Raw genomic sequence first — 144,179 nt, forward strand, 5'->3', positions numbered from 1 at the left:
CGCTAAGGGACCTTCAAGGTAATTACGGTACCACAATTTGCGGTACCGTAACTACTGCCTTCCCCATTTCCATTGAGCCCTGTGGGGGCAAAAATGGGAATGGGGAAGGGCCAATGGTGAATGGGGAATTACCGCCCCGCCAACCTTGGAATGGGGTGGTAATTCCGCCATTCACCATGGCGGAGTTGGTAAAATACCGGTGGCCACCATGGCGCTACTAGCGCCATGGTTTCCGCCTGGGTCGTAATGAGGCTCATAGTCTTGTTTTAATGGTACATAATTTACATTAAAACTGTCATAATTTCACATTGCTGCTTCTTCAGGTAACTGAAATAAATGCTTTAATATAAAAAGTATTTTTTTTTAAAATTACAATTTTATTGCTTTTCAAAGGTACATTCCAATCGTCAACACAAACATTTAAGTGAGACATGACAAGTGAGAAACAAACAATGATCGTAAAGCATAGTATCGACCATAAAACAGTAATATCTCAATAACATTTTAAACAATCGTTTTCCCCAATTCCCCCCACCCCTTTCCCTATCAACCTATACTAGGTCGAAAAGTCCCATTAGGTCACGTTGGAGTTCTTTGGTGTCACCATAATAAGAGTCAGAATCACACGTTGGTACATTATAGCTCTTTGTGGGCATTGTCAGCAGATCTTATGAGTACCAGTTACATATTGTTATATCGCACACATTTCTCTTCATATAATATATTTGGCGCAAAAATCAGACCATTCATTGTCAATAGAAGTAGGGTCTCCATGGACGGCAGCGGTCAGTTTATCCATTCTAAATATGTTATGAGCAACAGCTATCCACTCAGCCTTAGTGGGGAGATAGGGCCTTTTCCACATTGTCGTTAGACAAGCCCTCGCTGCCATCAGCAAGCCATGGATCATTTTAGGTACCTTGATGACCGCCTCTTCCGTCTCGACCAGGGCAAATCAGAAGCGGCTGTTTCTCCCTCTCCTTCCCATCTAGCTCTTTAATCCAGCTAAGTACCTCATCCCAATATGCCTGCACCACTTTGCACTCCCACCACATATGCCAATAATCTGCTTTCTGGCCACAACTCCGCCAGCAGTATGGGCTCACATCTTAGTACAGCCTCGCTAACCTGAATGGGTCGTATTGCCATCTAGACAGTAATGTTATGCCGTGCAATTTATATTGACAAGATATGGATGCTTTTGCTGTTCTTCTACATATTTAAAGCCATACTTTCTGGGAGAGATGCCTACCATGGTCCACTTAATTTGTCCTTCAATGTAGTTGAGGGGGCAGTGAGGACGTCCAGTAGTGCTGTGTACATCGCACTTATAAGGCCCCTGGAGCCCATTTTCTCAAACGGGGTAGGGTCTCTCTGTAGCTCATCTTTCCAGGCCTTTTGGGTCATGACACCTTTCAGCTTTAAATATTGGAACACTGAGAGTGGGCCTATACGGAGAGCATCTTCGAGCTCTTGGATTATAATGAAACTCTTATTCCTCCACAATTGATCCGCCCTTTCGAGCCCGGCCTCATACCATGATTGAAACTCTCTGGGTCTGGAATGCCGTCCCGGATCCCTGGTACCCATAGATGTCCTAGAGGGGAGGGCCATGTCGTGATCCCCATCATTCCTTTGTTAGGTTTCCACATCGCCCATATTGTACCGAGGATGGGATGATTTTTAATACTAGTCCTCAATTGGGGTCCAGGTACCCAGAGCCATTCTCCCATGGTAAAAGGGCAGAGGTGGTAATTATCTAAGCCTACCCATTGCAGGTCTACCTGCTGTCTAAGATGTGGGACCAACACACGCAATTGAGCTGCCTTATAGTACAATTCTAGGTCTGGAAGGCCCTCTCCTGCATTGTCCTTTTGAAGATGGAGTAGGGACCTCAGGACCCTGGGCTTTTTGTTTTGCCATAAGAAGGCGAGAAGAGAATTCCTGGTAGCAGTGAAATATTCTTTGGGCAGTTGAATGGGAAACATCTGAAACAAATATAGTATCTTAGGTAGGATTACCATTTTAATAGTGTTCAGGCGGCCCATCCAGGAGATAGTGAGCTTAGACCATCTCTCAATGTCTCTTTCAATAGTGAGTGAGAGCTGAGGGAAATTGGCTTGGTACAGAGTCCCTAGTTCCCGAGTAACATTGATACCCAAATAGCGGAGTGTAGTGAGGCTGACCTTCATCCTTAAGGGTGCAAACCTTTCCACTTCGGAATCCCTACTTTTTTCGATCGGGAGAAGGACCGACTTCCCTGTGTTGATATTAAGACCTGCTAGTTGGCCATATTCCTCAATTATGGCTATTGCAGCTGGGATGGAACTCAAGGGATTAGTTAGGTGTAGGGGAATGTCATCGGCGTAGAGGCCTAATTTGTATTCTCAATCCCCTACTTTAATTCCCTCAACACTGTTGTTACACCGCAACATCTGTGCGAGTGGTTCAAGGGACAGAACAAATAGTATTGCAGACAGTGGGCAGCCCTGCCTAGTGCCCCTCTCCAATGGAAACCACTTAGAATAACCACCGTTCACCGCCACTGAGGTTTTTGGAGATGAATATATTGCTTTAATGGTGGGACAGAGTTTCGGTCCCAAGCTTATCCATACTAGGACCTTTTTCCAAAAATCTCAGGCCACCCTGTCAAAGGATTAGTCGGCATCCAGTGACCGAAGAATCAGTCTCCCTCCAACCCCTGTGCCTCGTTGATTAGGTGGAGTGTTTTTCTCAATGTGTCTGCTCCCTGTCTTCCCATCACAAAGCCGACTTGGTCTGAGTTAATTAATTTTGGTAGGTGCGCTTCCAATCGAGCCGCAATAATTCTGGCATATATTTTGGCATCAATATTAAGAAGTGAAATGGGTCGATACAAACCACAATGTTTTGGGTCACTGCTTTCCTTTGGTATGACCGTAAGAAGGGCTTGTGAAAGGACGGGAGGGCTCAACCAGTCTCAAAAACATCATTAAATAAGGACACCAGAAATGGGGCAAAGAACACGGAATTCTTTTTAAAGAAACCTTGTGTGAATCGGGTCCTCCCCAGGGGCCTTACCCGCCTTGAGGCGTTTGATGGCATCTATTACCTCCTCCCTCATGACAGGCGTCTCCAGGGCTTCTGCTTCCGTGCGGGTCAATGTAGGGTGATCCGCTTCTTCAAGATAGGCATCTATACTCCCCGTAGGGGAGGTGGATCACAGGTGTATAGATCCTCATAGAAGGAGGCAAATGCCTCCTTTATACCTTCTGGCGAGGATTTGGTCGTATCTATTAGGATACCATTGGTGCTTTCAATAATATCCACCCATCTCTCCGCCCTCTGTGCCCAGAGTTGGGCTGCCAGGAGGGCATCTACCTTGTCCCCCTTTTCATAATACTTTTGTTTTAAATATTGTAAAGTCTGCGCCACTTTGCCTACATCTGGTGCTTTCAGGTCTTCCCTGAGCTCCTTGGCCTCCGCCAGATATTTGGCTCTATCAAGTGGCGATGACTGTGCAAGCCTCTCCACTGTGTTTATCTTCCCTCTAATGTTCCCTTCGACTAAGGCACGTTCCCTTTTCTTCCGGGACCCTTCCCTGATGAGGATACCCCTCCAGGTAGCCTTAGCTGCTTCCCATACAGTTACCTTTGCAACCTCACCGGAGTCGTTACTAATGAAGAGCTGTTTAATTTCATTCCCAAATTCCTCCCTGAAGGCTGTGTCAGACCATAGTGATTAATTGCATCTCCATTTTGTGTTTCGGGGTGCGAGGTCCTCAAAGTCCATGTCCACCATAACCATATCATGGTCCAACCATGAAATGGGATGTATATTCGCAGTCTGGAGTATTCTCAGCAGGCCCTCGGAGAGGAATAAGTAGTCAATTCGTGTGAGAGTGTCATGGGGGATCTAGTGGAAAGTGAAACCTCTGTCTGTTGGATGTAAATTACGCCAGCTGTCAGTGAGGCTGTATAAGGTGAGGGTTGTTTTGATTGGAGCCTCTTCCTGCGCCTGAGGAGGGTCATATACATCAGTTCTGGTCTGCCTATCTAGGGAGCTATTCATCCACGTGTTGAAGTCACCCCCGAGGATCATGTGACCTTGTGCTGTACAGAACACTTTTTCGGCTATTTTCTGGAGAAACCTCTTTTGTCCCTGGTTGGGCGCATAGACTGTGGCAAAGGTAATAAGTGTATTTTAAATATATATTACCCACCACCAACATTGCCCTTTCCTCTGTGTCAGCCCAGGTTTGTAGAACCGTCATACGAAGGCTCTTCCGAATTAAGATCCCAACACCTGCCTTTTTCAAGATGCCCGAACTCCAGAAGGAGTTCCCCACAATGCTATTCAGAATTGCCCTCTCTTCTCCTCTTCGATAACGTGTTTCCTGGAGGAACATAACATCGATGTTTGTCCTTTTAAATTCTCTAGCTACCATGGTTCTTTTTGTGGGAGAGTTTAGGCCTTTCACATTAAGTGTGCTTATGCGTAACACACCTTTTCTAGGTTTGGTAGACATTGTAATCATTTGGTGCATATGTGCATGACAAGTGTGCCCACTTCAGTGCCTTGACTGCCTTGTGTGGTCTCATCTTCGACTCCTTGCTAATATCCTGGGTTGCGATTGGCCTTGAGAGGGTCGCTGTTTGACCTTCTCATTCTACAATCAACTTTTTCAGAAATCAAATCCCTTCCCCATCCCCCACCCGTCCAACCCATGAACCCCAACTTTATCTACTCTCCCACCCTCCCCTCCCCTCACCTCACCCCACACGGCTTCCGATCTGGTCGGGTTGTTGTCACCCAGACGGTCTCGGACCACCAGAGGTAACCGTACAACGAACGGTCCCGATCAGATTATATCTTGACTAACGTTCAGCCTCTAACTTTCCCCCTTTGTCTTAACAAAATTATATTCATCAATGTGTGCTAAGGTAACCTTTACACCCTGTGATTCTCCCTCACCCCCTCATGCCTTCTGCAGCATTGCAGACCCCGTTTTGCTTTCAGGTGGTTGCTCAGTGAGCTGCGGTTCATAATGTTACACCACAACCTTACCCCATTCTCCTCATCAGATGCGCTACCAAAAGTAGTTCAAACGTTCGGGGGAGGGGTCAATGTTCCATGTCCGGAGAGGCATTCATCCTGCTGAATTTTCTGGATCCCTGCATCTTCTTCCGCCTTGGCCCATTAAGGCGCCATTCCCTGTTTTCGTTCCTTCCGCCACTCGAGGATGCTTCTTCTCCGTGGGCACCCAGTATACCCACAATGCAGTTGCAAATGTCTTTCTCGGAATTCAGTTTCATTGTGGTGCCTTCCCAATCGAAAGTCAATGAGAATGGATATCCCCAGCGGTATCGTATGTCCTTTTCCTCAAGCATTTTGGTGATTGGCAGGCATTTCCGTCAATGTGAATGAGGATAGGTCTTGGTAGATGGAAATACTTGTCCCCGTTCATCTCAATCTGTGGTGCATGTCTAGCATTCTCTAGGACTCTAGTTTTATCTGCATAATTATGAAACCGTGCTAGTACTGATCTCGGGCCTCCTGGTTTGCTGCCAGCTCTGTGAATACGGTCAATTCTAGGCTCATCCAGTGAGTCGTCTTTGAAAAGGAGTTTCAACAGCACATGTAGGGTTCTCTTTAGGTCAAGTTCAGTTTCGCTCTCCTTCTCTGGGATCCCAAATACGCGTATGTTGTTGCGGCGTTCCCTGTTTTCAAGGTCATCAACTTTCAAGCAAATTTCTTCTTCCCTGCCTTCAATTTCAGCAAGTCGGGTGTCCATTTGGGTTTCCAGGGTGTTTAAGGAAGTCTGGTTATGATCGACCTCCTCCAGTCTCTCCTCCATTTTGTCAATTCTGTGGGTAATTTTATCTATCTTGCTACCGATGTCAGCCCTCATACTCCTCATTTCGGTTAGCAGGTCAGCGACGTCCGCCTTGGTTGCGGCTGCTTCCGGTCCTGATAACGTCATTCTGGTGATGTTAGGTGGATGAAGTGGGTCGTGGAGTGGAGAGAACTAATATATCGCTAATTTCTCCTTAATGTCCATGGGCAGCGGAACATGAACTTTGCAAAGCGTGGTCTCCTATAACATGAGGTGCAGAGGCACGTGTCTGCGCCTGTTTCAGAGACACCAGCTAGCAGGGTAGATGTGTACGGACCCGGTGGAGAAAGTAGAGAAAGCTTCCTCTTCAAGAAAACAGATGTACCTCACGAGCAGTGTGGAAAGCTGCTTATCCGCAAGTTCTATGTGGGAGCATAGTAGGCCGATGATCCGGGGCGGGTCCCTCCACCTTCTGTTCACAAAGCGGCGCCTGCAATGGTAGTTCTGTCATGGAAAAGAAGTGTACAACTTTGAGAAACTCCCGTAATTTTCCCAGGCGATACTGCTAGCCAGGAATGGGGAGTGTACGCAGTGCTGTGGTGAGGACTCTGGGATGTTGGTTAGGCCGTTTATATTATGATGTTGTCGTCCTAGTGGTCAGTAGGGCATTGTGTTCAAGTAGGGTTCTTCCGTTTCACACTATGTATTGCTATTAATCCAAGTCACCTCTGGATCAGGTCAACAGCTCAGGTGACCTCAGACTGATTCCAGGATCCTGGGGGGGGGCGTTAAACTGTGCACATTAAATGCTGTGGATGTTTTCAAGGGTCAAGAGGCTGCTAGGGCCCATGCAGATTGTTTCATCAGAGCAGCCCAGGTGGCAAAGTAGGGGGCACTGGATAGAACATTAGACTTCACTTGGAGAGTCCTCCTGCGTCCGCCTCTGATCGCTGCCCAAGAGGGGGCTTGTGAGTTATCACAACCGTAGTTTTGTGATGTTGTAGGCGTTGATTGCGCTGACCCAAGGGCAGCAGTTTATTGACATGAGTGCTGGTGGCAATACTCTTCAATTGTTAGTACACAAGTCCTTAGCTCCTCTTCTCGGGCACAAGGGCACATATGTGTCGGGCCAGCAAAGTGGGCGAAGTGTCAGGAGTGCACCTTCCAGTGCCGGCAAACTGATAGCAAGATCTTCGTGTCCGTTGATCCACAAATCATGGCCTTGTGTGTGCCCACATCATGTTTGCCCCCGTTTCAGAAATAGGGCACAGTCCGGAGAGAAATATGGTCAGGAGCGTGTGTGCCGATATCTATTAGCACCATTCTTCCGTCCGCATGTGTCGCATGGAGTGATGGAACATAACCAGTGCATTTGTTGGGCCCAAAAGAAGTTCACAATTTCAGATGATTAACAATCACTGTTCCTCAATAGCCCATGGGCATCACACGCTCACCTTCAGCCGGGTCCAAGTGAAGTGTAAGACAGCCCGCTCAGCTGCAGTAGCACGGGACGAAGTAGAAGAGGATCACAGGGTCCGCAGCGGCAGGTTGCTGCGATGTCTGGTTGGATTCCCAGTAATTCCACGCAGTCTGGGGTCACTGTTTTTCTCATGTCCCCGTATTTGGCAAAGCAGTAGGGTCTGGTCCTTCAGGACAATGCAGGGAGGTTTCTCAAGAGAACTGGAGGGCCGGCCCGCCGCCCACCGAAGACCTGCAAGCGTTAGTAGTAGTTTCTCTTTCAACCGGCAGAAGAGCTCAGGGCCGCCGTGAACACACAGCAATTTCCCCACTAGTATGGGCTCGATTTTCTTCGGGTTTTTCTCAGCGTGGGGGCCACTTTCACACCTCATCAGCTCATACTTCAGCCCTGGGGAGGGCCAGGAATTGGGGGCTCAAGACCACTTCTTGGACCTCGAAGTCGGAGCTCACACGGGAAGAGGACACCTCCGTTCGCCCCCTGGTGGCCAATCCAAAAACGTATTTTTAAATCAAATGGATGCATCTGTCACCAGAGGGCGGTCCTTAAAATGTCCACAGCCAGCCTACTCCCTCTGTGTATGTTCTGGGCAGCAGGGTTACCATAGCACCCTTTCATTCTGGCAGCTGCAGATGAGGAGCGATGTCACAAGGAATTCACACTTGCCTGCGACAAGGCCAGTTCACCTTGATCCATTGTTCCAGGCTGGTGGAAAATCCAGTCAGTCTGACAAGGTCACAAATTCTTACACCTTGGCCCTTTCATAGTTTGTGGGGGAGATTCCTGTCCCAGGAAGGTTTAGTGCCTTTGAATTTCCTGCCCAGGCCCCTTTGTTCTGCTGTTTTCAAACAAACATTTTTTGTTTTCCTTCCTTACTTTCTTTCACAGAAACCAAGTCTTTAGTAAATACATATAATATTCACTTAAACCACCCCAGTTCCACCCATAACATACTGTTTCTGTGCGAGTATCTGGGATGATTTCACATTTTCAGCTTTAAAAAGTATTATTTCACTGCCTTTGCAAAACAAATTTACACATGCTTATTTTACATGGGGATTTCACAAGATGTGGTTTCTTTAACACACATTTCAGAAAAGCCATGACAGATCAGAGCAGTTTCAGGGCATGGAAAGATGTTGGAAATTCTTTGTAATTGACGCACGGCCAGGGAGAAAAAGCATTCTTTTTGAAGTCTTCTGCATGGGTTATTTTGTTGCAAGAGTGAACGCGGGTCGGACGGCCTGAAATGGATTTCGCATCTCTTCACAGATTTTGCTTGACACGACATGCCATTCAGTGAAGAATGCCCCAATTTACTGGTATGCAACCTGAATATGGATAAACATGGCTGTGTTTTACTAAAACCCAAGCTGGGTGATGTTCAAAAATGAAGAGATCACCAGTGCAAAGTAGTTTTACATAGAACATTTTCTTTGGCACTTTGAAGTTTATGCAAATCCCGGCACTGCTGCGCTGAGCAGGCTGCCTTTGAAATCCTCTTTTTGGATTCCCATGAAGAACATAACAGCAGCCATTCTCGGGGTGTATGTGCTCCATCTCGCCCCATATGTGCACAGCAGACACATCGCAGCCATGATTTCTATAACTGCTAAAAACATAGTTTTGATACAAAGGAATATGTGTTCAGCTGCCACAGTGCAGCCATTATTTCTGTAACTGCTAAAAATGCAGTTTTGTGAGGCAGGTATTTCTGTTGGGCTGGTAAATGTACCACACAGAATCCCCCATGCTTTCCCGGACTTCTTGTTGAGGGAGGGTAGGGCAAGTGGGGTTCATCTAGTGGAGGTCTTCTTTCATCAGGGAGCGGTACGTCAAGATCTTCCTTCTGTCTTTCATTGGAGAGCGTGGAGCGATGCCCCCCCTTTCTTTCCTTCCCTTTCCAGGTCCACGGGGAGGACCTCAATTCTAGGAGGGAATGGAATTAGTAATCTAATAGGAGATAGATAAAAACCGGTTTTAGAATCTTTCACTGACAGTCTTCCCGGAAGGTTGAGATCAGTGGGACAAGGCATATATTGACATTTATCAAGGTACTTGAACAATATCATCTAACAAATTACTTAACAATTCAAAGACAGGATTGAACTTTTACAAAATATTTTCATTACCTATTTCTGTAATAACACTGAAGAAAAGTACTCCCTGTTAGATAGATATACCTAAGGACCTACCTATTCCCTTCTGCTTTTTCGTTTTCTTGCTTCTCATTCTCCAGATGTCTCCTCTATTTGACTTTCCTTTGGCTCCTCAATCAGCTGGAAAGTGTGTCTGGGGTGACAACTTTTTACTGATTAATGTGGACCCATTTCCTTCTGACAGCTCTCCTTTGAGGATGCAGATTCTGTAGGTGACAGGTGAAATTTTGTTTACAATTTCAAAGGGACCACGCCAGGAGGGGAGACATTTCTGCTTCTTAGTTTGGTTCCTCTGAAAATTGTACCAGTAGACACTGTCTCCTACGTAGTATTCCTTTAAGGTTGTGTCACAATCGCTCCTGGATTCAGTCGGTTCCACACCACTTTCCCAAGTGTCCCTTAAGCCCTCCTGCTCACCTGCAGTCTCCTCTTCTGCTGGGAGTCCGAATCTCCGAATCCTCAAGGTCTCTTCTCTGGAATGCAGATGGGGTCTGCCTCGAGAGGAAGCCACCCTGCCCCTCTAACTCGGGGCCTAGGGGGGCCCCCAAACCGGGGCAGACCGATGAAGGGGAAAAAGCCAACAGGCACAAAAAACCCCTTCCTTGTTGGGTATGGTGACAGGATGCCGACAGGATACCAGGTCGGAATGATTGGAATAGACCGAATGAACAAACCTCCACAGGGGGAGTAGGAGGGGAGAGGCGAATAGTAAACGGAGAGAAAAAGAAAGGAAAAAGGTGAGAGCCTAAGGTAGCGAAAACAGGAGGACTGAAATGGGAGAGGGAAGCCAGAGAGGAACAAGAGAAGTCGGGAAGGCAAGGCGAGACGGACAAAATCACTGGAGAAGGAAGAGAATGGCAGGGCTCTGAAGAAAGGACTGGAGCGTACCAACCCGGAAGCCTAACGCGAATAGGTTGCAACGCGCGGACTTCCGGGTTGGCGCTCGTAATAAAGGACGCCGCTGGTCAGAAGGCGGAAAGCTAGACCGCTGCTGGAGAACGCACAGCGGCGTAATGGCTTACTCAATGGCCGCTCCAGCGCCAGCGTCTCCACAACTGCCAGCCACCGCCGTGCGTGACAGTATGCCCCCCTCCAGATCCGAATCCTCTGGGTTTTCCCGGATGTGTCCGGTGAAAACGCTTGACCAGTTGAGGAGCATGTACATACGACCTGGGTTCCCAAGAATCTTCGGAACTGGGATAGTTCTTCCAAGACACAAGATATTCCAATCTGGAATCTAAGATGGCAGATACCTCGTATTCTTCTGGTACAGACTTGGGATTACCCAATATCCCTGTGGTCTTTCTAACAGGGGTGCCTGGATCAACTGAACGGAGAAGGGAGGAGTGAAAGACCGGGTGTACTCGAGACATGGACTTGGGGAGTTGTAATTTGTACGCCACTGGGTTAATTCTCTTGATTATTCTGAAGGGTCCGATAAACCGGGGGGTTAGTTTGGTCGGGTGTACCCATCTAGGCAAGTATTTAGTAGATAACCAGACCCGATCGCCCTCCTGCCAATCGGGACCTGGTAAACGACCTCGATCAGACAAATCCTTATACCTGCGTCTGGCAGATACTAAACTTTGTTGGGCGGTAGTGTGGGCTGTGGTTATTTGATCTAAGGTGGATTCAATGGTGGGTATATTAGTGGGTGAGGAAAAAACCGGAAGAATACTGCGAGGGTGGAAACCATAGGAACAAAAAAAAGGGCTGAGTCCCGTTGCCGAGTATACAGCGTTGTTATATGCGAATTCTGCGGTGGGCAGAAGGCTCACCCAATTGTCCTGATTCTTATTGACATAGCATCGGAGGTATTGCTCAAGGGAGGCATTGAGGCGTTCTGTCTGACCATTAGTCTGAGGATGGAAGCCTGATGACAAGGCCCTCTTTTTACCTAATCGTTGACATAGGGCGCCCCAAAATCGAGAGGTATACTGACTACCCCGGTCAGAAATGATCTTATCAGGCAGACCGTGGAGCCTAAAGAAGTCCCTAAGGAAAACTTCGGCCATCTCAGTGGCGGACGGCACTCCTTGCAGCGCTGTGAAATAGGCCAGCTTGGTGAAGGTATCAATGGTAACCATGAGTCAGGTCGAACCCTGGGATCGGGGCAGGTCTACTATAAAGTCAGTGGATATTTGGGACCATGGCTGGCTTGGCAAGTCCGGTTGCATCAGCAACCCATAGGGTTTGTGGGTGGAGTTCTTATTCTGGGCACAAACCATACACGATCTACAGTGTTGCTTTACATCGAGAGAAAGTGAAGGCCAAAAAAAAGAGCGAGAGATTAACTCTAATGTACCTCGGACACCCCTATGTCCGGCGGTAACATGGTTGTGACACCATTCCAGAACCTTAAATTGTAAGGACCTAGAGGGAATGTATAAACGCTGTCCCACCAGTAAAAGACCTTTAGACCAACGAAGTTGAGGATGTAAGTCACCCGGCACAGTGGTTGCCAAATAGGGTTGGGTTGCCGTCTTAACCTCTTGAAGAAACGAAGAGACTATCCCCACTATTCTGTTCCGGGGAAACATAGGGTGACTAAATGAAGGAGAGTGGTATTCGGAAGTCTGACACCTAGACAGGGCGTCCGCCAGGCTGTTTTGGGTGCCTGGAATGTAGGTTATAGCAAAGTCATACTGGCTGAAGAAATGCGCCCAGCGAACCTGCCTTGAGTTGACACATTCCATATTTCTGAGAATCCTCAAGTTTTTATGATCCGTACGTAAAGTAAATGGATGTGCTCCGCCTTGAAGCAGGTGTCTCCACTCTTCACAAGCCACCTTAAGAGCCAGAAGTTCCTTTTCGATAACGGAGTAGTTCTGTTGACTTGCGGAAAGGGTCTTAGAAAGATATGCAACAGGATGTTCCTGTCCCTCCTTGAGTTGAAGAAGTACTGCTCCCAAGGCGTTAGCGGAGGCATCAGCCTCTACTATAAAGGGCTGGTTCTGATCGGGTTGAGATAGAATGGGAGCGGAACAGAATCTCCTCTTTAAATCAATAAAGGCTTGATCAGCTGGTTCAGACCAGTGAAACGGCTTGGCATCTTTCTTAAGTAATGAAGTAATGGGCAGCACTATCTGTGAAAAATGTCCGATGAATTTCCTATAGAAGTTGGCTAGTCCCAGGAACCATTGGACTTCTTTCAAAGAAGTGGGTGGGGGCCAGTCTAGGATGGCAGACACTTTCCTTGGATCCATGGTTATGCCTTCCTGGGATAAGATATAACCCAAGTAAGGAACGGAAGACATATTAAATAGGCACTTCTCAGGTTTAACTAATAGGTGTTGAGACTGTAGCCGATGTACGACTGTCTGAAGATGCGATGTATGTTCGGAGGAGGATTTTGAAAAAACCAAGATGTCATCGAGGTATACTATGACACAGAGGTTTAATAGGTCAGAAAACAGGCGATCCATGAAACGCTGGAATATGGCCGGAGCGTTAACCAAGCCAAATGGCATCACTCGATACTCAAAAAGGCCAAACGGTGTCCGAAAGGCCGTCTTCCATTCATCCCCGTCTCTTATCCGGAGAAGGTGGTAGGCACTCCGCAGGTCTAATTTAGAGAAGACGGTTGAACCCTGGACTGCTTCCAATATGTCTGCTATCAAAGGCATTGGATAACGGTCGCGGACTGTGACCTTGTTGAGACTCCGATAGTCAATGCATGGTCTTAACTCCGAGGAATCCCTCTTAGGAATGAAGAAAAAAGAGGCTCCAGCCGGTGATTTGGAGGGACGAATGAGGCCATTGGTCAGATGGGAGTCCAAGTAATTGCGAAGCGCCCTCTTCTCCAATAGAGACAAGGAAAACATGCGACTAAACGGAACCAGGGCATCTGGCACCAGCTCGATGGCACAGTCTTCCAGCCTATGCGGAGGGAGATCCAAGACAGAATTGTCTTTGAAAACTTCCTTGAACTTAGCCAATTCTGGGGGAATCTTACATATTTCATTTACTCCTTCTTGTTGGGGGGTAAGGACTTGTACCAGATCTTCTGAAACATGTAGTAAACAGTTTTGTTTACAATATGAGGAGGTAAGGCCAGGGTGTTCTGTGCCCAATCGATGAGCGGGTTATGCCTCCTCAGCCAGGGAATTCCGAGGATTACTGGAAAATGGGCTGCTCGAATTAGATCAAATTGTATCTGTTCCGAATGCTGGAGAATGCAGGCCTTCAAGGATACAGTGGAATGGGTGATAGGCCCCGATGAAAGCGGAGTACCATCAACTCCTTCCACCTTCTGGACTTCTTCCCGTTTCAACAGAGGGAGACCTTGTTTGTGCGCCCACTCGGTATCCATAAATACTCCGTCGGCGCCACAATCCAGTAGAGCCATGGTGGTAAGGACTTCTGTCGGGGTTTCCAACTGGATGGGAACAGCCATAAGGCGGGAGTCCATGGTGGTTGGATGAGAAGCTACAGTCACTGTAACATAGGGACTTGCGGTCTGACCTCGGTTACTCGTCCCCTTTAGTTCCGAGGTTGTTCGTTTCCCGGGCGTCTAGGCGGGACTTCATGACAGTTCCGAAGCAAGTGGGTACCGGATCCACAATACATGCAGAGGCCCGCATCCCTCCGACGTCTTCTCTCTTCAGGTGTCAAAGGGGATCGTGCGGACCCAACTTGCATCGGTTCCTCCTTATTACTGGAGTGAGACAGGGAGGGCATAGGGTAGGCACTTGGTAGAGGGGCGACGGATGCTTTCTGTTTCTTCCTTTCCGCCTTGCGTTCACTGAGGCGGTAGTCAATCTGTGTTACGATGGAGAATAAGTCCAACAGGGTTGTAGGACGGGCTATCCTGGCCAGCTCATCCTTTATCTCTTCTTTCAATCCTCGACGGAAAATCGTATACTGGGCCCTTTCTGGCCAACCTGCCTCTGAGGCCAAACGTTTAAAGGTGGAGATGTATGTCAGCAGGTCACTGGAACCCTGTTGCACATCCAAGAGTTCTTCTGCAGCCACATGTGTGATCTCGGGTTGTTCAAAAGTCTGGCGCAGTAAGGTAAAAAAAAAACCATAATCTCTGATAATAGGGTTATTGTTGGTCACTAGGGGGGTGGCCCAAGCTAAGGCATTTCCTATCATGTTAGATATCATGTACCCCACCTTGGCGTGATCATTAGAGAACATCAGAGGTCTAAAGGCAAAATAAATGGAGCAGGCTTCCAAGAATTCTTTTAAGCGCTTCGGGGTGCCGTCATATTTGCCTGCAGATAAGGCCATAGGAGGTAAGTCGTAATCTCTAGCTTCCCGATTAGAGATCATCTGCCTCAGGACTGCATTATCTGCCTTCACGTTCTGCAATTCAACGTTCATGGCCTGGACCGCGGCCACTAATTCTTGTATTTGTTCGGGGGTGGCCATACTTCTTTTTAGGCATTGCAAACTGTCACAATCGCTCCCGGATTCAGTCGGTTCCACACCGCTTTCCCAAGTGTCCCTTAAGCCCTGCTGCTCACCTGCAGTCTCCTCTTCTGCTGGGAGTCCGAATCTCCGAATCCTCAGGTCTCTTCTCTGGAATGCAGATGGGGTCTGCCTCGAGAGGAAGCCACCCTGCCCCTCTAACTCGGGGCCTAGGGGGGCCCCCGAACCGGGGCAGACCGATGAAGGGGAAAAAGCCAACAGGCACAAAAAACCCCTTCCTTGTTGGGTATGGTGACAGGATGCTGACAGGATACCAGGTCGGAATGATTGGAATAGACCGAATGAACAAACCTCCACAGGGGGAGTAGGAGGGGAGAGGCGAATAGTAAACGGAGAGAAAAAGAAAGGAAAAAGGTGAGAGCCTAAGGTAGCGAAAACAGGAGGACTGAAATGGGAGAGGGAAGCCAGAGAGGAACAAGAGAAGTCGGGAAGGCAAGGCGAGACGGACAAAATCACTGGAGAAGGAAGAGAATGGCAGGGCTCTGAAGAAAGGACTGGAGCGTACCAACCCGTAAGCCTAACGCGAATAGGTTGCAACGCGCGGACTTCCGGGTTGGCGCTCGTAATAAAGGACGCCGCTGGTCAGAAGGCGGAAAGCTAGACCGCTGCTGGAGAACGCACAGCGGTATAATGGCTCACTCAATGGCCGCTCCAGCGCCAGCGTCTCCACAACTGCCAGCGACCGCCGTGCGTGACAGGTTGTCTTTAAATCATGTTGAGTTTTCATCTCCTCTGCCGATTTCTCCAGATTCCGCTGACCGTACGCAAAAGCATGCTGAAGGTGTTTTCGTAGATTCTCAACATATTCATGTGTTGTGGAGGCATTTATCAGTGTCTGCTCTTGTGTTCTATAGAGCAGATGCTGAGGTAGTACCATCCTTCGTCCAGTTATTAGCTCAAATGGAGACATTTTGGTCTCAGAAGAAGGTGTAGATCTGATGGCCATCGGGACAAGTGGTAATCGGATGTCCCAACTTGACCCCGAATCTGCCACAAACATTTTTAGAAGGCTCACAATTGTTTTATTGTACCGCTGAAACTCCCCCACTAGAGGATGTGTGGTATGCAATATGAAGTTTCCTTTTTACCCCAAGTATCTCCCACATCTTTGTCATCACTTCGCTGGTGAAGTAACTTCCCTGGTCTGACTCAATCCTTTGGGGAAGGCCAAAATGCGAGAAGATGTGGTTGATCATCAGGGCAGCTGCTCTTTCTGCCTTGCAATTTGGGTCCTCTAGACATTTCACCCATTTGGTGAACAAGCATGTTAACATGTACTTGTTCCCCCGAGAGGAGCGAATCACGGGCCCGATAAAATCTACTTGTAAATCTGTCCAAAGCAGTGTCATCCCCCTCTTCTGGAGGGGAGCTCAGTGAGTGAGTGAACTTGGCTGAAATTGTGCACACACATGACACCCCTTCAAGTATTGGTTGAGGTCCTGCCCCATGTGTGGCCAGTATGCAACCTCCCGCAAGATTTCTAGAGCAGTATGAAACCCCTGATGACCGGCGGTGGACGTGTCATGGGCGTGACTTAGCATCAGGCTTTGGAATGAGGTAGGTAACAACCCACTGGTCACACCCAGAGATGGATCTCCTTACCAACAAACCATCTTGGATTCAGAACATTTTGGGACACTTCATCAACACCCTGAAGTCCTCTTTCCCAATGTAATCGGTTTCCGCCAAAGGAAAGTTCTCAAGGTCCTCAATGTGTTGGTAAAATGTCCCAATAATCGGATTCCCTTTTTGTGCCGTGATTAAATCAGCATCTGGGGTCTCCTTACTCCAGTGGGCAGTTGAGAGTTCATTGTGAGCATTTGTCTGGGACCTGGTGACAGCAGTGATCTGGATTTCCCCCAACATGGACTCAATCTCAAGGAGATCCCCTGTATGGCTCCGGTTTTGGCCAACTGATCAGCCAGGTCATTTCCAGTTTTGTCTGGTCCCTCTATTCTAGAATGACCCTTAATCTTTTTCCTATAGATGGTCATCCCAATAGAGGTGACCAGATCATCAATATGTTGTATGAGCTTGCTATGTTTAAGTAGTTTGTTATTGGCACACAGCATGCCTCTGGTTCTCCAATTAATTAGGCGCTCCACTAACCCGTTCCGGACATAATCTGAATCAGTGATTATGACCAGTTCGTGGAGTCGGTGTTGCACAGCAGTGAGGATGGCCTGATGATCTGCCATCAACTCCACCACCTGACTACTGCAGGGACCGATTTTGCACCCAGCGAGGGGTCCGGGGCTTCATCCACCCAGGCATTCCCAACACAGGCCACCAGTTCCTTTCCCCATTGTTGTCAGCATGGTAGGAGCACCCGTCCACATAAACTGTGGGCATCCCCCCACGCTTGCCTTTTTCATAGACTTTGTGCAGGGATTTCAGGTACGCCCCCCATGTTGTCTTGGGTTTTAAGACTTTCGTCCCCTAGACAGTTTTCTCTGGCACAATCATGCAAGTGAGCAAGACCTTGCGCGAGGGGACTCTTCTTGTTTTGGCCATATCTGACCTCCACAGGAAAGCCTTGCATGGACAGAATCCAGAAGGTAATTCTGGAATTACTTACATTTTCTGCCCAGATTCTGTCATTTTGGAGGTATTGCAAAGGCTGGTGTGGGGTCTCCACTATGATGTGCTCCCCCTGGATGAACGGGCAGTAATCTTTCAATGGCCACACCTTTGCCAGGAGAGCCTTCTCACAATCGTTGAATTTTTCCTCCACAGAGGATAAAGTCTTACTTGCATAGGAGATGACTTTATTGACCTTGTCATGCTTTTGGTATAATACTGCTGTCTCACTGGACCCCCTTCAACAGATGGATCAGGGGTCCTTTGACCTCTGCGTAATCCTCAATGAACTTCCTACTGTAGTTAGTCTGTCCAACAAGGCTTCTTAGCTCACACAGAGTTGTGGGGTCTTTCAGTTTTAGTAGTGCTTCCACTTTCTTTGCCTGGGGACAGAGACCCTCAGGGGTTATTTCATGTCCCAAGAAGTTGACACAGGTCCCACTCCACTCTGCCTTCTGGAAGGACAGTTTTGCTCTGGCAACCCTCCACTGGGTCAGAACATAGCGGATTTCTGCTATGTGTTCCTCCACAGTTGAGCATTTAATCAGGACATCATACACATAGGCCAGGCTACCCTTTCACCCAAGTCGGGCATGGCCTTGTGTAGGAAGATGTTGAATTTGTTGCCGGAGTTTATGTATCCAAAGGGAGTCCGGCTCAAAGTGTACTGTTGCCCCCCGAAGATAAATGGCAGCTTGTACTGGTCCTCCCTACTGACGTACACAGTCCAGTATCCATTTGTCAGGTCAATGGTGGGGTAGACCTTTGACCCCTGGATTTGGTCCAGCCCTTGGTCAATGTAGGGAAGAGGCCATCGGAACATGTGGACCGGTTTGTCCAGCTCCCTAAGGTCTGCAAAAAGTCTCCAACGGCCATTTGGTTTTAAAATCCCCAGCACCGGATTATTAAAGCTGCTGTGGACTGGACGAATTATCCCACGGGACTCTAGGTTTTTGATAATTTTTGTCAGGGACTCCATAAACGCGAGAGGCAAGCGGTATTGTTTCACGAATACAGGAGTCATCCCAGGGTCCGTGGGAATTGAGGTATTATGTATCTCGGTGCGACCACAAAGATATCTTGAAAATCCAAGAACACCTGTTTCAACTTTTGCTTTTGTTCCTCATTCTCACAGGCATCAGAGAGGTTGACCTGCTCTTCAACCATTTGCCTGAAGCCTGAAAAGACATTGGGTTTCACGATCTCAGTGGCCTCCTCCAGCTGGGTGGAGCGGTCTCTGGTTAAAGTGTTGACCTGGACAGAGGTTTTCAGGTAGGAGAGGCAGTCATTGTGAACATGGAAGATCACCTCATCCTTCCTGATGTCACAGGTCACCTCTTTCACCCCATAAGGGCAGGAACAGTACACCAGGAAATTCCCCCCTTGCCGGGTGAAAATCCTTTCTGGCGGTATGTCACAATCATTGTCATTGTCATAGCAGCCACTGGGGATTGGTCCTATCAGTTCATTTCTGAGATCCATGGAAAAATGCTGGTCATCAACCGCCATTTCAATAATGGTGCCTGCGCCCAGAGTGATACTCCTAAGGTTGTTGTTTTCCACCACTATTGGAATGATGTTGTGTTCTACATTAACTAATGGTGTTGGTTTTAACCCTAACGCCTGCTGTTGGAGTGTGGGATGTTTCAACCCACTAGTCCAAGCCCTGCAACATTACTGTGCATTGCGGACAGCAGAAGCCTCAGAAATGGCCGCCGGAAAGCATGCCGCTCGCCAAAATCACCCCAAAACAGCGCAGTAAAAATTGGAAAAAATAGGCTGCTATCCACTTTTGCCTATCTTAGTGAGCACAGGAGATCACTGCAAAAACCCACCATTGCTCTACCCACAAAGTAGCCTGAAATCACTTGAAAAAGCAATGCTGATTGCTAAAAAGAAACACAGAGCTGTTTGGAAATCCGTATTCTGGGTTGTCAAATTTGAAAGAAATTATGGCTCACAAAGCACCTAAAAGATCCAAACTCCTTGTTGGGTGTTCCACATTATTCTACTGCAAGAATCCACATAAAGACAATGGGCCTCATTACGACCCTGGCGGAAACCGAAAAACGATGGCGGAAATGCAATACCGCCATCGAATAGCGCTCGGTGCGACTATGACACGTCACCGCAAAGTACGATGCCATTAGCGACACCGTAGTGAACGCCAACGCTAACTGCACCAAGTACGCGCGCGCACGCCATACCAAACCGTAATTACCACCATGGCGCAACGGTACGCGAATTCTGACCCTAGCGGACATGCACCTAACGCCATCAAGCACGGCGGAAAGTACCATTCCGCCATGGTGAGAAGTACGGCATCGCGAATCAACCGTAAACGGCCCCACTGAGTGCCTGTACACCGCTCCCTGGCCACATTGTACAACTCCCCGTAGGTGCAATGAAGTCACACAATGCAACCAGTGAAATGTACTAGTCATCCATGCCTGCCAACGAACACATGAATCTCAAGAGGGGCCAATGGGAGCTGCAGGGCACAGATGGCACGAATACAGAAGCCATCCCAATGGACATGACCTCAGTCTCCCACCAAGAAACGCACGCAAACACAGGCACCTGTGACCAGCAATATTCCGAAAATCACATCATTCCACCAATCCACCTGGCTGACCGGCATCTGTTACACAAAAGCAAATCCCCCGCCCATGAGCAGGACATCATTAAAACAGTCATATTGGCAGCCCTCATCCCTGACCTCACTGGGCTTCGTAGGCAAACGCGCCCAGCACAGTACCACGCAACTATACTCCGAAGCTGGAACCCAATGCAGATCTCCTCACAATACATCGCTCCCCAAATAGGAATATGCCACATCACTTGCAAAGAAGAACGCTACACGGTCCATATCAGAATAGAAATTTAATGCACAACAAATTCACCAAGCCCATACAGCCATTAGGCCATGAACTCCAAAACACATTTCACCATTGTGGGCTGCATCCGCAATAAATGACCAGCTACTTCTTGTGTGATGCCCTGTTCCTTCATGGTACACAGGGGCTACATTCTCGTACGAAAAGGCAACATGGAAGCGCCTAGAACCGCAGGGCCGTCCCAATAGGGAGGCACTAGTCCAGCTGAAAGGCCGAAATGTTGCTCCTAGCCACTAGTACTGCGTAAGGGCATGTGGCCCATTGGCGATCGTCCCATAAGATCGTAATGCTGCTCCACTGATGAACACGAAGCAGCAGGTGTCGGGAGTAAAATCCATCTGCAGGAGTGGCATACAGATGGCAGTGGCAAAAGGGGAGGAGATACCTGTCAACCAAATGAAATGAAAAAGAACAGTATGGCCATCAGAACTTCATTAGTATTACTCACTTCAATGATCACACCAAATCCACAGCCATATGCATGCTAGCCCACTCCAAAGGATCATCACCACCCAAAAACCACTTGCGAATCATAACTATCTATATCGAGGTGAAAACACCATCACAAACGAGTGTACCTGTGCATGCGTCTGTTAAAACAGAATCCATCAGATGGGATTGGTAACGTGCATAGACACAAGTGTCTGAAGGCGCGTCGAGACAGGGAGGGCTCAACAAGGCCAGATAGACGATGGTCCCACTATGGCAGCCCTGCATCACATAGCGCAGGGGAGGCGGACAGATTCCAAGAAGCCCTGTACATGGCAAACTCTGTATCAATTCATCTGTCCATGCATCCATTCATCATTCCCTCATCCCGTAATGAGAACGCCTGTTTCCATACTCACATAACATGTGAAATTTCCATTGAGTCTGTGCGTTATGCAGCCTGCAAAATCCACTGTGCCCCAGCCCGTAATTCCAGTGTTGTGAAGTAACATGTATTTGGGAACGTCCGGCCTCATCGTCCACTTCGCCATTGCGCATCCCGAACTATTCATATCAATCATTGCATCCTCGCCATGGCCCCTGTCCCAAGGACATTGAACAATAGAACGTTATATTTGCAGTCAGACCTGTGGGCATCTCCTCGCCGCTAGCTGAAAACCGAAAGCGCCGCCCTTCGAATTCCTCATTTGCAACATCACGTCGAAAAGGCATCTGTGGCCGCTTGAAATCACAAATTAATCCATCTAGTGCGGCTGTGTGTGAAAATGGCAACTGCCTTCACTCACAAATGGGACGCCCCGCCCGTCGTTGAACCTCGGTGCAGTGATGCATGAGGGTCCACCGTTACTCGAGTACTACGTTCCACTGACCCTTCACAAGTCTGTTCGCGACTGCAAAGATAGTATGTGAAACAATGGGACCATAGCCGAATGAACATATCAACCAATGTTACACTGCCATTGGGTACAAATACATGATTGTAATAGCAAGATGCCATTCGTCGAATTGCAGCGTTGTGTGCGGGACGTGCTCGCCCAAAGGGGAGAGCAGCTTGCACAGGTGGAATGAATCACCACAGGTGGAGGCCATACAGCCTGAAAACACATAAATTGCACGCCCAGTCTCCTCCCACAACCACTCCGAAATGCTACCGGCAGGACTAGCTATGTTGGCCCTGGGGGACCTGATAGCACTGCAGGTACTCCAACTTCAAGAAGAAGACGAACACCAACTACAACCGGCCGCACGGAGGAGACGCAGGAGGAGGAGGAGGGCAAGGCAGGGCCAGCAAGGGCCGCCAGCACAGCCACTACCACCACGCAGGCAGCCCGCAATCCCACACCTCCGAGCACATCCGTTCAACCTCACTGATGAGCAGATCCACACCCTCTACCGTTTGGACCGGGACACCATAACCGCCATTGTGGACATGACACAGGCTGACCTTGTCAGCATGATAGATAGCCCAACCGCCATCCCACCCCTACTGAAGGTGGTGTCTGTACTCCACTTCCTGGCCACAGGCACCTACCAGCACACAGTCGGACAGTTGCATGGCATTTCACAGCCACTGTTCTCACGGACACTATTGCAAGTGCTCGATGCCCTCCTGAAGCACGCAGATGACTACATCTCTCTACCACGCTCGGAGCAGGAAATTACGAACACAAAAGTGGGATTCCATGCACTTGCCGGCATACCGGGTTGCATTGGTGCCATCGACTGCACCCATGTGGAATTGGTCGTCCCACATGCCATGGAGGCCCAGTACCGCAACCGGAAACAATTTAATTCTCTGAATGTACAAATGGTGTGTGACTCCAACAGGATCATTACACATTGTTGTGCCCGATTCCCTGGATCAACCCATGATTCTATGATCTTGAGGAACTCTACAATACCACGCTACATGGAGCGACGCGCAGGGAACAGATCCTGGCTACTCGGTGAGTCTCATTTCATGCATGATGATGTGGGGTATGTGATGCGGCAATGACCTGGCAGGAAGGGGGGGGGGGTGCGTACGTAGCAATGGCATTCCACATGATTCGTTTATCGTCCACATACAGGTGATGCCGGATATCCACTGAAGAGATGGCTCCTCACACCAGTCCGGAACCCACGGGACCAGCATGAGGAGGACTACAACCATGCCCACTCACGTACCCGTGTAGTCATAGAACAGGCATTCGGCCTACTGAAGACTCGTTTCCGGTGCCTCAGCAGGTCTGGCGGGGCACTCCTGTACCGCCATGTGAAGGTTGCGAAGATGGTGATGGCATGTGTCATGCTACACAACATGTGCGTACGTAGAAATGTGCCCATGCCCCCTGACGCAGAACTGCAAGCACCTGAAGATGGTCATGATGAGGGTGGGGATGTGGCAGCACCTCAAGGAGTCTGCGAGGCACAGGAGGGCCGTGACATTCGTCAGCATCTCATAGATGCATGCTTCTAGCACTCACGCCTGGTGGCTGATACATGGACACGGGACTCGTGGCACTGTGTGTGTATGGTACATACACAATATGGACTGTACGCCTATAATGGCCTCGTACACAAAGATCAATGTCCACACATCTCATTGGTTGATCGTGCATTGTTTATGGCATATGTGATATCATGTTAAACACCCTATCGACCCGCCACCCAAGTGAGCCCAACACCCCCCCTCCACCCTCCTACCTCCCCCCCGAACACCAGTGTCCAGAGATGCTCATTGCCAGTGGGCAGTCGCTATTGCAAGCCCCCTCTGCGGGTATCAGGGGCACCCCTGCCTGTGGAGCGCAGGTTCCTCCCAGATCTACGTTGGGGGCTGCCCTGGACGGAACTTGCAACGGATGATGTCTCTGCCTGCTCACGTCCATGCATGTCCCTAAGGGTTTGTGAGAGCTCAGTGAGCACACGGCGCACTGCGGCAAGTTCGGCACATACGTCTTTGGACGTCGCATGCAGTTCCCCCCTCAGGCTCTCGGTGCTACTCTCCATTTGGACTCTCAGGCACTCGGTGATACTCTCCATTTGTGCCCTTAGTGTCTCTGTACTTCTCTCCATTTCTGCCCTAAGTGTCTCAGTTGATGTTTCTATGTCTGCCTTAGTGCCCCCACATTCATCGGCATGGTCCTTGAGGAGCGTGGCCAGTTGCTGCTGTTGCACGATTAACTGGTCGAGGGACTGTTGCCTCTGCTGGGCCATGGCCATTTGCGGTGGTGTCACAGAGTGGCTGTTCGCCTCATGTTGCCCTGCCACAGGGCTTGTGGGGGATGGCCAGTCGTCGTCTTGTGGGTGCCCCTGCGTGGTATCCTCATGGTGTACGGGATGGAACAGACAGGGGGATTGGGACAGGTCATGGATGGATCTGACTTCGACATCCCCGTTTTCTGTGTCGGAGCATGCTGCCATTAATGCAGTGTCACCTATGGTGCTGCTGCCACCAGAAGCAGTGCCTACTGTGGCATCCATTGGGGGGACCTGTGGTGGTGGTGGTGTGGGCATGCTGGCTGCTGGGGTGCCTGTTGGAGTTCCCTCCTCTGTGCTGCCACTTGATTTGTGCTGCTGCCGTGTCTTGATGCGTGCAGCTGAGGTGGAGGGTCTTTGGCCGTTGGTCTTGGCCCTGAGTGGAAGCGCCCCCAAGTTAGCACGATCCTCCCCGCAATGGGAGACAATAATGGACACTCCCGTAATGGGAATAAGGCCAAGACAGAGTGCGGGTGAGCGTAAGTGGGAGTTTATCCAAAGAATATGGCATGCAAAGAACTCTGCAACCTCCGAGAGCGCTCTGCCTGACAATCGCAAAGGCAGGCGTATTTCTAATACAAAAAACGTCATCAGAACCTACACACTATAGGGGGCACAAGTTAATTGGGATTGGGTGGCGTCGACTAACTATAGGTGTTGCTGCAGCATGGTTGGTCCGGGTGAGATGTCGTCACTGGTCAGCCTCGTGGGTTGGGTTGGGCCTGGCAGGCCGGCTCGAGGTCATCCGGGCGGTGTTGGTACGCTGGGGCAGCCTGTGACAAAGATGAATGCCTTCCCTGACTTAGGCGCCCTAGATCATGCACATTGCAGTTACTTAAAACCCCATATCTAACTTCTACAGTAAATCTTTCAATCAATACAACACAGGAGGAATGCACCTTGTGAGGGGTCTGGTGGTCATCTGTTGGATTTACCGGTGTTCTGACGTCTGGTATTTCAGGTCGAGGGGCTGGGCTCTGGGGGGCTTGTGCCGGGTGGTACATGTTTTATTACTACGTTAGAAGCTACTATGAAGGGGGCTCTGTGTCTTGTCCCATTGTCGGGGGTCTCCTTGGGGTGGTCTGGGGGATTGTGGGATTTACGAGAGGGTGCTGGTAGATCAGTGGATTCAAACGTAAGTTTATTATCGTGCTGTAAATAACGCAGGTGGCGGCCGGTGGCCTTGGATGCTGTGTTGGGGCCTCTGACTCTCTGAAGTAGTTCCAGCTTGGCCGGGGGAGGTGGGGGAGCACGGCACAGGCCTTAGCTTTTTTCTACTTGGCAGGCTTCGTAGGGCGGAAGGGAGAATGGCCTTGCATATATTCACAAAAGGTATTTTCCTCGTGTGTTGCCTAATTTTGAATACAAAACTTTTATATCATTTGTCTTCTTTAAACTACTATACCATACATATATACTTCGAGTTCATTAAACATTTCGTTAATATATTCAGTCTGAGTACCTTTTTGTTACCTAACATTATATTCACTACAGTATTTGATTATTTTATGTACATTAGACGTTACATGAGGTAGTTCTAGGTTATGGCCTACAGAGATTGATACTCGCCGCTTGGGGTGATTAAGAAAACATATACGAGTTCAGGTTTCTACATAAAATTGAGAGAACACTTATACAGATAAAGGTTATACGTTTTGTCGACATCTTTCTCTGTAGTTATAGCAGCATTAGTCCAGACCTGGGGTGACATCATATAACGTTACATCTTTATGGTTGATTCACAGTTTACAGAATCTGTTTAAACAGAGGTAGTTCGTTAATACCAATACTTGAATTATTTTCTACTTTCTTCAGATAGTGATGCTTCAGCTTTTTCCCCGTCACCCCGGCCTCGCGGACCAGGTCATGCGGGGTGCAATATTACATTGTGAACGATAAAATGTTACAGTGTTAGCATCTCGGGTTAGCTCATACCCGACTTTCTCATGGGAACGCGCTCGCAGCGGATCTACCAGGGCTACGGCGGCAGGGATACTTGGAAAGCCCTCCAAAGGTGGGGGCCGCGCTACAGCGCGCTGAACTCACGCCATCTTTGCTGGGCAAGAAGGCTTCTAGGCCTATCTAAACGTTAGTGTGAGTGTATGATGGATATGTGGGGGCAATGTCATCGGCGGGCAAGCCCTCCTCCACCTGGGCCCGGGTGGCATGGGGGGACGCTCGGCGAGCCATGGTCCTCACCTGGGGAAAATGATGCAGGAGAGGGGGGCCTTTAAGGCCTGTCCTCCCCTACATTTCCCCCCTTTCGTTACTAAAGTAACGAATTCTTCAGGTCTTCCAACCTTCTGCACTCTTGTTCCTCTACTATCGCGTCATCCCATGCAGGTGTTCCCTTGATGGGCATCCATGCCCTACACACCCCCCTTAAGCTCTCTCCTCTTCTAGCATATTCGTCTGGTGTGCACGTTAAATATATACAGTCACCACTTTCCTCCAAATCTACCCAGACCTCTGTGTACCATTCTAATTCCACGTTTCGGGGCTCCTTGATAGTGGTATGCCATAGCTTGTCTACTATGTCCTTGTCACGGTACATAGGCACTAACCGGTACTGGGGGGTGTTATCTATCCCTGTCTGCACATATACTTCTTGTGTTGCCCTCATTGTACCACCAGAGTTGCCCATTGTCACCACCATCATTGCGCCGTTAGGGACCGCATTTGCACAACATCGGAGGCCCAACTGGCACAGGCAGAACGCCACGAGGAGGAACACCACAGCTGGTACCAGAAATTTCATTGTTATTCCAAGCCAAGAGGGAACCCAGGAGAAGATATTGTCGAACCACGTGCTGGCTTCTGCTCCACCTTCCATCTTCATCTTCTCTCCCAGATTATGTACTGCTTCGATCACGTGGGATAAGGAACCATTTTCCGCGTCTTCAGAAGGTACGAAAGTGCAGCAGGCACTTCCTATTTTTCGGCAAACACCTCCGTCAATCGCTGTCAGTAGGTCCAGAACATACCTGTTCTGCATGGTCATCAGGCGTAGAGCTCGCAGTTCTACTTTTATTATGTTAAACCCTTCTTCAGTGTCATTGGCTAACTGAATCAGTTCCCACCGTGTTATCTGGAGCCATTTTGCATTTGCCCTTGCTTGGACACTTGAAATTAGCGAGGCAAAGAATGTTTCTACAGAGCTGAACAGCCGGTACCTGTCTGGGATCTGTGCCAATAAATCAGACGAAGCTTGAGATATGTAATTTGATGCCCGTCTGTTCCGTGATAGCTCTTCTCCCTTCTCTCCGGAGGACAGGACATAGAGGTGTGATTTTGCAGTGGGAGGAACCACACCCTGGTGCATGTTCCCTGGCATCCTTTTATTTTCGTCAACGTGGCTTTCTGGAATCACCATTAGGGCCGAGTGCAGAGTGGCCATCGAGCAGCTGCCGCTCCATGCCTGGGGAAGGTGCAAGTAGGCCTGGTTCCCACATACCCAGTATGTGTCCATCAATGCGGCTGTTCCTTTTCTCATCTCTGGGATGGTGAGGGTTTTGTTGCAGTTTTTATTCGTCCCTATTGCCACTTTTCCTTCTCCCTTAAAACATAGTTCGTTCTTGATCTCACTTTGTAGCTTGAAGGGTTTTTCCATTGCTGTTACCCATGTCAGTTTGGAAATGTGCTCCTTCCATACTGGTGTGCATGTTTCTTCCATCCATCGCAGTCTGGCTGGTTGGACACCTCTCAGTGCTTCCGCTTTGCACAGTACTTCTTCATCTTTCCATTTGTTTTCAGAAAACAGTGTCCCTTGTATCGCAAAAAATGGTTCTTTGAGACATACCACTCCAGCTGCTTTTGGGTAGCACGTTTTTTCAGTCTGTATAATCTTGAAAGCGACGTCGTGTGCCTGGAAGGTGTTTTTTATACGGCATAGCGTGAGATGAAGGAGACACTGGGCATCTACAATGGGCAATTCTCTGGGCAACAACACTTTAGGTGTGCCTGATGCATGGGGAATGAGCGAGCAGACATAACAGCTCTCATTTGTCGTTTGTTTGGCTGTGGCACTCATATCAGCATACCATTTATTTGCTTGGTGGGGGTGCCGAGGATCTTCCATTTTGTCTAAGCCTAACCCATAGTACTCATCATACCCCCTCCTGCTTGTCTCTCTTCTCCACCTACTATCCTTGCTTCTCCTACGTCTGCTGTTTTTGATAGAAGAAAAAATGGGCCCCCCTTCCTCCTTCCCACCCCCCTTGTCAAATTTCTGATATGTTTCCTTATGTTCTTTAATAGTTATAATATTCCCATCTTCCTCAATAAACAACAAGTCACTTTCTTCTGATGGGGTGGGGAGGGTGTTGGGGCTGTTATATAGTTCAGGTATGGACATTGTGTTATTTTCCATTTCTGTTTGTATACCTCTTGAATCTGACAGGGCGACAGTTGGTGGTTCAGTGTAATAACCCCATACAAAGTGTGATCCGTCCCACACCAGAAAATCACCTTCTTTAAAATTTACACTTGTGGTTGCATTGCTCCCAGGAGCTCGGGTGACGTTACTCCCCCCTCCCCCCTCGGTCATCTCGATAGAGATGAACGCTATAAACCAATATGTTATCAGGCAAAACATTGATAGGAAGAACACAATAACACAAATTGACAATCCACATTCATATGAATATGTAAGTCTATCTATTAACATTTCTTTAATTCCAACAAATCTATTAGTTGCAGGCTGCCCATTAGATGCCATGGTAATTCCTGTTTGAGATACAAAAGTGCATTAAGTACAGGCATGTAAACATTTCCAACGTTGGAAGCTCTTTTTTTTTTTTTTTTTTCATAAAACATGGACGTGGGTGGGGGAAGGGTTTGTTTCCACAGACACGGGTATTTACAATCAATACTTTTAGATCATTGTATATTATATAGAAAAAACTTCTTCAAAAGAAAGAGAAATTTCAAAAAATGAGAGAACAAAAAAACATTCAATTAAAAGAGCAAAAATATATTCTTTTTTTTTTTTTTTTTTTTTCGTACGAATGCCATGTCATCAGTTGCATTCATTGTCAATCGCTGCACATACAGAAAATCACCTTCACTCATTCTGCACAACTCCACTGTCCGCTGTTGCCTGTGCCTCGTCCTGCGCCTCACCTTCCACGGCGCTATAGGCTCTGCGCACGTCTGTCAAATGCACCCAGTATTTTAGGCCCTTCACCTTTACTGCCGTGGGCGTGCAAAACACTACCTCATAAGGGCCATGGAAACGTGGCGCATTCCACCTTCGCACAAAACTTCTGACATATATAAAGTCACCGGGCATTAGCTGTAATGGTTTGTCAGGCAGTGTTACTAATTCTGTTGTATTCCCCTCCTCTCTTGTAGAGGGGGGGGCTAGTTGCTTCGCTATTATGCGCGCTGCCCGTGTCAGTTTTTTCAAGTACTCTGTGAACTCCTCTCCCAATACCGCTGCGCTTCTGTGTGCATCAGAACGTTCACGGAGAGGTGAATGTGTTGTGTTCATTCTCCTTCCCGTGACGATCTCATGCGGGGACAAATGGTGGTCTTTACTTGGCTGATTGCGCAATTCGAACAGGGCCAGAGGTAGGCAGTACATCCAGGTCTTTTTGAGGGAAAAACATAATTTTGACAATCTGCCTTTTAACAGGCCGTTCATCTTTTCCACTACGCCATTACTTTGAGGATGATAAATCGAACATAATTTGTGCTTTATTCCCAATAACGTAGTCACTTCTTTGAATAGTTCATTGACAAAATGTGTGCCGTTGTCTGAGCGAATGACTTCGCAAATTCCCCAGCGCGGGAATACTTCCCGCACTAGGAACTTTGCGGCGCCCTTCGCATCAGGGCGCGCACAGGGACCTGCCTCCACCCACCTCGAAAATGGACATACAACCACAATCATGTAGCGAGCCCCATTACATCTTTCTCCCATGTCTACATAATCAATGTGGAGCTCTCTGAATGGGCCATTTGGTTTTGGTATCGTACCTCTTAGTGTGCGCAATGTCATACCTGAGTTATAAATTTGACATGTTGTGCATTCCAATGCCAACCTTGTTATGTGTTCCTGGAGGCAAGGTGCAAACCAATCTTCTTGTATCTCCGCCATTATGTGTTGTTTTGCGTTATGTGCGGGAAAGTGTAGTTGTTGAAACGCTATTTCCAACAATGTAACTGGCATCACCGCTTTTCCTGAACTTTCTTGTCGCCACAATAAATCAGTCGGCGATTTGCTGCATCCTCTCTTAGTCCACAGCAACTTTTCTTCTGCACTAGCTCCCTCTTGCAGCTCTATTATTTCCTGTGTGGGCATCATGTTGTATCCTGTGGGGACCTCTTGGCTTGTTGTATGGTGCAATATGTACTCTCCTACTTCACCTTTCTGCAAATATGAAGCTTCTTTGGCAGCGGCGTCTGCTGCCGCGTTCCCCAAAGATATAAAATCTGTATTTGTGGTGTGGGCTTGGCATTTTACGATGGCTACTGCCGTGGGGTCTTGCAGGGCCTCAATCAGTTCTTTCAATAATTCTGCATGCTGAACCGGTGTTCCATCTGCTCGTCGAAACCCTCTCCGCCCCCACCGTGCCAGCCCGCCGTGTACTGTTGTTGTCATGTATGCTGAGTCTGTATATATTGTCACTGCGCACCCCTTGGCGGCATGCAATGCTTCTATTAGCGCTATTAGTTCTGCTGCTTGGGCTGAATAGTGTGATGGGAGGCGGTGTTGCACTAGTGTCTCGTATTCATCTTCCTCTAATCGTACAACTGCCATACCCACATGTTTCTCTCCTGTCTCCATGTCTATTGATGCTGACCCGTCCACGAAATACACCTCTCCCTCGTGCAGGGCATTCTCAAAAACCACCTGGTCCTGACCTTCGTCACCTGTGTACGTTGCGCAGTTGTGGTTCTGCATGTCTTCTATAGTGCACGCCTCTGTGATGAATGTGGCTGGGTTCACTGTTTTACATCTCACTATATGGATGTTTGCGCTGGACAATATTATTTCATATGCTGTGGCGCGTTGTGTTGTCAATGTGCTCTTTGATCGCTCTAATATTGCAAAGAGTGAGTGTTCCACAAAAAGTGTCACAGAACAGCCCATTACTATCGTGGCACTTTTCTCAATAGCGAACGCAGCTGCAGCTAGGGATTGCTCGCACGCGAAATGGCCTTGCATTACTGCGTCTAGGGTGCCACTATAGTAAGCCAGTGGCTTGTGCCCTAACGATGTTTTTTGTGTCAGCACTGCTGTCATCAGTGTTCCTTTGCAGTGTGAAAATAAGAAGAATTCGCGCCCATAATCTGGATTCGCCAGTACTGGAGCGCTTGATATCAGCTCTTTCAGTGAGTTAAATGATGTGTTCATTTCTTCTGTCCATTCTATGTGTTTGTTTACCTGCTGGGCCTCTTTTAGTGCCTGTAATAAGGGCCTTGTGTATGCTGCATAATCCAATATCCATGCACGGCAGTAGTTGCACATACCCAGAAATTTCTGCATCTCTTTTACTGTTTTGGGCTCCCCAACTGCTCTAATCGCCTGTGCCCTGTCTGGTATGATCCGCTTACCATCCTTTGATATCAGCTGTCCCAAGTATAGGACCTCTGTCAGACAGTATTGTAACTTCCCCTTGTCCACCTTGTACCCTTTATTGGCCAATAATGTCAGGAGTGTTATTGAGTCCTTTCTACACTCCTCCTCAGTTTGTGCACAAACCAATAAATCATCAACGTACTGAATCACCGTGCTTTCTACAGGCAAATTCCCCAGATCTTCATGTAGTATCCTGTTGAATATGCTTGGGCTCTCGCAATATCCTTGCGGTAGTCTGCAATGTTCGAACCTCCTCCCCCCTAGTGTAAACGCTGTTAAATACCTGCTCTCTTCTGCTAAGGGAATCGAGAAAAATGCATTTTTCAAGTCAATGACCGTGAAGTGGGACGCTGTTTTTGGAATATTGCATAGTATTGTCGCCGGGTTCGGCACTAGAGGGAACTCCTTCTGAATCACATCATTGAGTGGGCGTAAATCTTGTATCATCCTCCAGGAACCTCCCTTCGCCTTTTTAATCGGGTAAATGCATGTGTTACATGGGGAGTTTGAGGGCACTATTATTCCTTGCGCTAGCAGTGCATCTATTGTCTCTCTGATCCCTTCTTCTGCTTCGCGTGACAATGGATATTGTTTTACCCGGGGTAGAATTGCTCCCTGTTTCAGTTTTATTACCACAGGCTGAACCCCATGTAATAACCCCACATCATGGGGGCCATTTGTCCATATGTTAGTGGGTACTAACCTCATGTCATCATCAAAAAATGTATGTGGTGCTCCTACTACTGCCATTAATTCAACTTTAGTTTTTCTCGCTGTAACTACAATGTCGCACGGCATTGCTAGTTCCATCACTATTTCGCCATCTGTCTCAGTGTCAGAAAATAGCTCCTCGTCCGATAGCTCCCGCAGTGGGATATTTGCATTTGTACACAGTACTGTCCGCCACTCACATCCTTCCATGTCAACTCCAATCACACATATTCTGTTTGCTGACACGTGTACTGCGTGTAAATCCAATGATAGCACTGACCCGGGAGCAGTGTCGGGGCTCACTATGGGGCGGAAAAGGAATTCGGCTGGGATCCTCCAATCCGTCCTTTTTAGTTCTGGTACTATGAGAGCCAATGTTCTCATGCCCTCAACAAACATCTCCTCGTTTCTTGGTAACCCTCTGATCTCTTGCATGATTGTGTGGCCGTGTATTACTGCTAGTACGCGGAGGGGACATATGCCTGGTGTTGAACATACGATACCGCTTCCTGTGAATGATATTGTCATATTTAGTTTGCTTAAGAGATCCCTCCCCAGCAAATTAATGGGAGAGCGTTCATAGTACAGTAAGGGTGCTTTCACTGTTTTACCCCCCACTGTCACATCCAATGCCTCTGTGTAAGGAACTTCAATTACAGCCCCAGAGAACCCCTGCGTCTCTAACGTTCTATTAGATAACGGGAACCGGCCCTCTCTAATACATGATTTCTCCGCTCCCGAATCCACCATGAATATGAATTGCTTGTCTCCTATCTGCGCTCCTATCAATGGTTCCTCTGATGCATTGTGGGTCGTAGATAGTACTGGACACGCAAGTGTTCTCTGTGGGCTGTCCTATGCGGGGTGTCTCATTGCCCCCCCTTGATCAAAAATGTTCCCCGAAACTACCGACACCCCGCTATAAGGTGCGGGGGCAGGCGCTCCATTAGCTACTGTGGCGAAAGTGTTACCTGGCGTGTATTGCATATTGTCATTATTCTGTGGGTGGTTTTGTGTTCTGTACTGATGTCCGTGTAGTTGTGCGTTACTTCTTTGCCCTGCATTTTCTGGTTGCTGGTATTGTCCCATGGGGAGGCCGTATGGGCTTCCTGGGTGGGGGTGACCGTACTGCTCTGTCTCCTGGAACCCGTTGTTTTGTCTGCTCCTGCACTCCCTTGAGTAATGCCCCCATCTCCCACAATTCCAGCAGCTCCCCTGTGGACCTCTGGGACCCTGCCACCCATTTCCTCCCATTCCTCCATACCCTTGTCCTCCTCTTCGGCCCCTGTACCCACCTCTTCCCCCTCTTGGGGCCCACTCTTGCCACGCCAGACCTCCGTTCTGCTCTTGTTCGTTCCACTGTCGCTGGCCTTGTCCGGCCCAATTAGCTGCTATTCTCCCTTGTATTGCTATCTGCCCCTCCTCTCCTTCGTCTCCCTCCCTCATGAGTGGGAGTCCGGCTACCGCTGCTGCAACCTTCACTAACTTTGACTGTACCAACTTCGCTTCGTCTGCCAACCTTTTCTGTGCTACTTCCCTCTCTCTTTCTTTTATTCTTTTGCAATGGTGCACTATTATGCTTTGGATCTCCGGCCACCCCTTCGCCTCAACCCCTGCTATTTTGTCGAGTGCCTTCTGCACCTCTTTTGGGAGCCCTCTCTTGATGATAAAGTAAAACAGAGACGTTGACTGATGCCAGGGCGTGCCCGTTTCCGCTCTCCACATCTCCTGCACCCGGAGAATGTAATCCATAGCATCCTCCCCGTCATTCATTGTACATTGCATTACTGACTGTAAATCAGGGGTATCTGGGAACGTCTCCCGCAGTGCGTCCCACACCCTTGCTCGCACTGTATTAAAAGAAGCCCCGTCATGGCGATCACAATTCAACGCCACGCCTGGGAAACCAGCCTTAGCCCATACTCTGTCCGCTTGATCTCCTACTGCGGATACTAGTAGGCTTTTCACATCGCCTACTGCCAACGGTATGCCGGCGGTATGTTTCTCAAATGCATATATCCACTTGCTCGCCCCTCCTGACAACGGGGGCAATAATTTCATTAAATTAGCCTTGTCCATCTGGGCCCACGGTATATAGTTTGGTCTCCCCCCCCCTCTGTGTATCAACGGAAGTTGTAACTTCCCTTTTGCAGTTGCACCCTCCCCTACCTTAGTCGCTGCTGACTCCAATGACGCCATCTTCCCCACTCTATTTCTTAATCGTCCCATCCATTCATCATCTATAGTCCCTAGCGAACATGCACCGTCCACCTCCTCGCTTTCCCCTCCTACTGCCATACTCAACCTATCACTCTCATCCAACCCTCCTCTGACATCACATAACAAGTCCTCTCTGATCCCTCTCTCTCGTGATACATCACCAATGCTCCCTTCTACTGCTCCTACCTCTATTATTCGTGTCGGCTCTTCCTCAATTCTGAACAATATTTCCCCCTTTTTCCATCCTTCCTCAATTTGTCTACTTTCGCTTGACGCTCTAGACGTGCGTCCTGATTGTGTAGGGGCGCACGCTGTGCGCTCACATATGTCTTTTATTCTTGAGAGTTCATCCCTTGCCACAGAAAGCCTCGACTCTAAGTCACTCGTTAGCTTTTCTATATTCACCCTCTGTGTGCTTCCCTGGGCGCGCTCTCTAGTGCTTTCGTATGGCGGGGGGGCTGTTGGTCTCTGTGGTGTAACAGTTGTGGGGGGAGGCACATAAGTAGGGTCGCTATATCCTGCTGCGGGGGCTGGTTTGTTCAATATTGGGTACAAGCTAATCACCTCCGTAGGTTGTTCTGTATTTAACTGGTCCTTTTCCCCTCTTGGAATCATGAGTGGGTTGTCTGTTGTGGGCGGCAGATCGACATTTGGTGCCGGATCTTTGGGTGGGGGTACTTCCTCAAACAATCTCCAGAGGTCTAATATCTCCTTCCTGTTTTGCCATTGTTTTCCCTTATACTTGAGGCTAATGCATGTTCGCACCATATCAAGAACGCTTTTGTCAAAAGATCCCCCCTCGGGCCAAATCTGGGGCAATCCCTCCCCTTTCAATTCAGTTACCCATTGGTCGTGATATTTATTTATTCGTTCCGCGTACCCCGGTAAGCTATTACAAATATGCGACAAGGGAGTTTCTGCCCCCATATTCTAAATCACTAGCAACGACCGTGTCCACCTCCTTTACTTTTAGTTAGGTGTAGATATATGTATCTATATCTTTATGGCACAGACAAGAGCGGACGTCTCAACGATATCACCCAAAGTTATTCACTGCACAAATCCTTTCTTACTCACCACAACTCATCCCCTTCCCATTCCCATACACTCTCATGTAATTTCACTTACAACCAATCAACTACTAGTTATGGCCAACACTCTCTAGCACCCCCTCGCGGTCAACCGTTCGTCTCCACTACTCGCACGGTGCGCGCACCCCTCACAATACTTTCTCACTCACACCTCTTCTTTTTTCCTCCCTTTCCTCCCTGGCCAGCTGTCCCTGTTTTTCTGCTAAGGTTACTGTGTTCACGTCTGTACGTGCCACTACTTAATCCCACTCCTAAAAAAGTGCTCCCTATTTTATAGTTCTTCTACAAGTATGTTTACCTTATACCCTTTTCGCGTTCACCCCTTGCCCCGTGGACTGGAAAAAAGAAATAGAAAGAGTAGCAATCACTAACAGTATCCTAAGTGTCTCCCTTTGCCAGACACCAATAACTTATTTTTTACTTCTTCATATATTCCCAGTACTAGTTTAGATAGTACTATGCGGCGCCGCCTTCCACCCCCTCTCGGAGCTAGGTTTCCGTCACTTCTACCTCTTCACTTACTTCTTACTCCTAATGGCCATATGCAAAGAAAAGATAAAGAAAGTTTTAAGACCTGTCTTTAGTAGACTCCCGTAATTCTCTCCCCTACCTGCCCACGTTCTCCTATTCACAAGTTCCCCTCCCTCCCCCTTTATGATCGCTCGCACTCGGTACTCACGTGCCCGTCTTGAACCGATAGTCTCCGAAACTGGGTCCGTCCAGGCGGTGTTGCCTTTCTGCTCAACAGTCAGCCCCGGCTCCGGCGAGCGGTACTCAAAGGGGATTTTGCAACCGGGATCCCGTACCCCATCTAGTTTGAGTGCGCACTTCTAAGCGTACCGGTCGCCGTTGGCGGGTAGCTTCCCGGAGCCGGCCCACCGTGCGTTTCCCTTTCTGACCGGAGATTCTCGTGCCAAAAGGGGGTCGTTAAAAGGAGTTCAGGAAAAATAAATTTGGACATATCACGCTATCGGGGTCACCACTGAGTGGAAGCGCCCCCAAGTTAGCACGATCCTCCCCGCAATGGGAGACAATAATGGACACTCCCGTAATGGGAATAAGGCCAAGACAGAGTGCGGGTGAGCGTAAGTGGGAGTTTATCCAAAGAATATGGCATGCAAAGAACTCTGCAACCTCCGAGAGCGCTCTGCCTGACAATCGCAAAGGCAGGCGTATTTCTAATACAAAAAACGTCATCAGAACCTACACACTATAGGGGGCACAAGTTAATTGGGATTGGGTGGCGTCGACTAACTATAGGTGTTGCTGCAGCATGGTTGGTCCGGGTGAGATGTCGTCACTGGTCAGCCTCGTGGGTTGGGTTGGGCCTGGCAGGCCGGCTCGAGGTCATCCGGGCGGTGTTGGTACGCTGGGGCAGCCTGTGACAAAGATGAATGCCTTCCCTGACTTAGGCGCCCTAGATCATGCACATTGCAGTTACTTAAAACCCCATATCTAACTTCTACAGTAAATCTTTCAATCAATACAACACAGGAGGAATGCACCTTGTGAGGGGTCTGGTGGTCATCTGTTGGATTTACCGGTGTTCTGACGTCTGGTATTTCAGGTCGAGGGGCTGGGCTCTGGGGGGCTTGTGCCGGGTGGTACATGTTTTATTACTACGTTAGAAGCTACTATGAAGGGGGCTCTGTGTCTTGTCCCATTGTCGGGGGTCTCCTTGGGGTGGTCTGGGGGATTGTGGGATTTACGAGAGGGTGCTGGTAGATCAGTGGATTCAAACGTAAGTTTATTATCGTGCTGTAAATAACGCAGGTGGCGGCCGGTGGCCTTGGATGCTGTGTTGGGGCCTCTGACTCTCTGAAGTAGTTCCAGCTTGGCCGGGGGAGGTGGGGGAGCACGGCACAGGCCTTAGCTTTTTTCTACTTGGCAGGCTTCGTAGGGCGGAAGGGAGAATGGCCTTGCATATATTCACAAAAGGTATTTTCCTCGTGTGTTGCCTAATTTTGAATACAAAACTTTTATATCATTTGTCTTCTTTAAACTACTATACCATACATATATACTTCGAGTTCATTAAACATTTCGTTAATATATTCAGTCTGAGTACCTTTTCGTTACCTAACATTATATTCACTACAGTATTTGATTATTTTATGTACATTAGACGTTACATGAGGTAGTTCTAGGTTATGGCCTACAGAGATTGATACTCGCCGCTTGGGGTGATTAAGAAAACATATACGAGTTCAGGTTTCTACATAAAATTGAGAGAACACTTATACAGATAAAGGTTATACGTTTTGTCGACATCTTTCTCTGTAGTTATAGCAGCATTAGTCCAGACCTGGGGTGACATCATATAACGTTACATCTTTATGGTTGATTCACAGTTTACAGAATCTGTTTAAACAGAGGTAGTTCGTTAATACCAATACTTGAATTATTTTCTACTTTCTTCAGATAGTGATGCTTCAGCTTTTTCCCCGTCACCCCGGCCTCGCGGACCAGGTCATGCGGGGTGCAATATTACATTGTGAACGATAAAATGTTACAGTGTTAGCATCTCGGGTTAGCTCATACCCGACTTTCTCATGGGAACGCGCTCGCAGCGGATCTACCAGGGCTACGGCGGCAGGGATACTTGGAAAGCCCTCCAAAGGTGGGGGCCGCGCTACAGCGCGCTGAACTCACGCCATCTTTGCTGGGCAAGAAGGCTTCTAGGCCTATCTAAACGTTAGTGTGAGTGTATGATGGATATGTGGGGGCAATGTCATCGGCGGGCAAGCCCTCCTCCACCTGGGCCCGGGTGGCATGGGGGGACGCTCGGCGAGCCATGGTCCTCACCTGGGGAAAATGATGCAGGAGAGGGGGGCCTTTAAGGCCTGTCCTCCCCTACAGCCCTCTTTGCAGGTGTGCTGGTAGGGGTGTCCTGGAGCTCGTCGTTTGGATCGGACCCTGTGGTGGAGTAAAGGAGGGCGAGCGTTATTGATGGGTCTGTGGGAATTGGAATGGCGATGTATCACATGCATTGGGGTGGTACCTGAGGGTGATTTGGGTTGGGGCCTTGGAGGTGGTTTCATTTGTGTGTGGTGTGAGGGTGCAGTTTTTTGGCAGCCTGCAGTTAGGGTGTGCCTGCTGCACGTGTAGAGGGTGTTTTTAGGATTTTTAATTATTTATGTATTTGATGTGAGTTTTGATGTGTGCTATCAGGCCTATGTATGTGGACGTTCTCCTGGACATGTGTTACTGTTGCACTATGTGGGCACGTGGTACTTCACATGATTGGACATTGTGGTTTTGGCATTGTTTTATTTGGGCCACCTACCTGATTCTTCGGATGTCTGCACTCCTTTCTCCATCCCTCCGACTCCCTCTATGCTCTCCATTCCTATGGTGGAGGCACAGATTTCTTCCCAGGGAGTCAACTTGATGGGTGATTCCGATCCTCCCCCGGTGTCTGTGGCAATGTTGCGGTTGGCAGACAGTATGCTACGGACGCGTATCCGCAGGTCGTCCCATCGCTTTCTGCATTGCTGTGGGTTGCGGGGTGCGGTCCCCACCGCACTTACCCGCTGTGCCACCAGGGCCCATATGGCCTTCTTGTTCGCAAGTGCCGTCCTGGTCATTTGCGTGGAGAAGACGGCGGCTGCATTCTCCTGGAGGGTCTCTGTGAGTACGGTGAGTTCCTCACGGGAGAAGTGGACCTGCCGCTTGCGGTCGCACGCTTTCTTCGCTACTTTTCCCATTTTTCTTGGTTTCACTAGGGTGGATGACGGGTTGGGATGTGTCTCAGGGTAGTATTTTTAATGGTTGTGTGGATTTAGTGGTTTTATAGGTGTACGGCGTGATGTTTCCCGTTCCGGGACCATGCTTTTACTTCCGTTTCCGTATATTTACGGTCACCGTACTTTCCGGTTGGCGCTCACTGCGGTGTCCGCTGAGATGGGTGGCGGTATTGCACCTAGGGCGCCGTACGGCGGCGGTGTGGGCCGTTTTGGGGTCATTTCCACCATCGCGGACTTTGCACTTCCGCCATGGCGTGGTGCTCGTGCCCGATGGGTCGGAATGAGCCGCACTTTGCTCCATCGTGCAATGGCGGAAACGCTATTTACGCTGTGGCGGTCCGGTCAGTCACTTTCCGCCAGGGTCGTAATGAGGGCCACTGTCAGCAAGAATCATATGTCATCAGAACAAAATCCACTTTTAAAGATATTTGTTGGAAAGGAAGCTGTCAAAAATGGGTGTAGTACCGTTACTCGCCTCTGTCAGGTGCTGGCGATCTCTAATTCTGACAGGAGAACTGGTGTTTCAGAATATGCCAAAGAAGATAATTCCATCAAAATGCCATATAAGAGTGCCACACATTGATTTTCATGTTGAAAAAGACTGGAAGTAAAAATATGTTTGCTTATTGTAAATTTATGAATGTATTTTTTTTCGCAAGGAACTATGTTACCATTGACCAGAAGGTAACCTAATTCAGTTAAAACTTCCAGGAGGCTTTCTTCCCCTGAGAAACTCGCACCCTGTTCCTTCCCACCAAAAGGAGAGCATTTTGCATTGGCATGTTAATCAGAAGGGGAGGAGATTTCCTCTGCTGCCCTGAGCTAGAAACAATGAGTTCCTTGACTGAATAGAAAATGCTAATTCGGGTGTAACTGACAACTGCTCTGGCAGGAAGGCAAGCCATGTGACCTTCTGACTCAGCCCAGCTCTGGAGGCGGGCCAGACTGAAAATGTGGATTGAAGTGGAAGTAAATATATGTTTTATAAAAATGCTTATAGCAAAGTGTACTCAACTGACAAAAATCTGAAACTTAGAGATTGTTAAAATGGGATATTCACTCACAGTTTAAGACTAAGCTGGAATCTGTGCGACATTCTGAGACTGAACCCTGAAAATTATTCATATTGTAGCCATGGTGTTTATGTTAGGAACATGACAAATTATAGGAATATGCCCAGATAGGATGTGCATGCATGTATAAAAATTGGTGCAGAACTAACATTGGGAAACCCACCAAAAGCGCGAAAAAGTTGTCATTTAGGAACCATAGCTTGTAGGAAAATGAGAGTTGAACAACAATGTACCTTAAGCAATCTGTCATGTAATTATGTATTATGAACAACTTGTGTATCTTGGAAATATGTTTTTTGGGAAAAATAGATTTCCATGTAAAAGCAAAGAGGGGGGATTTCTTTTGGATCATAAACACAGTGTCACTCTGACTCATTATGACACACTGCTCCTTTCTCAAATCAGGGTATAGGAAATTCTCTGACCTATCAAACCTTAGAGGGTTGGGCATAGATAATCAGCCTCCCCACCCACTTTGGAAATTGATAAATAGGGACTGTTGAGGACCCAGAGACAGACACTTTCCACTTGGCAAAGCACCCTGCAGGAAGATCCAGGCTCCAGACATAGATCCAGAAACCAGACTCTAGAACTTTGAAGCAGAAGGGCCCAATCCAAAAGCTGACCTCTTCTCAGCTGGCCTTCAGAATCTTAAGCAACTTGATTCTAACCCCTAAACTTCCAAGGGGCACCACAAAATCCAACAGCCTGATTTAGCTGTTTTGCTATCCAAGCTAAGAACCCCATGCTAGAACCTAGATCCAGACCCGCATAGCAGAGCTGTAAACCAGAACCCGTCAGATCCAGTCGAAGAGGCCACGCAGACCAGAGGGCCTTGCTGAGAGCAGAACCCAGTGCCTGAGACCTGTCCGGTGGCGAGTGAAGTCCAAACCTTTGACCAGATCTTTGACTGGCCCATTCCATTCCAAAGCCATAGGAGTGAGTATTTAGTCTAGAACTGTCCATAGTCATCTCTTAGTTTAAAGTAATCCTATTGAATCCATTTCAACCTGTCCAGAACTGCATTATAGAATCTTGTGTCCATCCTGAATTCTCCTCATTATAGTCTGTGATAATTGTAGCGATAATCATCTGTGCGCTGATATTTTCTGAAGAAAGTCAAGTGTCCTGGCGCACAACAATCAGAGTGGAAGGCGCCCTGTTCTGGTGGTTTCCCGTTGGGTATCTTGCACTTTCATAGCCCCTTAGTATAAATCCATATTGGTTCCGAATCATTAAAGCGCAATCTTTCATTTTGAAATCTTGACTCTGTTTAAGAAAAGTCTACCTTCACAAAAGCCTCTGTAACTTTTGAACCGTACATCCTAGAGATGAAATTCCATTCCAATTCCTTATAGTTTTTCCGTAATTGCGTTTCCCGCACACGGAAAAGTTGCCGCGATTTGCAATTTGGCTCAATTTCATTCTATGTAAAATAGCTATTTCTTGCTTTCAACTTCTGAATTTCGTTTTCCATCTGCTAATCATTCTATAATCATTGCTAGTGTTGACCTGACCCAATCCAAAGCAACTCTCACTAGTTCTGAATTTCATTTAGTGAATTAAAATCATTTTTAGCATTTTCCCATTCAATTCATTTCACATTCAAAAGCAAAAGTTTTGAAAGTATTCCTTTTCTCTCTAAGCTTGCTGGGGGAAGTGGGATTGAAACTGCAATTGTTGATTGTTATTCCTGATACCTGTGTGCCCTCATGCCACCTCTTCAATTGCATACTTGGGGGGAGTGAGTAATAACAGGGGGAAAGAGTGATCATATCGTCTTTTGATTGAAATCATATCAAGTCTTATTTCTGTGTTGCATTCTTTCCTATCATTGCATTTCCTTGAACCATACATAGTATTCTCTGCTACATTATTCTTCGTATTTCTACTCCTAATTGATTAAAGAGATTGTTGATATTGTAATATTACGCATTGCTGTTCATTGTTCATATTCAGAAGTGTGATATTCATATAGTATTCATATTCATAAAAGTGTAATATATATATTGTTCAATTCTTCAAATAAATCTTTTAATTTGCAAAACAAACCTACTTCTTGGCTCAATGAGGTCGGGGAATTCAAAGAGAGGGGCACATATAAGGGTACATCATCCAGAATTAAAAGAACTTTGACATAAAAATATACAAATAAGGGTTTCCATTGGGCATCCCATACTGGGCATTGACTTAGTTGGAGTGCTAGATTGAAATCACTTACAGATTGGGGGCTCGTAGCGGGACTTCTGGATTAGACCTACCACTTGTGCAGCTTAATACAGTCTGCTAACTGACAGGATACATAAATCCTGTTGGGCTACCACGCTGTGTTACGCTGTAAAAGCACCCCTCAAAAGGGAACGCTCTAAGGAAACGGTCTGATTTGCAAAATAAAATAATAAACTTCTGTAAATCAGGAAGTAAATCAATTTCAAGAATAGCGACATTGGTAGACAACAAGTAATTAGAGAGCACCTTCTGCATAAGTTATTTGTGAGAGGTGAGTGGACTGAGCAGGACCAGAATGTGTGGTTGCAGACAATCACACAACAGATTACTGCAACAGGGTCAGATAAATGGAGAGACCAGGGTCCCTTACATGTTCCCTGAGCAAACTATATAGGGCCACTAAGGCCAAGGATGAGCACAACAAGATTGCCAAGATAGCGGCATATCTATATTTGTCTTTTGGGGCCATGCAGGATCAATATGCTGAAGGCCAAGATCTGGCAAGTAGGCAACTGATGGCATTAGAAAAGGCCCAATCTGATCTGGACTCTTCTGAGCAGAGGCTGCAGAGGAGCCAGGAGTCAGAAAATGAAAGCAGACAGTATATAATTAAAATACAAGAGGACATGGGTATCCTGCTGCAGGAAAAGGCAGACCAGGATACCAGAATTCTGGCCTTGTAGAAGGAGTACCAAGAAGGTTTGGACTCCCTACTGCAGAGCCAGAAAAAGCTGGAGCAACAACTGGATTTCAATAGGGCATGTGCAGAGCAGATAGTCACCCTGGAAAGCCACCTAGATAGAGAGAAGGCAGAGAGCAACAAATTGATTTTGAAAGACCTGGATACTCAGGCAGAGTTTGATGAAGAGCGCCAGAAAGCTGGTGCCCTTCAAAGACAGAGGGATGACATGGCGGCGCAGAGGTAGGCTCTTACTCGGGAAAGGGACACCTTAGGCCAGGAAGACTGTCACTTAAAAGGGAAACTGGAAGAAAATCACCTGGCCCTCCGGGGACTGGGGGACCTCCAAAAAGAGCATCAAAACTTGTTAGAGCACATCAGGAGGGTGGAAGATGCTCTGGCAAGGAAGGAGCAGGCCAGTATGGACAGGACTCAGGAGGTAACCCTCCTGCAGCAAAGACTAGCCCAGTATTCAAAGACAAACCAGGAAGCACAGAGAGAAAATGAGGCTCTCTGTCAACACAATGATAGGCTCCAGCGACAGGTAGCCATGCAAGAGAGACTGATAGAGACTAGTAAGGCCTTGATTGAGGAACAGAAGGCTCAGGTTCTTGCATGGCAACAGGGAGCAGGGGCTGATAGAGACGAGGTTCGCTGGGAAAGGGAAACACCTGGCATTACATCAGGAACCCTAGTACCAGAGACCTTCATCTCTCCCAGTCCCTGGACTCTGCCACCCCTAGGTCCCCTGGCGCACATGAGCCCAGGGCCACTGGGATGGCAGACTACTATCCAGTCAGAAGTATGGGACTCATGGACCAGCACCTCCCAGGTATGGATGGACGGGCATCTGGGTATGGGCACCCAAGTACTGTGATGTTTAGTGGGGAACTCCAGGAGAGTAGGCCCGCTAAGGGCATCCTGAAAACCTCTGCCCAGTTAGGACAGTGGGGGGGTACCCATCAAATCCTGGGAGCAAGGAGGAATCAGAAGACTCCTCTGAGCGCCCAGGACACAGGAGACTACGTCACCACATTCTTCCAGCTATTCCCAGACTCGCAGAATCCGGGAGAACCTGGAAGACCAGACGGGCACCGCTGGGAGCAGTGCGTCTGAGTCAGAGGATGATTGGACCAGGGTTACCCGAACCAAGAAGGCCAAGAAGGCCAATAAGGCGAAAAGGGCCTTGCTTAAGGACCCATTAAAACAGATCAAGGCAATAAAGAGCGTCATCACACCTTATCACAAGAACGCTAAGTATTCTGTTTCGGAACACTTAGAGCTCTTTGAGCAAATGATGGAGACTTTCCATTTGAAAGACAACAGTAGCTGCAGTATGTGAAATGGACATTCTTCCCAGAATACTCCAGTTTCTTTGCGGGGCTGGAGGACCAAAATCATTCAAGATGGTCCACATATAGGGTGGCCATCCTAAAGCATTTTTCTGTTCACAGAAATCCCCAAGAGGCTCGCAAGGCAGCCTACAATTTACAATGTGGGGAGGATCAGGCCCCACAAGAATTTGTGCAGGAGTTAAAGCGTGCCTTTGCGCAGACTACCAGAAGGGTGCGCACGGACAGCAAAGCATGTGTTGATACTTTTTTCCATGCTCCACCAAAATACATCATGACCCAGCCAGTGAGAGATTTTCATGAGAAAAGATCACTAGACTGGGTCATTGAACAGGCCACCCGAATCTATGAGGTGCAAAAGCCCATAGACAACAAATATAATGCTAAAAGCCCCAAACCAACCATCACCCCTGCTGCTGCTAAGGTGGCAGAGGTAAAGGTTGCCCCCATTTTGGATTTGGAGATGGGGCAGCCTAAAAACTTTCCTGCACAACAGAATAATTCCAAGCCCAGAAGGCCCTCGGGCCAGTCACAGACAGGGAGCCAAGGAGGTAGTCCCACAAATGGGATCCCTCACTCCCCTGACTATGTAATTCCCCGCTACAAGGGGAACAGACCCATCCTGGGTTATGTGTGGACACCTCCAGCCCAAGGGGGGGATCCAACCAAGCACCTAACCCAGGGAACTTCACTCCTAACTTCCCCCAGGAGGGCTGAAATTCACCAAATCCTGGGCAGAAGCTTTTCCCCAGGTATCCACAAAATGTTCAACTCCAGAATAATCCATCCTTCTTTCCCCACTTTCCTGAGCCCAGACAACCTAATCCAGGAGAGGGGAGGCCAAGGGTGGAGGGGTAACCAAATCTTCCCAACCCGGGGTATTACCAGAGAAAGGATAGCTACCCTTCCCGGGATCAGTCCAAGGGAGAAAACAGAACCCTGTATCAGCCTGAGCGGGTTTCACAGTTAGAGCGCCAGGCCCAAAACATGGCACAGGATCTGGGTCGCATGCTGAGGGTTCAACAGAACCCTCAGATGAGCATGCCGGCGCAGAATGCCCCAAACTCTGGACCTGGTGCTCCATAACAATGACGGGGGCAGCACCCCGACAACCCACTGGTTCCCAGGGAGGAGGCACAAGGGGAAGGGGGTGTAAAGCCTTGGAGGAAGCTTCCTTCCCCACTTGTAGAAGTGGAAACCCAGGAACCGGAAACAAAATCTCCTGCCCCTGAAAGCCTGCCACCCAAGGAGCAAAGGGGGTAGGAGAAACAAAAGATCCAAATAGACCCATTTTGTGGAGGGGGTACAGATCTTCCAATTTGAAGGAGAGGGGTCCTCAGAGGATACTGGGAAAAGGATGTTCTCCTTCAGAGAGGGGGGAACTCCTCCCAAAGAAAAATGGGTCCCAAATTATTCAAATCTCGACTGGGTAGATGTGGGGACTGAGCTAGCGCCGCCCATCATCCAATGCCAGAACCAACAACATGAAAATCCCCTGGTTCAAACCCATCCTGGTGACTGCCTCCAAAAAGGGGGTGTGGCGGCCCAGAACCAGAACCAGGGAACTCAAAACTTCCCCCATCTCTGGTTGCCATCTTTTTCTTGCAGGTTCCCAAGACTCTCCACAGAATTCAGCCCAAATCTCTTCTCTCTCAATTTCCAAAACTAAAAACTCACCCACCAGTTGTCCAAAATTGTACATTATCTGTGCCCCCTTGCAGAGAAGGAGGGAAGATGCTATGCCGCAGTACAAATACAGGGGCAGGGTACAATTTTGGCACTGGTGGACACTGGATCCCAAGCTATCCTTCGGTCCAAAAAGGCCTTTGATTAACTAAATTCAGGAAGGGGGGAGAATTACCAAATTCCTCTCACCTCTCTTCCTGGACAACTTCAGAACTTTGACGGGAAGGAAATTCCCATCAAGGGGACTGCGGATTTGGACATTAAAATTGGGTGACACAAGGTGAAGCACCCGGTCATAGTTGTAACTCCAGAGGGCACCCCTTGTTTACTAGGTAATGACCTCCTGCGAAGGTTGTCACCCCTAATAGATTGTGTAAACAAGGTCCTCTGTACCCAGACTAGCCGACCAATAAAATTGAAACAGAGCGTCAACCATGTTAGTTTAAACGGCACATGCCACATGGTTGAACAAAAATCTGACCAAGTAGAATTTCACTTCCAGAACAACCAAATTCCAGACGTGACAGTAATAGCAGTAGGACAACAAACTGGTGATGGGGGGTCCTCCCTATTTCTGAAAATCAACCTTCCTTCCAGTCTAAGGTGGATTTCCACACTGGAAGGAAACACTCTGAAATTCTTTACCAATCCACAATCAGGCGTTCCCACTCCTATAGTCCAGAAAGATGAGAAATCAGCTCAGAGCCTGGCTGATATTCAGCAAAGTGGAGAGCAGTTGTTCATCCATGTTCAGTTAAATGATGGGAAGGACTCTGTTCTCGCCCGACTGAGTGTGAACAATGGTAAGAGCTTCATCAGCGAAGCCATGTTCCGCCAACTCCCAAAAGATCCAGCCATTCCCACTTTTAGACTGATAGACAAATGGGAAATGGATGTGGAATCACCCAATTCCAAACATCTCCTGCCAAGCAGGTGTATGCTCAAAATCTCAATAGGCAGCAAGAGCATAATCCATAATTGTTGGGTCGTGCGAGACGTCACTGCCGCCTTTTACGTAGGCAGTGACATTCTCAATCGCTTTGCCATTAGTTTGGACCTAATAAACCTCAAAGCTTGGTCCCGATTAGCGGATAATCCCATGGGCTTTGATGATCCAGAGAAAGCATTTGGGTCAGCTCAACTGCTGCCTAATGCAGTTGAAATTCAGATTGGAGAGGAAGTCACCATCCCAGAAAATACCCGACAATTCTCCCTGGAAGTGAAAGTTAAAAGAGGACAGAAATTGAAAAACTCTGATGCTTATATTCATCTAAATGCTTCTCTCCAACAGCAAGGGTTGGGGGTAAACCCAACACCACTAGTCAACATAGAACATCACACCATTCCAATAGAGGTGGACAGCAGCGACTTAAAGAGTATCACTCTAGCCGCTGGCACCATTATTGGAATGGCGGTTGATGACCGACATTTTTCCATTGATTTAGGCAATGAACTATTAGGACCAATCCCAAGCACTGTTTTGACAGTGACAGTGATGACAACACAACACCAGACCGGATCTTCACCCGGCACGGGGGGAATTTTTTGGTGTACACTTCCTGCCCTTATGGTAAGGAAGATGTGACTTGTGACTTCAGGAGGGATGAGGTGATTTTCCAGGTCCAGGAGGGCTGCCTTTCCCACCTGAAGCCACCAGTCCAAATCAGCACTTTGACCTGGGACTTCTCCACCCAGCTGGAGGTGGCCGCTGAGATAGCAAAATCAGAAGTCTTTCCAGGCTTCAGGCAGATAGTTGAAGAGAGAATCAACCTAGCTGATGCCTGTGAGACTCTGGAACAGAAGCAAAAGTTGAAACAAGTTTTCTTGGATTTTCAAGATCTCTTTGTGGTGGACTCATATGACTGTGTTCGCACCGACATCCACACAACAACAATTCCCACGGACCCTGGCATGACTCCAGTGTTTGTGAAGCAATATTGCTTGCCTCTCGCATCAATGTAGTCCCTTACTGAAATAATTAAGAACCTTGAGTCCCGTGGGATAATCCGTCCAGTCCACAGCACCTTCAATAATCCGGTGCTGGGGATATTGAAGCCAAACGGCCAGTGGAGACTCTGCGCCGACCTTAGGGAGCTTAACAAACGGATCCATACTTCCCAATGGCCTCTTCCCTACATTGACCAAGGGCTGGCCCAGATCCAGTGGTCACGGGTATTCACTGCAACAGACCTGACCAATGGATACTGGACTGTACCTGTCAGTAGGGAGTACCAATACAAACTGGCTTTTACCTTTGGGGCCAGCAGTACACATGGACCCGGACTCCCTTCGGATACATCAACTCCGGCAATGAGTTCAACATTTTTCTGCATAAGGCCATGCCCGACCTGGGTGAGAGGGGTAACCTGGCCTATGTAGATGATGTACTCATTAAAAGCTCAACTGTGGAGGAACACATAGCAGAGATCCGTTATGCTCTAACACAGTTGAGGGCGGCAGGAGCAAAACTTTCCTTTCAAAAGGCACAGTCGTGTAGAACCTGTGTCAATTTCTTGGGGCATGAGATTACTCCTCAGGGTCTCTGTCCCCAGGAAAAGAAAGTGGAAGCCCTACAGAAAATGAAAGACCCCACAACTCTGCATGAACTAAGGAGCCTCCATGGACTGACTAATTATAGTAGGAAGTTCATCCAGGGCTATGCAGAGATCACCAGACCCCTGATTCATCTTTTGAAGGGGGGGTCAAGTGGGAATGGGGTCCAGTACAAGCCGAGGCAGTAAAACAACTCAAAAGAAGCCTCTCACAAGCGCCTTGCCTAGCTTACCCTGTCAGAAACAAGAGGTTCTTCTTGGAGACAGGGTTCTCAAATACATGCTTGACTGCAGTATTATACCAAAAGCATGACAAGGTCAATAAAGTAATCTCCTATGCAAGTAAAACTTTGTCCTCTGTGGAGGAAAAATTCAACGATTGTGAGAAGGCACTCCTGGCAACGGTGTGGGCATTGAAGAATTACCGCCCGTTTATCTGGGGGGAACACATCATAGTGGAGACTCCACACCAGCCTCTGCAATATCTCCAAAGTGACCGAATCCGGGCTGGAAATGTGAGTAATTCCTGAATTACTTCCTGGATTCTGTGAATGCAAGGCTTTCCTGTGGAGGTCAGATATGGCCAAAACAAGAAGAGTCCCCTTGCGCAAGGTCTAGCTGACTTGCATGATTGTGCCAGAGAAAACTGTTTCGGGGACGAAAGTCTAAAAATCAAGGACAACATGGAGGCATACCTCAATTCCCCACACAAAGTCTTTGAAGAAGATAAGTGTGAGGGAATGCCCACTGTCTATGTGGATGGATGCTCGTACCATGTTGACAACAACAGGGAAAAAGAATTTGTGGCTGGCGTAGGGAATGCATGGGTGAATGAGATCCCAAAACCCTCCGCTGGGTACAAGATTGGTCCCCGAAGTAGTCAAGTGGCAGAGCTGATGGCTGTGCATCAAGCCATCCTCACTGCTGTCCAACATCAACTCCACGAACTGGTCAGAATCACAGATTCGGATTATGTATGGAACGGGTTCATGGAGCACTTGGTTAACTGGAAGACCAGAGGCATGTTATGTGCTAACAGCAAACCCTTGAAACATGGGAAGTTAATCCAAAATATTGATGATCTGGTCACCTCGAATGGGATGACCATCTACTGGAAAAAGATCAAGGGTCATTCCAAAGTAGAGGGACCAGACAAAACTGGAAATGACTTAGCTGATCAGCTGGCCAAAACCGGGGCCATCCAAGGGGATCTAATAGAGATTGAGTCTCTGTTGGGGGAAATCCAGGTCACTGCTATCACTAGGTCCCAGACAAATGCTCACAATGACCTCTCAACTGCACAATGGAATAAGGAGACCCCAGATGCTGATTTGATTATGGCTAAAAAAGGGATCCAATAATTGGTAAGTTTTATCAACACATTGAGGACCCAGAGAACTTTCCCCTGACGGATACCGATTACATAGGGAAAGAGGACCTCAGAGTGTTGATGAAATGTCCAAAAATGTTCCAAATCCAAGACGGTTTGTTGGTGAGGTAATCCCTAGCTGGCCATAATCAGTGGGTGGTTCCTACCTCATTCCGAAGCCTGATGTTAAGTAACGCCCATGATGCAGCCACAGCCGGTCATAGGGGGTTTCATACAACACTTGAAATCTTAAGAGAGGTTGCATACTGGCCACACATGTGGCAGGACCTCGACCAATACTTGAAGGGGTGTCTTGTGTGTGCACAATTCCAGCCAACATCCCTCACACACCGTGCGCCTCTCCAAAAGAGGGGGGATGACACTGCCATGGTCAGATTTGCAAGTAGTTTTCATCGGGCCCATGATTCACTCCTCTATGGGGAATAAGTACATGTTGACCGTGGCATGCTTGTTTACTAAATGGGTGGATTGTCTCCCGGGCCCCAAACTGCAAGGCAGAAACAGCAGCTGCCCTGATGATCAACCACATCTTTTCGCGTTTTGGTCTACCCCAAAGGATCGAGTCAGACAGAGGTAGCAATTTCACCAGCAAAGTAATGACAAAGATGTGGGAGATACTTGGGGTTAAAAGGAAGCTACATATTGCTTACCGGATAGCCTCTAGTGGTGCAGTAGAGAGATATAATAGAACAATTGTGAGCATATTAAAAAAAGTCTGTGGCAGATTCTGGGCCAAGTTGGGATATTCGATTACCTCTTTTTCTAATGGCCATCAGATCTACCCCTTCATCTGCAACTAAAATGTCACCGTTGGAGCTGATGACTGGACGCAGGATGGTGCTTCCCTAGCATCTGCTCTACAGGACCCAAGAGCAGACATTGATCAATGCCTCCACAACTCATGAGTATGTTGAAAATCTAAGAAAACACCTTCAACATGCTTTTGCCTATGCTCAGTGAAATCTAGAAAGATCAGCCGACAGCATGAAGACCCACTATGACTTGAAGACCAGAAAAGAATACAATGGGCCTCATTACGACCCAGGCGGTAAGTTACCGCCTGGGTCATACCTTTACCACCATGGCATAAACTACGTTTACTCCATGGTGGTTGGCGGACTTACCGCCCCATTCCGAGGTTGGCGGGGCGGTAAATCCCCAATCCCCATTTACCCTTCCCCATTCCCATTTTTGCCCCATAGGGCATAATGGGAGTGGAGAAGGCGTTCATTACGCCACCGTAAATTACGGTGGCGTAATTAACATCAAGGTCCCTTAGCGCCATGGATTTTAACACCTGCTAAAAGCAGGTGTTAAAACCTCCATGGCGCTAAGGGACCTCGGAATCAGGCGGTAAGGGTCGGCGCTGTTTACGCCGCCGTAAACCCCTTACCGCCTGAGTCGTAATGAGGCCCAATGTAGGAGACCGTGTCTACGTATACAATTTCCAAAGGAACCAGGCAAAACAACGAAAATTCCTGCCTACTTGGAGTGGTCCTTTTGAAATTGTAGACAAGATTTCACCAGTCGCCTACAAGATCCGCATCCCCAAAGGCAGTTTGGCAGAAGGGGAAGATAAGTGGGTCCATATTAATCAACTAAAGTGTTGCCATCTTAGGCACACTATGCAGCCACTGGAGGAGTCTTCTGGAACCCCAGAGGGGGCCCCACCAGAACCATAAAATTCCAACTATAAAATAGTCCACATATAGGCTATAAAATACAATAATAAAAATGTGTCCTGATTTCTCAGAATGTATATGTCCGCCCCACTACAATAATAGTTGTGGGGAAATGTCTACAAATATGTTTTTTGCTTTGTCATCCTAGGAGAGGATAACCTATCGTTGTTTGGAAACCATGGAGAATAACCAAGGATGACTACCCAGGGACCGAGAGCAAAGATCCGAGGGGCCCGGAGTATTGCTCAATACTCCCATCAGGACTGGTCAGGAGAACCGATCGATCCACCTCTGATGGAGGAAAAGATGATGAACTTTGCCATTGGTGGAATCAGAAGAGATGAGGCTGACATCGCAGTCTTGCGAGTTCCCTTGATGGACGATCAACGCCAATCGCTAGAGAGGGTCTTGGGGGATGTTTCAACCCACTAGTCCAAGCCCTGCAACATTACTGTGCATTGCTGGCAGCAGAAGCCTCAGAAATGGCCACCGAAAAGCATGCCGCTTGCCAAAATCACCCCAAAACAGCGCAGTACAAATCGGAAAAAATAGGCTGCCATCCACTTTTGCCTATCTTAGTGAGCACAGGAGATCACTGTCAAAACCCACCATTGGGCTACCCACAAAGTAGCCTGAAATCACTTGAAAAAGAAATGCTGATTGCCAAAAAGAAACACAGAGCTGTTTGGAAATCCGTTTTCTGGATTGTCAAATTTGAAAAAAATCAAGGCTCACAAACCACCTAAAAGATCCAACCTCCTTGTTGGGTGTTCCACATTATTCTACTGCAAGAATCCACATAAAGACAATGGGTCTCATTACGAGTCCGGCTGTAACCGTGGCGGTAAAACCGTCTGGTTACTGCCAGACTCGTATTACCATTCCGCCTCTGTGACTCCCAGAAATACCAGGGCATTACGACCCTGGTGTCCTGGGAATCCCAGAGGCGGAATGGTGTAAATCCCCATTCCCATTTAGTCCCATAGGACTCAAAGGGAATGGGGAAGTGGAAACACCGGCACCATCTCGTGATGGTGCTGGTGTTTCCACGTCTGCCTGCAGGCAGGAGGTGTTCAACTCGGGATTGGGCGGTCCGTAATTAACAGTGGCGGCGGGTTTACCGTCACTGTTAATTCCAGTCCGCCCGACCTGTAATGAGGCCCAATGTCAGCAAGAATCATATGTCATCAGAACAAAATCCACTTTTAAAGATATTTGATGGAAAGAAAGCTGTCAAAAATGGGTGTAGTACCGTTACTCGCCTCTGTCAGGTGCTGGTGATCTCTAATTCTGACAGGAGAACTGGTGTTTCAGAAGTTAAATATGCCAAACAAGAGAATTCCAATAAAAATGCCATATAAGAGTGCCACACATTGATTTTCATGTTGAAAAAGACTGGAAGTAAAAATATGTTTGCTTATTGTAAATTTATAAATGTATTTTTTTTTCACAAGGAACTATTTTACAATTGACCAGAAGGTAACCTGATTCAGTTAAAACTTCCAAGAGGCTTTCTTCCCCTGAGAAACTCACACCCTGTTCCTTCCCACCAAAAGGAGAGCATTTCGCATTGCCATGTTAATCAGAAGGGGAGGAGATTTCCTCTGCTGCCCTGAGCTAGAAACAATGGGTCCCTTGAACTGAATAGAAAATGCTAATTCGGGTGTAACTGACAACTGCTCTGGCAGGAAGGCAAGTCATGTGACCTTCTGACTCAGCCCAGCTCTGGAGGTGGGCCAGACTGAATATGTGGATTGAAGTGGAAGTAAATATATGTTTTATAAAAATGTTTATAGCAAAGTGTATTGAACTGACAAAAATCTGAAACTTAGAGATTGTTAAAATGGGAAATTCACTCACAGTTTAAGATTAAGCTGGAATCTGTGCGACATTCTGAGACTGAACCCTGGAAATTAATCATATTGTAGCCATGGTGTTTATGTTAGGAACATGAAAAATTACAGGAATACGCCCAGATCGGATGTGCATACATGTATAAAAATTGGTGCAGAACTAACTTTGGGAAACCCACCAAAAGCACGAAAAAGTTGTCATTTAGGAACCATAGCTCGTAGAAAAATGAGAGTTGAACAGCAATGTACATTAAGCAATCTGTCATGTAATTATGTATTATGAACAACTTGTGTATCTTGAAAACATGCTTTTTGGGAAAAACAGATTTCCATGTAAAAGCAAAGAGGAGGGATTTCTTTTTGATCATAAACACAGTGTTACTCTGACTCATTATGACACACTGCTCCTTTCTCAAATCAGGGGATAGGAAATTCTCTGACCTATCAGAACCTTAGAGGGTTGGGCATAGATAATCAGCCTCCCCACCCACTTTGGATATCGATAAATAGGGACTGTTGAGGACCCAGAGACAGACACTTTCCACTCATCAACTGATTTCTTGGCGAAGCACCCTGCAGGAAGATCCAGACTCACGACATAGATCCAGAAACCAGACTCTAGAACTTTGAAGCAGAAGGGCCCAATCCAAAAGCTGAACTCTTCTCAGCTGGCCTTCAGAATCTTAAGCAACCTGATTCTAACCCCTAAACTTCCAAGGGGCACCACAAAATCCAACAGACTGGCTGAGCTGTTTTGGTATCCTAGCTAAGAACCCCATGCTAGAACCAAGATCCAGACCCACAGAGCAGAGCTGTAACCCAGAACCCGTCAGATCCAGTGCAAGAGGCCACGCAGACCAGAGGGCCTTGCTGAGAGCAGAACCCAGTGCCTGAGACCTGTCCGGTGGCGAGTGAAGTCCAAACCTTTGACCAGATCTTTGACGGGCCCATTCCATTCCAAAGTCATAGGAGTGAGTATTTAGTCTAGAACTGTCCATAGTCATCTCTTAGTTTAAATTAATCCTATTCAATCTATTTCAACCTGTCCAGAACTGCATTATAGAATATTGTGTCCATCCTGAATTCTCCTCATTATAGTCTGTGATAATTGTAGCGATAATCATCTGTGCGCTGACATTTTCTGAAGAAAGTCAAGTGTCCTGGTGCACAACAATCAGAGTGGAAGGCGCCCTGTTCTGGTGGTTGTCTCGTTGGGTATCTTGCACTTTCATAGCCCCTTAGTATAAGTCCATATGTCATTTTGAAGCTAACATCCTCAGCTTTCAAACAAACCCAAAACGATATTCCAACTCCTTATAGTTTTTCCGTAATCGTGTTTCCCGCATGCGGAAAAGTTTCTGTGATTTGCATTTTGGCTCAATTTCATTCTATGTAAAATAGCTATTCCTTGCTTTCAACTTCTGAATTTCGTTTTCCATCTGCTAATCATTCTATAATCATTGCTAGTGTTGACCTGACCCAATCCAAAGCGACTCTCACTAGTTCTGAATTTCATTTAGCGAATTATAATCATTTTTAGCATTTTTCCCATTCAATTCATATCACATTCAAAAGCAATTGACCTGTTTTAAAAGTATTCCTGTTCTCTCTAAGCTTGCTGGGGGAAGTGAGATTGAAACTGCAATTGTTGATTGTTATTCCTGATACCTGTGTGCCCTCATTCCACCTCTTCATATTGCATACTGGGGGGAGTGAGTAATAACAGGGGGAAAGAGTGATCATATCGTCTTTTGATTTAAATCATATCAAGTCTTATTTCTGTGTTGCATTCTTTCCTATCATTGCATTTCCTTGAACCATACATAGTATTCTCTGCTACATTATTCTTCCTATTGCTACTCCTAATTGATTAAAGAGATTGTTGATATTGTAATATTACCCATTGCTGATCCTTGTTCATATTCAGAAGTTATAAAAGTGTAATATATATATTGTTCAATTCTTCAAATAAATCTTTTAATTTGAAAAACAAACCTACTTCTTGGCTCAGTGAGGTTGGGGAATTCAAAGAGAGGGGTGTTATATAAGGGTAAATCATCCAGAATTAAAAGAACTTTGACATAAAAATATATAAATAAGGGTTTCCATTGGGCATCCCATACTAGGCATTGACTTAGTTGGAGTGCTGGATTGAAATCACTTACAGGAGATGGGCGTTGAGGTGTACATAATTTGTAGTTTCTGTCCTCTTTTAATTGGGAATTGTCGGGACCGTCCTGGGATGGCGACCTGCTCTCCAATTTGAACTTCAACCGCATACGGCAGCAATTGAGCTCACCGAAATGCCTTTTCAGAATCCTCAAAGCCCATGGGATTGCCCCCCAATCGGGATCAGGCCTTGTAATTTATAAGGTCCAAATTAATTGCAAACCAATTGAGCATGTCACTGCCTAAATAGAATGCAGCATTGACATCTTGCACGACCCAACAATTATGCTCTATGCTTTTATCACCTATAGAGGTTTTGAGCATATACCTTCTAGGCAGGAGATGTTTGGAATTGGCAGCTTCCCGGCCCATTTCCCACTTATCAATCAATTTAAATGTGGGAATGGTTGGATCGTTTGGGAGTTTCCTGAAAATGGCTTAGCTGATGAAGCTCTTTCTGTTATTCAGGCACACTCTGGCGAGAACAGGCTCCTTCCCCTCATTTAACTGAATAGGGAGGAACAACTGTTTTCTTATTTTCTGAATGTCAGCTAAGCCTTGAGCTGGTATTTCATCACTTTTGACTACAGGATTTGGATTTTCATATTGGGAATTGGTATACAATTTCAAGGTATTTCCTTCCAGTATGGAATGCTACTTGAAACTGGAAGGAAGGTTGTTTTTCAAGAATGGAGAGGAGTTTCCATCACCAGTTTGTTGTCCTACTACAATTACTGTAATGTCAGGTGTTTGATTATTTTGGAAATGAAACTCAAGTTGATCAGATTTTTGTTCAACCATGTTGCATGTGCCATTTAAACTAACATGGTTGACACTTTGTTTTCATTTTATTGGCCAGTTAGTGTGAGTCCAGAGGACCTTATTTATGCAGTCTTTCAGGGGAGACAACCTCCAGAGGAGGTCATTACCTAGTAGACATGGGGTCCCCTCTGGAGTCACGACTATGAGCGGGTGCTTCACCTTATGTCGCCCAATTTTAATTTCCAGATCCGCAGTCCCCTCAACGGGAATTTCATTCCTGAAGTTCTGGAGTTTTCCAGGAAGAGGGATTCGAGGGATCTGGTGTATCTCCCCCATCCTGAATTTAGCTGCTCAAAGGCCCTTTTTGACAGGAGAGTGTCTTGGGATCCAGTGTCCACCAGTGCTGAAAATGCACATTGCCCTTGCACTCGGACGGGGGCTTAGAATCTACCTTCTTTCTCCTCCAATGGGCAAAGGTAATGGGCATTTTGGGCAAACTGGGCAGGTCATTTTCTTATTTTGGACTCCGATACTGGAGTTTTGGACAGTTTTCTGTGCCGGATTCTGGGAATCTGTAACAAAAATGTGGCATCCTGAAATATGTGGGATTTCAAAATCCCCTTTTTCCCTTAGCTCTTTGCTGCCCATCTTGACCTGGTGGCAGTCACTAGAACCAGCTTGTGGGGAGGATACCTCCATCAATATTTTGTTCTCTGGATGACAATTCTGGGGTTCAGGGATGGGTGATTCTGAATCAGTCCCCACACCTACCCAGTCTAAATTCTGGTCTCTTGGGGCCCATTTTTCTTTGGGAGGAATTCCCCCATCCCTGAAGGAGAACATTTTCTTCACAGAATCTTCCAAGGATTCTTCCCCTTCAAACTGGAGGACACTGACTTCCTCAACAAAATGGGCCTTTTTGATTTCTTTGTTTCTCCTACCGACCCTCTGTTCCTTGGGTTACAGAATTTCAGGGGCAAGAGATTTTAGTTCTGGTTGTGTGGTGTCCAGGAGCTTTTCACAGGTGAGGAAGGAAGCTTCCTCTAGGGCTTTACACCCCCCTGGCTCCTGTGCCTCCTTCTCTGGAACCGGTGGCTTGTCGGGATTCTCTCCCCATCATTGTTCCGGGGTGCCAGACCCTTGGTTTGAGGGGTTCTGAGCCACCATGTTCATCTGAAGGTTCTGCTGAGCCCTCAACATGCGACTCAGATCCTGAGTGAGATTCTGGACCTGGCGCTCCAGTTGGGACCCCTGCTCCAGCTGGTACGGGGGTCTTTGATCAAACCTAGGTTTTTCTCAGGAAGGGTAACTATGCCTTCTCCCAGAGTACCCTGGGTACTGGGGATTTCCTTGGTAACCATTGGCCTCCCCTCTCCTGGATTGGGTGGTCTGGATTCCTGAAAGCGGGGAGAGAAAGGAAGGTTGTCCTGCAGTTTGGGGTTTGGAAGGTATCGGGGGAAGAAACTTAACCCAGGATTTGGAGGATTACTGCCCTCCTGGGGGAAGTTAGGAGGGAAGTTTCCTGGGGCAGTACTCACCTGGTTGGATTCCCCCCTCTTGAGCCGGGGGAGTCCATACGTACCCCAAGATAGGTATATTTCCCTTATAACTGGGACTGATATAATTAGCAGAGTTATATGTCACATTGGTGGGATTACCTACCTGACTACCACCTGCTGCTGATTGATCAGAAGGCCTTCTTTGCCTCTGATTTGGCTGGTTTTGAGAAGGTGTGTTTTTAGGCACCCCCATTTCTAGGTCCAAAATGGGGGCAACCTTCACCACCGCAACCTTAGCAGCAGCGGGAGTGTTGGTTGGTTTGTGTTTTTTTTTAAATTTATTTTTGCTGTATGCAGGTTTTTGGACATCATAGATCTGTGTAGCCTGCTCTATTACCCAGTCCAGGGTCCTGTTGTCGTGAAAATCCCTAACCAGCGGTGTCATTATATATTTTGGGAGCGCGTGAAAATAGGTGGTTATAAATTCTCAACTATTCGTGCACACCCGCCTGGTAGTTTGGCAAAGGCATTTTTAGTTCCAGCACAAATTCTCTTGGGGCCTGATCCTCTCCGCACTGCAGACTGTAGGCAGCTTTGCGAGTCTCCTGGGGGTTTCTGTGGGTGGAAAAGTGCTTCAAGATGGCCGCCCTATAGGTGGACCACCTTGAATGGTTCTGGTCTTCCAGCCCAGGAAAGAAGCTGGAGTACTCCGGAGAGAACATCCATTTGGCATAGTGTATGCAATTCTGGCTATTTTTGATGTTAAAAGAGTCAATCACCTGTTCATATAGCTCCAGATGCTCCCAGACAGAATATTTTGCTTTTCTGTGATAGAGGGTCATGACATTCCTAATAGCCTTAATCTGCCTAATGGGGTCTTTCACCAGAGCTCTCTTTTGTTGATTGGCCTTCTGTTGCCGCTTCACCTGAGTCCATTCGCCCTCAGACTCAGAGCTGCTACTGTTTGAGGTCCCATCTTTATCTTCTAGGCGCACCCTGATTCTTTGAGCTTGTGAGTTGCTCTCAGAATGGTGGGGCCTAGTTCCTTCTCCCCGTTGTACCTTGTGACTCTGGGTCACTCCCTTTGGACTCCCTCTTTCGCACAGGAGAGTGGTCTTCTGGCTCCTCTCTGCTTCCAGGGTTGGTGAAGAATCCACCCCACTGCCCTGATTGGGTGGAGGTTTTTAGAATGTTCTTTTGGGGTCTCAATTCACGCTTTTTTTGTTCTGCAAAGTGAACCAAATGGTCCCTTTGTAGATGATGTTTCTGTAGGTCTAGCTCCCTGTGTTTCTCCTCATAGGAGTCTTCCTGATCAGACATATCATCCATAATATTTTGGAATCTGTACAGGGACACCAATCCATCAATCTCTGATGGGCGGTGGCCTGCCTGTTCAATCATGCTGGCCTACTTGAATCTGGCTGCCTCATGATTCCCGGTTCTTGTGAGCCGGTGGGCATGAAGTTAGCAGAACCTGGTACATACAAGGCAGTAAATGGTTTTGAGGCCCTTGGTACAGAGGGCATCACACTGTGATCAGGGGTGGCCCTGTCCATCTCTCCTTGTTCAGGGTCCCTTAAGTTTTGATTTTGCCTAGCATACTCCTTTTCTAACAGCTCCAGTTTCTCCCTCACAGCCCCTATTTCATGATGGTAGGCTAAGGCCTGAGCCTTTTGCTCTGCTATCAGGGCTTGACCTGCCTCTATAACCTGCTCTTGAGCTGCCACCTGGTTCTGGAGTCCCCTGCTCTCCTCACAGAGGGCCTCATTGTCCTTTTGTGCTGCCTGTATGGCCTGGGAACACTGAGAGCATTTTTGCTGCAGCAGATACATCTCCTGGTTTTGTGCATTTTTAGCTTGCGTGTTCTCTTCTAGATCACCTTCTACTCGTCTTGTGTGGCCCAATCATTTTTCATGTTCTAATTTTAGTTTGTTTAGTTCCTGGAGGTCTAACTCTCGCTTCTGTAGGTCTGTTTTTAGGTTGCTCACTTCCTGACAGAGGGCATCTTTTTCTTGATACATGACACCCCTCTGTTCAGCCAGGTCATCCCGCTGTTGTTTGATAGTACATAATGTCTGGCGTTCTTGGTCAAGTTCTGTTTGGAAGCAGAGTTATTTAATGATTAAAGTATTACTCTCCTCTTCCAATTTCTCAACCTGTTTTAGTAAAGTGGTTATCTGCTCTGAACAGGCTCTGTTATATTTTAGTTGATGATTCAATGTATGTTGACTTTCTTCCAGAGAGTCAACCTCTTCCTGACACTCCACTTTTAATGCATCTAACTGGGTGTCTTGACTATTATCTTGACTCTCTGCTTCTCTGGAATTCACCAACCCGCTCCCTTCAGCCTCCTCCTCACCTGAGCTGTTGGTTGATGATGGTTCTTCCCCCAGATTTCTTCTGGTATGGTAGTCCTTGTCTTTCTTTTCTAGTAAGTTCCTTCCTCGTGTAGAAGCCACAGTGACTGCCTGTGAGCTGCAGACCTGTGGCTCCTATCCCGGGGACAGGCAAAATGGGAACAAGGGGAAAAAAGCGCTAAGCTTAAAAAAAAACCTTCTGCTGATGTTGAGTGAATTTCCAAAGTAGTAAGATGGTTGGGTGCTGTGCAGAAATAGAGTGCGCTTCCAGCAGTCCTGTAGCAGCAGTTGATCACACACCAAAAATTAGAAACAAGAGAAGGAGTTTAAGAGGAGGGGCTTCAGGCTCCGAAGTGGAAGTGAAACAGGAAGAGTCTGAATGCCGTAGCTGCCGAGGAAAACCAGAGCGAAGGGAGGAGGGAATAGAAGCAGAGAGGAGGAAGGTGAGTAAAGAGGAAGTACAAGGAAAGTAAAAGAAAACAGCGGGTGAGGCACGAAGAGATAGATGGAAGAAGTGCTGGGACCCGAAAGTGGTAGAAAAGCTTAGTGCGAAGCAGAAGCAAAAAAACTGGAGCGTACCAACCAAAGAGACTAGCGAGTCAGGACGGTTTCAACGCAAGGACCGCTGGGAGCGAGGGTGTAATGTACCTCCCAGCAGCCGTAGTGGTGCAAAAGACTAGACCAGTGATGAGCGGTGAGAAGGAAATGTAATGGACCGTCAATTGCGTCAGAGACTTCATCCCGCTCCACAGCGCAGCGGCAGTCTCCAAGTGCGACTGCGTATGACACTGCGCCTCTTGGTCTGAATTATTTTGTTGTTGCACAGCAAAGTCCTCTTTTAACTGTTTGATGTAGTTTTCCAATTCTGCCTCAGTATCTTGGCTCTTTTGCAAATTCTCTTCTACTAGTTTTAATTCAGTCTGGATTTGGTTGAAGAGCTCAGACTGGTTTTGCACAAGGGTTCTATTTTCTTCATTTTTTTCCTCGATAACCCCCATGTGGAGATATATGTAGGCTGTGAATCTGACCATTTTAATGTACTCCTCTTTAACTCACTCAATGCTTGATGTAATAGGCCACTGTCTTGCCACACATCAATGTTCATGGCGAGGACCTGTTGCATCATTTCTACTAGCCAGGCCTCCTCATCTTGCTCGGCTCATTCCCCTCTAACAAATAGTTTGTGCAGAAGATGCTGCATAGCCATTTTTCATCTCAGCGGTGGTCATTATGAAGAGTGTTCTTCCTTTATTAAATTATGTATATAAGGACAATTCTGTACTGTGCTTTTTGTCTAGTTCAGGGTTGATTTTACTTTATTTTTACACACAGGCTTGATACTTAGGGTCTAAGTTACGGGAAGGCGTTTTTACAGTGTAACACAGCTTTCTAACCACAAAAAGTATCACTACCTTTCCTGGGTTAGCCTGCTGTGTTAAGCTGTCACGGGTGGAAACACTTATCTCAATCCCAGCAACGAGCCCCCACTGTGTTAAGGATTTCAAAGATGTGGCACACTCTTCTCCACCCACACACAACTTGGTTAAACAGGGTTTTTTGGGAGTGTTGCAGGGGGAATGCCTAACTGTGATGCTATTTGAAAATACTGCCCAAAAAGTAATCTTGCTTTCATTCATTTGTGTATTGGGCATCTGATTTTAGAAGGTTAAACTAAAGGTATCCTATCATTTTACTGTGTAATTATCACCACACTGGTGATTGCTACCCTATATTGAATGTGTTTGATTTTTATTCAAAATTAAAAATAAATAAATATTTCATTATTACACCCCGGCCTGGTTCATGGTCCATTGCAACACAGGGTGTACGTTAAGAGGTGTGTGAGACGTGTTGGCTGCCTTCTCAAAAACAGAATCGGAATGTAATAAACTTAAAAGCGTTTTATTCTGCGGCGCTTCCCTGGCCAGTAGAAAGAGTCCTGGTCTGGAGTGTGCCGCATCTTTTAAATCCTTAACAGGTTCTTCAATACTTCCATCATAACTTCATGTTTCATTTCAAGTTCATTGTAAATCAAAAGAAAAGAGACAGCTTACACTGATACATATACAGAACAAACAACAATGAGTGAGATAAAAAAAGTTGAAAGTGTCTGAGTGCTCTACCCAACAACGCAATCTAATGTGCCCGAAAAGAAATCAGGGTCGACGCTAGGGAGAGATTTTCTCAGTGCCAAGCTAGCTCATCCTAGCACAAAAAAAACGTTTCAGCAAGCTGAATTCTATCGCCTTCCTCAGGACCGAAATGCCTGGATGGATACAAAATAATGATGCTAGTTGCTATAAAAACGAACATCTAACTGGCCAGTGGATGCCTAGAAAAGAAGTAAAAACTGCAACTCACCTATAGCTTGTAAGAAGATCTATTTTGCTACTCAATTTCATCAGAGTGCTCTACTGTATGCTCTATTCAATATGTGGTTGCTCAAGAGATTACAGTACATGGTGCCACAGTTGCATCAGCCTATATTTATAGCGGCAACATATTCAGTCACTAAAACATAATGCTATTGGTGCATATCAAATTCAACAGAGCTCAGAGAATACTTGTTCAAAATAGAATATGAGCAAAACATTCCTCTTCAATACATGTGGAAGGATACATGTATTAATAGCCAGTTGGCTCTGGATTGGTATTTCCAGCCATGTGTTGAGAGGAACAAGAAATTCATTAACACCAAACCAACTAAAGGCAATCTAAAGACATTTTGAAAACTATTAGGGAATAAGAAAGACGATGAGAGTTCCGAATGCCAGTGGGATCAAAGCTTTCAAGCAGAATGAGTCACCAATTTAAATATTATGTAGCCTAAGCGAGCGCCTGCTGCTATTTACCACGTTTTAGGGAAGTGGTGTTTCGCTCAACGCCACATAGCCTTACATATAGCTGTTGATGTCACCACCTCCAAACGTGGCGTGATAACGTCATACATTTAGATACAACCAACATCATACTAAGGATGAATTGATGCTGAAAAAAGTCGATGTTCATCAGTGAAACCGTGAAATACTTGCCATGGGAAAAGGCAGCATCTCAGGTCATTTGTACATTGAAGATCAGCTGTTGACTCACTTCGTGTCCCACTGATCCCTCACATAGAACACCTTTGATACTTGGTGCTGTCATAGGAAAAGGAGAATTGTGCATTTGCATTATAAAAGATACAGTTGGTAGCATTCGTGGTTTCTGGGATGATAGGTTTAGTAAATATGTTAGAGGCATGTCCATAGAAGGACTGCAAACACTGCGAAAGCAAGTATGGCAATGTGAATATTGCCTTTCCATGTAATATGCCAACTAGATGCTGCAACATGCAAGTGATACATATGCTTTGGATAGACACCAACTTCAGAAGAGGGGGTATGGATGTGTGGACGGAGTTTAGACAATTGGGTTTGCACTCCAGCAGTAATATCAAATGCATGTTGTTGTACATGTCTGTGCCATACTGGAAGAAGGATTGTTGCCGGCAGGCAAACCCATCTGGGTGTACTGAAAATGTCTTGTGAAATGCTCAGAGATTGTCCTGCAATCGACGCATAATACCATTACATCCTTCACAAAATCAACATGATGCTACTGATGCTTTCATTTTTTTAAACATCCATTTGTTATTGGACATGTCATCATAAATATGCACATGATTATCAGCCCCCACACATACTCTTCCCCACCCACTACATAATCCCTAAAAACCCTTACCCTCTCACTGCTTCACCTCGGTACACCTCTCCCTTTCCCACTAAATCACCTCAACAACCACTGTAGCCCCCTACATCTCTTCATCCCACTGCATCATCCCAGCACACACCTGTGACCCCTCTACCTACCATCCCAACACACCTCCCCACCTCCTTCCCTTTCCAATGCATGACCCAACACTCCCTCTGCCGAATATAGCAGTGTTCTAGAGTCTTGAAGAGCCTTCAGTGTTTGTTCTCAGTCACAGGTGGGCTGCGAGGTGGTGGATAAGACATGCATAAGGAGTGATGAGGAGGATCACTCTCTATGTGTGTTGCATATCTTTAAGTTGTTGGGCTTTGAACCACAGCAGACACGAAGTGGACAATGGACTGCTCCACCCCATCAAGGATACCTGACATAGCTGGAACCCTTTTGTTGTTGAATTGGTAGCCTCTCTCATCCCTTGGCTCGGGAGGATGATTTCCTTGGAGGATATCATGGAGGCAAAACTCTCCCCATTTTCTTTCCCAGGCCTGTGATGACCTTCTTTATGTTCTGGCGGATGGTGAGCATTACAATAATGAGTAACAATTTGCAAACGACTCTATTGTATAAGGTGGCTCAATGGATTCAGACACTGGAGACACACGAATGAGATGTGAACACATAAAGCTCATCGCTTTGGCTATAAACTTTTATTTAACAAATGTTTGTAAAAGGCCTTGCTATCCCTATGCTAGGAGGTTTTTCCCTACCTCAACAAAAACTAAGCATCTGTCCATTGTCGAAATAAAAATGCCCTGTGTCTGAAATCCTATTCTGACCCCTACACTCTAAACATAACTCTAAGGGGAAAGGGTGATGGTTTTAGCTTTGGTAATGCACAAATTGTTCAAGTTCATAAAAAAAAGGCATAACTTTCACACAAAAACTCCAATGTATACAATCCAAAGTTCTAGGGGAGTATTCCCTTCCCCTGGTTTTCTCTTTTCACACGCAACAGTTCTTAAGGGTATGAGTCCTCTTTAAATGTCTTTGAACAACAACAGCAAAAGTGACTGGTATATTAAACAACTTGGTTTCACCCGGTACACTCTCCTGCTGGCTCTTTTCCTCTTGTGCTTCTATTAACAATGTTTGTATATAGCTTTGCCTGGTATACTCTCCAGTCAAGGCTTTCATAGTGGTATATTTTACACACACTTAAAAACGTATGTATTCGCAAAGGTTCACGAGGTGAAAGGTTCTCTTTCTTTCCTCTCTCAAGCTTGGTTACAGGTCCCAGACTCGTAACTGTTACAGTTTTGCAAAAAAGTTCACAAAGTGAGGGGTTTTCTTCTCCCCCTGCGACACTTGGCCTCCCTCTGGCTTTGCTTCCCAACAGATTTATATTTGCCTGGTATTCTTCCCTTCCAGGTTTTTCTCATCTGTTTCACTGACATATGATTCTTCTCTTTTATCTTTATCAATATCAATGTGCCTGATGTATTTCTTAACCAGTTTTTTACTTTCATTAGCTTTTACAGTAAGGGTACTGCTATTCCCATTCTCCTTTCACGCTTTCAAATCACAATTCACATTCTTCATCTTGATTCTACAGGGCTTTCTTGGTTACTTTCCTGCCCCTTTTTAGACCCTGAGGTATTGGACCCGGCACCCCAACCCTTGAACTATGGGTTCACCAGTCACATGACGTCTCCCTGGGTCTTTGTTTCTCTTCCCGGTGTCCCAACCCCTCAGCAATGGGCTCACCGGTTGTGTGGCTATTCTGTGGTTCTCTGGCTCCCTTTCTGTGTCTCCAGCGTCTTTGTCAGTCGAGTCTCTCTGCGGCATTGCATCCTCACAGCACCAACGTGTCAGCTGCTCGCTTCGTTCTGGGATGCAGGCATTACTTGCCTGGTCTTGCTTCTTCCGTCGGCCTGCCCTTCTCCAAGGCCTCAGAGCATTTGAGTTGCTTCCTTCTGTTTCCTTATGGACTTCTTTCCAGCTGCTGCTCTCCCCGATGCTACCGCAGCATCTGCCTGGATCACTGTTCTCTCGGCCAGATTGAAGAGAAAATTCCTCCTGCACACAGCTTCTCTACTGTGCTCTCACCAACGCTCCACTCTGTACATCAGCTGTGTTCAATTTAAATGTCCCACTACCGTACAACTAGCTCCAACAACTAGACCGATGTATTGACTTCCCAGCTTTGGTAATCTTTCTCACTCGAGCCCTCCTCCCCTTCTAAGTTGTTTTTGCTCCAAGGGAAGAGGTGGAAAGACTAGAGTGTGCATTGTAATTCAGGGCGTCATTCCTCACAATCCTACTATTCTTCCTTGTCTCATGTTTTTTTGTAGCAGAGTCGATGAAAAGAATACAATTACTTATTTGACCTAACTGACTTTTCTTGTCGGCATTATATCTTGCCACCTTAACAGGAGGAGCATTATTATTTCTATAACACTCAGTGCTCATTAGGGTTTTGTGAGACTGAGTGGAGTATTCAGTTTGGCAGGGGCAAGGGGGATACCACGTATTATCTGGCAAGTCACCCTCATTTCCTTGAGGGTCGTCTTCCCTCAAGGAAGCAGTGAGGACATTGCCAGATTCATCACACCTATTCAGTGTCCCTTTGTAAAAGATTGCTACTTGTGTGAGATTTCCTAAGGCATACCTCTGAATGACACGCTGCTACACTTATACTTCCAAAATTAGGTATGGTGATCTCCTCCTACTTTGATATGTTTTTAAAGTGTATACATAATATTGCATTCCATCAGTTTTATTCACCAATAATTACATATTTTCTAAAAGGAGACATACGTCATTTTGTGGAAAATTGTTCTCTATGAGGCCAATAAATATATTAAGGTCTTCCATTTGTTGGAAATCATCTTATGTAACGTTACATACAGTTATTTATTTTCCCCAATTAAGCTACTAAAATGGTGAGACAATGTCATGTAGCCATCATGCTAGTTCACAGTATGCAAAAGCCCATAAACAATAACGTCCAGCTGTCCTAAAATGGCGCTTGTGAACGCAGCATCACTGCACACATATACAATTTAATACACAAATACCTCCAGAAAGGTGGCTCCCAAATGTGACCATTCATCAAAGTTTTCCATTTGTTGGAAAATGTTCCATGCAAGGTTACACACCTTCATCCTTTCCCCCGATTTAAATTACCAAAATGGTGGAGAATGTCATCATAACACAAGATCAGTGGATTTAAAAACCTGTGCAAAATATGGTCCTGTTTCCCCAATATGACAGTGGTATACGCTGCGTCATTACACACAGATGAAATTTACCACAGAAAGAACTTCAGTAAGTTTGCTTCCATATGTTAACCTGAACTATTGATACATGTTAGCCTAGAGAGAGTTTACCAAGTAGATGATACCACTATTTCTACCTATATCCCTAGACTCAGCATAGGTAACTGCAGGGAGGTTTCTGAATGCACATTGGTAATGTATTGCAAGTTAATCAAGAAGGGTATGGACTGAGAACTATGTACTTGCTGAGTTTGTTGTAACATACATTTTTTCATGAATTCAATACAAAGCCCCATTTCATTAAAATACTTTATTTATAATTATGACCTCATTAAAGAGAAACAGAAATATTTATGGCAATACACAATCTATAATTGATGGCTACTACAGGCCAAGATGCCTAGCACTCCACCACAGATATGGGTGAGCTGTCTCTTCTATTTATTTTTGGCAATGTATATTATTTATTTTGGGTAATCAGTTTAGAGAAACAATTACCTTATTTCTTTGTTTAAAGGGCATCCCTAGTAATTTGGTCATATTTAGTTTATATGCATACAAGGTCCACTTACATTTATACATTTATTCTGGGTCCTGAGAAAGGCGATTAACTAGACAAATGCCGAAACATGAAAACAGGTAGACCGTGTTTTACTGAAGCTTCCATCATACTTAGTAGAGCATTAACACCTAAATGTATTCAGAGAATTAACATCTAAATTGTGTCACTTTAGCTAAATGTGTTGGGTCCTAACTCAGAAAGCATCCCCTTTTTAGCAAAAATGTTTACATATTTTATATATTCGTTATAGTGACTTTATCATTGCTGTTTGTGCAATTAAATGGTTAATAATTGTCAACCTCTTTGGTCTTTCAAGATGTGTTACTAGTATGTTTGCCTTTGTTTTTTTTAGAAGATTTTTTCTGCACCTACAATGTTAGTTATTCCATTTGTACTAATGTGTCACTGAGAAGAATATGTTTTCAGACGTTTTGTTGTCATTAAATATTGTCTAACTAAAGCAAATGTGAATTGGTATAGAAAAACAATCTCCTGTATGGATTCATTTAGATTGTCACTACTAAATATAATTCAATCTAGATATAAATTGCTATTGAAGTGTTTACATTGTCACTCCAACTGGAACTATCTTCTTGCATGTCGAGAGAAATGTTCAGACAGTTCCTGCATAATCTTTTAACGGGGGGGACACATTTTTCAGAGAAATGAATATGAACCAATAAAGAAGGAGCCGTAAAGAGACTTCATATTTTAGTAGGAGGACCCAGTCTTAATATACAGTGCCTGTAGGGGCAATTTTAAGGATAGAGAGGAGTTTTCGGAGAAGTGATCTTTCATCTACATCTATGTGCGTGGGTGGGACATAGCCCCAAACATCAGCACTGTATGAAAAATCTGAGCAAAATTGGATGTACATGCTTCTAGAATCTTTCTCAAGGGAGTTGCTCCTCACAATATATACAAAAAAGGGATACAAGGCGAGTCCATTTCCAGAATAATATGTGATAGATATAATGTGTCCCATTTTATGGCCTTCCTTCTACTAGATAGGAGGAAGTGAGGATCAAGTCTCAATAGAAGGTGGGCAATGGTAATAGGTTATTGGAAATTCCAGAACTACTGGATCATGATCATTCTGCACTCTCTGTATTACTCTTTAATCAGACGCTAGCTTCTAATGGTACATGTTTATTAAGATACAGTCAGTATGAGCAAAATACAATGGGAATGCCCCGCCAGGAAATATATAAATTGTCAGAAATACACTATTTGAACTTTTTGATATGGTGGTGGAAGAGAAACTCAATGTTGTTCTGCTCAATGTTGCCCTTATAAGTTGTGGGCAAACGGACTCCAATTTTTTAATGATTAAAATCACAGCTTGTTATTTTTATACCCTGTAAATTGCAGGTATTTTATTTTACAAAAATAATAAATCACATTAAATCTTCAAACAGATAGACAAACATATATACATGAGACACTTATATATGTAGTAAAATGCATATATACAATAGAGAATAAAACATATGAATGTGAAATAAAACATATGAATTTGAGCATGATTGGTTCCTATCAAGGAAAAAGGCTAGAGACATGTAGTAAGTCAAGGAAAGCACCATTAGTTCTAGGTTTGCAAAGTATGTTCTAACATCATAGCCCTTGCTATTTAACTAGTCTTTAGAAAGGCCACTAAAAGGCCAATCATGGAACAGGGGTCTACGTAGAGTACAGTTATGTATGTATAGTAGGAATGAGAGCTTGAAAAAAACAGCTACAGATTGAATTTGCAGCTTGGTCACTTGGGCAGTGTCCAATGACTGCAAATAGGCTAACCTCAGCCACCTTTGCAGGGATGTTGAAAGCATCTTCTTTGGCTCACGAAGGGGGAAAGAGTAAGTCTGGAACAGCGTAAACTGCATCTTCTTTATTGAAGATGCCCAAAAGGTTTTTATTGGACGTTAAAACCAGTGACTACTAGAATAGCAAGATTTCAGATGAGTGACTAGAACACGTAGAGCCGAGGGGGTTAGCTCATAAAAGTTCAATAATAAAAACATGAGCGATCTTGGGGAGAGGTTTTTGGGCAGTTTCTTAGAGACATTTCCAATTAACACTATTTGCCGAAGCAGATTTTGCTCACATTTTACGCTTCAAACCCAAATAAGTTTGAAAGTACGTGAATCTGATAAACCTTCTCTGAAAACAACTTTAATTCCATTAAAATCCATATTGCAGTTTGCATTTTATAGTTACATTTCTAGAAACAAATGGGTATCCATTCATAATATTGCTCACCAATCATTGTTGGTGGCAGAAATATTATTATCCCTTGTTCACGGACCCATCTTCAAGCACCTTACCCAAATATTCTAGGATTGGAGTTCGAAGTAAATAAATCCGGTCATAGAATATATAGGCAATGCATTTTGGAGGCAGAGGAAAACATAATCCTACCAGCAATGTTTTGACTTGTGGGGCTTCATTACACAGAATGCGGTAAGGGTTTACCAGTACCGGTAAGGGCACCGGTACCGGTAAACCCTTACCACCTTACTACGAGGTCCCTTTGCTGGACCCGACCTTAACGGCTGATGTAGACCAGCCGTTAAAGTTGGGACCCGCAAAGGGACCTTGGTGCTAATTACGGTACCGCAATTTGCGGTACCGTAATTAGCTCCTTCCCCATTCCCATTGAGCCCTATGGGGCAAAAATGGGAATGGGGAAGGGCCATGGAGAAAGGGGGAATTACCGCCCCACCAACCTTGGAATGGGGTGGTAATTCCCCTTTTCTCCATGGTGGTACCGGTATGGTACTGGCGGCAACCATGGTGCTAATAGCACCATGGTTTACCGCATTCCGTGTAATGAGGCCTGTGGTATTATCACATAAAACAAAGATTAATTCATCAGATCTTCACCAGTGAACTCAAATAAGAAAGCATAATCTTCTTCATTAGCTCATGTGTGATAATACTCCAGCATCATCAGGCCAACTACAAGTACTCCATATTTATTTTTAAAACAAGAGCAGGAGAAGCTAGCAATTTTTCTGAGCAGAATGGAATGTTTCCTTACCTACATTCATGCTGAATGGCTTCTATCTCATTAATGTGTTGGAATGCTCTGGAGAAGTAGAGAAATGCTACAGGGCCTTTTGCTGCAGTGTGGGCTGTACCTGAGACTTCTGACTAGAGATGGAGGAAAGGAAAACCCAGAAAAACCATAGGGAAAAGGGCATCCATCTTTACTACAGGAGGGCAAATGTATTCTTGAGGTATTAGAGACGGTGAAGGATGAGAGAGAATCAAGAAACCCAATCAACTAGTGTATAAGAACACTGTTGTGGGGCTAAGGATAACATGGGATTTCCAGAGGACTCTCAAGATATGTCAAGGTACTTTCTGAGATGTATTTCCTCTACTGACCAGACGGAAACACTCACAGTAATTACATTACATTAGATGACATTACCTTATGCATTGAGCCAGTGGATGTTGGGCCCCCTGCTTAGAGATGTTAGTGATTAGCTGAGGAGCTTGCTATGGTCTGAGAGGCCTACATAGGCTAAGACCCAGATTGACTTTGGGAGAATCCACATAGGAAAAAACAGAATACATAATAGAGCACACTGAAAACCTTTGGCATCATAATATTGACAAATTTAGCCTGGGGGGCACATTTGAGAATTCATGGCCCAACAAAATTGCACCAGTGTATGACATCTGTTTCCCTCAGGGATGTCTTGGGAAGAGTCTCAGGCATGCAATATTCAGAAAGATAACAGCATAACTCCAAAGGCAGTGAAGAATAGCGGGAAGCCAACAGAATATGAGCTGCAAGGTTTAACCTCTTCACAAAACACCTAGGTTGCCTAAGCAGTGATAAACTTTAGGATGCTGAAATCAAGATGCCCTCCAAATCACCCTCTGGTAGAAATCATGAGATATCATTAAATCTGGCTTCAGGAAGGAAGAAAAGAAGGAAGAAGATTGAGCAAGAAGGAAGCCCTCACAGAAATGCTGAAAAGCTTACTGAATAAACAAATAATATAATTTGAAACACCAATAGGATGTTTCTGATTTACCTAAGAAATCAGATCAGTATCAGAACCTAACTCCAGAACTAGCATTTAGAAAAGTAAGTTCCTGGAGATGTAAGGATTGGTTGGAAAATAATTTTCAGGTGTGGCACAATATGCTTCAGAATTATCCCGGAGGATCTGGAAGGGTCAAATGACATGGAATATTTTATAATTGAGCTTCTGAGAAATACAATCCTGAAAGTTGAACTTGACCATGACCTGGTGTGCAAAATTCAAAGGGCAGAGAGGTAGTTGTTTACACTAATTCCATCTCTCAAGAAAACTTGAAATATTTCAGTTAAATTCGGAATGTTTCTATCACAGGATGAATAATTACAAAATCCTTAATGACAAAAACCTTGAGGCTAACATCTTTGTCTTCAAAATGAGATTGTATATCTGTCAAATTAGAATAGCCAGGCCATGGGAACTTTCCTAAAGTATCGAGGAACAAAGGAAAGTTGCAGTCACCGCACAAATGAAAGGTCCTGTTACATGAAAGCAAAGTGGCAACACAAAATAAAGATGCACACCTATTTGGATGATGTGTATTTGTTCTTGCAAAGTATTTGAGCAAAGGGGACAGGTATTTGACTGAATAGGAATTAAACTCAAATTCCAAAATTATATTGATAAAGGTATTTTGAGGAAATGACAATGGCCCGATCTGATTACATTTCAAAATGTATGATCACAAACCACTGTGCCTTTTATGGACATCCAGAATTAAACCATAGTCTGTGAGGGACCAGGGCATTGTTGCAAACAGCTCTGTTGTCAGATAAGAATGATGCTGCAAATAACTGTGTCAAAAAATATCAGTGTCAAAGTGATGTTTAAAATCCTTCCCAAAAATTCAAGACATTTTGGTGTCGATTCATGGAATTAATGTGCGCCAAAAATTCCCGCGCAGAGGTGCCAAAACGTGGGAATCGCAGTGAAAGTGCGAAAATCGCAGGGAAACCAGCGCACATCGATTCATGGAAGTCCGTGCGCGAGAAAAACATTGGATGTGCGCTGAAAAAGTGCGCCGTGCACGCCGGCGCACAGGTCATCCAACAGCGTGCGCCACGGCCACTGCGAAATCGCACATAGCGCGGCGCACATCACAAAAGTAGGCGGAACACGGGGCGTAACACTCGGAATGGGGAACAATGCGTGAAAATATGGGCGTCACGGGGGAAGTACAGGAGGCAAGTGCGCGGAACGCCCACACGCTCGCCTACAACCCGTATTCATGGAATCGAATAGGGCAAACCAGCGCACAGTGAAAGACGCGCACAGGGCCAAACAAGTACGCCACAAGAAAGCAAGCGGTAGCGTCCCTGCGCCTGAAATAAATGTGCGCCAAAATGTGCGCTAACAAAAAGCACCCATATACAGCCATGATGAATGGTCCATACAGTGGCCCTCTAGGACAAATGAGGTGCAAAGGGGTACCGACAAACACGGACACCCGCTGTGTGAAAAATAGCTTGTGCGTGTGTTTCTGGGTTTGCGGGAAGTTCCACACGCGATTGGCCTGGGTACATGTACTTCGGGGTGCGCGGGAAGTTCCACACGCGATTAGCCTGGGTACGTGTGTTTCGGGGTGCGCGGGAAGTTCCACACGCGATTGGCCTGGGTACATGTGTTTCGGGATGCGCGGGAAGTTCCACACGCGATTGGCCTGGGTACGTGTACTTCGGGTGCGCGGGAAGTTCCACACGCGATTGGCCTGGGTACGTGTGTTTCGGGATGCGCGGGAAGTTCCACACGCGATTGGCCTGGGTACGTGTACTTCGGGGTGCTCGGGAAGTCCCACACGCGATTTCAGCAGGGTACGTGTATTCCGAGGTGCGCGGGAAGATTCACACGCGAGTTCAGCAGGGTACGTGTATTTCGGTGGTGCCGGGGAATGCTACACGTGATTTGGCCGTGTGGGTCCTCCCAGGTGTTCCCTCTACACCCTCCACAGCCCCTGCAGGCAGCCCACACCACAGGGGACTACCCTGCACCCCTGCTCATGTCCCACAGTCAACCCATCCACCATGGCCATGCCCCCCAGCCAACCCACATGTCACCTTGCACTACTGATCACCAACACATGTCTCCCAGCACCCCCACCCCCCAGCACTGTGGGGCACCCTCCACCAGGCCCCCACTCATGTCTCCCTGCACCCCCACCCCCACCAGTCAGGGGCACCCTCCACCAGCCCCCCACTCATGTCTCCCAGCACCCCCACCCCCCACCAGTCAGGGGCACCATCCACCAGGCCCCCACTCATGTCTCCCAGCACCCCCACCCCCCAGCATCCAGGGGCACCCTCCACCAGGCCCCCACTCATGTCCAACTCATGTCTCCCATCACACCCACCCCCCAGCAGTGCAGGGCATCCTCCACCAGGCCCCCACTCATGTCCAACTCATGTCTCCCATCACCCCCACCCCCCAGCAGTGCAGGGCACTCTCCACCAGGCCCCCACTCATGTCCAACTCATGTCTCCCATCAGCGCCACCCCCCAGCAGTGCAGGGCACCCTCCACCAGGCCCCCACTCATGTCCCCCTGCACCCCCACCCCCCAGCATCCAGGGGCACCCTCCACCAGGCCCCCACTCATGTCTCCCTGCACCCCCACCTCCCAGCAGTGCAGGGCACCCTCAACCAGGCCCCCACTCATGTCCCCCTGCACCCCCGGCCCCCAGCATCCAGGGGCACCCTCCACCAGGCCCCCACTCATGTCCCCCTGCACCCCCACCCACCAGCATCCAGGGGCACCCTCAACCAGGCCCCCACTCATGTCCAACTCATGTCTCCCATCACCCCCACCCCCCCAGCATCCAGGGGCACCCTCCACCAGGCCCCCACTCAAGTCCCCCTGCACCCCCACCCACCAGCATCCAGGGGCACCCTCCACCAGGCCCCCACTCATGTCCCCCTGCACCCCCACCCCCCACCAGTCAGGGGCACCCTCCACTAGGCCCCCACTCATGTCCCCCTGCACCCCCACCCGCAGCAGTGCAGGGCACCCTCCACCAGGCCACCACTCATGTCCAACTCATGTCTCCCATCACCCCCACCCCCCAGCAGTGCAGGGCATCCTCCACCAGGCCCCCACTCATGTCCAACACATGTCTCCCATCACCCCACCCCCCAGCAGTGCAGGGCACCCTCCACCAGGCCCCCACTCATGTCCAACTCATGTCTCCCATCACCCCCACCCCCCAGCAGTGCAGGGCACCCTCCACCAGGCCCCCACTCATGTCCCCCTGCACCCCCACTCCCCATGATCGAGGGGCACCCTCCACCAGGCCCCCACTCATGTCCCCCTGCACCCCCACCCCCCAGCATCCAGGGGAACCCTCCACCAGGCCCCCACTCATGTCTCCCATCACCCCCACCCCCCAGCAGTGCAGGGCACCCTCCACCAGGCCCCCACTCATGTCCAACTCATGTCTCCCATCACCCCCCAACAGTGCAGGGCACCCTCCACCAGGCCCCCACTCATGTCCCCCTGCACCCCCACCCCCCAGCATCCAGGGGCACCCTCCACCAGGCCCCCACTCATGTCTCTCTGCACCCCCACCACCCACCAGTCAGGTGCACCCTCCACCTGCCCCCCACTCATGTCTCCCAGCACCCCCACCCCCCACCAGTCAGGGGCACCCTCCACCAGGCCCCGACTCATGTCTCCCAGCACCCCACCCCCCGCATCCAGGGTCACCCTCCACCAGGCCCCCACTCATGTCTCCCAGCACCCCCACCTCCCAGCATCCAGGGGCACCCTCCACCAGGCCCCCACTCATGTCTCCCTGCACCCCCACCCCCCACCAGTCAGGGGCACCCTCCACCAGGCCCCCACTGATGTCTCCCTGCACCCCCACCCCCCAGCATCCAGGGGCACCCTCCACCAGGCCCCCACTCATGTCTCCTATCACCCCCACCCCCCAGCAGTGCAGGGCACCCTCCACCAGGCCCCCACTCATGTCCCCCTGCACCCCCACCCCCCAGCATCCAGGGGCACCCTCCACCAGGCCCCCACTCATGTCTCCCATCACCCCCACCCCCACAGCAGTGCAGGGCACCCTCCACCAGGCCCCCACTCATGTCCCCCTGCACCCTCACCCCCCAGCATCCAGGGGCACCCTCCACCAGGCCCCCACTCATGTCTCCCATCACCCCCACCCCCGCAGCAGTGCAGGGCACCCTCCAGCAGGCCCCCACTCATGTCCCCCTGCACCCCCACCCCCCAGCATCCAGGGGCACCCTCCACCAGGCCCCCACTCATGTCTCCCATCACCCCCACCCCCCAGCAGTGCAGGGCACCCTCCACCAGGCCCCCACTCATGTCCAACTCATGTCTCCCATCACCCCCCCAACAGTGCAGGGCACCCTCCACCAGGCCCCCACTCATGTCCCCCTGCACCCCCACCCCCCAGCATCCAGGGGCACCCTCCACCAGGCCCCCACTCATGTCTCCCTGCACCCCCACCACCCACCAGTCAGGTGCACCCTCCACCTGCCCCCCACTCATGTCTCCCAGCACCCCCACCCCCCACCAGTCAGGGGCACCCTCCACCAGGCCCCGACTCATGTCTCCCAGCACCCCACCCCCCGCATCCAGGGGCACCCTCCACCAGGCCCCCACTCATGTCTCCCTGCACCCCCACCCCCCACCAGTCAGGGGCACCCTCCACCAGGCCCCCACTAATGTCTCCCTGCACCCCCACCCCCCAGCATCCAGGGGCACCCTCCACCAGGCCCCCACTCATGTCTCCTATCACCCCCACCCCCCAGCAGTGCAGGGCACCCTCCACCAGGCACCCACTCATGTCCCCCTGCACCCCCACCCCCCAGCATCCAGGGGCACCCTCCACCAGGCCCCCACTCATGTCTCCCATCACCCACACCCCCGCAGCAGTGCAGGGCACCCTCCACCAGGCCCCCACTCATGTCCCACTGCACCCCCACCCCCCAGCATCCAGGGGCACCCTCCACCAGGCCCCCACTCATGTCCAACTCATGTCTCCCTTCACCCCCACCCCCCAGCAGTGCAGGGCACCCTCCACCAGGCCCACACTCATGTCCCCCTGCACCCCCACCCACCAGCATCCAGGGGCACCCTCCACCAGGCCCCAACTCATGTCCAACTCATGTCTCCCATCACCCCCACCCACCAGCATCTAGGGGCACCCTCCACCAGGCCCCCACTCATGTCCCCCGGCTCCCCCACCAACCAGCATCCAGGGGCACCCTCCACCAGGCCCCCACTCATGTCCCCCTGAACCCCCACCCACCAGCATCCAGGGGCACCCTCCACCAGGCCCCCACTCATGTCTCCCATCACCCCCACCCCCCAGCAGTGCAGGGCACCCTCCACCAGGCCCCCACTCATGTCCAACTCATGTCTCCCATCACCCCCACCCCCCAGCAGTGCAGGGCATCCTCCACCAGGCCCCCACTCATGTCCAACTCATGTCTCCCATCACCACCACCCCCCAGCAGTGCAGGGCACCCTCCACCAGGCCCCCACTCATGTCCCCCTGCACCCCCACCCCCCAGCATCCAGGGGCACCCTCCACCAGGCCCCCACTCATGTCTCTCTGCACCCCCACCCCCCAGCAGAGCAGGGCACCCTCCATCAGGCCCCCACTCATGTCCCCCTGCACCCCCACCCCCCAGCATCCAGGGGCACCCTCCACCAGGCCCCCACTCATGTCCCCCTGCACCCCCATCAACCAGCATCCAGGGGCACCTTCCACCAGGCCCCCACTCATGTCCAACTCATGTCTCCCATCACCCCCACCCCCCAGCATCCAGGGGCACCCTCCACCAGGCCCCCACTCATGTCCCCCTGTACCCCCACCCACCAGCATCCAGGGGCACCCTCCACCAGGCCCCCACTCATGTCCCCCTGCACCCCCACCCCCCACCAGTCAGGGGCACCCTCCACCAGGCCCCCACTCATGTCCCCCTGCACCCCCACCCCCCAGCAGTGCAGGGCACCCTCCACCAGGCCCCCACTCATGTCCAACTCATGTCTCCCATCACCCCCACCCCCCAGCAGTGCAGGGCATCCTCCACCAGGCCCCCACTCATGTCCAAACCATGTCTCCCATCACCCCCACCCCCCAGCAGTGCAGGGCACCCTCCACCAGGCACCCACTCATGTCCAACTCATGTCTCCCATCACCCCCACCCCCCAGCAGTGTAGGGCGCCCTCCACCAGGCCCCCACTCATGTCCCCCTGCACCCCCACCCCCCAGCATCCAGGGGCACCCTCCACCAGGCCCCCACTCATGTCTCCCTACACCCCCACCCCCCAGCAGTGCAGGGCACCCTCCACCAGGCCCCCACTCTTGTCCCCCTGCACCCCCACCCCCCAGCATCCAGGGGCACCCTCCACCAGGCCCCAACTCATGTCTCCCATCACCCCCACCCCCCAGCAGTGCAGGGCACCCTCCACCAGGCCCCCACTCATGTCCAACTCATGTCTCCCAGCACCTCCAACCCCCAGCAGTGCAGGGCACCCTCCACCAGGCCCCCACTCATGTCCCCCTGCACCCCTACCCCCGACCAGTCAGGGGCACCCTCCACCAGGCCCCCACTCATGTCCCCCTGCACCCCCACCCCCCAGCAGTGCAGGGCACCCTCCACCAGGCCCCCACTCATGTCCAACTCATGTCTCCCATCACCCCCACCCACCAGCATCCAGGGGCACCCTCCACCAGGCCCCCACTCATGTCTCCCTGCACCCCTACCCCCGACCAGTCAGGGGCACCCTCCACCAGGCCCCCACTCATGTCCCCCTGCACCCCCACCCCCCAGCAGTGCGGGGCACCCTCCACCAGGCCCCCACTCATGTCCAACTCATGTCTCCCATCACCCCCACCCACCAGCATCCAGGGGCACCCTCCACCAGGCCCCCTCCCATGTCTCCCATCACCCCCACCCCCCAGCAGTGCAGGGCACCAGTCACCAGGCCCCCACTCATGTCCCCCTGCACCCCCACCCCCCAGCATCCAGGGGCACTCTCCACCAGGCCCCCACTCATGTCTCCCATCACCCCCACCCCCCAGGAGTGCAGGGCACCCTCCACCAGGCCCCCACTCATGTCCCCCTGCACCCCCACCCCCCAGCATCCAGGGGCACCCTTCACCAGGCCCCCACACATGTCTCCCATCACCCCCACCCCCCAGCAGTGCAGGGCACCCTCCACCAGGCCCCCACTCATGTCCAGCTCATGTCTCCCATCACCCCCACCCCCCAGCATCCTTGGGCACCCTCCACCAGGCCCACACTCATGTCTCCCTGCACCTCCACCCACCACCAGTCAGGGGCACCCTCCACCAGGCCCCCACTAATGTCTCCCATCACCCCCACCCCCAGCAGTGCAGGGCACCCTCCACCAGGCCCCCACTCATGTCCAACTCATGTCTCCCATCACCTCCACCCCAGAGCAGTGCAGGGCACCCTCCACCAGGCCCCCACTCATGTCCAACTCATGTCTCCCAGCACCTCCACCCCCCATCAGTGCAGGGCACCCTCCACCAGGCCCCCACTCATGTCCCCCTGCACCCCCACCCCCCAGCATCCAGGGGCACCCTCCACCAGGCCCCCACTCGTGTCTCCCATCACCCCCACCCCCCAGCAGTGCAGGGCACCCTCCACCAGGCCCCCACTCATGTCCAACTCATGTCTCCCATCACCCCCACCCCCCAGCAGTGCAGGGCACCCTCCACCAGGCCCCCACTCATGTCCAACTCATGTCTCCCATCACCCCCACCCACCAGCATCCAGGGGCACCTGCCACAAGGCCCCCACACATGTCTCCCAGCACCCACCAGCATCCAGGGGCACCCTCCACCAGGCCCCCACTCATGTCTCCCATCACCCCACCCCCCAGCAGTACAGGGCACCCTCCACCAGGCCCCCACTCATGTCCAACACATGTCTCTCATCACCCCCACCCCCCAGCATCCAGGGGCACCCTCCACCAGGCCCCCACTCATATCTCCCTGCACCCCCACCCCCCACCAGTGCAGGGCACCCTCCACCAGGCCCCCACTCATATCCAACTCATGTCTCCCATCACCCCCACCCACCAGCATCCAGGGGCACCCTCCACCAGGCCCCCACTCATGTCTCCCATCACCCCCACCCCCCAGCAGTGCAGGGCACCCTCCACCAGGCCCCCACTCATGTCCCCCTGCACCCCCACCCCCCAGCATCCAGGGGCACCCTCCACCAGGCCCCCACTCATGTCCCCCGGCACCCCCACCCAATAGCATCCAGGGGCACCCTCCACCAGGCCCCCACTCATGTCCCCCTGCACCCCCACCCACCAGCATCCAGGGGCACCCTCCACCAGGCCCCCACTCATGTCTCCCATCACCCCCCCGCCCCCAGCAGTGCAGGGCACCCTCCACCAGGCCCCCACTCATGTCCAACTCATGTCTCCCATCACCCCCACCCCCCAGCAGTGCAGGGCATCCTCCACCAGGCCCCCACTCATGTCCAACTCATGTCTCCCATCACCCCCACCCCCAGCAGTGCAGGGCACCCTCCACCAGGCCCCCACTCATGTCCCCCTGCACCTCCATGGCCCAGCATCCAGGGGCACCCTCCACCAGGCCCCCACTCATGTCTCTCTGCACCCCCACCCCCCAGCAGAGCAGGGCACCCTCCACCAGGCCCCCACTCATGTCCCCCTGCACCCCCACCCCCCAGCATCCAGGGGCACCCTCCACCAGGCCCCCACTCATGTCCCCCTGCACCCCCATCAACCAGCATCCAGGGGCACCTTCCACCAGGCCCCCACTCATGTCCAACTCATGTCTCCCATCACCCCCACCCCCCAGCATCCAGGGGCACCCTCCACCAGGCCCCCACTCATGTCCCCCTATACCCCCACCCACCAGCATCCAGGGGCACCCTCCACCAGGCCCCCACTCATGTCCGCCTGCACCCCCACCCCCCACCAGTCAGGGGCACCCTCCACCAGGCCCCCACTCATGCCCCCCTGCACCGCCACCCCCCGGCAGTGCAGGGCACCCTCCACCAGGCCCCCACTCATGTCCAACTCATGTCTCCCATCACCCCCACCCCCCAGCAGTGAAGGGCATCCTCCACCAGGCCCCCACTCATGTCCAAACCATGTCTCCCATCACCCCCACCCCCCAGCAGTGCAGGGCACCCTCCACCAGGCCCCCACTCATGTCCAACTCATGTCTCCCATCACCCCCACCCCCCAGCAGTGCAGGGCACCCTCCACCAGGCCCCCACTCATGTCCCCCTGCACCCCCACCCCCAAGCATCCAGGGGCACCCTCCACCAGGCCCCCACTCATGTCTCCCTGCACCCCCACCCCCCAGCAGTGCAGGGCACCCTCCACCAGCCCCCCACTCATGTCCCCCTGCACCCCCACCCCCCAGCATCCAGGGGCACCCTCCACCATGCCCCCACTCATGTCTCCCATCACCCCCACCCCCCAGCAGTGCAGGGCACCCTCCACCAGGCCCCCACTCATGTCCAACTCATGTCTCCCATCACCCCCACCTCCCAGCATTCAGGAGCACCCTCCACCAGGCCCCACTCATGTCTCCCTGCACCCCTACCCCCGACCAGTCAGGGGCACCCTCCACCAGGCCCCCACTCATGTCCCCCTGCACCCCCACCCCCCAGCAGTGCAGGGCACCCTCCACCAGGCCCCCACTCATGTCTCCCATCACCCCCACCCCCCAGCAGTGCAGGGCACCCTCCACCAGGCCCCCACTCATGTCCAACTCATGTCTCCCATCACCCCCACCCACTAGCATCCAGGGGCACCCTCCACCAGGCCCCCACTCATGTCTCCCATCACCCCCACCCCCCAGGAGTGCAGGGCACCCTCTACCAGGCCCCCACTCATGTCCCCCTGCACCCCACCCCCCAGCATCCAGGGGCACCCTCCACCAGGCCCCCACTCATGTCTCCCATCACCCCCACCCCCCAGCAGTGTAGGGCACCCTCCACCAGGCCCCCACTCATGTCTCCCATCACCCCCACCCCCCAGCAGTGCAGGGCACCCTCCACCAGGCCCCCACTCATGTCCAGCTCATGTCTCCCATCACTCCCACCCCCCAGCATCCCGGGGCACCCTCCACCAGGCCCACACTCATGTCTCCCTGCACCCCCACCCCCCACCAGTCAGGGGCACCCTCCACCAGGCCCCCACTCATGTCTCCCATCACCCCCACCCCCCAGCAGTGCATGGCACCCTCCACCAGGCCCCCACTCATGTCCAACTCATGTCTCCCATCACCTCCACCCCCCAGCAGTGCAGGGCACCCTCCACCAGGCCCCCACTCATGTCCAACTCATGTCTCCCAGCACCTCCAACCCCCAGCAGTGCAGGGCACCCTCCACCAGGCCCCCACTCATGTCCCCCTGCACCCCCACCCCCCAGCATCCAGGGGCACCCTCCACCAGGCCCCCACTCATGTCTCCCATCACCCCCACCCCCCAGCAGTGCAGGGCACCCTCCACCAGGCCCCCACTCATGTCCAACTCATGTCTCCCATCACCCCCACCCCCCAGCAGTGCAGGGCACCCTCCACAAGGCCCCCACTCATGTCCAACTCATGTCTCCCATCACCCCCACCCACCAGCATCCAGGGGCACCCTCCACCAGGCCCCCACTCATGTCCCCCTGCACCCCCACCCACCAGCATCCAGGGGCACCCTCCACCAGGCCCCCACTCATGTCTGTCATCACCCCCCCGCCCCCCAGCAGTGCAGGGCACCCTCCACCAGGCCCCCACTCATGTCCCCCTGCACCCCCACCCCCCAGCATCCAGGGGCACCCTCCACCAGGCCCCCACTCATGTCTCCCATCACCCCCACCCCCCAGCAGTGCAGGGCACCCTCCACCAGGCCCCCACTCATGTCCAACTCATGTCTCCCATCACCCCCACCCCCAGCAGTGCAGGGCACCCTCCACCAGGCCCCCACTCATGTCCAACTCATGTCTCCCATCACCCCCACCCACCAGCATCCAGGGGCACCCTCCACCAGGCCCCCACTCATGTCCCCCTGCACCCCCACCCACCAGCATCCAGGGGCACCCTCCACCAGGCCCCCACTCATGTCTCCCATCACCCCACCCCCCAGCAGTACAGGGCACCCTCCACCAGGCCCCCACTCATGTCCAACACATGTCTCCCATCACCCCCACCCCCCAGCATCCAGGGGCACCCTCCACCAGGCCCCCACTCATATCTCCCTGCACCCCCACCCCCCACCAGTCAGGGGCACCCTCTACCAGGCCCCCACTCATGTCCCCCTGCACCCCCACCCGCCAGCAGTGCAGGGCACCCTCCACCAGGCCCCCACTCATGTCCCCCTGCACCCCCACCCCCCAGCATCCAGGGGCACCCTCCACCAGGCCCCCACTCATGTCTCCCATCACCCCCACCCCCCAGCATCCAGGGGCACCCTCCACCAGGCCCCCACTCATGTCTCCCATCACCCCCACCCCCCAGCAGTGCAGGGCACCCTCCACCAGGCCCTCACTCATGTCCAACTCTGTTCTCCCATCACCCACCCCCAACAGTGCAGGGCACCCTCCACCAGGCCCCCACTCATGTCCCCCTGCACCCCCACCCCCCAGCATCCAGGGGCACCCTCCACCAGGCCCCCACTCATGTCTCCCTGCACACCCACCACCCACCAGTCAGGTGCACCCTCCACCTGCCCCCCACTCATGTCTCCCAGCACCCCCACCCCCCACCAGTCAGGGGCACCCTCCACCAGGCCCCGACTCATGTCTCCCAGCACCCTACCCCCCGCATCCAGGGGCACCCTCCACCAGGCCCCCACTCATGTCTCCCAGCACCCCCACCTCCCAACATCCAGGGGCACCCTCCACCAGGCCCCCACTCATGTGTCCCTGCACCCCCACCCCCCACCAGTCAGGGGCACCCTCCACCAGGCCCCCACTCATGTCTCCCAGCACCCCCACCCCCCAGCATCCAGGGGCACCCTCCACCAGGCCCCCACTCATGTCACTCATCACCCCCACCCCCAGCAGTGCAGGGCACCCTCCACCAGGCCCCCACTCATGTCCCCCTGCACCCCCACCCCCAGCATCCAGGGGTACCCTCCACCAGGCCCCCACTCATGTCTCCCATCACCCCCAACCCCCAGCAGTGCAGGGCACCCTCCACCAGGCCCCCACTCATGTCCCCCTGCACCCCCACCCCCCAGCATCCAGGGGCACCCTCCACCAGGCCCCCACTCATGTCCAACTCATGTCTCCCATCACCCCCACCCCCCAGGCAGTGCAGGGCACCCTCCACCAGGCCCCCACTCATGTCCCCCTGCACCCCCACCCACCAGAATCCAGGGGCACCCTCCACCAGGCCCCGACTCATGTCCAAATCATGTCTCCCATCACCCCCACCCACCAGCATCTAGGGGCACCCTCCACCAGGCCCCCACTCATGTCCCCCGGCACCCCATACCCACCAGCATCCAGGGGCACCCTCCACCAGGCCCCCACTCATGTCCCCCTGCACCCCGACCCACCAGCATCCAGGGGCATCCTCCACCAGGCCCCCACTCATGTCTCCCATCACACCCCCGCCCCCCAGCAGTTCATGGCACCCTCCACCAGGCCCCCACTCATGTCCAACTCATGTCTCCCCTCACCCCCACCCCCCAGCAGTGCAGCGCATCCTCCACCAGGCCCCCACTCATGTCCAACACATGTCTCCCATCACCACCACCCCCCAGCAGTGCAGGGCACCCTCCACCAGGCCCCCACTCATGTCCCCCTGCACCCCCACCCCCCAGCATCCAGGGGCACCCTCCACCAGGCCCCCACTCATGTCTCTCTGCACCCCCACCCCCCAGCAGAGCAGGGCACCCTCCACCAGGCCCCCACTCATGTCCCCCTGCACCCCCACCCCCCAGCATCCAGGGGCACCCTCCACCAGGCCCCCATTCATGTCCCCCTGCACCCCCACCAACCAGCATCCAGGGGCACCCTCCGCCAGGCCCCCACTCATGTCCAACTCATGTCTCCCATCACCCCCACCCCCCAGCATCCAGGGGCACCCTCCACCAGGCCCCCACTCATGTCCCCCTGCACCCCCACCCACCAGCATCCAGGGGCACCCTCCACCAGACCCCCACTCATGTCCCCCTGCACCCCCACCCCCTAACAGTCAGGGGCACCCTCCACCAGGCCCCCACTCATGTCCCCCTGCACCCCCACCCCCCAGCAGTGCAGGGCACCCTCCACCAGGCCCCCACTCATGTCCAACTCATTTCTCCCAGCACCCCCACCCCCCCGCAGTGCAGGGCATCCTCCACCAGGCCCCCACTCATGTCCAAACCATGTCTCCCAACACCCCCACCCCCCAGCAGTGCAGGGCACCCTCCACCAGGCCCCCACCCATGTCCAACACATGTCTCCCATCACCCCCACCCCCCAGCAGTGCAGGGCACCCTCCACCAGGCCCCCACTCATGTCCCCCTGCACCCCCACCCCCCAGCATCCAGGGGCACCCTCCACCAGGCCCCCACTCATGTCCCCCGGCACCCCCACCCACCAGCATCCAGGGGCACCCTCCACCAGGCCCCCACTCATGTCCCCCTGCACCCCCACCCACCAGCATCCAGGGGCACCCTCCACCAGGCCCCCACTCATGTCTCCCATCACCCCCCCACCCCCCAGCAGTGCATGGCACCCTCCACCAGGCCCCCACTCATGTCCAACTCATGTCTCCCCTCACCCCCAACCCCCAGCAGTGCAGGGCATCCTCCACCAGGCCCCCACTCATGTCCAACACATGTCTCCCATCACCACCACCCCCCAGCAGTGCAGGGCACCCTCCACCAGGCCCCCACTCATGTCCCCCTGCACCCCCACCCCCCAGCATCCAGGGGCACCCTCCACCAGGCCCCCACTCATGTCTCTCTGCACCCCCACCCCCCAGCAGAGCAGGGCACCCTCCACCAGGCCCCCACTCATGTCCCCCTGCACCCCCAACCCCCAGCATCCAGGGGCACCCTCCACCAGGCCCCCATTCATGTCCCCCTGCACTCCCACCAACCAGCATCCAGGGGCACCCTCCGCCAGGCCGCCACTCATGTCCAACTCATGTCTCCCATCACCCCCACCCCCCAGCATCCAGGGGCACCCTCCACCAGGCCCCCACTCATGTCCCCCTGCACCCCCACCCACCAGCATCCAGGGGCACCCTCCACCAGACCCCCACTCATGTCCCCCTGCACCCCCACCCCCCACCAGTCAGGGGCACCCTCCACCAGGCCCCCACTCATGTCCCCCTGCACCCCCACCCCCCAGCAGTGCAGGGCACCCTCCACCAGGCCCCCACTCATGTCCAACTCATGTCTCCCATCACCCCCACCCCCCAGCAGTGCAGGGCATCCTCCACCAGGCCCCCACTCATGTCCAAACCATGTCTCCCATCACCCCCACCCCCCAGCAGTGCAGGGCACCCTCCACCAGGCCCCCACCCATGTCCAACTCATGTCTCCCATCACCCCCACCCCCCAGCAGTGCAGGGCACCCTCCACCAGGCCCCCACTCATGTCCCCCTGCACCCCCACCCCACAGCATCCAGGGACACCCTCCACCAGGCCCCCACTCATGTCTCCCTGCACCCCCACCCCCCAGCAGTGCAGGGCACCCTCCACCAGGCCCCCACTCATGTCCCCCTGCACCCCCACCTCCCAGCATCCATGGGGCACCCTCCACCAGGCCCCTACTCATGTCTCCCATCACCCCCAACCCCCAGCAGTGCAGGGCACCCTCCACCAGGCCCCCACTCATGTCCAACTCACGTATCCCATCACCCCCACCTCCCAGCATCCAGGGGCACCCTCTACCAGGCCCCCACTCATGTCTCCCTGCACCCCTACCCCCCACCAGACAGGGGCACCCTCCACCAGGCCCCCACTCATGTCCCCCTGCACCCCCACCCCCCAGCAGTGCAGGGCACCCTCCACCAGGCCCCCACTCATGTCTCCCATCACCCCCACCCCCCAGCAGTGCAGGGCACCATCCACCAGGCCCCCACTCATGTCTCCCATCACCCCCACCCCCCAGCAGTGCAGGGCACCCTCCACCAGGCCCCCACTCATGTCCCCCTGCACCCCCAGCATCCAGGGGCACCCTCCACCAGGCCCCCACTCATGTCTCCCATCACCCCCATCCCCCAGCAGTGCAGGGCACCCTCTACCAGGCCTCCACTCATGTCCCCCTGCACCCCCACCCCCCAGCATCCAGGGGCACCCTTCACCAGGCCCCCACTCATGTCTCCCATCACCCCCACCCCCCAGCAGTGCAGGGCACCCTCCACCAGGCCCCCACTCATGTCCAACTCATGTCTCCCATCACCCCCACCCCCCAGCATCCAGGGGCACCCTCCACCAGGCCCACACTCATGTCTCCCTGCACCCCCACTCCCCACCAGTCAGGGTCACCCTCCACCAGGCCCCCACTCATGTCTCCCATCACCCCCACCCCCCAGCAGTGCAGGGCACCCTCCACCAGGCCCCCACTCATGTCCAACTCATGTCTCCCATCACCTCCACCCCCCAGCAGTGCAGGGCACCCTCCACCAGGCCCCCACTCATGTCCAACTCATGTCTCCCATCACCCCCACCCCCCAGCAGTGCAGGGCACCCTCCACCAGGCCCCCACTCATGTCCCCCTGCACCCCCACCCCCCAGCATCCAGGGGCACCCTCCAACAGGCCCCCACTCATGTCTCCCATCACCCCCACCCCCCAGCAGTGCAAGGCAGCCTCCACCAGGCCCCCACTCATGTCCAACTCATGTCTCCCATCACCCCCACCCACCAGCATCCAGGGGCACCCTCCACCAGGCCCCCACTCATGTCCCCCTGCATCCCCACCCACCAGCATCCAGGGGCACCCTCCACCAGGCCCCCACTCATGTCTCCCATCACCCCACCCCCCAGCAGTACAGGGCACCCTCCACCAGGCCCCCACTCATGTCCAACACATGTCTCCCATCACCCCCACCCCCCAGCATCCAGGGGCACCCTCCACCAGGCCCCCACTCATATCTCCCTGCACCCCCACCCCCCACCAGTCAGGGGCACCCTCCACCAGGCCCCCACTCATGTCCCCCTGCACCGCCACCCACCAGCAGTGCAGGGCACCCTCCACCAGGCACCCACTCATGTCTCCCATAACCCCCAACCCCCTGCAGTGCAGGGCACCCTCCACCAGGCCCCCACTCATATCCAACTCATGTCTCCCATCACCCCCACCCACCAGCATCCAGGGGCACCTTCCACCAGGCCCCCACTCATGTCTCCCATCACCCCCACCTCCCAGCAGCGCAGGGCACCCTCCACCAGGCCCCCACTCATGTCCCCCTGCACCCCCATCCCCCAGCGTCCAGGGGCACCCTCCACCAGGCCCCCACTCATGTCTCCCATCACCCCCACCCCCCAGCAGTGCAGGACACCCTCCACCAGGCCCCCACTCATGTCCCCCTGCACCCCCACCCCCCAGCATCCAGGGGCACCCTCCACCAGGCCCCCACTCATGTCTCCCATCACCTCCACCCCCCAGCAGTGCAGGGCACCCTCCACCAGGCCCCCACTCATGTCCAACTCATGTCTCCCATCACCCCCACCCCCCAGAATCCAGGGGCACCCTCCACCAGGCCCCCACTCATGTCTCCCTGCACCCCCACCCCCCACCAGTCAGGGGCACCCTCCACCAGGCCCCCACTCATGTCCCCCTGCACCCCCACCCCCCAGCAGTGCGGGGCACCCTCCACCAGGCCCCCACTCATGTCTCCCATCACCCACACCCCCCAGCAGTGCAGGGCACCCTCCACCAGGCACCCACTCATGTCCAACTCATGTCTCCCATCACCCCCACCCACCAGCATCCAGGGGCACCCTCCACCAGGCCCCCACTCATGTCTCCCATCACCCCCACCCCCCAGCAGTGCAGGGCACACTCCACCAGGCCCCCACTCATGTCCCCCTGCACCCCCACCCCCCAGCATCCAGGGGCACCCTCCACCAGGCCCCCACTCATGTCTCCCATCACCCCCACCCCCCAGCAGTGCAGGTCACCCTCCACCAGGCCCCCACTCATGTCCCCCTGCACCCCCACCCCCCAGCATCCAGGGGCACCCTCCACCAGGCCCCCACTCATGTCTCCCATCACCCCAACCCCCCAGCAGTGCAGGGCACCCTCCACCAGGCCCCCACTCATGTCCAACTCATGTCTCCCATCACCCCCACCCCCCAGCATCCAGGGCACCCTCCACCAGGCCCCCAATGTCTCCCTGCACCCTCACCCCCCACCAGTCAGGGGCACCCTCCACCAGGCCCCCACTCATGTCTCCCATCACCCCCACCCCCCAGCAGTGCAGGGCACCCTCCACCAGGCCCCCACTCATGTCCAACTCATGTCTCCCATCACCCCCGCCCCCCAGCAGTGCAGGGCACCCTCCACCAGGCCCCCACTCATGTCCAACTCATGTCTCCCATCACCCCCACCCCCCAGCAGTGCAGGGCACCCTCCACCAGGCCCCCACTCATGTCCCGCTGCACCCCCACCCACCAGCATCCAGGGGCACCCTCCACCAGGCCCCCACTCATGTCTCCCTGCACCCCCACCCCCCACCAGTCAGGGGCACCCTCCACCAGGCCCCCACTCATGTCCCCCTGCACCCCCACCCCCCAGCATCCAGGGGCACCCTCCACCAGGCCCCCACTCATGTCTCCCATCACCGCCACGCCTCAGCCGTGCGATTTGCCTGGGTATGTGTATTCCTGGGGTGCGCAGGTAGTCTCACATGCGATGCCATCAGGGTACGTGTATTATGGGTCCGCGTGAACTTCCATTCGCGATACCAGCAGGCTGCGTGTATTACGGGGTTCGCGGGAAGTTCCATACGCGATTACCCTGGGTACGTGTATTTCGGGGTGCGTTTGAAGCTTCACACGCGATTTTGCAGGGTACGTGTATTTCGGTGTGCGCGTGAAGTTCCACACGCGACTGGGCCTGTGAGAGTGGGGTATGTGTATTCCAGGGGTGGGTGGGAATATTTACTCGCGACTGGGCCTGGGAGAGCGTGTTACGTGTATTCCTGGGGATGGCGGGAAGATTCACACGGTCGCCTACAACGCGCCAAAAAATAAATGGTCCAATCCTGAAACACGTACGCCAGCATGAAGCAGGCGTACGTCGACCCGCGCAGCATAAAAGTGCGCGCAAGCAACAAACAAGCTCAGATGCCAGGATGAATATACCGTTCCTAGCAGCAGTGGCCGTGGGTTATCAAAGGAGGAGGAGGAGGATAGTGAGGGCCCGAATTTTCACTCCCAGAACCAGCCTTTTTGGGATGCCTGATGACCAGGTGTATGGGAGGTACAGGTTTCCACCACACATAATACTGGTCCTGGTCAGTGAGTGGGAGGATGACCTCACATCACCCACCCTGTGCTCCCAAGCACTCAGCCCCCTGGAGAAGGTCCTTATGTACTGCACTTCTTGGCCACTGGATCATTTCAGCGGACAAGTGCCATAGTGGGTGGTGTGTCACAGGCCACGCAGTCACGCTGCCTACACCAGGTCTTGAACATCATCACTGCACGCCCATCAGTCCGCAGGCACATATACCTGCCCAGGACACCTGCAGAAAGGCAGGCTGCCGCCCTGGATTTCTACAGTGTGGCACAATTCCCCAAAGTGCTAGGTGCCATTGACTGCACCCATGTGGCACTACGTCCCCCCAGGGCATCTGAGCACATCTATAGGAACCGCAAGCACTGGCATTCCATCAACGTGCAGGTAGTATGTAATGCCAAGGGAATCATCACCTCAGTATATGCCAACTATCCAGGGTCCACCCACGACAGCTTCATTTACCGAATGTCTACCCTAAGCCGGGACCTAGAAGCTGGGCGGCATGGCTATACATGGCTGCTTGGTGAGTATGAATGCCACTGGACTCATAGTTATGTCACTACCCCACTAATGATACCCATCACCTCCTCACCAGGAGACAGTGCCTACCCTCTGAGCACCCACATGATGACGCCAATTCAGAACCCCATCAGGCCTCCCGAGGTAAGATACACAGCCCATATTGCAACCCGGGGCATAGTGGAGCGCACATTCGGAGTGCTCAAGTCACGCTTTCGCTCCCTATATGCGCCCCCAGTAGTGTGCAGGATCGTAGTGGCAGCATGTGTCCTGCACAATGTTGCAACACGCCGGGGCCTGGCTGTGGACATGGTGGTGCCCCCACATCCCCAACCACATGCACGCCCGCTGCGCATGGGAGGGGAAAGGGCACGGGGTGAGGCAGCCCGTACGCAGCAGGTGGCTAATTACTCCACATAGAAATCACACCCCTGTGGAGTGCACAGAGCCCTGGCACATACCATCTGATAAGCAATGATGACTCGACCTGACAATTATGATGAACAAAGGGACAGTCAACTGTCAGAACCATAGCAGCCTGAGATTGTTCATGTGGAAGTGTCCGAATGTGTGCATCCCTACCTACACAAACACCACCAATGCAGTGTCATCAAAAGACACACTTCCATGCTGCAGAAATGAATACCCACTTGCAAAATACTACATAAGAACAGTGCTATGTCACCCAACCCCTCCCCGGCACGGCCACACAACACACCATGGCATGTCATGCAATGTGAGAGCAAACAAATTAATCCCCACAACATGCCCCAAGTGTCACCAACTACAGTGTCCCTAATGGAAACTGGCCACACATGAAATGCTCACAGTAATGCAGGACCTACAACACACATTACCAAATACTTACCAAGAATACCAATCACCTACACAACCTCCAACCTACCTTAAACATGACATTACAGACTTAAGAAATTGGTAGCCTCACTACCTGATAATGCCAGCACTTCGAACACTTCCAAGTATACAGTGTTAGCGCAACGCAAGAGTGTAGGTGCCCTGCTTACAACATGGACTCCAGTTCCAAGGTATACCTCCTTGTGAAGACATGAGAAATGGACCTGCAAATTAGGAGGATGAGATGGATGCAGAGGCACATATCAATACACCATGCAGTGTACAATACAACGACAATATACTCTATGAATGTATACACAGTATTGACTACAGACTGCCCACACATCAAATGGAAGTCCAACGTCACCACGTACGTCAATGTCACTTGGGCACACCCTTTCCAAGCCCATGGAAACGGGAAGCAGGAGGGGTGTGTGTCACATAAACCCAAGCATCTGAACCAAATTCATGACAAGCCTGCATGTGCCCAGCCACAATACAGCGTATGCCCACGGGAGCCACACAAGGCAACACACTGTCCAAAAAAAAAAAATCAAAAATGGCCATTAATGGGCCCGGGGGGGGGGGGGGGGTGGGGGAGGCCACCCAGGAGGTCCGAGGACAGGGTGCACACCAAAACCCACCTGTGTGGATCTTGCGAAAAAAACCACCTCCATGGGCTCATGGCCTGCACGGCTACCCTATTGTGAGAGAATCACTGCTGTCGCTCTCCTCACCCTCTGCAGCTGTATCAGGAGGTGGTGGCACTATGGGAGGCAGCCCACGCAAAGCCCTAGTCTGGTCCTCCATGGCAGCAAGCATTCGGGTGTGGAAGGTCTCGATCTGGAGGATAATTGTGCGTAGGTCCCCATGCAACAACTCACAGGATGCCCAGACCTCCGCCCTAGTTGCCTGCATCTCAGCTGAGAGCGTACGTGTGAGACGCTCCAGCTGCTGTTCTGTCCTTCTGTTTGTTGAAGCCTCAAGCTCAACAAGAGTCATCCTGAGGTGAAGGAGTTCCACCCTCAGGGCTTCCCTGTGGCCCTGGGACTCTATGGAAATGGCTTCCCGCAGAGTCGCCAGTGCCGCCCGCCTGTCCCTGTCGGACGCCAACATGTCTTCCCTGTGTGACTGGCAGATGGAGTCTGTTGCCTGCTGTAGTCGCTCCATCAGCCTTTCGGGGGGGACAATGGAAGTGGCCACCCTATCCATGGCCTGAGCCATCATCTCTGATGATGCTGCCTGTTGGGTTGCCATACCGTATATGGATTGCTTCCATGCGGTATTGCCAGGTGGCGTACGGCCACCACGTCGGCGCGCACCACACCTGTCTGGGGCAAGGCGAACTGCACCTTGCTATGCCGGCACTGCCTGAGGCTGCAGGACTGCATTCCCCCTCTGATCTGCTGGCCCAGGAACAGGATCAGATGTTGCGGAGTGTGACCCTGCATCCGTAACCACCAAAGACGTACCTGCCAACACTGACATCCCCATTGAGGGTTCTAACCCTGGTGCAGGTGGGTCGGACAGACAGAATCCCTCCCAGGAACACTCACCTGCGACGGCACATAGGTCTCATCATCCGAATCGACACCTGAATACAGCTCGGGGGAGGTGCAGCCAGATATACCCCTTGAGAGCACGACCTGCAGCAGTTGTGGGTTCTCACCCACCACCGCACCACGTCCCTCACTGGTGGTTGGTCGGGCCTGAGACCCCTCCTGGGTCTGCACCATCTCCACAACCCCAGCAGTATCAAGTGCGTCATCCCCTGCAAAGACATAAAAGAAAACAAATGGAAACAGGCATTAGCACTATGGCACACAATTAGGACTGAGAAGCTACAGAAACAGTACTTGATTGACACATGTCCCACATGACTAAAACCCTCCCATGCATGTACCGTCACTGCGTGTGAAGGGGAGGTAGATGGCACACATTGATGACACCAAGATGGAAGATGAACACATTTGCTGCATGCTGCCTAGCAGTGGCATCACACATTGGCCTGTGATTGGCAGGTCAAATACACATGCCATCACACAGATGGCATGTACCCTAGCCATAAAGTGAAGAGGGAGATGAGGGTACCAATTGTTCATTCAGTCTAGTTTGCTCATGAAATTGATTTTTTCATTGAAATGGTTCAAATGTTTAACCTGGAGCTGCCAGTCCAAAATGGTCCTATAGCACAGGGACATGTCTAAACAAATCATATCCAGGAAACAAAGCCAGTCCACTGTACCATAGCCATGTCAGACATGTGACAATAGGACTGAGAAATGCCTAGTAAAAGTGGTGGCATGCAAACAATCTGCCTGAATAAACAGAGGAAAATAAGCAACAATGTTGTGGCAAGATGACACTTCGAGGGCAACTGGCGTGGTGTTGGGCTAGATGTCTAATGTTGGCAGAAGGGATACTGCTATACCCAAATGCTGGTGCGCAGAATGTATTGGATGAGGCACATGGGTGACCCAAACCACTCAGGCACACACACCCTAACCTGGCACCCAAACAGAAGCCCTCACACACACACCATGCACATGGATGACACACACATGCATGTGCACTCACCGGACAATGCCTCGTAATCTGCCAGTTCTCCCACGCTTTGGATCTGTTCCTCCGTGACGTAGGTCCCAGCAACATGCTCATGTGGAGTGAGTTCTATGTCCTCTGCTAGAGACCCACCTCCAGTCACTAGAGTAGCGGCATGACTTGAGGCCAGCTTATTCTTTGCCCTGCGCTTCAGGTCATTCCATCGCTTGTAGCATTCATTAGCTGTGCGCCTCACGATTCCAAGGGCACTTATGATGTCCGCGATGGTGTGCCAGTGTGCCAGACGTTGTGCAGGTGTGGTCTTGGATCCTGCAATAATCACCATTTCGCAGTCATGTGCGGACACATACTCTACAAGTGCATTCAGTTCGGCCTCATTGAAGCTGGGCTTCCTTGATGGGCCGGACTGTGTAGCCATGTCTGGGGCATCAGCCTCTACTGGATGAGCACTCTTCCTCTTCCGCTTGGAAGGTGGTGGGGATCCTGAGTGTCCTACGCCACTCTGGACACTAGGGGCAGGAGCCCCGGTGGACTCTGTACTAGGAGTGTGGGATTGCACACTCAGCATGGGAGTTGGTGCAGGCATTAGCTCAAGTGTGTTGGTGTCAGGGGGAATGTCAGCAGGATGGACTTGGACCAACACTGTCCTGGCAGGGTGTGTGAGAGGTGGGGTGGATGGAGCCGCAGCTGCCCCTGCAGCCTCCCCAGCCTGCCCACGCGGGGCAGCAGATGACCTAGCTGCCCCTGATCCACGTGGCCTGATGACACCAACGTGCACCGGCGCACGTGGCCTAGACCTGCTGACCTGGAAGTCAGCCATGGAGTCACCCTGTGCCAGGTCTGGTTCCACAGTGGGCTGGTCCAACAAGGGCTGAGCATGGATGGTGTCAGCCATGTTACCCTCAACCAGGGGGGGGGGGCATGGGTGTCCCTGACTGCTCCTCCACACATGGGGGGCTAGGGGCACCCTGCAAGTCACGGCCACGTCCCCTATCGGATCCACCACGGCCACCACTTGGGGCTCGGCCACCTTTGCCACCCTTACGGCTTGTTCGCCTCCCAGCCATGGCACTGATGTTATTGTGCATATGGGAGTCACTGCGAACTATTGTCCTGGGCAATTGGGGGTCAAAGGGGTTGTGTACCAGATGGTAATCGTACCCTAGTGCTCTAGCAAGGCTGTATGTCACCCCTGGGGAAAGATGACGGGTCACGCAACACACTGGCACCCCAAAAAAGGGAAGTAAGTTGCACGCAACACCTCCTAGACCACCTGTGTGGAAAAATAAACCTACACTACGCTGTGGCACCCAGAAACACAAGAATGAACGTATGCGTGTCATACGCAGCCTAGAATGACCTCTGAAGGGGTATGCGACACATGGGGGCAAGCACAGATGTTAAATACGTGCGCGACTCACCGTCTGCCAGGAACAAAAGCGTGAAAAATATGCGCGTGTGCGCGTTGGCAACACCCCCGCCAAAACAAGAATTGTACGCTGTCTGAGGAGACAGGACAACAGTAGAAGGGAACGATGTTTGAGGAAACAGGCCCAGGGAAAAGAGGAAAAGAGAAAAAGCTGTCAGAGGTAACAGGGAGTACGAACTTGAAACGCCGTGAAGTAAATCGCGTGTGAACCGACAAGAAGTACAGATTTCACCCACTCGCTCTCCACGAAAAGCACGTACAAGTAAATGGCGTTCTACACGTACCTTTTATACACACGTCACAGACGCGCATACGTGATGAGGCCATGTCCACCAATTACACGCTTTGACACTCGGACGTGTATCTTTTTTTTACACGCGCCATTCTCTATGGCCATGCGCGTGACGTCATAGATGCGCATGGGGGCCTTTGGGCCAATGAAATCGCGTATGCGTGCAGACGCGCTTACGCGCTAAGGGCCTTTCCTCGAATTACACGCAGACGTGCAGGATTTTCACGTGCCAAATCACTCCGTATCAAGCTGGCCACATGTAAGCACACGGAAGACCACACTCCTGCCCAGAAAGCCGGTTTACTGCCCCCCATAGCCCCGAGCACGCTCCCACCTGCCATCTGCTGCTGCCTGACTGCCTGCTGCCCACGTGCCCTGCCATTTGCTGCCTGCACATCAGCCAGGGGTGCTGTTGCTGTGACCACCCCTGCTGGAACCGAAGACTCCCAACTGGGATTCCATCGCTCCACAGCCCAGCCCCAGGACCCAGTTGCCCACCCACTCCTGCCTCTGGGGTTGTCATGTCGGGCACTGCAACCTCTGGCACGACTGACAACCCCTGGCCAGAGAGGCAGAGGGGCACCAGCTTCACTGCCACCGAAGTTGGTGTCCTGGTGGAGCAAGTCCTGGGGCAGTATGATGCCCTCTTCGGAAGTTTGCGCGCCGACAAGGAAGGACGGACTCAGATCTGGACGGACATCGTGACTGCCATCCACGCGGAGGGGGTGGCAGTCCGCCACTTCCATCATGTCAAGAAGTGCTGGGAGGACTTCAGGTCCAGGACCCTCAACAAGGCCCGGCGCCTCTTGAAGGCAGCGGATACTAAGGGGCGCTGGGGCCACTTGTCGGAAGATCAGATGAGGGTCCTGGAATGCATATCCCCAGCGCTCCACGTCCAGGTCCTTAAGAGGCAGACCCATCTGGAGTCGAGCGGTAAGTGTACATGCATCATGATTGTAAGCTGTGCGTGTGGTGATGTGCCAGTAGTGTGCAGGTTGCACATCTGTTTGTATGGGGCCGAGTATGGGGGGGGTGTACAGGGCCGTGAGGCTAACACATGCGAGGGCTGTCATGTGTGAGACATGGATGGTGCTTGTGTGTGTAGGCTTGCATGCCAAATGCAGTTGTGTGGGCACACATGTTTGGATGAATGTGTATGTAAGTAGGCATGTTCGTGATGTCACGCATATATGTTGTTTTCAGCTGCATGTATCAGCACTGTGTACATGTGCATGTGTGTGTATTTGACAAGGGTGCAACAGTGATGCAACATGGATGCATGTGACAGCGGGATGTGGAAGCCTGGTTAGCAGATGTGACATGGATGCCCATCTGAACACTGCGACAGTTGGCTGAGGTGTACACATGCCTGCAAGTGTGGTGGTGTGCGTGCATGTGTAGTGCACTCCCTGTGTTGCATATGATGTCTGGCTCACCTTTGCCTGCTCATGCTGTTGTATGTGTATGGATGGTGCTGGCAGTTGCGATATGGCTGTGGTATGGCTCATGTGTGCAAGTTGAAATGACATGTGTGTTGCCGATTGTGATGCCATGTCTGAGGTTTGCCAATGCCACTCATGTGCAACTGTCATGTGTGTATGTGTACATTGTACAGTGCCCTGATGCCTGTGTTCTATTTCTCCCTGTCTGCAGCGTCAAGTGAAGAAGAGGGCGGAGAAGGTGCTGTGGAGCACAGCGGCGGGGATCGCACCGCCAGCCGGAGACGCAAGGCCCGGCTCCCCTCCCAGGTTGTGACCTCGTCGGGGAGTGAGAAGTCCGGTGCTGCATCCCAGGCCGCAGCTGCCGGGGAGAGGTCCAAGAGGCGGAGGTCGAAGTGGGACTCCTCGGCAGCAGGAGGGGCAGCTGGGACCCCACAGGGCCCAACGGGGGAAGATGGCACGGAGTCATCCAGGTTGGTGGGGGGTTTGGTGAAGGAGGAGGCCGTGCAAGCAACAGAGATGGGGTCTGGAGGTGGGGATTCCACTGGTGCTAGTGGTGCAGTGCAGGACCAGGGACAGGAGGCAGCACAGGTCGCCGCGGAGGTGCCTGTGTGCAATCCTGTCCCTGATCCTGTCACTGCATCATCTTGCACCAGCAGGGATGCCTATGTCCAGACCCGTTTTCAGGCAGGGGATGAGCTCACGACAACTGGCCTTCCTCTGCCTATGGACGTGGCTTTCCGGGTCCGGGTTGAGCCTGTCCTGACTGGTGTGGCGTTGCGTCAACGGGCCATGCGAGGTGACCTGCAGTCTTTTCATGAGGAGACTGCACGTTATCTCGAATGGCTCGTTGACCGCGTCGGCCTACTGGGACATGTCACCCAGGCCGGATTCCTCTGTTTGATGGGGCTTGCTCCGACCCCCTCCTCAACTGAACCCCCTATGCGCCAGTCGTCCTCCGTGCCATCTTCCCACCCATTAGTCACCTGGGTGCCCTGTGGAGCTGCCTCTGACGGTGCCGACAGGCTGGTGGAGGAGGCATCCCTGCCACAGTCGGGAGTCGGACGTCCAGCAGGGGTGGCCACATCAACGACTGCACCCCAGCCAGCGGAGAATGTGCAGGCAGCAGGAGGCAGTGCACGGGCAAAGGCACAGCAGCAGCACCAACATGGTGGGAGCCATGATGGCTCGGGGCCTTTCGACATCGGAGGGGCAGGCATCGGCCGGAGGGCAGGAGGACCCAGGACGGGAAGTGTCTTCCGTGTGGCAGCGGTTGGGCCACGCCATAGATGCGGAGCGGCAGCGGGCGGAAGAGGCACGGCTCACGATGGTCAGGGCGGAGAACTCCATGCGGAGGGCCCTGAGGCGGGCCGAGTGCCTCGAGGCGATACGCAGGGAGTTGGGGGTGAACATGTCGACGGCCCTGCGGACCCTCGGGGCCATGGAGGAGGACCACCTCCAGGACATTGAGCAGGAGTTCGATGATGCCCTGGCCCGGAACATCCCGAAGTGAGCCGTCGGACTAGCCTGCTGCCCTTGTAAATAGTTCTGTAGTTAGTGTTAGGTTTCCTTTGGTTTTGCATTTTTTTGGACCTTTTGGACAATGGGCCACATTTTTGTCTATAGTTTTTTTATGATTTACCCATGGAGCAATGGTTTTCGATTTTAATTTTCCATTGGATTTACTTTTGTGGACTGTGACTTTGGACACCTTTCCTTTGGATTATGATTTGTGGTTTGCATGCTGGTTTATTTTTTTTAAATTCCCATTATTGTTTGTTTATTTTTGATTCAATTTATGCTCTTAATACATATTTTTTCTTTGAAGTTCAATGTGTAGTATCATCTCATTGGTTTCATGCATAACATGATACAGGTTTTGACATTCACTGACCCCATTGGGTGTATGTGAGGGACATGTGTTCAGTCCAAACTTGCAATTGGGGTTCTATCATGTTATTGCCATTTCTAAGTGGGTGGATGCAATACTCGGGTGGGTGTTTGGAATTTGGAGGCTGACCATAAGGGCCAGGGATCTAGATTGTGATGACATGTTGGCTGGGTGGAGGGTGCCCTGCACTGCTGGGGGGTGGGGGTGCAGGGGGACATGAGTGGGGGCCTGGTGGAGGGTGCCCCTGGATGCTGGGGGGTGGGGGTGCTGGGAGACATGTGCGGGGGCCTGGTGGAGGGTGCCCTGCACTGCTGGGGGGTGGGGGGGTGGGAGACATGAGTTGGACATGAGTGGGGGCCTGGTGGAGGGTGCCCTGCACTGCTGGGGGGTGGGGGTGCTGAGAGACATGTGTGGGGGCCTGGTGGAGGGTGTCCTGCTCTGCTGGGGGGTGGGGGTGCTGGGAGACATGTGTGGGGGCCTGGTGGAGGGTGCCCTGCACTGCTGGGGGGTGGGGGTACTGGGAGACATGAGTTGGACATGAGCGGGGGCCTGGTGGAGGGTGCCCCTGGATGCTGGTGGGTGGGGGTACAGGGGGACATGAGTGGGGGCCTGGTGGAGGGTGCCCTGCACTGCTGGGGGGTGGGGGTGATGGGAGACATGAGTGGGGGCCTGGTGGAGGTGGCCCCTGACTGCTGGGGGTGGGGGTGATGGGAGACATGTGTGGGGGCCTGGTGGAGGGTGACCCTGGATGGTGGGGGGTGGGGGTGCAGGGGGACATGAGTGGGGGCCTGGGGGAGGGTGCCCTGCACTGAAGGGGGTGGGGGTGATGGGAGACATGAGTGGGGGCCTGGTGGAGGGTGCCCTGCACTGCTGGGGGTGGGGGTGCAGGGGGACATGAATGGGGGCCTGATGGAGGGTGCCCCTGGATGCTGGGGGGTGGGGGTGCTGGGAGACATGTGTGGGGGCCTGGTGGAGGGTGCCCTGCACTGCTGGGGGGTGGGGGTGCTGGGAGACATGAGTTGGACATGAGTGGGGGCCTGGTGGAGGGTGCCCTGCACTGCTGGGGGGTGGGGGTGCTGGTAGACATGTGTGGGGGCCTGGTGGAGGGTGCCCTGCACTGCTGGGGGGGTGGGGGTGCTGGGAGACATGAGTTGGACATGAGTGGGGGCCTGGTGGAGGGTGCCCCTGGATGCTGGTGGGTGGGGGTGCAGGGGGACATGAGTGGGGGCCTGGTGGAGGGTGCCCTGCACTGCTGGGTGGTGGGGGTGATGGGAGACTGCTGGGGGGTGGGGTGCAGGGGGACATGTGTGGATGCTGGGGTGTGGGGGTGCAGGGGGACATGAGTGGGGGCCTGGTGGAGGGTGCCCTGCACTGCTGGGGGGTGGGGGTGATGGGAGACATGAGTGGGGGCCTGGTGGAGGGTGACCTGCACTGCTGGGGGGTGGGGGTGATGGGAGACATGAGTGGGGGCCTGGTGGAGGGTGCCCCTGGATGCTGGGGGGTGGGGGTGCTGGGAGACATGTGTGGGGGCCTGGTGGAGGGTGCCCTGCATTGCTGGGGGGTGGGGGTGCTGGGAGACATGAGTTGGACATGAGTGGGGGCCTGGTGGAGGGTGCCCTGCACTGCTGGGGGGTGGGGGTGCTGGGAGACATGTGTGGGGGCCTGGTGGAGGGTGCCCTGCACTGCTGGGAGGTGGGGGTGCTGGGAGACATGAGTTGGACATGAGTGGGGGCCTGGTGGAGGGTGCCCCTGGATGCTGGTGGGTGGGGGTGCAGGGGGACATGAGTGGGGGCCTGTTGGAGGGTGCCCTGCACTGCTGGGGGTGGGGGTGATGGGAGACTGCTGGGGGTGGGGTGCAGGGGGACATATGTGGATGCTAGGGGGTGGGGGTTCAGGGGGACATGAGTGGGGGCCTGGTGGAGGGTGCCCCTGACTGCTTGGGGGGTGGGGGTGATGGGAGACATGAGTGGGGGTCTGGTGGAGGGTGCCCTGCACTGCTGGGGGGTGGGGGTGATGGGAGACATGAGTGGGGGCCTGGTGGAGGGTGCCCCTGGATGCTGGGGGGTGGGGTGCAGGGGGACATGTGTGGGGGCCTGGTGGAGGGTGCCCTGCACTGCTGGGGGGTGGGGGTGCTGGGAGACATGAGTTGGACATGAGTGGGGGCCTGGTGGAGGGTGCCCTGCACTGCTGGGGGGTGGGGGTGATGGGAGACATGAGTGGGGGCCTGGTGGAGGGTGCCCCTGGATGCTGGGACGTGGGGGTGCAGGGGACATGAGTTGGACATGAGTGGGGGCCTGGTGGAGGGTGCCCTGCACTGCTGGGGGTGGGGGTGCTGGGAGACATGAGTGGGGGCCTGGTGGAGGGTGCCCCTGGATGCTGGGGGTGCTGGGAGACATGTGTGGGGGCCTGGTGGCAGGTGCCCTGCACTGCTGGGGGGTGGGGGTGGTGGGAGACATGAGTTGGACATGAGTGGGGGCCTGGTGGAGGGTGCCCTGCACTGCTGGGGGGTGGGGGTGCTGGGAGACGTGTGTGGGGGCCTGGTGGAGGGTGCCCTGCACTGCTGGGGGGCAGGGGTGCTGGGAGACATGAGTGGGGGCCTGGTGGAGGGTGCCCCTGGATGCTGGGGGGTGGGGGTGCTGGGAGACATGTGTGGGGGCCTGGTGGAGGGTGCCCTGCACTGCTGGGGGTGGGGGTGCTGGGAGACATGAGTTGGACATGAGTGGGGGCCTGGTGGAGGGTGCCCCTGGATGCTGGGGGCTGGGGTGCAGGGGGACATGCGTTGGTGGGCAGTAGTTCAAGGTGACATGTGGGTTGGCTGGGGGGCATGGGCATGGTGGATGGGCTGCCTGCGGGACATGTGCAGGGTAGGCCCCTGTGGTGTGGGCCGCCTGAAGGGGCCATGGAGGGTGTAGAGGGTACACCTGGGAGGACCCACACGTGCAATTCACGTGTGGTGCTCCCTGCGCACCCCTGGAATACACGTACCATGATGGAATCGCATGTGATACTTGCTGCGCACCCCTGAAATACACGTACCCTGCTGCTTTATCGTGTGATACTTCCCACGCACCCCTGGAATACACGTACCCTGATGCAATTGCATGTGATACTTCCCACGCACCCCTTAAATGCACGTACCCTGCTGTTTTTGCGTGTGATACTTGCCGCGCACCCCTGGAATACACATGCCCTGATGGAATCGCGTGTGTTACTTCCCCCGCACCCCTGATGTACACGTACCCAGGACAATCGCGTGTGAAACTTCCCGAGAACCACTGAAATACACGTTCCCTGCTTGGCGTTTGCTTTTTGGCAGCCCTGTGAACTGGTCCACGGTTAGCGCAGCCCTTCGCGATGATTTGGGAATTTTGAAGGCTTTTCCTTGCGCGAGGGCGTTCTTGGGGGCATAACTGGCGCTGCTGCAGGGTCTCTGCGCCACTCTGCGCCACGGCTGGTTTCGGAGGCTAAAATCCATGAATTCACTGTGCGATGAAAAGGATTTTTTCCCACGCGGCTGGCGCAGTGTATCGCACGGGGACACTGTGCGCCAGCCGCGTGCGCCACTTTTGTGCGAATTTCTATGAATTACCCTGTTAATGTCTCGTAAAAGACATACCAAAAATCCATTGGTTATAAAAGTAGTTGTAAAGTTGACAAAACGAAGATGCATTAAGCTCATGTTCAATGCCAAGGGGGGAAACAATGAATAGATGCCTTAATGTTTTCACCTGCTGATTCATTTTGCAAAGTCTTCACATAAGAGCATGTCTGGGCAATTTCTAAGGTTGCAAATAAATTTAATTAACCGTCTTCGAGTTTCTTTATCTGGGAACTTTGTCACATAATTCAACATTGCAATAAACAGCGGATTTGATTTCTTGGACTTAGTAAACAATATTTTTGGGAACAAATAATTATATAAAATGGCAACTGTCCCAATGAAATTATTTCTCCCTAAGGATTTGTAATTTAATTTCAAATGTGCATTGTGTAGGTAAACCTTTACTCTCCAAAACATGTTTTAAAGACATGTTCTAATACCCCATGCATAATTTGCTAGAGTAGAATTAGAACCTGCTATTAAAACTTTACGCAAAATAGAATCAAAAGATCATACTTGCATATATAATTTTAAGGTGTACAGATCGAGATACATCTAAAGTCAATCTCTGTATTGTCCCTTCTAGGGAAAAGAGATGATAACAGAGGTGTCTATTCTACTTTTAGTGCCCTACAGAACAGTAGCAACCAGTTTCTGCTGAAAAGGTTTAATCATGTTAGTCAAAGAAAGGCCACCATTAAGATGACCAAAAACACTAAGGACCACTGTAGTAGAAAGAGTCCTCCTTGTGATTTTAACTTCTAATGCTTAATTTGATCTCCTGCGCAATAACAGAAAATCCAAGTGTACAAATTGGGCATGGCTTCAAATGCATCCTCCTATAAATACAAGGCAATTTCCTAATCCAAGCAATCGCACAAGAAAATAACATAATCCTGGTGTCCCTGATATTATTTTCTAGTTTATTAGCTAAGGCATATTTTCATGCAGTCTTCAGTCAGCGTTGCAGCCCTACAAGGATGCGTCGTAGTCAACGAAGCTTTGTGCTGGGTGCAAAGTTTAGGAGGGGTGGTCCTAATCTTGGTAAGTGTTTTACTAAAGTCAGCTAAATAAAGAATAAACAAATACAGGGCCAGCATACACCTCTGTTTTAGACCAGAGTTTGTAACAATCTCCTTGGAGAAGGCCCCTTTACAATAAAATCGAATTTGTACTGCTGTGTTTGTGTTCAGAACAGCAATCCGTTTCGGCAGACCTACCTCTATAGTCAAGAAGGATATATTATCCCATTACATCCCTCGATGTACCTTGACAAAGGCACCTGTGGGGACTAAGAAAGATGCATATACAGGGTAGTTGACTCTTTACATAACTTGTCCTTTAATAAGGTTGACAAATAATCAATTGAAGATAGTGCCTGTGGAACCTAGTGGTGTGACAAAATGACTTCTGGCCTGCAGGAGTAAAAAGGGGAGTAGCGTCTAAAACCGCCTACTGCACCCTCAAACTGCTGCATAAAAAGAGCAATCCCAATCATAAAGGTAAAACAGCTACAGTTAAGAGATAAACCTTCTTCATTTTTTGTGGTAACGTGGGCTGAGGGAAGGCAATACTGTTAAGAGGTGCATGAATGTGATTCAGTACCAACACAAATCACACTAGTGCAACAGCCCAAAACAAAGGGAATGTCCAACCATGGGTCTATAAAAAATAGATATACTTTAATTAAACACACCATGTGGAAACATAAATACATAGAAAAATACTTTGCAAAACCCGCCCTGATGAAGGAACACAGAATATGTACAGATAGAAAGGTTAGCACTCTGGGTTGGGAATCAGGGTGCAAGGCAAGTAAAAACCATGTAAACCATGTAAAAATGTTTGTAAAAGGATTTGTTGTGGTGCAAAAAGGGATTAAAGAGCCACGGTAAGCGTTGGTAGTGCAGACAAAACCCTGATTGTTTGGAAAGTGCATGTGTACCCATTAGTCTGTGTGAGGATTATGTAAGTCATCGGCCAATGCCCCTATATGACTGCCCACAAATCCTATTAATTTAGTGGCCTGAGAACAGCCAGAGAACTAACTAGCAGTCACGTGATCGTCATTTCACTGCACAGTATTAGTTCCATTGGGTGTGATGGAAAGCTCCTGAAGGATGTGGTTTGTGTCAAGTGAGTGGGCCGAGAGATATTACATCAAGCTTGGATGGTCATTTAAAGCCATGCCCCCATAACGTACTGATAGGAAAATAATTGTTAATGTAACAGACTCAATGTATCATTCTGATTTTCTGTATGAGATTTATTAGTTGTAAACAGTATAGAATATTTTTGTACTCGGGCCAAACTTCTGAGGTTGGGGGACTCTGCCAGTTTCCTGACCTATTTCTGCACAGCTGTACGTGAATAAACCTTCTCTCTCCCTTTGCTATCTTTTTACTTGGTGGATTATTTGGTAACGAGGTATTGATGCCCAAACCTTTCCTGTATCTTGTTAGAAAAACAGGCATGATTTCATTTGCTTTTGCCCAAGCTATCAAATCTTTTAAAACGGGAGAGGTGAAGATCTTGTAGGGCACATTTAGCAATGGTATCACTCTATAGCTGTGAGGATCCTCTCCAGTCCATCTTTTATAATTGGTGACTATCTGAGAATGGATCAGAGAAGAGGGCAAATGGCCAGTTTCCAGAGTTTAGGAAATCAGACAATAATGATGTCAGCCCAAACCATTGTTTTTTCCATGTAGACCATGGTGGAACGGCCATTGGGCATGAAGGCTTTAGAATTCGTAGTTTTTAAAATTGTAGTTACAACATTAAGCCTTGAGGAAGATCCTGACTAATTGGTCAGCGAACAAGGTCTAAGAGCCTGCAATGCAGCTCCAGATAGATAGAAGATAGACTGACTTTAGGGCAACCAATCTTGCTCTTGAGTACAGTTCAGCTAACACACATGTTGTCTTTGGTCTGAGTATGTCACTAATGCCCAGAAATTCATACTGTCTTTTTTAGCAACAATCTTCAGCAATGTAGCCCATTCACGTATTGTTTTCCTATGACCTATGAGAGCATATTTATATTGTTGCTTGATCTTTTTTAAGCACTAGGGATGTTTCAGCTGCCTCCTCTTTCAAATAAAGTTTTCTGAAATAAGTGTGTTTCTGTTTCGTCTTAAGATCAATATTGCTATCAAAGTGTTATATTGCCACATTTTTAAGTGGGGCCTTGCATTAAACTTTGTTGTAGGGCAATGGCATTCTTAATTAAGGACGGCATGGAAATGTGTGAAAACGGGGGAGAAGGTGGGTTTATTATCTAATTAACAATATGCATTGCTGTCATGGTGTCCTAACACTGTGGACCTGATTCACAGAACGTTTTCCTATGGGATTTCACCATTATAAAACGCTTCTGTGGATCAGGCCCTGTATGTTTCCTATGCCGCAACCGATTTATATAAAGTTGATAAAGTTGTTAAAAATGGGTAGGACACATTTACTAGAGCAGTACAGGGCACATTCAGGCCATAATTACTAGCCAAGTGTTTCACAACTTCCAAAAAAATGTATGCAGTACATAGTACTTTCTATTGGCCCAATGAAAGCCTTAATCCAAAACAAGCATCCAGAAAATCTCTGATTTTGTTACATTTCTATTGGACGAACTGTGCTTCAGAGGTGTGATGTGTCTAATTTCAAAGGGGATTGCCAGATGGTCTGTCCAGTCCAACAGAATAGGAGAGCTGTGATGGAAAGTGGGCAGAGCGGTGATGATGAGGTTGAGGATATTACCTCTACTGTGGGTTTGGTCTTTCATGTGCTGTTTGAGATTCATTGTGTTGAGTAGGCAGTGGGGATCTTCCTTCATTGATTTGGTTGCTGGGGTGCCAGCGATGTTGAAGTCACTGAGGGTATCTGGACTTTCCATAGAATTCTTATCCATCAAAGTTATATCCATCGAAATGTATTCCTTGAAATGCTTTTCCATCGAAAAGCATATTCATTGAATGAATTTGATGAATTTTGATGGATTCTAGAATTAGGGCTGGGGTTTACAATTAGTGTTAGGGTTAGGGCATGGGTTAGGATAAGGGTTAGGGTTAGGGGTGCCCTTGAGGTTAGGGGGGCTAGGTGGGACCCCCCAAATAAACAATAAATAACACAAGTGATAGGGATCTTTGTTAAAAAGCAGGTTCCAGGCTCTTTAAGATTTCTTCAGGTAAGTTTATTTCCAAGTTCTTAGTTACAAATCCACATGAAGACATAAAGGACGTAAGCTGTGACAACACCGGCTCCCATCACCCAGGGCCAGCCAGCTGTAACCCCTCTACACAGAACACTCACTCAGAATATTCCATCATCCACACATAAACATTCCACATGACATCTCAAGCTACCTCACCTCAGACAGACACAATACAACACACCTCCCTCCTTTACTAAACCATACATGCACAGAACAAGTCACATACCAGAACACCACAACTACCACCTTCCAAGATATACGCACACGTAACACTCAACTGGCAGACAGACACTTCCACGGCCAAACCCAACCATCAAAACATCACACCCTGACAAACTACATTCCATGTACCAATAACAAAAATACTGTAATCCATCTGCCTGCTCCTGCCACAAACAAGCAACTGGGCTCTCACCACAGGACCTGGCCAACCCTGAAACTGGGCTACTTCACCTACATTCCTGAACAACCACAAGACTGCTACACCTCCTACCACCTGCCCCCGCCTACAACAACGCGGGTGTCCAGGCAGCCACCCTGGAACCCCAGCAGGCCTCTAGACTGCCACTCTAGAGAACTGAGACCTCAAGGCCTCCAAAAAGACAATCACAACCTCACTCCAACAGGGATTCACAAAGTGGAAACATACAACATCACCGAGATCACAAACACCCATGGTCTTAATACCGTACTCATTACACCAGACCAGGATGTACAAGCCTTCCAAACACATTGGGAGTGGTGGCCACGCACTCCCAATGCCAACATCAATGACTAGTAAAAACTAAACGGTTTTAGAGCAAGGAAAACATCCTAACCCAAAACAAGCTGTTGAACCCATGGATACAATGAAATCCACAATAAATACCACAAGTAACATAGAAAACAATTTACTCATCATCTCAGGTCTTACCACACTCAATACTGACGGGTCATTACCAGGCGTCCCCAGCTACCCCTTTACCACCAGCTACCTACTGTCCAATGTGATGAGAAGGATAAAAAAAAACCTAGAGGAGGCGCTACCTCCCTCACAGAACAACCTCATCGCTGTTCAACCTTTACCGGAATCAGGTAACCCCTATAACCAGACCAATCCCCTCAAATGAAATTAGAAAATCCTAACATCCTTAATTGAAAGAGTCGAGGTGCTACCTCACTCTAGAACAATCGCATGGGTGTTCAATTTTTACCACGACAGGTAACTACCCAAACCAAACCAAAACAATGTAAGGAAAACTATATACCCCACTGACATTAACCAAACAATTCAAACCATGCATATCACACTACAACACTTCCATGCTGAATGTAAGTCCACCCAATACCCAACACTCACTGACTCTCTCCAACCTATCTGAGTCAGATTCATCATAACATGCATTCCAAAATCATAGAATGCTGCAACCATATGCTGTAAACAATACATAAACCGCATTGGAAACATTTGCGTTGTGCACATTTGAATACAAAACCATGTTGCTCATAGTAAGCAAAATCCCCAAAACTAACACTTTTATGAACTAAAACGTCCATAGCCATTTTTAGGCTCTTAAGCAAACCTATGAGTCCATAGCCATTTACACAGGCTCTACTGACATGTGCAATATAGGTGAACATCCTCAAAATGATTAAAGCTATCAAACTCATACACATACCACCCATCTTACACTAACAGCAACGATTTATGCACATTAGTGTCCATGTGCCATGGTGCTTGGCACTCGAAACCTGCAATTCCTCAAAAGAATTATGCTAAATACCCTTCAATACAACATATTACCACACTATATTGTCACCGTTTCACTTACCCATTTACATAACAGAACAGCGCTGTTTAAGATGCATGTATATCTTCTATAAACACAAACTCATTTGCATCCTCGCAGTGCCCCCATTCTACAGATTCATATCGCACCAAGGCACTCACCATCCTGCACATGCAAAATGCTCCGTCAGTTTTAAATAGGTATATTAAAGTTCCAAACTACCACATTATGGCTGTTACTCTCTGCACAAGCCTATACCCCACCATACTGTCATGACCTAAAAATGTCACCTTATTTGTTGGCCGCTACCTGTCACCTCACTAACTGAGACGGAGCGGCATGCCAGCATCACAATCAGCCGAAAATGTCTCTTTTGCCAAGCAGAGACCACAGCATTTGGCACCTAAACAAACCATGTCTCTTGGATCCGATTTGTATCATAGGGTTCCCATGTTCTAAGCATTATTCATTCCTGCCTTAATATAGCTGCACACATATTTTGCTTCCTTCCTTCTAAGACACATGTCTTGCCAAACATCAGATTCCTTAAAGTACTTTCCCTTTTACATCCTCAGGGCAAACAGCACTTATAATACGAAGCTCTAACAATAGCACATTCCAAAGAACATTCTACGCTTCACCATCTCACCCTGCTGCATGTGTGACATCATCAGTCACTACTGCTCAGCAGGGCTATGCAGAGCTTCATAGGCCAACGGTTGTTCACTTCCCAGGAGACCTCGCCACGAAAGGCTCATAAATCACCAGAGTTTCAGACAGCCAAAAACATGATGCGCACGATAAGCACAGTACGGTGCTGCCAGGCTCCCATAACTTCAAAGCTTGCAATTGTCTCGTGAGAAGGACACCGTTTAAAACAACAGCTCCCCATTGCCATGAGTGCACAAGACATGGGAGTGACGTGTAGTCAGGCAAACAGTCCTCCTTGTTCATGTCAAATTCACATCAATTTCCCAGTATTGCCAGTATTATCTTTCACCTGCTGGTCCAGCACAATCTCCAGCCCCCAGGGCAGAGCTCTGCCTCCTACTTAGGAGCTGCACATCCAAATAGGGGCCTCTTTCTTGGACTTCCCCTGAACCCTGGGATGCAGTCCTCCTTCCTGCTCCTGGAGCTGATCCCTCTACAATGGGGTCCAATTCCTGTTCCTGCCCCTGCGCTCTGGGGAGCCATGTCAGGGCTTCTTCCTGAAGACTCCCTGGGGCCCAGCTTGCCCACTACTTATGTGCGCCGGTCCCACCAATGATGGGGCTTTAATCCTCTGGCTTTCCCTGCACCCTGGGTGATGGGACTTACAGTTTTTGGGGGCGGTGCTGTCCTTCTCCAGAAGCTTGTCCTTCCTGCACCTCCCGCAGCAGGGTCCTCATTCCATCAGCATGTGGCACGTACGTTACCGAAGAACGACTCGTCGCCATTGTTAAAAAGCAGGTTCCAGGCTCTTTAAGATTTCTTCAGGTAAGTTTATTTCCAAGTTCTTAGTTACATATCCATATGAAGACATAAAGGACATAAGCTGTGACAGCACCGGCTCCCATCACCCAGGGCCAGCCAGCTGTAACCGCCTCTACACAGAACACTCACTCAGAATATTCCATCATCCACACATAAACATTCCACATGACATCTCAAGCTACCTCACCTCAGACAGGCACAGTACAACAATCTGTCCAGTGCTAAAATACATTAAAGATTGCAGCACTGGACAAGGGTTACATTTAGAAAATGGGGGTTGGTGTGGGGGTTAGAGGGGGAGGACCCCTGGGTTTGAGGAGGGTTTGGGGGGAGACCCCCAATAAACAGAAAATATCACAATTTGCAGTGCTGAAATACATTAAAGATTTCAGCATTGGACAAGGGTTCAATTTTGAAAATGGGGGTTCGTGTGGGGGTTAGTGGAGGAGGACCCCTGGTGGTTGAGGGGAGTTTGGGGGGGTTAGACCCCCCCAATAAAAAATGTATATTGTAAGTTACAGGGAGCTATCCAGCTCCCTGTAACTTAATGTTCCATCGAATATCCCTGCAAAAAAATGTTTCGTGTTTTTCGATGAAAGCGTTTCGATGGATAAACACTTTGCATTTTATGTATGGGAATTCGATGGAACATTTTTCGATGGAAAAAATTTGATGATACTTGCCTTCGATGCAAAATTTTCAATGGAAAGACAACTGTCACTGAGGAAGATATTGTTGGCATGCGGGAGAGACATTGTGGTGACTAAGTCTGTGAAGTCTCCAATGAAGGGGGTGTAGGGCTCAGATGGTCAGTACATGAGGTGAAAAGTCACTATCTCCATTGGGGAGAGTGGGAAGTGGCAGACTAGGTTTTTGAAAGAGCCAATGGTGGCAAAGTCCAGTTGGGTGCATGGTCATGATGCCTTGTGAATGAAGGTGATGGATAGTTTTGTGTTAGAATTCTGTAGCCATTGGGGCATGGCTGCATCTAGGATGTGGGTGGAGGTGGCCGTCATAGAGGTTGCAGTAATGACGATAGGGTCCAATTCATGTCATGTGTTTTGATGACAATGGTGTTGTCAAGAATATTAAAATGAGCTCTGGTAATAAAATATTGTTGGTTTAAAAATCAACATTAGTTATTTTGGAAATCCTTTAGATCTGCTGGCGATTAGTGCTTTTCATAAGCTCTGCATATGCTGTTTGGGCTGACATGATCACTTGAAGATTATTTTTGTAAGTCTTTGCTGCATTAGAGGTGATACTATTGGGTGTGTAAATACACTTTTGCAGTTGAAATGATGGACAACTTTCTAATATATCTAAACCAAGGACTGGACATGATATTATTTCCACACATTAGCAACCAAATAATAATTTGTTGGGGTAAAGCCTCATTCACATGGCCCCAAATATGCAAGCATAAGAACATTGGCTCTAATGAGAGTTCATCTTCCAAGAACGGAAGTCCGAACTCTTGGTGAACTGCAAAATTTGGAGAGGACATAGGTAAACCATGGAACTGTTTAAAACATGTGTTTGAATAAACATGTAATTGTGCGAAATTGCCATTGTCCCAGAGGCCCCTTCCATCTTTTGTTGAGGCAATAACCTTTGATGAATAGATTTTTAGCAACAACTCAACTGGGGAACATGTGAACATTTTTGCAAAACGAAAAACACCTCCTATCACTTGGGCCATACTATTTGCTTGTTTGGTGCAGTGTCTTATACCAGAGATATGGGATAAAGGCCATGCCTATTTAATCATAGGATGTTACACGATTTAATTTTGCATTCTTAACAGTAAAAGAAGGACAGGGGTCAGCCTGCCTTCTTGGAGGATTGATTTGGCAAATCATCACAAACTGTTTACTTACATTGATTTCTAAATCCAAGTGGTCCATGAAATCAATGTGTTCATCAATGAGCATTTGGAGGGCACACAAAGTTCTGGCGATTAAAACTGTATCATCTTATTAATGGATTCCCATAATGGAGAGCATCGACATTACATGCCAAAGGTGTGTCCATAATTCTATTTATATATAATGAGAAAAAATCGGGGACCATTGTGCAGCCCTGTATCACACCATTGTAGACTGGAAACAACTTAGTGCAGTGTTCATCACTGCCAATCCTCACGCATGTTCTGAGGTTCTGATGAATAAGGGTTAGAATTTGCATTAGATCTTCTGGACAATTGTAATCTCTCAAACACTGCCATAAAATGTCCCAATTTACATATCAAAGGCAGTTCCGATGTCTATAAAGGCAAGGTAGACCTTCTCCTTCTTCAGTGTGAATGTGCCACTAACAAATACAAATTCATAGTTGGTTATTTACCTGGGCCTTCTTTGAACCCAAGTTGAAATCTAGACAAGATATTTTTCCTGGATACCCATGATTAGATTCTCGCCAGGTTAATGATACTGGAGAAAATAAAAAGAGTTTTAAATGTGTCAATCTTAAAAATAAATTCAGCTTTATTTACATGTAGTGCTGGCTGATAAGCAGCAGTGATGGAATGATGGACTTAGATTGTTTTGTTTAGAAATTAGACTGTCCTACTGGAGATATATAGACATGTAATTATCTGATGGGTGGAATGACTGCATGTGTGCAGTATACCTTGATGAGACTTGCACATTGCAGCCCAATTCTTTTTTCTGTCTTGAAGTAAGCAGATTAGTAAAAGAAGCAGACTATGTCCTCTCAGAGCACATTGTGTGGAAATTGCATTCACCTTGGCACCTTGGTTCAAGATGACTATTAACATAAAATCCAAAGCCACCATAAGAAATTATTCAATTTGGTCACCAGGATGTTCTCAGGGGTGATTGTAATTGTTTATTTGTAAACCGCTTAAACACAAGTGAAGTGCATCAAAGCGCTTCAAGGCGGGAAGGGAACAAGGGAAAACAGTAGTCATTCTGAGGCCTTAAAGTTCCCAAATGATCGAACAAAAATTAACTAGTATACTAGGCCAGAGACATTGCTACTAGTGCAAGTGCATGACAGGTGGGAAGGAGAAAAGGGAGGGAGAGAAGGGAAGAGCAAACAATCAATAAGCTGCCCTGTTATGCCTAAACGACTTGCCAGATAGTACAAGTGCATTACAAGGAGTGTGGAGAGAAGGAAGGGGGAGAGGGGGAAAAGGACATACAGAACAATAAACTACTGTGCTAGGCCAGGCGACATTCGTATTGAATGATGATAGGCACAAGTTTTTCAGCAGCAACCAAGCTAGGGACGGAAGACAAAGAGAGGACAGGACAAAATGATCTTGCTAGGCCTGGTGCATTCAAGGTCTTGCAAGTGTGCAGACAGGAACTGCGAGGGAGCGAAGGTGCGCCCAGTCTATCAGGGGCCTGGGTTAAGTGCAGAAGTGGTTGCCTCTCACATGGAACGTATTCCGAAAGGCAGAAGTGTGAGTCAGAGTGGAGAGACCTGCAGGCAAATGTAGGACTGGCAGGGGAGCCTGGGACCTGTGTGGCTCTGGGGATGCACCAGGCAACCAGTTAGCGAAACTGAGCACAGTTGGCGAGGAAAGCAGGAGAGAGGAAAAAGGGGGTCAGTAGGGGAGATGAGAGAGAAAGAGGAAGAGAAGAGGAAGGTCTTGAGGAGTTTCCAGAACTTAGGAAGATCTGGCTCAAGATGGAGAGCGGTAGGAAGGCTGTTCCAGAGGTAGGCAGAGAGTTGGAAGAGGCCGAGTGGAGGGCTCTAGAAGCGTAGTATTTAGGGAGAGAGCGTTGTAGGTAGTGCAGGCTCGGCCCCAGAAAGTCTTATGGTCTATGCAAAGGGACTTGAACTTGATCCGTGCAGCCACTGGGAGAGAGTGGAGAGATTTCAGCGTTCACAGAGGTGCGGCCCCTGGGCTTGAGGCGAAGGATAAGTCTTGCGGTTCTGTTCTGGATAAGTTGAAGAGGTCAGAGAGTAGAAGTAGGAAGATTGAGAAAAAGACTTTTGCAGTAGTCCGGTCCAGAGAGAACCAGGGCTCTGGAGACATTGAGCCCCTGGGGAAAGTGTGAAATGGTAGAATACCTCTGAGGAAGTGCAGCTTGTAGTGGGACTTTTTGTAGATTTCCGAAATGTGAGAAGAGAAGGAAAGAGTGGAGTCGAAGATGACCATGAAGATGACCATGAGATTTTTTGCCTCACTAGTGGGTGAAGGGGGAGGACCAAGGGAGGCTGGCCAGAGTGCAAGTGAGAAGGCGGGAGAGGGGTCCCAATGAGAATGATATCTGTCTTACTGGCATTAGCAAAAATTATAATTTATATTTGCCCTAAATGTAGCATAATGTGATTTAATATAACAAAAGATCTCGTGTCTGGCATTTTGCAGCTTTATGGCACTATCTGGTCAAGAGAATGCCATCAAGATAAAGATCAGGTTTGCAAGTTGTTCAAAAATTCCAATCCTCTGAATTAGTGAGTATGAAGCCAGAGTACGTTTTTGAGAAGAAATAGAGGCACCTCCATGCCTCATTGCTTTTCATATTTCTTCAGAAATGCCTGTGTATATATGACAATAAGTGAGGAAGGGTTGGGATATTGTATGAACTTACTGTAAATGTTCATGATATCAAGAGCATGGAGGGGCAAGAATCTCCTGTTTATTCGAGGCTATGTATAAAATGACAAAGCAATGAAAACTGGCCAACGTAGTAATCAAATTTGCATATGAATAAAACAAAGAAAGTCAGTGAAGAGGATGATTTGTGGAATTCCCTTGCTAACTCGCTTGAATATCAAGCACACAATAATGATTACATCTGGCCTTGTCAAGTCCTTTGACTTAAAAATGGATGTCTAAAGTATGAAGTAAGTGGTGGTATCTAATGTCACTTGCTCTAAACCTCAAGGGAAAGACTAAAGTTCGATTCTTGGAACTTTCAGCGCGGTGCGAAGTGACTTCGCACTGCCAACAAACACCCTGATTCACAGAGCGGTGCAAAGTGTATTTTTGCAGTGCAAAGAGACTCTGGACTGGTGCAAAGTGGTGCAAAGTCACTTTGCACTGCAACAATACACTTTGCACCGCGCTGTAAACCAGGGTGAATGCTAGCAGTGCAGAGTGACTGCACCAGTGCAAAGCCACTTTGCACCGTGCAAAACATTCCATGAATCAGGCCCTATATGTTGAGGACATGAATAAAAAAATAATTAAACATATGAAAGGAGCTCCTTCAAAACAGGAGGTGATGGCACTAGGTTTGAAGCAACAAGTGACGTAACAGAAGTGCTTTAGGTTCCAATGTTGGCCTGGGCACGGCACAACCAGGCTTCATGTATCCCTCTTACGTTAGGCATTACCCATTTATGCTATTCTTTTATGGCTTCCGCTAAAACTAATATTCGGATTTCTAAAGTGCAACAACCAGTAGTGTAGGCTCTATTATCTCGTAGGGTGTGTCTACTCTTAATTTCCCTGGCCCCATGTCATCATGACAGCATCATGAAGGTTGAAAACAAGCACACTACCGTCATATGGGGCCTGCAGATGCTCAGCATAGTGTATTGTGAAAAATGAACTCACATTGTAAGAAACATTTTGGAAAGTGTCTATCAGAAATTTACATGAATCTACTGACAATGTGGAAAAATATCACAACATGTTGCCACGCCAGTTTAATGCTGTTTCACTCAAATAGCTGGACCACTGTTGTTTACCCGTGATGCATTGTACACAGTAAGGGCAAGGCCTCTGTGAAAGTATGACATTTAGTGAAATTCAGTGCATTTGCTTTGCGATATATGTGCAGAAATAGAAATGAAACGTGTTTTACATCCATGTACTAATACATTAATTCACCAATGTTCACCAAACTTCACAGATCACACAGTAGTTCCAATACCTGCCCTGGTGCAAAGTGGTGCAAAGTCACTTTGCACTGTAACAATACACTTTGCACCTCGTTCTGGGTCAGGGTGTGTGTTGGCAGTGCAAAGTGACTTTGCACCAGTGCAAAGTGACTTTGCACCTCTCTTAAAAAATAACATGAATCAGACCCTATATGTTGAGGAGATAAATAAAAAAATAATTAAAAACATGAAACGAGCTCCTTCAAACCAGGAGGTGATGGCACTAGGTTTGAAGCAACAGGTGACGTAAGATAAGTGCTTTAGGTTCCAATGTTGGCATGGGCACGGTAAAACCAGGCTTCATGTATCCCTCTTACGTTAGGCATTACCCATATGTTATTATTTTATAGCTTCAGCTAAAACTAATATTCTGATTTCTAAAGTGCAAGAACCAGTGGTGTTGGCTATATTTTCTCGTGGGGTGGGTCTACTCTTAATTTCCCTGGCCCCATGTCATCATGACAGCATCATGAACGTTGAAAACAAGCACACTACCGTCATATGGGGCCTGCAGATGCTCAGCATAGTGTATTGTGAAAAATGAACTCACATTGTAAGACACATTTTGGAAAGTGTCTATCAGAAATTTACATGAATCTACTGACAATGTGGAAAAATATAACAACATGTTGCCACGCCAGTTTAATGCTGTTTCACTCAAATAGCTGGACCACTGTTGTTTACCCGTGATGCATTGTACACAGTAAGGGCAAGGCCTCTGTGAAAGTATGACATTTAGTGAAATTCAGTGCATTTGCTTTGCGATATATGTGCAGAAATAGAAATGAAACGTGTTTTACATCCATGTACTAATACATTAGTTCACCAATGTTCACCAAACTTCACAGATCACACAGTAGTTCCAATACCTGCCCTGGTGCAAAGTGGTGCAAAGTCACTTTGCACTGTAACAATACACTTTGCACCTCGTTCTGGGTCAGGGTGTGTGTTGGCAGTGCAAAGTGACTTTGCAGCAGTGCAAAGTGACTTTGCACCTCTCTTAAAAAATAACATGAATCAGACCCTATATGTTGAGGAGATAAATAAAAAAATAATTAAAAACATGAAACGAGCTCCTTCAAACCAGGAGGTGATGGCACTAGGTTTGAAGCAACAGGTGACGTAAGATAAGTGCTTTAGGTTCCAATGTTGGCATGGGCACGGTAAAACCAGGCTTCATGTATCCCTCTTACGTTAGGCATTACCCATATGTTATTATTTTATAGCTTCAGCTAAAACTAATATTCTGATTTCTAAAGTGCAAGAACCAGTGGTGTTGGCTATATTTTCTCGTGGGGTGGGTCTACTCTTAATTTCCCTGGCCCCATGTCATCATGACAGCATCATGAACGTTGAAAACAAGCACACTACCGTCATATGGGGCCTGCAGATGCTCAGCATAGTGTATTGTGAAAAATGAACTCACATTGTAAGACACATTTTGGAAAGTGTCTATCAGAAATTTACATGAATCTACTGACAATGTGGAAAAATATCACAACATGTTGCCACGCCAGTTTAATGCTGTTTCACTCAAATAGCTGGGCCACTGTTGTTTACCCGTGATGCATTATACACAGTAAGGGCAAGGCCTCTGTGAAAGTATGACATTTAGTGAAATTCAGTGCATTTGCTTTGAGATATATGTGTAGAAATAGAAATTAAACGTGTTTTACACCCATGTACTAATACATTAATTCAACAATGTTCACCAAACTTCACAGATCACACAATAGTTCCAATACCTACATTTTCAGAAAGTTAGGGAACACTTGCAAAGGTTACCACAGAATGCAGATGTGTAAAATTCTACAATCTCAATGTCAATTTCAAAGCGGCCTTCACCGTTGTGGCAGTATAATATTTAGAGGATAAACACGAGGAGATGTACAGAGGAATTTGAGTCTCAGGTTAGATTTTAAAAAAGTGATTTTAATCCCTATAATCACGTGGGTTGGGGTAAATGTTACTCCAAAACATGGATGCTTCTCCTTAAAATGGTGAGAGGGAACGAGGAGAACAAAACTCATGAGAGCAATGTTCACACAACCAAGTCTGACGAATAGTAGGACTGTGGTCCTGAGTCAAAATGTTCGTTTCTATACAGTTTGTAGCATGATAGAGTTTCTTTTAAAGAGGTGGTTAAAATCACTGCAGTTCATAATGAAGAGGGGTTTTGCATCCAGAGATGTTCAAGGTCTCTTACCGTTCTCTGGGTTTGTGGTTGCTGGTACCGCACTAGAGTTGTTACTAGTGAGTATTGTCTCTCCTGGGTTACAGTGGCATGATGACAGTTGAATTCGTCTGTCCTGTGGAAGGCCTGTGTATTAATCAATACAAATCATGGTGGATGAATGGATGTTGTCATGATGGGCCGAAACCCTGTGGTGTCAACCCAATTTTATATCCAATGAATGTTTTGAAATTTCTTTAAGAAACATAGAGATATGATGGAACAATGAATCTCGAGGGAAGTTGAAAGACATGACATTACTGAATCATAAGAGCGCTTTTTCAAAAAATGTATAACACCGAAAAAATAATAATACCTTATGCATATAATTGTTGAAAGTGAAGTATCTATAACATATCATACTCCTGGAAAACGCTTGAGATATCAAGCACAAAGAGTGTTTGCACTATAAAAATGCACTTTTCTACTAACCCCCTTTTGCACATACTTGTATGATTAAATGTATTCTGGTATTTTTAAAAAGAAAAATTAATTGAAAGAAATTGGAAATGTGTTGGAATACGAATGAATATTAAAAATCATATTTTTTTTTTAAAAAACAAGTTTTGAGTTTTCAATATGCAGACATATATATAGAAAAAATGCCACAGAAACAGCTACCCGCCTACACACGTGCTAGGTGTGTCTAGTTGCAAAAAGTGCTACCTTTCATGTCGGTTAATTGATAGTGACAGAAACAATAGAGATATGCATCTTTTAATTTGTAAATGCAAAACACTCAATAAGATTTATATTAAAAAAGACAAAAAATGCATTTTGTTTATACATAACATCACATAAAAAACTTATAGTGAAAGTCAATATTTTCAACCAAAAACAATTTCTTTGAGCTTAACACAATCATCGTATAATGGTGATTTTGTGGGGTTAGAAAAGGTGTGAGGTGAAAATCTTGTTGTTTCATGAAACCTCAAGTTACAATTGTGTAATGTGTTTCTAGGTCGTAGCAATATTAATTGAACGAGAGAAAACACTCTGTAGCCAGTTTTGAAGATGCTATAAGATGTGTGCTGGACCCGTCTTCAGGACTTTGTATGAAAATACCCGGAATTGGATGTCAAAGGTAGTTCATTGGTTGATGCCCTTCACAAATGGCAATCTAAAAACCAAAAGGAAAAAGCTGTGTTGGTAACATGATAAAAGAACCCAATCAGAGTGTGGTGTCTCTATTGGTGTGCACATGCAACAGGTTCCACTAACCTTTCAATTGCTTGGTGGACGTGTGTGGCCTCAAGTTAGATGTGAATATGGACGAAATTCAGTTGTACGGACTGTGAATCTTCACAATAATTAGAAGTAGAAAAGAAAGAACTTTAAATGTTTGTATTTCCAATTTTTCGACTTTGTTCATTAAATACAAAAATGTAGTAGTTAATCTATGTCCTCTCTGTTTGTCATATGGAAGCCCCCAACGTGGGGGGGCAGGGAGGGTTCTCTGTCTACTTATTTAAAAAACAAGAGAAAGAGGGAACATCTTAGTTATAACCAAAATGTATGTTGCCTCAAGTGACACATCTGTTGTTCTTGACTGAATCTAACAATTGTATGAGGAACATTTGGTCCATGCTGTTTTTAAATAAATAAATACCTTTCAGGAAAACCAAAGTGTGCTTTTATTAACTTCAGCAAGCCGCAAGCATATTTGCACGTGTCCTGTCCAATGGTATCAGGATATGGTGCTTGCCCAATCTGTCAATATAAATGCTGAGATATAACGGCCAGTAATTATCAGACAAAGACTGTCTGGGAGTATTTCACGAGCGCGGTATCTAATGTAATTACCTTCGTGAAATGTTGTTGGTAATAACTCTCACTCTCGAACGCTGTTGTTGCTTCGCGAGGATCTCACCCTGTGGCTGCCGGATGTTCTCATACACGCGTATGGGAAAACTAAACCCGCGCTGTGCAAACGGTCTGATTAAATGCGTCCGCCATCTTGAAATAAAAATGGCGGGGGCGACTGAACAAGGAGAGCCTAGCATGCAGAAAGACCTGCTGCAATGACGACCTGACTCGATGTGTCTGCCATGTTGGAATGAGCAGACACGGCCAACAGGGATAGCTGGTTCAAGTCACAGAAAAGAGAGAAACCTAATTGCCGTCTATAATTTATTATAATTTGCCAATGTATGGGCATATTTACTGGAGGGATAATTGAGCCTGCATGATAGAAAAATGCCTGGCATTATGCAAGCGCATTTTTGCTCAGATGAAAAATTGAATAAACTGTTTGCGATCGTGTTGCAGAATTTAAATGTAACAGGTAAAATCATTAAGGAAGCGGTGGCTTTCAAACCAGTACCAAGTGTGCATTTTTAGAGCTTGGCATGTAATGACCAAAGTTTCATGTTTTGAAACCTGCATATTTTGTATGTATCCCTCCTGTACTTATGATAAATTAGAGCAGCAAGGAACTAAAGTGGGATGGCATATAGAAGGTTGTTAGTGACTTACTTATGCAAAAACAGGCTCCATTCAATTCTAATATAAAGCCCAGCTTGAACAGTGTTCAGATTATAGATCCATTTCTGCTCGAGCTGTCTCAACTTACGATTTCGATCCCCTCCTCGTGGATGAGCTGGCACTGTTTGAATGATGAACCGTTCAATGTCTTCAGCAGTGTGTTTCGCTTTTGCGAAGTGGGCCACTAGTGGTTTGTCAGGCACTAGGTTCTTGACACATGAACGGTGTTCACAAATTCTCTGCTTTATGGGTCTCTTTGTCTTGCCAATATATATTAGCCTGCATGGGCATATAATGGCGTAAATTGCCCATGGTGTATTGCAATTAGTGAAGCCTTTTAAGTGCCAAATTAAGCCTTTTAGGTTGACAGTTTTCACATTCTTTGTCAAACAACACACTGAACAGTTTCCGCATTTAAAAGGACCACTCACTGGTGGCAGATGCCAAAGTGTTGTTTGTTGCGGAGCAGGAGATGTTTTTGACACTTTGTAGGTGTGTACCAATTTGTCACGTAAGTTGGGCATACGCTTAAACACAAAGCGTGGTTTTTGCAAAGAAAAGTCTTCAGTTTGGATCAAGGGCCAGTTCTTCAAAATACAGGGGCGGAGGTCGTTGCTAATCGGGGAGAAATTGGAGACGCATGTGATTTTGTCCTCTTTTACTCTGCATCGTTTTTCCAAACATTGGTCTCTATTGGTATTGCGTGCCCTTATTAATGATCGTCGAATGAGATATGGTGGGTATCCCCGTTCTTTTAATCTTTGTGACAAGTTGTTGCTGTGAAAATCAAAGTCTTCCTTTGTTGAACAATTACCCCTGATGCGCAAAAATTGACCAAACGGAAGGTTTTCACGCAATGATTGCAGCTGGAAACTTTTGAACAGGGCTGGACTGGGAACCAAAGGTGACCCTGGAAATTTTATTCAAAGTGGCCACATATTTCGCCGAAGGAGCAAGCACAGCCCGTGAGCCCAACCTTTCTATGAGCGGATTGGGAGTATCCCCCAAAATACTGTTGGTAATGCCTGTTGTCAGCACAACAGAAGCATTTGTTGAGATTAAGCAGTTTGACAAGTATGTAACATCTTTATAAATGTAACCTGTGAAAATACACAAAGGAAGACACATAAAATGTACAGGGTATTTGTGTAGTAGTCCGACAACAAAAAAATACATTTAAAAGAAATCTAGTGAACGCAAGTTTAAGCAACATTTTTGTGTATGGAAATTACTTGGTTTTTTTTTCCTATGAAAGTCTAAGATGCCAATTTGGAAAAAAAAAAAAAAGAAGGCCTGCATTTAGCAATGATGGGCCTTACACATTTTCGTAATTGCATCTTATCTTGTGTCCAAGTTGCAGATAAAAGCAGGGTAGCTCAGTGGTGGGGCCCTCCACACCGCACTCTTACCCAAGGCAACGGGCAGAATGGAATGGATCCCTTCCAACATATGTTTTTGCCAGAATGTCAGATAAATTAACAGTGCGTGTCGGAGATTCCGGGTCCGCAGGAGGAAAAAAAAACAAAGAGGAGGCAGAAGAGGGCGAAAAAAAGCATTTGCAATGTAATGCCATTACAGCTCTCAATTTACGGAGCTACCGCATGCTGAAAGGCGACAAAAAAGAAATCATATAAGCTTAGGAAGGGGGCAGCCAGGGCCCAGGGATAGAGAAAATAACAACGTTCACCTTTCTCACTTTTGTGTATTTTATCAACGATTAGTGCCTTTCTGCCCACATATTATGTGACCATTTTTATGCTTCTTTGTACCCGTTTGCAGTTTAAATTGTGTTTCTTGTCACACCTCTCCCCTAGTTCCCTACACTATTCTACTATTTGTTTTCATCTTTAATACCATGCTTTGGACCCTAACGAGCCCCGTCAACTTATCCCACAATCCATCACAGTGTGTGTGTAAAAGACAGGGCAGGGATTACTTCTCTCCCTCTTGCCAAGGATTTCAGATGCTGTCAGCCGGGGGTTGCCATTGTGAGCCCTCTTCACCTATTGTGGGCCTGCCCTTTTCTCCACGGCGCTGCTGCACGGTGAGGCTGAGGTTACGGGAGTGTGACAAACAGCACACCCATTGAGCACCCAGACTTCAAGAGGCAGATTTCTCTGAGCACCCCTCCAGCAGGCCCTCGTAACACCCGGCCTACCGAGCAGCAATCTATTTACACTTGACACCATAATACCCCAGTCAGCAGTGTAACAATGAGCACCTTGCTAGCGTCACCATCACTCACCCACCCCCCAGTCCTCGTCAGACAGTCAGAGGCGCACTGAGCCTCAACGGAGTCAGCAGCCAGCAGATCGCCTCAATGCACAGCCTGCATCTGCGCATGTAATGCAGGTGCACCAGTCAGTTACTGCAGCATGCAGTACGCAACTGCATGGAACGTGTGTTCCCGGCAGTGCCCCTCAAAATGCGCAGGCACACCTGCAAGCCTGCCCTGGGCCCAGTTGTCAGCCCCAGGCAGAAAAACAAAGGCATCAGTCAGTTTGAGAGGAACTACCCAGGCTGGCCTGGCCGGGTCATTCATGATTTATGGATCCTTCCACAAAGGCAAAGAGGCCCTATCCCTCCAGGCCCACCGGGGAAAGTCCCGGTGACCCGGTGGGCCAGTCCAGCACTGCTTTTGAATGACAGCAGTGTATTTTTGTCTGTTGGCTTCCTATATAGAGTAGTGCTTAATGTGCCTTGAGGTGTTTTATGAATCTCTAAATATAAAAAAGCTATTTTTTGATGGTCTAGATTCATAGTGAACTTGTCACATTGGATGTAGAATCGCTATACACCAGCATTCCCCAATTGCAATGCATTCAAGTTATTCATTCTTATCTTGAAACCAGAGAAGACCTAACAGTCCCTTCTGATTTTATCTGTGAATGCATCAGAATAGCATTGGTCAACAACTTTTTCATGGTGGAAGACACATTTTACCAACAGCTACACGGAACTAGCATGGGTGCGACCTTTGCTCCCGATTTAGCAAATTTATCCATGGACAACTTAGAATTAAAATCTGTGTACCATGAAAATAACCCCTTCAAATCAAAAATCACAGCTTGGCATCGTTATATAGACAATGGCCCTCATTAGGACCCTGGCGCTAAGGGGTTAGCGCCAGCGTTAGCTGCGCCGACCCCTTACCGCCAACTACGAGTTCCCGGAGCGCCATGGTCATTTCTCCGCCCGCTTTTTGCGGGCGGAGAAATCCATGGCGCTAAGGGACCTCGTTGTTAATTACGCCGCCGTACTTTACGGCGGCGTAATTAACTCCTTCCCCACTCCCATTATACCCTATGGGGCAAAAATGGGAATGGGGAAGGGTAAATGGGGATTGGGGACTTACCGCCCCGCCGACCTCGGAATGGGGCGGTAAGTCCGCCATCCGCCATGGCGTAAAGGGACTTTGCGCCATGGCCGGAAAGTCCGTCGATGGCGGAAAAAATCTGCCAGGGTCGTAATGAGGGCCAATGTGTTTCTTTTGTGGCATGGAAGTGAAACAACTTTGACAGATTTCCTTGTGTGGTTAAATCTACAAGATCCATGCATAAAGTTCACTATGAATCTAGACCAGCAAAAAATAGCTTTTTTAGATTTAGAGATTCATAAAACACCTCAAGGCACATTAAGCACTACTCTATATAAGAAGCCAACAGACAAAAATACACTGCTGTCATTCAAAAGTTTCCACCTGCAATCATTGCGTGAAAACCTTCCGTTTGGTCAATTTTTGCGCATCAGGCGTAATTGTTCAACAAAGGAAGACTTTGATTTTCACAGCAACAACTTGTCACAAAGGTTAAAAGAACGGGGATACCCACCATATCTCATTCGACGATCATTGAAAAGGGCATGCAATAACAATAGAGACCAATGTTTGGAAAAACGATGCAGAGTACAAGAGGACAAAATCACATGCGTCTCCAATTTCTCCCCGATTAGCAACGACCTCCGCCGCTGTATTTTGAAGAACTGGCCCTTGATCCAAACTGAAGACTTTTCTTTGCAAAAACCACGCTTTGCGTTTAAGCGTATGCCCAACTTACGTGACAAATTGGTACACACCTACAAAGTGTCAAAAACATCTCCTGCTCCGCAACAAACAACACTTTGGCATCTGCCACCAGTGAGTGGTCCTTTTAAATGCGGAAACTTTTCAGTGTGTCGTTTGACAAAGAATGTGAAAACTGTCAACCTAAAAGGCTTAATTTGGCACTAAAAAGGCTTCACTAATTGCAATACACCATGGGCAATTTACGCCATTATATGCCCATGCAGGCTAATATATATTGGCAAGACAAAGAGACCCATAAAGCAGAGAATTTGTGAACACCGTTCATGTGTCAAGAACCTAGTGCCTGACAAACCACTAGTGGCCCATTTCGCAAAAGCGAAACACACTGCTGAAGACATTGAATGGTTCATCATTCAAACAGTGCCAGCTCATCCACGAGGAGGGGATTGAGATCGTAAGTTGAGACAGCTCGAGCAGAAATGGATCTATAATCTGAACACTGTTCAAGCTGGGCTTAATATTGGAATTGAATGGAGCCTGTTTTTGCATAGGTACGTCACTAACAACCTTCTATATGCCAACCCACTTTAGTTCCTTGCTGCTCTAATTTATCATAAGTACAGGAGGGATACCTACAAAATATGCAGGTTTAAAAACATGAAAATTTGGTCATTACATGCCAAGCACTAAAAATGCACACTTGGCACTGGTTTGAAAGCCACCCCTTCCTGAATGATTTCACCTGTTACATTTAAATTCTGCAACACGATTGCAAACAGGTTATTCAATTTTTCATCTGAGCAAAAATGCGCTTGCATAATGCCAGGCATTTTTCTATCATGCAGGCTCAATTATCCCGACCAGGAAATATGCCCATACATTGGCAAATTATAATAAATTATAGACGGCAATTAGGTTTCTCTCTTTTCTGTGACTTGAACAAGCTATCCCTGTTGGCCGTCTACGCTCATTACAACATGGCAGACACATCGAGTCAGTCGTCATTGCAGCAGGTCTTTCTGCATGCTAGGCCTTCCTTGTTCGGTCGTGCCCGCCATTTTTTATTTCAAGATGGCGGACGCATTTAATCAGACCGTTTGCACAGCGCGGGTTTAGTTTTCCCATACGCGAGTATGAGAATATCCAGCAGCCACAGGGTGAGATCCTCGCGAAGCAACAACAGCGTTCGAGCGTGAGAGTTATTACCAAACAACTTTTCACAACGGTATTTACATTAGATACTGCACTCGTGAAATACTCTCAGACAGTCTTTGCCTGATAATTACTGGCTGTTATATCTCAGCATTTATATTGACAGATTGGGCAAGCACCATATCCTGATACAGGACACATGCAAATATGCTTGCGGCTTGCTGAAGTTAATAAAAGCACACTTTGCTTTTCCTGAAAGGTATTTATTTATTTAAAAACATCATGGACCAAATGTTCCTCGTACAATTGTTAGATTCAGTCCAGAACAACAGATGTGTCACTTGAGGCAACATACACTTTGGTTATAACCAGATGTTCCCTCTGTCTCTTGTTTTTTAAATAAGTAGACACAGAACCCCTCCCTCCCTTGGGGGCTTCCATTTGACAAACAGAAAGGTCAAAGATGAATTACTACATTTTTGTATTTAATGAACAAAGTCCAAAAATTGGAAATACAAACCTTTAAAGTTCATTCTTTTCTAGTCCTAATTATTGTGAAGATTCACAGTCCGGACAACTGAATTTCGTCCATATTCACATCTAACTTGAGTCCACACACGTCCACCAAGCAATTGAAAGGTTAGTGGAACCTGTTGAATGTGCACACCAATAGAGACACCACACTCTGATTGGGTTCTTTTATCATGTTACCAACACAGCTTTTTCGTTTTGGTTTTTAGATTGCCATTTGTGAAGGGCATCAACCAATGAACTACCTTTGACATCCAATTCCGGGATTTTTCATACAAAGTCCTGAAGACGGGTCCAGCACACATCTTATAGCATCTTCAAAACTGGCTACAGAGTGTTTTCTCTCGTTCAATTAATATTGCTAGGACCTAGAAGCACATTTCTCGGTGTCGACAGACAGAGTCAATGACAAGTGAATTGTAACTTGAGGGTTTATGAAACAACAAGATGTTCACCTCACACCTTTACTAACCCCACAACATCACCATTATACGATGATTGTGTTAAGCTCAAAGAAATTGTTTTTGGTTGAAAATATTGACTTTCACTATATGTTTTTTATGTGATGTTATGTATAAACAAAATGCATTTTTTATCTTTTTTAATCTAAATCTTATTGAGTGTTTTGCATTTACAAATTAAAAGATGTATATCTCTATTGTTTCTGTCGCTATCAATTAACCAACATGCAAGGTAGCACTTTTTGCAACTAGACACACCTAGCACGTGTGTAGGCGGTAGCTGTTTCTGTGGCATTTTTTCTATATATATGTTTGCAGTAGTCCTCTGCCACACAGCCCCCTAAAAAAGAGGACTTCATAGCACTAATTGCTTTGTTTCAACGTTTTCAATATGCAGCCATGAAATTATGATAAGCTGTAAGTGTTATGAGGTCACTGTTTTCGAATCAAAACTACGAGGAGAGGGTAGTGTTTGTTATCTGTTGTTTTCTCTGGCTTGTCCACCTCCACCACCTTACTTCTCCTCTCCTTGACTTTTAATTACCTATACCTTCCACTCTCTCTGTCTCTTGCTAGGCCATTGCTGGCATAACTCTGGACCGAATTGATTACTGCCACCAACCTTCCTTCACTTCTGCTTTACGTCGGATTACTTCCTCCTTCCTCTAGATCTGTGTCTCATCCAACCTCCTTCTCCTTGCTCTCCACTGTCTCTCCTCCATTACCTTTATGCCCCTTCATTGTCCTCTGTCCTCACCTCTCCTGACCTTGCTCTCCTCCAATGCCTTCCTATCCCTTCGCCAGTCTTTCTCTTCCTTGATCTTCTTTTCCAAACATTCTTCCTTCTGACCCTCCTACAATGCATTTCTTGTCCTTCACTTTTCCCTTTCCTACTTGATCACTCTCTCCAGACTCCTCCACATTGGCAATCAAACTTGAAACTCCCCATCTCTTGGTGCTTTCTGACTGCCTTTTGTATGGTGCTCCTAAGCATGATTGGGGCAATGTAGGTGGGAGTGTGACTTTCTATGAGAGCTGATTGAACTTTCCCCAGATTGGGTGTTTATCCTTTACCCCGTCTCCAACCATTAGGTGGTCACTATCCAAGTAATAAATGGTGGGCAGTATGTGCCTCTCTGTCCCGAGGATACAAAGAATGAGGTTTCCACATGCTTCTGCCATGTGCCCCTCCAGTTTGCATGTGCTGTTTCTGCCTGCTTTATACTGCAGTTATTGTGTGTTTTGCGGCTCCTCCACTCACAATTATCTGGTAACCTCCTGATCGAATTGGTGATTGTGATCAGTTTCATGCACTACATGCTCACGCACACTCGGTTCACAAGAGCTTGGCATTGTCCTTTTCATATTGCAAAGATTAATTTGATTTTATATAGCATGAAATATATATTTTTCAAATATGAGACTAAGGGCCTCATTACGACCCAGGCGGTAAGGGTTTAAGGGTGCCGTAAAAGGTGGCGGCGGCGTTAACCCCTTACCGCCTAATTACGAGGTCCCTTTGCGGGTCCCCACCTTAACAGCTGGTTTTACCAGCCGTTAAGGAAGGAACCCGCAAAGGGACTTTTGAGGTAATTGTGGTACCGCAATTTGCGGTGCCATAATTACCGCCTTCCCCATTCCCATTGAGCCCTATGGGGGCAAATATAGGAATGGGGAAGGGCCAACGGTGAATGGGGAATTACCGCCCCACCAACCTTGGAATGGGGCGGTAATTCCGCCATCCACCATGGCGCAATTGGTAAAATACCGGCGTCAACCATGGCGCTAATAGCGCCATAGTTAATGCCTGGGTTGTAATGAGGCCCTTATGTTTACAAGCATTGGCTGAGCCAGCAGTTTTGGCTTTTGTGTCAGCGTGGTATCTACATTTTACACGCACTGCCATAATGGTACTACCTGGCCATAAAATGGCAACTTGTAGCGAATGGTGCAAGTACCTAGGAATGTTATAGCCGTGCCCAACAAATGCCTATATAATGCCTATAGAAGAGCTAAAACAGTTAGCTTTGCCAATGATTTTTTAACAGGAATTCAAAGCAAGCACACATATTCCAATTAGAAATCAAGTGGCTGAAGGCACACTTGGTTTAGACAGTTTTATTACAGCAGGAGCTACTTTAAGCAGAAAGTAAGCCATTACTTTTTAAAAGACGGATCAGAAAGCACAGAGCTAGACTCAAAGATATCGCAGGGGATGCGTTTTGGGTGGTGAGGCACAGGTAGTGGGTGGGAATGCCCATAGGGACTAGCTTGGCCATTGGCGGTCAATGGGAGGGTAAATAACCAGAGAACATCATAGGTTGTGTATTCCTACTAATATCTCAAATCTCTCTCATATCTTCCACTACCATGACATAGTTTCAGCTTATAGGCAGCGCTTTAAGAGACATCTAACAGCCAAAACTATAAACAGAAAGTTGAAAACAATGTCATAGTTAGTATAGTTGAGTAGACTATAGTAAGAAATGTACTATTGCCTTACGATTATTTGGAAATACCGAATGGTCGCCAAATTGGGACGATAATTGCTGGCAAATGAAAATGGAATGTGTAAAGAAATTTGACTTGTGGGACTGGCGACTAAATTATGAACACTTGAATTCGTTCAAGATATGGTTCCTTCCAATATAGTTATATTAGGCCACAGAGGTACTTAATTATCTGTCCATCATTGAAGGTGCGAAGATTCATCTTGTTAAGATTAACTCAACTCCCCGTCATAACAACTAATGGCCCTCAATTACACATTGCAAAACAAGCGCGGCTACGCCGTATATTTGGGTCTATGACCAGTGCTTAAAGTGGGCCGGGGCCTGCGGGGGCCGGGCCCCGGCAGTCTCCAAAAAGTGGGACTGAGCCGGGGCCCTGCCGGGGCCCCGTCCTACTGCAACATTGGCGGGATGCATTATCCCGTCGCGGCCGGAGCCGCGACGGGAGATGCGCCTGCAATGAAGTCAGGCGAGCTGACAGAAGTGGCAGCCAGCCACAGCATTGCTGTGACTGGCTGCCACTTCCATCAGTCATAGTAACTGCATCTGGTGACCCCTCGCGCGAAAGGTCACCAGAGGCAGTTACTGTCCCTTTGTTTCCCCAGGTCGCCGAGGCGTCTTTAACCCTCGGCGAACCTGGGGATTCCTTGACATATTTCGAGGTTTATAAAAGATGGCTTTGAAAGTACACATTTCAAGCCATCTTTTATAAAGCTTTGCCGACGACAATTTTGTCCGTAGTCAAAGCTTTATAAAAGATGGCTTGAATTATGTAGTTTCAAAGCCATCTTTTATAAAACCGAAATGTTTAAAAAAGATGGCCTGAAAACTAGGCAAACCGTAGGGTATGCACACAAATATATATAAATGTTATATATTTGTGTGCGTACCTTACTATGGTTTGTGTACTTTGCAAGCCATCTTTTATAAACGTAGACATATGTTACATATTTCTATGTTTTAGAAAAGATGGCTTGCATAGTACACAACCCATAGTAAGGTACGCACACAAATATATAACATTGATATATATTTGTGTGTATACCCTATGATTTGCGTACTTTTTAGGCCACGCCCCTCCCACAAGCCACGCCCCCCAAATGAGGGCCCCCCCTCGATTTCTTACCCCACTTAAAGCCCTGTCTGTGACAATGTTGGAATCTGTACAGCATGCATTAACATTGTGTAAGGAATTGTGTAACGAATGTGTCTAAATGTGTGCATAATATTGAAACAATTTGTAGCACTGAGTTGTGGCAGTACTGTCTTAATAGCGGGAATGTCTTGCTGCCCATAGCTCTGAATAGAGTTTGGACAGAGGTAGGAAGGAGGTTAAATATAAACTTTTAATTGGAAAACTTTTTACATGATTTTAGTGAAGATACTCAATTGTAACATTTTGTTATGTGATGAAATTGTAATTTATTTGTGCGAAATGATGTGAAAAGTTCCATTGGAACTATAACACATTAAAAAGTAATGAAAACAAAAAAGAACTATACTAAGAAATATAAACTAGGCTTTAATTATGTTATTTAATACGTGGGATTTTACTGAATACTGTATTTGGTTTTAAAACAGCAGATTTGAAAATGACTTTGTTCTGCAGAAGTACTGGCTTTTCACAGCTATTCTCTGGAGTGTTGTGAGAACGGCCTTTAATACATGAATGATACTCAGAGCCAATACGTAGGTTGTTTGGATTACAACGAGAATCCAATTCTTTTATTAATTTAATATGTACTTTCTTTCTCTTTCTCTCTAGGTACTGAAAAGGATACAATTTCTCTTGAGGACTTCAAGCTTCATGTGGATGGAGGTTTTTGTCAACAGATCAGGTAAGAGTCTATAGTTTTCTTCTTTATAAAGTTTCAAACTTCAGTTAAAAGCATATAATTCTCCTTCTCAAAGTTTCCCTTTTCTTATTTCTCTTTATGATCTCCACTTTTGAGTTGTCCTTCTCTCCTTTCTTTGTCTTGGTTTCTAACTCTTTATCTTTCCTTTTCTCTCTCTTGCTCAGCTCTTTTGTTTGTATACGTGGCTTCTTGTTAATGAGTTCTGATGTAGCCTTTGACTGTAATGGGATTCAGCTTCCTTTTTTTTATACAGCTGTTCTCAGATGGGAATGTTCTCTCCCCCTTTCATAACGAATCACTTCTTTTTTTTTTAGTTTAGATACAGAACATTTCAGTTCAACACTTATTTCTTAAACGTATACTCTTCTAGTAAACACTGTAGTGCCTGGATGCTATTTTTTTCCACACTTGTATAAGCTTAAACTTTTTCCTTTCCCTAACAGTTCCCAAACGTTGATTGCGCAACGGCGCGTATTTAAACTTCTATAATCCTTTCAACTTGGTTGATCGTACTAATCCCAATCCTGTTGCCACGCTGCTTCCTGGGGACTGTGAGGAGTCTAGTGCTGGACGTGGTCTGGGCGGGTAAACCTGCAAGGGTGGCGTACTCATCTCTCACGTTACCGGTGGCCAAAGGGGGCCTTGCTCTTCCCGATTTAGAAAGATACTACTGGGCAGCTCAGGCTCAGTTCCTAAGCCACGGGTATTCGACCCAGTTCATCCGGCCACATGTCCAGGTCGAATGAGCCCTGGCCTCACCGAATTTGCTGAGAGCGGTGGTCATCGGCCAGCAAGCAGTGCCACACACAACTTTGAACATTGTACAGTCCACATATGGCATTTGGAGGAAAATAGCCCAAAAATACAATATACAGATCAGATACTCCCCTCTCCTACCCATCAAATTCATACCAGGGATACCCCTCAATACAGAAAATGTGTTCCTACAATGGGCGGACAAAATCAAAATGAGCACAATGGGCGACCTATTTCATCAAGAAACCTTCATAACCCCCCAACAGGCAAAAGAGAGAGGCAGCACCACCTCCCTGGACATATTTATCTACTTTAGGCTACGCTATGCCATGCAAGAACACCACCCAGAGTCAGACACTGCATGTGACATATGTGGCATGCCGGCAGCTGATTTCCTACGTCTTGCCTGGAGCTGCCCAGTGGTGGCCCGGTTCTGGACAGGCGCACTCCGCGAGACTAAAGCAATTATATGAGAGGAGCTGAGACCCGTGCCCACGGTGGCACTACTGGGGATGACGAAATACCTTTCACCGACAACGAGGAAACTGGCAAACCTCTTGCTAGTGTTGGCACGCAGAAGAATAGCCATGTCCTGGGGACTGGGCCCGGCCCTCACGCTAACAAACAGGCAAAAAGACATCCTCTATTGCCAAGAGGTGGAAGTAGAATTCATTAGAACACTGCCTGTACATGCGAGACCACCGGACATTTGGGGACCATATGTATCATATCTTCTTTCTAATACTGATTCCCTGACATCGCCGATGACAACGTCTCAAACAACTAACCAGGTCGATTAGGAGGCAACAAAATCACGGCATGTAGAGGCGACAATGGACCACGTTAAGCACACCAGGTGGGAAGGGGGGGCGGGAGAAGGGGGAGGACGAGGGGAATGTTTTTGGCACAAGTTGACGAACCCACAGTTAGGGCCGTACATGTATTAATGTATTTTGGTAAATACAAAAATAAAGTTAAAAAAAAAAAATAACTCATGAGTGTCGAGAAATTCTGCAGTGGATTGGGATTCGCTGCTAAGGGTGGCATCCACCAAAGTGTTGATGAGGTCTGGTATGCCAGAGGTCTGGGCGTTACAACAAGTGTATCTGTTCAGCTCAAAGGTCCCAACAACCCTGTCCCCAGAACAAACAGAGGACTCTGCCAAGGGCAAATTAAACTGTCGTTTATTATAAAAACCAACAGGGATCATACAGGACATTCAACAATCTCCAGAATCGCCATTCCCAAAAATGTGTCAAACCTTTTGCTGCAGCGTGTGGTCACAACATGGTCCCCTTCCCTGAAAAACCTATCCATGTTATGGTTGGGTGAATGGAGTGGTGTACACTATGGATTACCCCTATTGATTCTAATGGATTGGTCCTCCAATGTCCGGTTCTCCCAAAAAACGATCTATTACATTGCTGCAGGGTTGCAGGATTACCATTGGCCCTTACACTCTGCCATCCACCCCCCTGGATTTCTGACCCCTGATTGGCTGGAACTGGTCTTCCCAGGCCTGCGACCCAGCTCTTGGTCTCAGCACTCTGTGCACCTCATCAAGGTGATCGGAAATGACTGTGTGCTCCCAATATATCTGTTAGCATTACCACTTTTTCCTGTGAGAGTACTCTCCATGTTGCAACGTTGTTAACTTGTTCATGTTTCATTTCATGTCTGTGGTGCTGAAAACTGTTCCTCTTCCCACCGCGGGTGAATACCCATTGTCTAGTATCACGTGGTTGGGGACCTCGAAATCGAGCTCTTCTGGTCTGCAATTTATGAGGATTTATTCTGTTTTTCTGCTTATGGGCCCTTGTCGTCTTAGGTTTGGAATGTGCTGCTTGTGTCTGATCTTGGCTGTGAGTCTTGACCTTCCTGATCTGTGCAGCATGGTTCTGCTTTCCCTCTTCTCTCGTACTGCAGCTCGTGCCCTCATGTGATTCTCATTATACTTATAGTGTTATTTCTACGCATGTATATTGTGCTATGTTTCCTATTGGTTAGTCATCTTTGGTCCTGTCAGGCTCCTTATATGATTCTCTATTTCCATAGGGTTAGTTGCCGTAAGCATCTGCAAACTTGCTTTGCATCTCATTGTTTCCTTGAGTTCAGCGTTCCTGCACTTAACTAAAGAGAAAAATAATAGCTTTTGACAGTATGTATATGTATCTGTACACTATTCTACAGAACTGTGTAAGCATGTTCTTCATGTATACGAGGATGTGTTTGTGTAACATTGTGCATGGTTGAGGGTGTGCTTTATGACTAACGTGGCTATGACGTGGTGTCACTAATGACACCAGCACAGTGGTTTCTCAGCATTTAGTCAGCGTCATCCATTGAGGCATTTGGCTCTACGGTCAATGTTGAAGCACCTGTATCCATAAAGACATCCGCTGGATAGGGTTTGAATGGCTGTCTGAGAGGATATCTTTCTGCAAATGTGTCAGTCACTGGCCCTCCTGGGGCCTGGCCAAATAGTGAGTGATGTTGTGCGTTTCTGACTCTTCGGCCCGTTGTGTTCATGGGGGTGCATTGCAGGGACCCTCTCTTCAGTAGCACCCCTCCAGTCAGCACAGACACCAGAATTTCACTGACTGGACTTAAAGGGAATGTAACTGTAAATGTTATTGTTTACATTACCACCTACACTTAGGAGCTGGGACTGTAGACATACAAACTAAAAAAGCACAAATGAATCCTGTCGTGGAAAAGATACCTGACAGGATAGTTTTTTCCCCATTCTCTGGCCTGTGACAGGGAAGACCAGGTACGGTGGTAAGAGCAACAGATCTGCCTCAGATCAAGATTGCATCCGATTGTAAATCGGGATGAACCGTATTGCCCTGAGGCCTGTGGGCATGTGGCGCGGTATTTAAAAATTCAAATGCATAAAAAAAAAATGACATTATTTTGCAGACCCTCCCAATTAATTACCATGCCCACCTGCAGATTAACACAAGTGAATCTGCATGCTCTCAGGTGCTCTGTCGATTTACAAGTGGATACATCATATCAGTGAATTGGCCCTCATTGCTTCTAACCGACCAGGTTGACATTTTAGGCTTCCCATTGGTTGGAATTCATAATTCACCCGAATGGTGGGATCGGCATATCAGCTGGGCATGACTTGACCCTGATGGATGTTGTATGTTCCATTTTAGAAAATAAGCTACATTGGTTTACTGTGTTGGCAGATCCAAGGGCTAAACATGCAACATTTATCATGGGGCTGTGCAAATATATTTTTTAATTCCTTGGCAAACTTAGAGTAACTTTGAAGTATAGAAAATTGTCATTTGGGAAACTTATAAATGTGGTGCTCAGGGTTGGAACTCTGAAACTTTCTGAAAAAACATACATAGGCAACTTTTAATATTTTGGGAAGCTTTATGAAGTTATTTCTGAAGGGGCAAGTGTATAGTAGGAAGGGTAAGATCTGAACACTGAAATGCCCACAGGCTTTGCTCAGTGCAGGGAAGTTCACAGTGCTCTGCGAATGGGCACATGCCATGCTCTATGCACCCATACTGCTGGGCGTGTTCAGAAATCAAGCCTAGCAGTCACTAATGGCAGGGTGGATGACCTGGCACAAAGGAGGTTGGGCATGGCTGCGGGACATTGTTCTGAGCTGCAGTCATACTAGTGAGTATAATCAGGAGGATTTACTGTGCTGGTTAGCGGAGGGGGTAGGTGGAGGGGGGGGGGGCATGGGTGAATGCCAAGCACAATAGACACTGAATGGAGGATTACTGTGTCTGACCTCAGGTGAAGCCCAACAGGCATTACTGGGAGGGAGGATCAATGTTACCAACAGTCACAGTGACTGCTGTGCTGTTAAGCGCCGTTTTACTCCCGGGTCTGGAGCGCTATATAAATAAAATAAACAAACAAACAAACAAACGGCTATGCATGGTCTCTGACCCTCCTTAGCAGGTACCAAAGAGGGTGTCACTATGCCTTGGGCATGGTGTCTGCAGTGCCAGTGTCCGCAGTGCAGGCAACACTATAGGTTGAGTCATTGTTACCGGGGCATGGTAAAAATAATATCCCACTCTCACAAGTTGTATTTTGTTCTTTACAAATAATTGATAATGGTCCTCATTACGACCCTGGCGTGAAGGGATTACCGGTACCGGTAACGGTACCGGTAATCCGTTAACGCCTGATTACGAGGTCCCTTCACGGGTCCTGACCTTAACGGCTGGTCTGTACCAGCCGTTAAGGGAAGGACCCGCAAAGGGACCTTGAAGGTGATTACGGTACCGCATTTTGCGGTACCGTAATTACCGCCTTCCCCATTCCCATTGAGCCCTACGGGGCAAAAATGGGAATGGGGAAGGGCCAATGGTAAATGGGGAATTACCACCCCGCCAACCTTGGAATGGAGCGGTAATTCCCCATGGCGGATCCGGTAAATTACCGGCGTTAACCATGGCGCTAATAGCGCCATTGGTTAACGCCAGGGTCGTAATGAGGGCCAATGTCTTTGCATTCTAGTCTTAAGCACAACAGTAATGTACAAATGCACATTTTAACTAATGAACAACACGGATAGACTTCTACTAAAGGGGAAAACAACGACAAGAACCCATTTAATTATGAAATGTTTCTATGTTTGGTTTCCTTTTTGCAAGATGTCTCTGGCCCTCATTACGATCCTGGCGGAATTCGGAAAACGATGGCGGAAATGCAATACCGCCATCGAATAGCGCTCGGTGCGACTATGACCCGTCACCGCAAAGTACGAAGCCATTAGCGACACCGTAGTGAACGCCAACGCTAACTGCACCAAGCACGCGCGCGCGCACCATGCCAAACCGTAAACACCACCATGGCGCAAGGGTACGCCAATTCCGACCCTAGCGGACATGTACCTAACGCCATCAAGCATGGCGGAATGTACCATTCCGCCATGGTGAGAAGTACGGCATCGCGAATCAACCGTAAACGGCCCCACTGAGTGCCTGTACACCGCTCCCTGCCCACAAAGTACAACTCCCCGTAGGTGCAATGAAGTCACAATGCAACCAGTGAAATGTACAAGTCACCCATGCATGCCAACGAACAAAAGAAACACAAGAGGGGCCAATGGGAGCTGCAGGGCACAGATGGCACGAATACAGAAGCCAATCCAATGGACATGACCACAGTCCCCCCCCCCCCGAAACGCACGCAAACACAGGCACCTGTGACCAGCAACATTCCGAAAATCACATCATTCCACCAGTCCACCTGGCTGACCGGCATCTGTTACACAAAACCCAATTCCCTGCCCCTGAGCATGACAACATTCAAACAGTCATATTGGCAGCCCCCATCCCTGACCTCACTGGGCTTCGTAGGCAAACGCGCCCAGTACAGTACCACGCAACTAAACTCCGAAGCTGGAACCCAATGCAGATCTCCTCACAATACATCGCTCCCCAAATAGGAATATGCCACATCACTTGCAAAGAAGAACGCTACACGGGCCAAATCATAATAGAAATTTAATGCACAACAAAATCACCAAGCCCATACAGCCATTAGGCCATGAACTCCAAAACACATTTCACCATCGTGGGCTGCATCCGCAAGAAATGACCAGCCACTACTTGTGTGACGCCCTGTTCCATCATGGTACACAGAGCCACATTCACGTACGAAAAGGCAACATGGAAGCGCACAGAACCGCAGGGCCGTCCCAATGGGGAGGCACTAGTCCAGCTGAAAGGCCGAAATGTTGCTCCGAGCCACTAGTACTGCGTAAGGGCATGTGGCCCATTGGCGATCGTCCCATAAGATCGTAATGCTGCTCCACTGATTAACACGAAGCAGCAGGTGTCGGGAGTAAAAGCCATCTGCAGGAGTGGCATACAGATGGCAGTGGCAAAAGGGGAGGAGATACCTGTCAACCAAAAGAAAAGAAAAAGAATAGAATGCCCATCAGAACTACATTCGAACAACTCACTTCAATGATCACACTAAATCCACAGCCATATGCATGCTAGCCCACTCCAAAGGATCATCACCACCCAAAAACCACTTGCGACTCATAACTATCTATATCGAGGTGTAAACACCATCACAAACGAGTGTACCTGTGCATGCGTCTGTCAAAACAGAATCCATCAGATGGGATTGGTAACGTGCATGGACACAAGTGTCTGAGGGCGCGTCGAGACAGGGAGGGCTCAACAAGGCCAGATAGACGATGGTCCCACTATGGCAGCCCTGCATCACATAGCGCAGGGGAGGCGGATAGATTCCAAGAAGCCCTGTACATGGCAAACTCTGTATCAAATCACCTGCCCATGCATCCATTCATCATTCCCTCATCCCGGGATTAAAACGCCTGAATATTTACTCACATAACATTAGAAATATCCATTGAGTCTGTGCGTTATGCAGCCTGCAAAATCCACAGTGCCCCAGCCCGTAATTCCAGTGTAGTGAAGTAACATGTATTTGGGAACGTCCGGCCTCATCGCCCACGTCGCTATTGCGCATCCCAAACCATTCATATCAATCATTGCATCCTCGCCATGGCCCCTGTCTCAAGGACATTGAACAATAGAACGTTATATTTGCAGTCAGACCTGTGGGCATTTCCTCGCCGCTAGCTGAAAACCGAAAGCGCCGCCCTTCGAATTCCTCATTTGCAACATCACGTCGAAGAGGCATCTGTGGCCGTTTGAAATCACTAATTAATCCATCTAGTGCGGCTGTGTGTGAAAATGGCAACTGCCTTCACCCACAAATGGGACGCCCCGCCCGTCGTTGCAACTCGGTACAGTGATGCATGAGGGCCCACCGTTACTCGAGTACTACGTACCACTGACCCTTCACAAGTCTGTTCGCGACTGCACAGATAGTACGTGAAACAATGGGACCACAGCAGAATGAACATATCAACCAATGTTACACGGCCATCGGGTACAAATACATGATTGCAATAGCAAGATGCCATTCCTCGAATTGCAGCGTTGTGTGCGGGACGTGCTCGGCCAAAGGGGAGAGCAGTTTGCACAGGTGGAATGAATCACCACAGGTGGAGGCCATACAGCCTGAAAACACATAAATTGCACACCCAGTCTCCTCCCACAACCACACCGAAATGCTACCGGCAGGACTCGCGATGTTGGCCCTGGGGGACCTGATAGCACTGCAAGTACTCCAACTCCAAGAAGAAGACGAACACCAACTACAACCGGCCGCACGGAGGAGACGCAGGAGGAGGAGGAGGCCAAGGCAGGGCCAGCAAGGGCCGCCAGCACAGCCACCACCACCACGCAGGCAGCCCGCAATCCCACGCCTCCGAGCACATCCGTTCAACCTCACTGATGAGCAGATCCACACCCTCTACCGTCTGGACCGGGACACCATAGCCGCCATTGTGGACATGACACAGGCTGACCTTGTCAGCATGATAGATAGCCCAACCGCCATCCCACCCCTACTGAAGGTGGTGTCTGTACTCCACTTCCTGGCCACAGGCACCTACCAGCACACAGTCGGACAGTTGCATGGCATTTCTCAGCCACTGTTCTCACGGACACTATTGCAAGTGCTCGATGCCCTCCTGCAGCACGCAGACGACTACATCTCTCTACCACGCTCGGAGCAGGAAATTACCAACACAAAAGTGGGATTCCATGCACTTGCCGGCATACCGGGTTGCATTGGTGCCATCGACTGCACCCATGTGGAATTGGTCGTCCCACATGCCATGGAGGCCCAGTACCGCAACCGAAAACAATTTCATTCCCTGAATGTACAAATGGTGTGTGACTCCAACAGGATCATTACACATTGTTGTGCCCGATTCCCTGGATCAACCCATGATTCTATGGTCTTGAGGAACTCTACAATACCACGCTACATGGAGCGACACGCAGGGAACAGATCCTGGCTACTTGGTGAGTCTCATTACATGCATGATAATGTGGGGTATGTGATTCGGCAATGACCTGGCAGGAAGGGGGGGGGGGGTGCGTACGTAGCAATGGCATTCCACATCATACGTTTATCGTCCACATACAGGTGATGCTGGATATCCACTGAAGAGATGGCTCCTCACACCAGTCCGGAACCCACGGGACCAGCATGAGGAGGACTACAACCATGCCCACTCACGTACCCGTGTAGTCATTGAACAGGCATTCGGCCTACTGAAGGGTCGTTTCCGCTGCCTCAGCAGGTCTGGCGGGGCACTCCTGTACCGCCATGAGAAGGTTGCAAAGATGGTGATGGCATGTGTCATGCTCCACAACATGTGCGTACGTAGAAATGTGCCCATGCCCCCTGACGCAGAACTGCAAGCACCTGATGATGGTCATGATGAGGGTGGGGATGTGGCAGCACCTCAAGGAGTCTGCGAGGCACCGGAGGGCCGTGACATTCGTCAGCATCTCATTGATGTATGCTTCTAGCACTCACGCCTGGTGGCTGATACATGGACACGGGACTCGTGGCACTGTGTGTGTCTGGGACATGCACAATATGGACTGTACGCCTATGATGGCCTAGTACACAAAGATCAATGTCCACACATCTCATTGGTTGATCGTGCACTGTTTATGGCATATGTGATATCATGTTGTACACCCTATCGACCCGCCACCCAAGTGAGCCCAACACACCCCCTCCACCCTCCTACCTCCCCCCCGAACACCAGTGTCCAAAGTTGCTCATTGTCAGTGGGCAGTCGCTATTGCAAGCCCCCTCTGCGGGTATCAGGGGCACCCCTGCCTGTGGAGCGCAGGTTCCTCCCAGATCTACGTTGGGGGCTGCCCTGGACGGAACTTGCAACGGATGATGTCTCTGCCTGCTCACGTCCATGCATGTCCCTAAGGGTTTGCGAGAGCTCAGTGAGCACACGGCGCACTGCGGCAAGTTCGGCACATACGTCCTTGGACGTCGCATGCAGTTCCCCCCTCAGGCTCTCGGTGCTTCTCTCCATTTGGACTCTCAGGCTCTCGGTGCTACTCTCCATTTGTGCCCTTAGTGTCTCTGTACCTCTCTCCATTTCTGCCCTAAGTGTCTCAGTTGATGTTTCTATGTCTGCCTTAGTGCCCCCACATTCATCGGCATGGTCCTTGAGGAGCGTGGCCAGTTGCTGCTGTTGCACGATTAACTGGTCGAGGGACTGTTGCCTCTGCTGGGCCATGGCCATTTGCGGGGGTGTCACAGAGGGGCTGTGGACCTCATGTTGCCTTGCCACAGGGCTTGTGGGGGATGGCCAGTCGTCGTCTTGTGGGTGCCCCTGCGTGGCATCCTCATGTTGTACGGGATGGGACAGACAGGGGGATTGGGACAGGTCATGGATGGATCTGACTTCGACATCCCCGTCTTCTGTGTCGGAGCATGCTGCCATCAATGGGGTGTCACCTATGGTGCTGCTGCCACCAGAGGCAGTGCCTTCTGTGGCATCCGTTGGGGGGACCTGTGGTGGTGGTGTTGTGGGCATGCTGGCTGCTGGGGTGCCTGTTGATGTTCCCTCCTCTGTGCTGCCACCTGATTTGTGCTGCTGCCGTGTCTTGATGCGTGCAGCTGAGGTGGAGGGTCTTTGGCCGTTGGTCTTGGCCCTCTTTGCAGGTGTGCTGGTAGGGGTGTCCTGATGCTCGTCGTTTGGATCGGACCCTATGGTGGAGTAAAGGAGGGCGAGGGTTATTGATGGGTCTGTGGGAATTGGAATGGCATTGTATCACATGCATTGGGGTGGTACCTGAGGGTGATTTGGGTCGGGGCCTTGGAGGTGCTTTCATTTGTGTGTGGAGTGAGGGTGCAGTTGTTTGGCAGCCTGCAGTTAGGGTGTGCCTGCTGCACGTGTAGTGCGTGTTTTAGGGGTTTTTAATTATTTATGTATTTATTGTGGGTTTTAACGTGCGCTATCAGGCCGATGTGTGTGGACGTTCTCCTGGACATGTGTTTCTGTTGCACTATGTGGACACATGGTACTTCACATGGATGGACTTTGTGGATTTGGCATTGTTTTATCTGGCCCACCTACCTGAATCTTCGGATGTCTGCACTCCTTTCTCCATCCCTCCGACTCCCTCTATGCTCTCCATTCCGATGGTGGAGGCACAGATTTCTTCCCAGGGGGTCAACTTGATGGGTGATTCAGGACCTCCCCCGGTGGCTGTGGCAATGTTGCGGTTGGCAGAGAGTATGCTGCGGACGCGTATCCGCAGGTCGTCCCATCGCTTTCGGCATTGCTGTGGGGTGCGGGGTGCGGTCCCCACCGCACTTACCCGCTGTGCCACCAGAGCCCATATGGCCTTCTTGTTTGCAAGTGCCGTCCTGGTCATTTGCGTGGAGAAGACGACGGCAGCATTCTCCTGGAGGGTCTCTGTTAGCACGGTGAGTTCCTCACGGGAGAAGTGGACCTGCCGCTTGCGGTCGCACGCTTTCTTCGCTACTTTTCCCATTTTTCTTGGTTTCGCTAGGGTGTATGACGGGTTGGGGTGTGTCTCAGGGTAGTGTTTTTGGTGGTTGTGTGGTTTTAGTGGTTTTATAGGTGTACGGCGGGATGTTTCCCGTTCCGGGCCCATGTTTTTACTTCCGTTTCCGTATATTTCCGGTCACCGTACTTTCCGGTAGGCGCACACTGCGGTGTCCGTTGTGATGGGTGGCGGTATTGCACCTAGGGCGCCGTACGGCGGCGGTGTGGGCCGTTTTGGGGTCATTTCCGCCATCGCGGACTTTGCACTTCCGCCATGCCGTGGTGCTCGTGCCCGATGGGTCGGAATGGGCCGCACTTTGCTCCTTCGTGCAATGGCGGAAACGCTATTTACGCTGTGGCGGTCCGGTCAGTCACTTTCCGCCAGGGTCGTAATGAGGGCCTCTGTCTTCATTTTTTCACCAGCTGGTTACCTTTTTCCAAGTGTGAAAGTAGCTTGGTAAGGACTAGGGGCAGAACTGAAAGTAGCATCTGCCACTGAAATGCAGTGAACACATAGGGCCAGATTCTCAAAAGTAGCAGAAGTGCAGAGAATATGCTTGTTTCATTTGAGCTATTTTCAGAAATGCTCTAGTCGCCTTGTTCACGAAGGTGAGCTGAGTATTTCAGGAGGGGATCAACAGTGGCGCAACGATGTGCTGTCCAACACCCTTGCATACATTAGCGTCAGGAGTTGTTGCTGGGAATGCATTTCACAGACACGTGCCCTTGACAATAAAGAGAAAGCATGTACATCCCCATTTGGCGGCTGGAAATGGTAGTGTGGTTGGAATCACGGCTGCCCCTCTTCAAAAACAAATCATTCCAGGGTCAGAAATGACACTGCCATGGTTTGCATATCCAGCTCTGCCTCTTCCAAAAGTGACAGGGGGCGGGGGTGAGCCTCATTTCTGGGCATTTTAAAATGCATCTCCATTGTGAATACTGGATCCGCTTTTAAATGCCCTGAAATGCCCCCTTATCTGCGCAAATCTGCAAAGGGGGAAAAGGGCATCTGAATGAGCGCACTCAAGATACACGCATTCAGAGGCCCTCTGAGAATTATACTGATAGGTTTTGTGGTGCAAGCAGGGACGTCATTTAGGGGTCGCCAAGGGTCACA

Source organism: Ambystoma mexicanum, chromosome 8 (assembly GCF_040938575.1).
Source record: "Ambystoma mexicanum isolate Mex_15411 chromosome 8, UKY_AmexF1_1, whole genome shotgun sequence".
Lineage (NCBI taxonomy): Eukaryota > Metazoa > Chordata > Amphibia > Caudata > Ambystomatidae > Ambystoma > Ambystoma mexicanum.